Below are 105,304 nucleotides of genomic sequence, written 5' to 3'. Positions count from 1 at the left end.
ACCAGTACTTCATATAGTAGCAAATCTGATATTATTTTGCATGTCTCCTGTAGCAGTGGAATGCGCACACACACACACACACAGACATGATCAAGGGTGAAAAAACACACATGTGCACCTTATATGCTTACATTAATTTCTGAATATAGTTCTCCGGAAAGAAAAAGCTTTACTGATGATTTGTATTTTTATAGTTTATTGTTTTATCCATACTAAAACACTTCATGAAATCACTTCCTGTTTTGTTGTCCATGGAATCCTTTCCATTTTGAGATGCTAAATATAAATCGAAATAATGATTATAGTCATTGGCCATGAAAGACTAAGTTACAGAGAACCCGGTGACTGGAGGTCAGAGCTGCCACAGAATTATTCTCTGCTCCAGAGACCATTAGAATATCACTGTGTACCCACTTAAGGATAGAATGATGCTACTGAGAAACTAGCTCTCTTTTATTTCTACTAAAAGGAGAGAACAGCAGGGGACCTTGGCTGTGTGAGTGTATGAGACTTTCTCTGTTCTGTACAATGAGCCAAAAACAATACATGAAATAGCCTCGCGCCTTTTGTCTTTTGTACCTAGCTCTTTCCTGTATTGCTCCTGATCAGTTATACTTAAATCAACAAGAGTTGCTTGAACATTTTGACAGTTATGTTCCCCATACCTTGAAGCATATTTAAAGGGTTACTGAGATAAAGCTATTTCAAAGAATACTCCCTCCAAATTTTTTCAGGGTGGCATCAATGAAAGTAACTTAGAGGGAAAAAAACTCCAACTTGGGTTCCTGGCCTACCACTCTAAGGCCAGGCAAGCATTAACCTTCATAGCAAAAGCTAAGTTTGCTCCCAATTGAGAATTTGGTTTCCATGGTCTTATATAAAAAGTATATGGAGACTTTAATTCACTATAAGCCCTTTCCAAAGAGGAAATACAGTTCATTCGTAAGAGATGATGAAAATTACAGTTTTGTTGAATAGGTGAAATATATATTATATATAATATATATATATTTATTTTAAATATATATATAAAATATATAAAGTTACTATTCAGAGTCCTAAAACATGGATTTTTCTTACTTACCAAGAATGAACAGTAACTTGATCTCTAAACACAATAAAGCACCTGGTCATAGTAGAATCATAACAAATAGTTGATATCAGAATGAATTCACTGTTCAGGTGTCAAGAGGGAATACCTTCAGTTTTCCTCTTTCTGGCACCCCATTATTGCATCCTGGACAGAGAGGATTTTCTTGACTTTAATCTAAAGGGGAAATGTTCACTTTTGTTAAGATGGAAATTGACAACCTCAGTAGGCAGAGGCACTGTTTTTATTTGGCTGAATTCATGTTTCTAGTGATAATTCAAGGTGTAATAGGGTTTTCTCTGCCACTCCAAAATCTGAAAATGATAAGCATCTCACCAGAGTTTCAGGACGATCCATTACCTATTCTGTGGAAAGGATATACAAAATACCATGCTTCATCAATGTCTTCTTTGACTTATTAATCAATGGACAACTACTGAGTTATCTTATCTTTGCTTCAACAAAAAAAAAAAAAGAAAAGGAAAGAAAACCACAAACACAAAAAATCTGTTAACAATGAAAACGTATTATGCCAGGCCTTACTATGGCCTGACTTGGAAATTTAGTTTCAGAGCCTTTTGTGAATATACCAAGGAAAGAAGACCTAGGTGTATCTTATTCCCACAGGCCGCCAATAAATATTTGCTTAAAGGAGAAAAAATTAATATAAAGCGTAGGAGAGAACCTGACAGATGCTTAACATTATTGAGTGATAGCAATGCCCAAACTCATCTGTGATCAAACACTATAAAGTATCCTTCTAAGGATAAACTTATTACAAATAAGAAGTGAACATTCAATTATGGAGATACTTTCAGTTTCAGCTCTGATAGGCAAAAGGCTTGGAAGTTGTCACTGTATCTTGTCCTTACAAGATAATGCTGTAGAAAATGAAAATCAATGACTTTTCTCAGACGTGATTAATAAAACATGTAACTACGAAAGAATTTTAAAACTGTAATTATGTATGTGTATATATGTGTCTCTGAAAAATCTGGGTCAAAGAAAACTGGGGCTATCAGTATAAACTTACTTAACTTCTATCTCTTCTTACCTTTATTTCCTCCCAAACTTACCAGTATCCATCCAACTTGAAGGATACAAGTGATTTTTATATACTTTGTAAGGTTTGTTTCTTATTCATATGTCCGTGTTTCCCCAGTTCTCTAAATTATTGTCTACATCTTCAGGATCTCCTTTATCAGTTCCTCCATTTCAACATATAAAATAGAAGTCCTTCTCATTCTAAAAAATTCTTTATTGCTAATTATTTTCTCTTTTCATCCAAACTCCTTGAGAGTAGCCTATTCCCACTGTTTCACTAGCCCCGCCTGGCCCCGACAGGCAGCCCTATGCCCTCAATGTATTGCAGTCTGGCTTTCTTGTCCACCACTTCACTGAACTGCTCTAAGGTCACTGGGGACCTAACTGCCCAAATCCAATGGACGCTCACATTCTCTGAAGGATGACACTGTCATCTACTTCCTCCTTCTTGAAACTCTATCACCTCTCTCCTTCCCAGAATTCTTTCTCTGCTTATTACTTAAACGTTGTCGGTACTCACAATTCTCTGAAATCTCATCCATTTTCATGATTTTAATGACTGCTGATATGTGCTGATGACATTCAAATTTTTATCTTTCCATGTCTTCACGTGCATGTCCAGTTATCTACCAGTTTGTCTTCGGAATTCTACAGGTGCTTTCAAATTCTACATGTCCAGAACTAAAGTCTTTTCCCCACTTCAGTTCTTTATCCCCTATTTCCAAACTCAATGATACCACCACCCAACCTTAGTCACACAGATGGGGGTTCAGCCTCCGCCTCCTACTTCTTCCTTACTTCCCAAGGTCAAGTCTTGCTGGTAATTTCCTAAATACAATTAGAACTTATTTCCTCCCTTCATCTATACCTTATTTCAGACCCCTTTCTTCTTGCCGTTACCTGGTCTAGAAGTTACGAAATTGCTGTTTGGTGGAACCAGTTGTTAGACATTCTATTAGAAAAGGACTCTAGGGTCAAATAGCTTTGAGGATGGCTGTGTACCATACGCCTGCTGTGACGATCCAGAATGAACATTAGCCTACAGCAGCCCCGAGAAGCTGTACAGTAAAGGAACCTGATTAACTTTCCTTAAGCCAGGTTCTCCCTTCTGCCGGCCTATAAACCTTTCAGTAGGGACAGGAGAGGAGGTGGCAGCGTGAAAATCCCACTTGAAAATATAAAGCACTGCTCCTCAGAAGAGTGGGGCATAATTATCTCCAGGCTTCTTCAGATTCCTCATCCATACTGACGTCAGTGGTCTAAAATGCCACCTGAACTTGTCCCTTCCATTCTTAGCTATTTTCTGAGGAAACCAGCTCCCCGCACATGTGTGGTTAAGACCTGCTCTCCTCCTCCTCGCTGCCTCCTTTAGGGGCACTTGCCGCTGCCTGGGGACACTGCACTGATCCTCCAGAGCCTGTGCCTGTGGCTCTGTGACACACCCCTCGCACACTCACGGCTCTGGACTTCCGCTGTCCACTCTGCCTTGAGTATCCGTGCCTTTCACCGGCTGACTCACCAGTTTCTCACGAGTCCTTTAAGACTTAGCTTAGGGACTGCCTCTTTTGATGACTTTTCTTTGTCTCACGGCTCCCCCTCTTCTTCCACAAACACTGACTAAACGCCCTGAATATACCCGTCACAGCAGGTCACGTGCAGGATGAGACATCTGCTGTGCGTCTTCCCCTCTCACTCCACTGCTAAAGGGCCAACACTACATCTTGCTCGTTGTTTCACTCCTCTAACACTCAACCCATGACTAAGGAACTAACTAGTACTGTAGTAGCCCTCTTAGTAACAATCAGGCAGGACCTTCTACCAGAAATCTGACACTCCAGCTTTTCTCTGATCTCACCTTTCACTCTGACTGAACTAAAGACTTATCTGTACATGTTTTACCAGGGAGACATCATTTAATCCAGAGATGTGTCATCACATACTCTTACATACTCTGCCGTTTAAAAATTCTGCTCACGATGGGGGAAGGAGACAGGTGTGCTTTCTGACAGCCCCACTGTTTTTGCACTTCTACTGGTCACTGGCTTCTCTCAGTGCCTTCCTTAAACCCTTCTTCTCTTAACAAGGAAACAGGATAACAAAGTAATTAAGAGCCTGGTTACAGCCTATGTGTGAACAGAAACATAACCAAGGACATAGAGAATAGACTGGCGGTTGCCAAGGAGGAGGGGGTGGGAGAGGGTTGGATTGGGAGTTTGGGATTAGCAGATGCAAACTGGTGTATATACAGGATGTATAAACAAAAAGGTCCTACATGCGACTTCCCTGGTGGCACAGTGGTTAAGCATATGCCTGCCAATGCAGGGGACACGGGTTTGAGCCCTGGTCCAGGAAGATCCCACATGCCGTGGAGCAGCTAAGCCCGTGCGCCACAACTACTGGGCCTGCGCTCTAGAGCCTGCGAGTCACAACTACTGAAGCCTGTGTGCCACAGCTACTGAAGTCCATGCACTAGAGCCCGTGCGCTGCAACAAGAGAAGCCACCACGGTGAGAAGCCTGCACACCGCAAAGAAGAGTAGCCCCCGCTCACCACAACTACAGAAAGGCCGCGTGTAGCAACGAAGACCCAACGCAGCCAAAAATAAAATAAATAAATACATTTATTTTTAAAAAGTGGATATATTTTAAAAAGGTCCTACTGTATAGCACAGGGAACTATATTCAATATCCTGTGATAAACCATAATGGAAAAGAATATGAAAAAGAATGTATATAAATGTATAACTGAGTCACTATCCTGTGCAGCAGTAATTAACACAACACTGTAATTCAAGTGTACGTCAATAAAAAAATAAAATTTTAAAAAACTGCCATAAAAATCATCACATAAGGGGAACTTCCCTGGTGGTCCAGTGGTTAAGACTTTGCCTTCCAATGGAGGGGGTGAGGGTTCGATCCCTGGTCGGGGAGCTAAGATCCCACATGCCTTGCGGCCAAAAAACCAAAACATAAAACAGAAGCAATACTGTAACAAATTCCATAAAGACTTTAAAAATAGTCGACATCAAAAAAAGTCTTAAAAAAATCACATAAATCAGAAACAAATGAAACATAATAAAGTCCATACATTAAAAAAAAAGAGCATGGGTTCTGTTCTGGTCACATCCCAGCTTCCCACTTAGTTATAGCTGTGTAATTCTGGGCAACTCACATAATGTCTCCTCAGACTCCTCATCTATAAAATGGGGATGGTAATAGTTCCCTACCTCATAGTGTTGCTGTAATCCATAAACACGGTTAAGTGCCTTTGTAAATGTTTGATGCTCTCTGGTTATTGTGAATTAAAATATGTCAGTGGCTTCTGGCCATACGATTTATAATAGTTTGACAGTTAACCAAATGGTAAAACGATTCCATTTATTATTCCCATCTCTTTTTACCCCTTACCCTGTTTTGTTGTTTACGTTTTCTCCCACCACAGAGTGTTAGTTCCAGGAGAGTAAAGGCTTTATTTTGTTCACTGATGAAAGCTATAGCACCCAGAAAAGTACTGTACATATGAAGCCCTCAGTAAACACTAGCTGAATGAATGGTGCAAACTGTCACAAGGAAAAATACACCAAAACTTTCATTATAATAAAAAAGTATAGATAAATCTTTCTCAAATGTCTTCCAGTCAAGTATTTCAAAACACCATATGCTATAATAAAAACATAAGTAATTTATTAAAATTTGAAGGCAAAAACATAATTTTAAAAGATTTTAAAAGATGTAGACCTATGTTAGGCGTGATGGAATATGGATGCTTTCTGGAAATTCACAATCAGATCCAAGAGTCTCACTTTCAGAATGTTCTAGTAGACTGAGTTTACTTTTAGTTGTCTTTGATGAAACAGTCACTATTGTACTCTCTTTCTTAACAGAAATGTGTTTTTTTGAAGACTCACTTCTAATTGGTTCAATAAGCAAAGAATTATTTTGCCCAATTCCTTTGCTTTTCTGCTTTACAGGTGAGTCAGAGCAGGAATGCAGGTCCTTCCCAGGTTGTTTCTTAGCAGAGTAGTTTTTGGTATATTATGCTTTGGTCATTTTCTCTGAAGGAGACCTGCTATTTCTAGATAATTCCTCTTCTTTTCTTTGACTTCCAGTTCCAGAAATGACGTCTGCTGAAGGAGAACATGTTCTAGCAATGAAATCTTCAAAAGACTCCTGCCGCTACTCTGTGACTGCGACCCCCAGGTTGTCTTTGGAAGTTTCTTAGGCCTCCTGAGTAGAGACTGGGACATGGAAGGAGTCGACAGGCAAAGGAATCCCAGCATCACCTGTAATTTTCTGAAACTGGAGGGGAAGACAAAAGACAAAAATTCAGTGATGAACAAAGCCAGCCATTAAAAAGTAGAGTTCAAAACTTCAGTGTTACTCTGTGATCTTATTATTAACACAGTCAATTGATTATTCAAAAGATTTCAGAGCCAGTTTTTTTCTAATTATATCCTGCCAAGTGATTCTCAGCTTAACCTAGCTATATCCAAGGCTATGTCCGCTACATATTCAGACTTTGGTGATTGGGGTAGTTATTACCCATTTCCTTTCCCTCTCTAAAATGAAACCCTATTCTGTAGGATGATTAATTTCTTTTCTATCCTCCAGGCACAAGTAAACAGTATATAGTTTGTGACCAGACTGTGTTCTCAAGCTGTCAGTTCCCAAGACCAGTCTGAGACTGGCTGAGCTGGGCGAAGGGGGCTCCAAGTGAGGCTGGAGGAAAAGCTGACAGGTTTCCCCTCCCATTCCCCTGACCAGTTGAGTCACTATAATATCTTACGTATCAGCTATGTCAAGATTACTTATTTTAAAAATTATATCAGGGCTTCCCTGGTGGCGCAGTGGTTGAGAGTCCGCCTGCCGATGCAGGGGACACGGGTTCGTGCCCCGGTCTGGGAAGATCCCACATGCCGCGGAGCGGCTGGGCCCGTGAGCCATGGCCGCTGAGCCTGCGCGTCCGGAGCCTGTGCTCCGCAACGGGAGAGGCCACAACAGTGAGAGGCCCACGTACCGCAAAAAAAAAAAAAAAAATTATATCAGTATGTGTACCTTCATTAGTGTTCCTTCATTGTAAGCTGACTGCATACAAATAGAAACCTAGATAAAATATGAATAGAACAGACATTTATACAATTTAAAATTTGGAATATTTTCTGTAATGTTTTCTTTCTTCATTAAGGAGAGTTTGCTTTAACTCATACATTTTCTAAAGAACTTCCAGTTTTCTTATGTACAACAATACAGTATCATGAAATGGGCCCACATTTACTAATCTCAGATTTGGAGAGGACTCCAGAGTCTTCTAGCTCCCAAGCATGTGAACTATTAGAGACTGACCATTATTATTTTCTCTCTGACTTGATCATTTCCTTTTTGCTAATCACTCTTAGAATCATTAAGTGCTGTCCTCTCCACTTACTTGGACATTTTGCGTAGGTCCTGGGGCACTCTGCTTTGATTCTGATTTTTCCTCTTCAGGTGCCTTCTTTCCTTCTTTAGGTGGACTACTAACAGTATAATTCATCTGGGGACGACCTAGTAAATGAAAATCTGACTGATCTATACCAGCCATTGTGGCCAACTGCCCAAGCCTGGCCCAGAGGAGGAAAGGAGAAAAGACAAAGGTTATTAGAATCACAGAAGAGCAGTTTAGATTTCCCCAGAGCTACAGTCATGAAATACTTCTAAAATCTTAAAAGTCAACATCCTACTCCAGACTACAAGCCTCTCTCTCCCCCAAATTCTCAGCCCTTTCCAGATTCATCCTCTAGGAGACATCCCACTGTCTCACTATCAGCTTCAATATGTACCATGCACCCTGTCCACCGCCTGTCACACCTCCATTCCCACACTTCTTTACCACCTTTCCTCCAGTTTCCAAGAATGTGTTTGTTCCTTCCTTCCCAATACCAACTCATTCACTGACAAAACACCACTCCATCAACTATCCATCTCCACTTCCCTCTTTCAGCAAAATTGCTCGCAGTTGAGAACCACTGACCTATATCTTCCCTGAAGATTAATAATAATTTTTATGTCTAAGACAAAAATAACTTCAATTCAAACTTACCAAAACAGCAAAATAAATGAGAGGAAAATTCTTATCCATTCCCGAATATTTTCAATGAAAATTGCCTTCAATTTAGTCTTTACAAAAAACTGTACCTACTAATTACTCTGTCTACAGGTTACTGTTTTATAATGGGCTCCCCACTCTACCAAAGCAGGCTCCCCTATTTGCATTTCTTTTTTTTTTTTTCTTTTTTTGTGGTACACGGGCCTCTCACTGTTGTGGCCTCTCCCGTTGCGGAGCACAGGCTCCGGACGCGCAGGCTCAGCGGCCACGGCTCACGGGCCCAGCCACTCCGCGGCATGTGGGATCTTCCCGGACCGGGGCACGAACCCATGTCCCCTGCATCGGCAGGCGGACTCTCAAACACTGCGCCACCAGGGAAGCCCCAAGAGTAATCACTTTTAAAGCAATTTACAGTCAAGCACTGTTCCTGGAGTTCCCTGGGCATTAAATAATCTAATCATCAAAACCCTAAGAGGGGGCTTCCCTGATGGCGCAGTGGTTAAGAATCCGCCTGCCAGTGCAGGGGACACGGGTTCGAGCCCTGGTCCGGAGAGATCCCATGTGCCTCCGAGCAACTAAGCCCGTGCGCCACGACTACTGAGCCTATGCTCTAGAGCCCCCGAGTCACAACTACTGAGCCCGCGTGCCACAACTACTGAAGCCTGTGCACCTAGAGCCCGTGCTCTGCAAAAAGAGAAACCACCGCAATGAGAAGCCCGTACACCACTACGAAGAGTAGCCGCCGCTCGACGCAAGCAGAGAAAGCCCGTGAGCAATATCAAACACCCAGCGCAGCCAAAAATAGATAAAATAAATTTATTAAAAAAACCGTACGAGGAAAGAACGATCACTAACTCCATGTTATTTTACAGATGAGGGAAACAGAGGCAGAGGAGTAGAGTAAGTAGAGCAGCACAGCCAAGGTCACACCACTAAGTAGCAGAGCCACACTGTGGACTCAGGAAGCTGGCTGCCATTCCTGCTCACGGAGGTGGTAGTCTTCCCTTCACCAAGGTCACTGAAATAAAATGAACACTGATAAACTATCTTAGGGGTTTTAGGAACTAAGACACTTCGGTCCTTGAAGTGGGGACACTGCTTGCAATAGGCAGAATTCTGACAGAGCCCCCAAGACTACCACTTACTGATGTACGCAAACCTTCCACTTATCCAATCAAACTCTAAATGTAGGTGCTGTAGTGAAGGGATTTTGCACATGGAATTAAGGTTCAAAATCAGTTGATCTTTTAAGATAGGGAGATTATTTTAGGTGGATGTGGCCTACTCAGGCACCCCATGAAAAGGACCTGAACTCTTCCTGAATTGAAGTACAAAAGGGACAAGAGGGAGACTCTCCATTGTTGGCTCTGAAGAAGTCCAATGCTGTGCCAGGGAAGGCAAGCGAGAGGCCTCTAGGAGCTGAGACTGTCCCCCGACTGAGAGCCAGCAAGGAAATGGGGACCTCTGTCCTGCAACTGCAGAATCTGAATTATGCCAACAAGCCGAAGAAGACTGGAGGCTTTCTTTCTCAGAGCCACTGGATGCTAACACAGCCAGACTGACATCTTGATTTCAGCTCTGTGACCCACACAAACTAGGGTGAACATCCAGCGTTTGGGGCTCAATGTCTTACACTTAAATTTCATGTGCTTTAACACTCTCAGGAGGGAACTCACATGTTCCCGTGTGTATCTGAGCAGGAAACCCAGTCACGCTGTGCCTGGACTTCTGACCTGCAGAACTGTGAGCTAGTCAAATAGGTATTGTTTTCAGTCAGTAAGAGTGTAGTAAAAGAATCAATATCCTACTCAACCTCCAGGTTCGTGAACAAAATAAATGATTGTGATTGTTTTAGGCCACTGTTTAGGGGTGGTTTCTTATGCAGCGATAAACAATCAGAATTCCTATACTTATGAAAGCAGTATGATATATTTATACCTTTTAACTGCTTTGAACAATCACTTAAAGAATGAGGAACTCTATTATATGCCATCATTGGGAGAGGAGCTGGTATCACTTTCTGGACAGTAGTTCTTGGGACCTAACAACAATCCTACATCAGGAGTTTACCCTAAGGAAATCAAAGATGTGGGCAAAGATTTATCTACCAACATGATGTCATGAGATTGTTTATAACCAAACCCTAGAAGAAATCTAAGAGCCTCCGAATTGGGGCCGCTTTAAATAAAAACAGCTCACCGTCTGAAGGAATGCGCTATGAAGCCACTAAGAAAAGAATGACAAGAGGTCTCAACCAGAGTTAATGAATGGGCTTCAGGAATTCTACATTCAAAATATATCTGTGCGTTTTTCCTGGGAGATGATGCATAAGCTTAATCAAATTCTCTGATGTAGAAGAGTAGTTAGTGACATGGCAAAATATTTGACACTTTTTTAAGACAAAAGAGCAGATTAGGTGTGTGTACATGCAGAGGTGGCTTTTATTTCCTTCAAGAAATTGTTCATTGTTTTCAAACATTTGCTCAATGAACATATATTTTTATATTCAGAACATGTTTTAAAAATTGAGAGTCTAAGAACTTCAAATTCTTTAATGTTTCATTACTAAAGCCAGTCAAGTTTTCAATGGGGAAAAAGGGAAAAAATTGCAAAATTCCTCTACTTTTAATATAATGGTTTAATCAATCATCTAAAACTGATTTCAAAGAAATTCTAAACAAATAAGCAAACAAACAAAAGACCCTCACCACGGTCAGAGGAAAGTAGACTAAAATTCCTGATTGGTTCTAAATAGCACATCAAAGTGCAGTTACATGCAACAGTTTCTCCCTCTAATGGAGGGAATTAGAACACAGTGCTAAATTTTTGTGAAAAAGTGTACCCTCCTCCTACAAAGAATTCAGAATTCATGTCCCTTACATGGAAATATGGAACCAAAAAAGTTAGAAAGTAAAATTGCTTGATATTCTATTACTTTAAGACTAATGATGAGGCTTTGGAATAATTTTCCTTCCTGCCATCTGCTCTCCCTTCCACCCTTCTGTACACCGGCTAGGGTGATTTTTCTGGGACAAAGCTCCCATCATATTGGATATCAAATTTTATGTTCAACTTTTCTCCATTTAACATTGAAATCAATCATTTCTCATATAATCAGGGGATTCATAACCTTGATTTTTTTGTGTGGGCTACAAAATATTCCACTGAGTGGGTTTACTGGTTAACCATTTTACACATTTAAATTCTTTCCAACTTTTCAGTATTATCAGACAAAATAACCATTTTTATGCATGAAGGCTTTTTTCCATATTGAGAATAACGTTCTTACAATAAATCCATAAAAATGAGTTTGAGATCAAAGCAAATGAACATTTTTAAGGCTCTGAGGTACCTATCTCCAAACTTCTTTCCAAAAGATTTCTGAGGTTTTACACTGCCATCAGCGATGTATCACTTGATATATAACCTCTACTATAACTGTTGGCTTACTTCCTCACTTAGAGTGCGAGTTATTTGAAGACGGGGTGTATTTTATTAAGTGTTTATCCCCAGCACCTGTGCCTAGCACAATGTAGATGGTCAATAAATAATTGCTTAATAAGGAAAATCCCTGCCAATACAAGATGTACGTGTGTGAAAGACAGACTGTGTTTTTCTCTAACTGGATAGATGAAAATTTGTCATCTTCTTTAATGTGCAATTTTTTTTGCTTATAATTAGTCATTAAATTTCTCTTTTAGATTATATTGTAAAAATTCAGCTTCTCTGAGGCAAATGGGCCTGGCACTACCCATTAGCTATATAACCTTGGACAAGTTCTATAACTCTAGGCCTCAACTTCCTCATCTATAAAATGGAGATAAGCTCCCATATCACAGAGCTCTTGTGAGGATTACATGAGCTAAAACACATATAAAATTAGAAGAGTGCTTGGTACATACAACATGTGAATTAATGCTGAATGAATGAACATGTGAATGCAAACAGCAGTGAAGGGGTTAAAATGAAATTTTCTCTTTAAAAAGAGAATACTTACATAAACACTGAAATCTGAAATCGAATCTGAAAGTATTGATACTTGTCAGCATCGCAACCCCCCCCATATCCTTTTCTCATCACAAGCTCCTTCCCTCTTCCCTGTTAAACACCATCCTCACTTCTTGACAATCATTTCCTTTAACCTGTATGCATCCCTAACAAAAGAGTTTAGTTGTGTCAACATCTAACTTTATGTAGAGGATCATAGTATATGAAGTCTTTTCTATCTTATTTCTTTCTCTCAACATTGGTTTAAAAAATTCATCCACATTGCTGCCTGTAGCTCTAGTTCATTCAATTTTATTGCTGGACAGTTTTCCCACTGTACGAATACACATCATTTATTTTTGACTCTTAATGGACATTTGGTTTGTTTTCAGTTTGTGCTAATGCAAATCGTGGACAGGAATCCTGCTGTACCCGTTATTCTGCTGCATTTACACAGGGTGGTGGTGAGGGATGCTGGCTCACAGGCTATTTATATACCTTCAGTTGATGGAGAGGGCTAAATGCTTTCCAAAGTAGTTGTGTCGATTTACATTCCAGTATAAACAGGGTAGAGGATTCCCATAGTACTTCAGGTCTACAATACCTGATACTACCAGACTTTATTTATGTATTTGTCAATCTGGTTGGCATGTAGTTTCCTTGGTTTTGACTCACTTTTCTCTTATTACTTAATGAAGTTGTACACTTTTCTGTGTTTACTGGCTGTTTGGATTTCCTTTTTTATGAGGTTTACGTCAACTATTGTTATTTTTTATTATTATTTATTTATTTATTTTTGGATGTGTTGGGTCTTCGTTACTGCGTACAGGCTTTCTCTAGTTGAGGCAAGCGGGGGCTACTCTTCATTGCGGTGGCTTCTCTTGTTATGGAGCACAGGATCTAGGCGCGCGGGCTTCAGTAGTTGTGGCACGTGGGCTCAGTAGTTGTGGTTCGCAGGCTCTAGAGCGCAGGCTCCGTAGTTGTGGCGCACGGCCTTTGCTGTTCCGCGGCATGTGGGATCTTCCCAGACCAGGGCTCGAAACCATGTCCCCTGCCTTGGCAGGCAGTTTCTTAACCACTGCGCCACCAGGGAGGTCCAACTACTGTCATTTTGAATTCTTCTGCATTTCCAAGTAATACTCTCACATGACTATTTTCGCACTAAATTGGAGGCATTATCTGTTCACTTTCTGAATTACTAACAAGTAAGGGTTTAGTTCCTCTACACTCTTTCCTATGTCCACACTGCTCAGTAAAGTTATGTCATCATGAGTTATTCCACTGCTCATGATCTCTTTGACATGTAGTGATATACTTAAAAACCTACATTGTTGATCAACTAGAAACTCTCTCAACGTCACGCTGTGTAAAATGAGGACATTCATACCATCTTCCCTTTTTTCTGCCTCCTGTCTACCTTCCAAACCTAGCTCTTACATTGTCAAAGTTGAAATTTATATTCTATTCTATGTGCAGTTAATTCTTCTGTTATTTGAGAGTCAGTACGGAGTAAGGTTTAAGAGAACAGGCAGAGAGCCTAAACTCAAAGGCTCGATCCAACCTTAAACTAGGTACAGCCTGGGCAAGTTCCTTCCCTGTCTTAGCTTCCTGTTCTCAAAAGTAGGAATGATATTAGCACCAACCTCATAAGGCTATTCAGAGGATTAAATGAGTTAATATATGCAAAAACACTTAGAGCCTAATATATACTAAGTACATACTACTACACAATACATTTCAGTACATACCAAGTTAATACTAACACATACTAAGTATAGTTTACTTTAGTTATTTGTGATTACATGCAAGTTGACAATAAAAGCTGCAAACCAAGACAGTATTGCCATTATTACAATGAAATTAATATTGCCCACTGCAGATGTACTGTGTCTCTGTGTATAGACTACACCTCGTTCCATACTGTGCCAGTGTCACTGCCCTTGTGCAGGGTGACCACATACCCCAAGCCACCTTGGGCTGTTCCAGTTTATACCTGTTGTCCTGATGTTACAGCATTCGAGTGCCTCCTTACACTATTGAACTGTAGGGAGTTTGGACAAGTTCTGGTTTGGACAACAAATTACATACGTGGTCATTACCCCTGTGTGTCACTGAAAAGGGGGACATCTATAGTGTCAAGTTGAAGTGGATTCTTCCCTTCCTCACCAATAGTAGGTTAAAAATCAACCATAGTCTAGTGTGCTTCAGGTTTATGTCCGTATAGCCTTTTCTCCTCTGGAGTTCAAGTTCCTACTCCTCTTCCTCTCCCTCCTCCCTTCCAACAGTGCCTAACACCTAGTAAGTACGATATGCCTCAAGGTGTTTCTAAGCTCTCAGTCACACAATCAATAGAAGCCTCTCCACTCTAGACTAGCTGCAATCTGCACTGAATCCCCTATTACCTTCCTTCTTGGTTTATTGCCTCATTTTGCTGGATTATGTCTATAAATAGCTTAAGGTGTAGCACAGGAGGTCAATTTTTCAAATTTCTTTCTGTACAAAATATCTTCTTCAGCCTCCACTTATGACTAATAGTTTGGCTGGATACAAACCCCTAGGGTGAAAATTATGTGCCTGAAAAACTTTGGAGGTATCTTTCTAATGCCTTCCAGGATCCATGGTGCTCATGACAAGTATGATAAAGTCAGATTGTAACCTTTTTTTTTAGGTGACCAGTATTTTTCTCTCTGGAATGGCTGTATCCTCTCAGTATTTTATTCTATTTTAATTTATTTTTTCAGTATTTGAAAGTTTCACAAAGAAGGGTGCCTAGGTATGAGTCTATTCTTGCTCATCTTGCCTAACTATTTTCAATGTGAGGCCTGATGTCTACTTTCAGCTGTGGGGAATTTTGTTGCCCTTTGACAGCTTCACTCCATTTTTTTTCTGGGTCTGGAGTTTCTAATAGTAACATGTGGGATCTCCCAGATGCAGCCTCTCTAACATATTTCTATCACATTTTCCATTGTGTCTTTCTTTTTTATATACTGAGAAATTTTTTAAATTCCTACTGAATTTATTTCAGCAACCATATTTTCATTTCCAGGAGACCTCTCTTGCTTTCTGACCATTCTCCTTTTCATTAATACCCTAGTCTTATTTTATAGTTGCTAGCTCTTTTTAAACCTCTCTCAGGATACTAATTAGGGTTTTTTCTTAAATTATTCTGTTCCCTAAATTGTCCCTGGTCCTACTAGGATATGTTTTCACTCTTTTTCCCCCTCATGTTGTAAGCTTTACTCAACTAACAGGCAAATGACACTTATTTTCTATTTAAGAATGAGTGCAGAAAGCTCCCTGAAGTCAACGATTGATTGGCTTCTTATGCAGGAAGAAGCGGGCAGTAACTGTAATAGGATCTCCCCCAAATAATTTTCTAGGGTGTAAAAACTCACACTAGCTGCCCCAGTTCTCGCCAGTTTCACTGTTTTCAAAATGAAATCATCTCATTTCAGGAGGGTGAGGGCGGGGCTGGGAGTCCACTCCTCCAAACACATCCCTTCAATGAGCTCCCCTATTTGTCACACTTTTAACTAACTCCACCCTCTCTCCTACATGCGCACCTGAGCATGGGGCTACTTTTTCAGATGGGGTCAGAATCCTCCTCAGTTGCTCGTGGTCCCTGTGCATATTCTAGGTGATGCTTTTCCTCTGTTCTACTGCTTCAGTTTCACACTCTTCCACCTGTCTTCTCTCTTTCAAAACTATGTTGAAATCTCTTGATTGTTGTGGGCATATATACTTAAACACTTTGATACCATCATTGTAGTGTCTTGTCAAAACAGAGAAGAGCTAAAAGGGTTCTCAGTGTATTCTGAATCTGCTATTCTGTGGTCCCAGTGTTTAAACTTCTTGGACTTCCCCACTGTCTATTACTGCTTTTACAAATACAATCTCGTGGTCTATTCGTGAAGGAAATGAATACACCACATCTAAAATAACAAGGAATGCGGGTTAGATGCTCTAGGGTCTTGTCATACTCTGCCATTTACTAATAAACCACTTACGTTCTACAAATTGTAGGTGCTCATTTATAAAACGAAAGGGAGTAACTCCACTTAAACTATAGATTTCTCCTACTCTAACATTTCATAATTTTCTAAGTTCTTTTCTTAAAATTTCTCTATATTATCATTAATTTTAATTAAAAAATAAAAATCTAACTTTCTCTTTTGAAAATCAAAGAGTAATTCCCGTAGTCCTACAATAATGGGATAATCAGTTCTGAAACCTGTCAAGTGTCATGTTTCATATGAAGAGAAAGTCATATTAAATAATTTTTAAAAATTAAACATGGACTTTGTAGCACAAAGACAAGGTCCCCCCAAATGGTGTTCCTTTATTTACTAGAAATGTTCAGCTCTGCATTAAAGTTGAAATAAAATAAATATATTAATTTTGAGGTGCAAAAATTTCTTATAAAAATCAATTTTTCTTTTCTGCCCATACAAACAAAAGTATGGAATGACATTAGAGGTCAGGTTTATTTGGTAATAGAATGTAGCTTCTTGATATTTTTGATTTTAGGAAAGGCGAATATCAACATCAAAACTTTTTTCAACTTTACTTTTATTTAAAATGAGGCCATATTTTCCTCTTATAAAAAGAGAGTTCAACTAGAACTGTCCATTTTCTCATCTGTAAAACAAGAGCACTGAATCAGCTGACTGTATTCATTCAGAACTCAATTTCCTTATCCTATGATCACTAAGGTTCACCCTAAATCTAATATACTAAGGTTCTAAGGAAAGGAAAATATATTACTAACGACATGTTTTGATTTTAGTTTCTTAGAGTTCAAATGTCCACCATTCACCTTGGTCTAAGCTTAAGGAACCATTCAAGGGGATACAATGCAGGTGGGAGGAGAAAACAGAACCCTCACACAAGCTGTGCTGTGTTGCAATCAGCCTTCCGTTTGAAAAATAATCTTCTCTATAGCTTTAAAGTGATAACTTTGTACCTGCAATGCTTCTTGTTTCAAACGGATTTTCTCTGGCTCCTCCTGAACACGTTCTGAGGAATCATCGACCTCTTCGATTTCTGAGGAGGAAGGACTCTCTACTGCCACAGTCACAGGAAATTCTGATGGACCTGAGTGTCACAAGAAGAAGATAGGAAACCACAGAGTTGTTAAACTAAGGTGCAAAGAAAGAAGACAAGATTGTAAAATAGATAACACAAGCCAGATCCAAATATGCAAATATTAAAGGACATTTAACAAAAGTGATCTGCGGTATCATTATTTATAAATGTCTCTCACTGCTCTTTAGTGTAAAATAGGCAATGACTAAGTAAAAGTACAGGAACTTATTTTTGCTATGTTACTGTACAGACCTCTGTTGTACGTGGTTAGGATTAGTAATGGGAATTGCCCATATTATTTTATTAAGTTTCTTTCACAGAAGCCAAGTGAAGATCCAAGGTAAACATTTCTTCTCAGATCAACTTTATACTGCAAATGAAAAATTTATTCTTCACCATCAGACAAAAACAGTCTGGAAGAAAATGTAGTTTTTCAGAGGAAAATACATCAGTAAAGGGACTGATGAATAATCAGGAAGTCAACATATCTAAGCTGTGAATAACAGACATTAGAATTTTAAAAGATAAATCACATACACACACACAACTAAAACTGACCCATCAAAAACTTCATCTTCTCACCACCCTTAAGCCAAAACTAGGGCAACGATTCTCCCAGCAAGCTTCACTGCCACTGCAGTGTTGTTCAAGAGGACATTTCCAAACATTTAAAACTGACCTGGCCACAACCCCATAAAAGTCTACAGATCATAAAGAGCTGTGCTGGGATTATATAACCACGCAGAGGACAAGTCACTAGGACATCATTTTGACAACAAGCAGCAAACCCTGCAGCCTAGGAAAACCCTAACAGGAGAACGAGGTGCACACCCCTCTCTCCGGGAACGCAAGGCCAGGACTGACACCCAAGATGCTCTTCTCTCAACCTCAGCAGTGGTGCCTTTCACAGAGCAACTATGCAGTCTCCCAAGACCACTGGGAAGGAGAATCTGATACTGACAGTATTCGCTTGCCACGAGGCCATAAGCGAGGGAATGTGTGTGGCCTTGGTGAGAGAGCAGAGGTTTGGGAGATGTTGCTTTATATTGGCTTTCAGATCAGGAATTTGTACATATAGCCCGCAAACAACGTTTCTTGAAAACATGTGAATATTCTTGAGTATGACAGCTCCATGTGAGGGGTCAGAAATGGCAGTCAAGTTCGTCTCACTGGGTAACAGCTGATTTGCGGACTGGAAAACAGGCTTCCTTGTTTACAGACATAGCCACAAGGCTGCCCGTTGTGTGCCAAATCCACACAACTACACAGTTGCATTGGGAGAGCGACCAAACATGTTTTACATGGATTTATTTCAGAGAGGGAAATGCTTCATGTACGGCTCTGTCAATTTAAAAAGCAAGAAGAATGACCATCCACCTTTCCCAATTCAAGCCCTATATATCATAAATGTGATAGCTACACACCACCAACTGATTACATACATCACGAGCTTTGATGAATGGAAAGCCCCTAAAAAGATATCAACAAAACGAAGTTGGATCTTCATGTAAATACTTCACCAGTTAAACCCAGTTAATACAACTATTTAGTAGTATGAACAGTATCCATACTGAATTCTGTATAAAAATAAATAAGCTGAAAACAAGGACCTGGAGGGCTCTGCTACGGAGAAAACAGAACAGAATTCAGCCTACTGGCTTGGTAATAACTCTCTGAACTGCTGAGAGGCCCCTTCAGCTCTTATGTTCACGATGGTTGAGATTTCAGTCTCTCTTCTTTAAATGGTGATATTAATCGTTCTCTAATTTACCCCCCTGTGTGACGAGGATGGACCTGCGATTAAGTGTCTCAGGAAGAAGATAGGAAACCACAGAGCTGTGAAACTCAAGTGCAAACACTGGGGATTCAGCACTATAGTTTATGCAACAGCAATTCACATTACCATTTGCAAAAAGTAGTCGGTTGTCCAGTGGGGATTAGAAACATCCATTTAACATGAGCAACTGAACAGATATTTTACACAGTAACGACTTCACGTACTATTTAAAATGAATTCTCTTTGTTTTCTTAAGCAATTGTTCATCCCCAATTTCATGATTACTACCAAGTAAGTCACCTGAAGATCATCTAGAGCCATCTATTTCACTTAGCAAGCCTAAAGCTATAATTCAACCATTTTATTTACTGTTCTGTGACAAAAATTACTATGAACAACTATCCCCTGGATAAGAAATCAGGTAATGCTAGTTTGACTCACTAAATCTGATTTACTGAGTTAATAAGCCAGTTGATTTAGAATAGGTCTCATGCATATTTTTCATCCATTCTGCATTAAACTATTTCCCATGCCTAAAATGTCTTTTTTCCCATTCGTACGTCTCCAAATTCCTACTTCTGTGCTGTAGGGCTTCGCTCAACTACACCTGCCTTTAATGAAACTTTCCTCACATGCACAATTGGTGATCATTTTAGTCTCCTCAAGACTCCCACAGAGTTACCTCTGTTGTGACACTTGAGAAACAACTTGAAACTCCCAATTACTTTTAATTTTTCTTCCTTAGAGGGCTCATTAGGCAGAAGCCATGTGTGAGTTACCTTTTTTCCTCTACACAAAGCACCAGAGACCACCCACATAATACAAGTTCCAAAATAAAGAACTCTAAATGACTGAAAAAGACAGGGAATGCAAACAGCTTACCTGTTGCTTTTTGCACTTTCTGCAGGACACAATGGCCGGAAACCAGACACTCCAGGTGGTAGCGGTTCAGGAGGGTAACATTCTTGACCAGCAGAGTGTTTCCTTCCATTACTTACAGGCTTCTTTGCGGCCAAGACTACGTTTGACAAAGCATGAAAACAAGGAATCAAGATGCACCAAAGGTCTACAGAGCAACTGTCACACGTGCACACGTCGAAAGGAATCAAAAAGGCACTTGACAATGATGCCAAGCCCATTAAAAAGAGGATCGGTTTTGTACAAAGGTTTTACATAAGCCAGCATTTTTAAAAAATATAAGTTCTCTACAGTAACAAGTTATTTTAACTAAAACAAAAATTTTGAGATGTGCAGAAATGCAAAAATAAAGTTTAAAAAAAATCCCAAAGTATGATACATTTTATGTATCATGCAGAAACACTCAAGTTTCTTGAATCTTAGAACACCTTTGGCATTTCTGAATCTCGAGGACACAGAAACAGATACACCCATGACTTCTGCCAAACAGAATCTTCAGAAGTAGACCAAAAGTTAAATTTAAGATGAATTTTTCTATGTAAAAACAATACAAGTTATAAGGCTGCAAGTTGCTGGGGGGTAGGTGAGTCAATTTTACCCTCCTATAAGCCTGTCAACCTTCACTGCTCCTTTGATTTCATATAGAAAACACACAAAAAAACAAATGAAACCCACTGGATGAAAGAGTGAAATGTGGAGACTTACCCTATATTTCAGTAGTAAAGAGGCAAGTATCTTTATATGAAACATTTGGTTGCAAAAACTAGACCTACGTGTTAATATTTTACTTAGAACAAGCCATATATTAAAATTCACATTTAAATATTTAATTTGAATTTACTGAAAACAAACATCATAGGTTAAAATGGTTATATTTATTCTTCAAAGCTACTATATTTTATGTTATTTTATTTATTTATTTTAATAGATCTTGATTGGAGTATAATTGCTTCACAATTCTGTGTTAGTTTCTGTTACACAACAAAGCGAATCAGCCATATGCATACACATGTCCCCATATCCCACCCTCTTGAGCCTCCCTCCCACCCTCCCTATCCCACCCCTCTAGGTCATTGCAAAGCACCAAGCTGATCTCCCTGTGCTATGCTGCTACTTTCTACTATATTTTAGCAGCATTAGGATGCAGGGTAAAATGGAGTGTATGCGGTAATACAGGACAAATATTTCATAGAGTGTAGCTTATTGATAATCACCACACGATCCTGTGTGATTTACATGCCTCTTAAAAATATATAGGAGCTCAGTTCATTTTGTGCTATTTTATTGTGTTTTTTAACTTAATTGCCATCAAAAAAAATGTTTGTATGCATATGGTTTGTATGTGTATACCCTTCCTTTACTTTCAGAAACTAATGCAAATACATTTGTATTAAAATTTTTTTAAATTACACTTTTCTTGTTAGGAGATTAAAAAATTTCTAATAATAGTTCCCATCTTTTATTAGGCATACATAAGTACAATATAAATGTGACACAATTCACACCATTATTTCACCCCTATACTCACCTGGATCTAGGTATATACCCAGATACTGATTTGGCTTACCTCTATGTCTCCAAATAACTGAGGCAAATACAAAAAAAAAAGCCCAAGAAATAAAATTACTCTTAAAAGAGCTCAATGAGCTTGTATACTTCAGTTACATTTCCACTTTGTTTAATCATGCAAACTAAAAAAAAAATGTTTAACTGTTCTCATTCCATGATGCCCTATTATTCTGTACTAGTTTTACAGAATTCCTAATATGTTTTACATATACATGTTTTATTTATATATCTTTCCATTTCTAATATCATAGCAAAAGTCAATGTAGCTATTTTAAGAATGCTTTACATATAACATAAATTTTTAATAATAATATCTAATTAGTGTGATATCACAAATCTTAAATTCTTTGAATGTACTATTTGATTATTAAAATAGCACTCTCTTGAAATAACAATTGGCAGACGATCATAAGCTTTTTTTGACTTCATAAACACTCTTAACAACTTATTTAATACACTATTGTCCAAGCAAGTTGATTAATAGAGAATCAAAAACATACAACTTGAAGTAGAAAAAAAAAAGCTGTATTTATGAAGATGTTTACAATAGTTTATTTGAGGTTATTTCCAATTTTTCACCAATTTAAAAAATTGACCTACTCAATGAAACCTTGTGAATGCAATGGTAAAAAGTATAACTATGAATCACAGAATTTAAATTTAGTATGAAAAGATAAGAATGGCAAATTATATTGAAGCTATGTGGAATTATGTTTATAGACAGCAGGAAGAGAAAATAAAAATGTAAATATTGCTTGATAGGATAATGGGATTAGAGGTGGTCTTTTAAATTTTTCATTTTTATGCTAATACATACCTTTATAAAACCCAAAAATCTTCAAACAAAACATTTTTTAAAAATTGTGGTAGACTACACAAAACAGAAAATTTATAATTTTAACCATTTTAAAGTGGACCGTTCAGTGATATGAAGTCAACAAATCTTTAAAACTTTCAGAGGGCACCTGAATAAAAGATGTGTTGTCCACTGGTGATTTTAATGTATCTGGCATATAACTAAAGTCACCACAAAACTCTTTCTGGGAAATTGGCAGATCATAAACATAAAAAATTTATTTTGCTTTTTATTAAACCTTATTGTTTTGCTGTTTCAAAATTCAAATTTACTCACAAGAAAGGGTCAGTTTCATATTAGATTTGGTTTCACAAATGCTGCTCCTGCCATTCATTCTTACCACCAAAAAAAAAAGACTATTTGTGACTAACGATAATATGTAACAGAACATAAAAAGTTAAAAGGTTTTCAATCTGCATATCTGGGAACCTAAATTAAAGCATCACACAACATTTTCAAAAACAGAAAAGCCATTTGATTTGACTCAAATCTTAGTTTTAAGATGGCAGAAAGTTCCTTGATAATTTTAAGAAAGAAAGAAAACCAAGCCATTAAAGAGAAATTCTTCCAAGAGAACTGAAACATGTTATATACCTCTGACTTGGCACTCCTTCCATCTGGAGAACTTTTTTGGTAACTGTTTTCATCACAGAATGATCTAAAGTAAAATGAATTGAAATTAGAGTAATTATTTTCCAATAAGTGGCTATTTCCATTTAAAACCAAAAGCCAACTAATTATTGCTTTTCCCATAAATTTAAATATGAAATTTACATTATATAATTATACACTTATTTCCCTCTTTGTGTATACATTATATAATTATACACTTATTTCCCCCTTTGTGTATTCTAATTTCTTCCTCAGAAACCTAAGATGCCATCTTGCAGACTGCCCACAGTGGCTACTATTTTGGCAGCAGCAAAGGTCAACTTGAAACATTTTGCATCTAAAGTGGCTTTGGCTACCTTTGGATACAAAGTACAGTCTGAGCACCGTCCAGACGCTTAGATACCTAAAGAGCATCTAAGATATCAAACCAGGGCATCCAAGATAACAAACCAAGTCCTGATATTCCCTCAAAAGCTGCTCCTCCCATCAGCCCCCTTCTTCTAAGGGATACTACCCAGTTGCACACATAATCATCAACGACTTGTCTCCTTGGTACTATTTCCTTCATGCCTCACATCTATCTGCAGGTCTTGATAGCTACACCCTCAAAACACAACCTGAATTCAACCACTTTTCACTTGCTGCAAACTTCCAACCTAACCTAGGCCATAAACATCTCTTATTTGGAGCACTGTGATAGTCTCCTAACTGGTCTCCCTGTTCCTCTTCTTTTTTTTTTCTTTTTGCGGTACACGGGCCTCTCACTGTTGTGGCCTCTCCCGTTGCGGAGCACAGGCTCCGAACGCGCAGGCTCAGCGGCCATGGCTCATGGGCCCAGTCGCTCCGCGGCATGTGGGATCTTCCCGGACCGGGGCACGAACCCGCGTCCCCTGCATCGGCAGGCGGATTCTCAACCGCTGCGCCACCAGGGAAGCCCCCTGTTCCTCTTCTTTATCCTCCCAAGTCCCTTCTCTGTACCAGGTCACCTTATTCAGATACGATTTGGATCATGCCTTTTTCCAGTTCAAACCCCTCTAGTCATTTAGAATAATACACATCTTTACTCTGGCCTTCAAGACTTTACAAGAGCAGACCCCTGGCTAGCTCCTTGACCTCATGTCATACCACACTCTTCTTCACTCGGTACTCTGCCCAGATTGGCCTCCTTGCTTTTCCTTAAATACTCCACCCACCTACATGCCTACATACTCATTGCCTCCTTGTCTTGGAATGTGCTTACTCCACATCTTCCATGGCTTGCTCCTCTCTTCATTCAGGTCTCCGTTCAAATGCCACTTCTCCAGTGAAGCTGTCCCCTAACAAACCTATCCAATGGAGTCCTACCTGCTCTCCCTCACTCTCCTTACATTAAGATAGTTTTGCACTTCCTACTCTCTAAAATTATATGACTTACCTGTTTACTCATTTCTATCTGATCTCCTTCACTAGAATGTAAGCTCCATGAGGGCAAGACTTTTGTCTGTCTGGTTCACTGCTTTATCCCTAGTCCCTAAACCCGTCTCTGGCACACAGAAGATGATTACAAAATTACTTGTGAATCTGACAAATGAATAAAGTACTCCTGGCAAGAATTCAGAGGTTGCACAGGAAAGAAAGAATGCTCTTGGTGGAAGCAGGCTTAGTATCTAGGTTCACCTCTATTCAGAGTAGAGATAAGAAAAATTTACAAGTATAATTCACTTTAATTAGTACAGTAGCTGCTAAAATCTTAAGGGAAGTGCAACACTAGAAAAGTACAGTTGAAGCTTGAACAACATGGGTTTGAACCTCGTGGGTCCACTGACACACGCATAGTTTTCAATACATATGTACTATCGTCCTACATGATCCACGGTTGGTTGAATCCACAGATGTGGAGCCACTGACTATAAACTTATACCCAGATCTTCAACTGCGTAGGGGTCGACACCCCTAACCCCACGTTGTTCAAGGGCCAACTGTATATGATGAGGAAAGTTAAACACATTAAGTTTTAAAAAACTGTCAATACCTGAACAAATTCTTTTTGTTTTGCTATGTGTTCATCAATTTTAAAAAAGTGACCACATACCAACAAGCAGATGTTTTCTTATATCCAGAACGAGCAGAGTTCTGTTGGTTTCAAGGGCCTTTAGTAAAGCCTTTGCTCCTTCACTAGTGAGGCCGCACTGCTGCAGGTCAAGTGCTTTCGATGAAAGACAAAAGGTCACTTGCTAACTCTACAGATTTAACATATAGACAACTCTCATTTTCTCACGTGTGGAAGAGTCCTGCACAAGACAAGTCATGGCAGGTTTGTAATTTTGGGTATGAGAAAAAACAGAAACATATACGCACACACATAATGCATAATCCAATTTAAAAACCTCTTCTTGGATGTGCAATGATAACCCTGGCTTTAGTACCAATAAATCAGACAACATATTTTACAATTACAGAACTGAAGAATAACTGTATATAACCTATGAGCAAAAAGCATCACAAAATGAATCTCAGTTCATAATTAGCAAGGGCGGCAGGGGCATGTAAACCTCACAAGCAAAACCTGATGGAGCTCAGAAATGCACTGCATTCTTTTGATCATGATCTTCAGCTCCAAATCACACTTGAAACTAGTTCAAAGGGGAAAACAAAATAGAAGAAATGTAATAACTGTTAGTTTTAGAGGAAAAAAAGACAAGTCTAAGAGGATACAAATAATAAAAACTTTCAACAATGTGTGAATAGAGAATACATACTAAAAACCTATCATGAAAGTATGATGGTCAAGAACCCTCGCAGTAAAAGGTCAGACAAAAACCAGAAAAACTGGTCATGAATTCTAGTAGTTCTGGGGCTGAACAACCTACTCATTTAAACCAAAGGGATCATCACTAAAGCACAGGGATTAAAAAATATTACATGAAAGGAAACTATCATGAGTCTTTTGTTTAAGTGTTGTGTGGACCATCACATTAAAATAACTGGAGTCTTTCAACACCCCCATGACACATAGAAATAGCAAGTCAGACATACGGATCTGACAGGATATGATACAACCCTTACAAACTCTCACTACAGAAGAATGGACACAGGGTATAATTAACCAAATAGCCAAATTAATACAAACAGCCAGTAAACCTCACCAGTCAATCAAATGAATACAAAATAAAACACAATGTGGTTATTCTCCTATCAGAGGAAGCCAAGATTCTGTAAGAAAAGCCTTTAAATAATGTCTATACACTTTGGATCCAACAACTCTCTTTCTAAGAATTTAACCAAAAGAAATAGTCAGAGATATAGGTAAGGATATATATCAGAGTACTATTTGTAACTGAAAAACTGGACAAAGCTTATATACAAGAATGGATAAGCTATGTGCACTGTGGCATATTCATATAATGGAATACTGAACAATCACAAAAAATGATGCAGGAGATGCAAATTTACTGACTTGCTAAAATGTTCATACTAAATTAATTGAAAAAAGTTATAAAATTTGGAGTAATCCCACTTGCAAAGAAAATGGAGAGGTACTCATTTTTGTAGTTTTACATTTTTTTACAAGTGCTACAGGCCAGTGTTTGTGAGAGGCAGGCTTCACATCTACTGTTGGGGTGGACTACAAATTGGCATAGCCTTTCTGGGTGGTAATTTGGCCATGTGTATCAAATGTCTTAAAAATATGTCACACTTGTAGTACCTTATTCTACAGAAGTAATCCCGATGGACACAGAGATGTATATACAACGTATTCACATTGTTTCTGACAGGGAAAAGCAAACTGTCTAAATAGAATTGCAAAGAATTGATTAAACTATGGGACATCAATATGACGCAATACTACATGATACATCATTAAGTGAAAAAAGCAGGCATATGAAATAGCAAGTATACTACAATTCTATTTTTGTAATCCCTAAGTGTACATATATATTTGTAGAAAAAAAAAGACTGAAAGTATATACGTCAAAATGAACAGTGATTATATCTGGGTATTAAAATGATAGGTAATTGTTCTCTTGTTACTCTGTATTTTCTGTAAAGGATATATGCAACTCTTAGAGAAAGTTTAAAAGCAAAATAAAAGCTATCAGTAAAATGAGGCTTTAAAAAAACCTATCACAATAGTATCATGCCAAAAGCTAAGCATATTTCATATTAAAAATTCAATATTTTCAATTTTAGAATTTCCCTCTAAGCCATAAATCCTCACTAAGAGATTCTGCCAAAGCACTTGCACCCAGGTCACCAATGAGCATGTGGCAGTTCAGAGTGATGCGCCTCAAACCAGCCATGCAGTCAAGATCACGTCTCCTGGAATGAAGACTCTCAGCCCAGGTTTCTTCATGCCTTCTGGTAGTCTGATACTTCAAAGATTTAATGGGATGAAATTAAGATGCTTGAATAAGGAAACAGGGTGTGCCTGAGTATGGCTTATTATGTCAGAGATTTACACACACACACAGATCAAGCATATATGCCAGGAGCATCAACCTGAGAAATTCAACAGTCACTTCTGGTTTACGAGTCCAGTGAGTGACCCAGATTCTGCTCGGTCAGTGATTAGATTCTAGCCACTGGATTTCCTGTTTCTGAACACTTATGTAAAGTTGGACAACTCAATTACAGTCTATGAATTATTTTCCTTATCTTCTAAGTCAGGGAATTGGTTCTAAATTCTATCTTTGCTGAGGCCCTATATTTCATCATCCTGTCCTCCAATGGCCTCCAAACACCTGACTGGGCAAACCATAAGAAAACTTTTTAATATGCATCTTATTTATTAACAAATTATATACACAAAGTTCCATACATAGAATTTATGTACATGATAAACTACACAGATTTCTTAAAATAATACAAAGGTAAAAATGTTCTCATATTTTCTTTTCCTACCTCCTAAGGCATTATTTTATTTTACTTATTTTTTTATAAAGACTTATTTATTTATTTGTTTGTTTGTTTGTTTGGCTGTGCCGGGTCTTTAGTTGCAGCATGCCGGATCTTTTAGTTGTGGCATGTGGGCTCTTAGTTATGGCAGGCAGGTGGGATCTAGTTCCTTGAGCAGGGATCGAACCCAAGCCCCCTACATTGGGAGCACATAGTGTTAACTGCTGGACCGCCAGGGAAGTCTCAAGCATTATTTAAAAAACTATATGTACAAAATGTATCTCACATGCTACCTAGGGTGTGCACACAAGCTTTAGAGGCCTGGACTATGCAGAGCCAGTTTGATGTGCCTTGGGGAAATAATGGTTTGACATTTAAGCAAAAGTACTGTCTTGAAGACATTCAATTCTTTATATTCATAAAGTAAATTTTGGTAACAGGGAACACTGACTGTCAATGAAAAAAGTCTTATTACATTCCTGAAAAAGTAAAAGACTCAAAGTGCCTTTGTTACTCTAAAAGGAAAATCATTAGTGTCATTTTTCTATTAACAATAACTTATTAAAGCTCCAAGCAGAAACAACAGCAATCACTTACACAGTGCTTAGTATGTGCCAGGCACTATTTATACAAATAAGTGCATTTAAACCTCATAATGAGGCATAGAGGTTAAGTGATTTGCCCATGGTCACTAGCTATGAAATGGGAGAAAGGGACTTTGAACCTAGGCCATTTGGCTTCCGCACCCAAGTTCCTGACTGTTTTCTACCTCAGGGGTCAATGGACTTGCCCTGTATAGGCTCAAAGAAGTTTTCAATTTTTAAAATCTAAATTTAAACATTTCCAGATTTGTGGGCTATACAGTTTCTGTTGCAACTACTCTGCCCCACTGGTGTAGGGTGAAAGGAGCCACAACTACCATGTAAACAATGGGTGCGACTCTGTTCCAGAAAAACTTCCTTTACAAAGCCAGGCGACGGGCTGGATCTGGCCCACCAGCCAGAGTTTACCTATCCCTGATCTGCACCATCAAACTATTAAAAAGCCTTCATGTCAAATTATTAACTAACTTTAGGCCTAAACACAGTCATTATAACCACTGTAAAGTTGTTAAGGCATTATTTTAAAAACTGTATTTACAAATTGCTGATGTACTGACTTTTATTAGTTTAAAAACTACAACAGCTAATAAACACTTGATTCGTTTAAGTCTTGAAGACTAGAATGGCATAGTTTCTTCACAGTATTACAATAAATGTTTTCAGTAAAAAAACATACATAAAACTATTATTAGGTATTATATATTAAATCTCTTATTTCTAAAATTAAGTGGACTATCTTTACTAAATGGTAGAATCCCAAACTGAAAACTGGTCATATTCTTTCGGCAAAATGAAAGCTGCGCTCACATGTATCAAAAGACAAAAATTAGGGCTTCCCTGATGGCGCAGTGGTTGAGGGTCCGCCTGCCAATGCAGGGGACATGGGTTCGTGCCCCGGTCCGGGAAGATCCCACATGCCGCGGAACGGCTAGGCCCGTGAGCCATGGCCGCTGAGCCTGCGCGTCCAGAGCCTGTGCTCCGCAACGGGAGAGGCCACAACAGTACCACACACACACACACACATAAAAAGACAAAAATTAACTGCCCTCTGTATCAATGTATTAATGTGTTTCAATCACATATGTTTTCATTAAAGTTTAAACATAAAATCACCTTTAAGATCTAGGCCATGTGATCTGCTCCATGCCATGTCAGAATACACCCCGTGAAGTTTACTTAACTTGTCTTAAGTGTGATAGAATTCTTTATACCTTGACAAATAACTAAAAGGAAAAAAAAAACCCACACACAAAATAAGATGAAGAGCATATACATTTGTCAATCTTGACTTATTTGCTTTTCTTGAGTCAGTTGGAGGTTTATAGCCACATTCTCAAAATCATTAACTACAATCTTCCCAAACAGGTAATTGACGAACAGATGCATTCTAAAACTTGTCAGTAACAAAGTGCTATTCCAGTTTACAGCAACAATTTAATTCTACTTAGATACTAAAACTGAATACACTGAATACTGCAAACTTTATTCCCAACCACTCAGCATACATTTTCAGATATAGGAAAAAAAAGAAAAAGCACACGATTCTTCCTATTTTCATTTCCAAAGATACATCCCAATCTTAATGATCAATCAGCGATTTAAACGTCAACTATAAATCCAGTATACTGCTGCTATGCAGTGTACTAGAGCAATAGAAGAGAGAGGACCTCAAACCCTCTGTTCCCTCAAATTCAAAGGCAGGCTTCCTGACCCCTCCAGACCACTACTGGACACAGGGAAGGCACACTAATGTTTCAGGACCCCAACCAACAGTCACCTGCTTTGTGATTACTTCCATGACACACCCTCACCAACACCACTGAGTTTGCTGCTCCTACGGGACGTTACATGTATTTACTATTTTAACACATACCACAGTGCATCATAATTATGATTGCAGATAGATGTTCTAACAATTGAAAGAGAATGATGACTTTTTTGCTCTTTACATCTTGCTATTTCAATTCCCATAATATTTCTTGAAGCGAAACCATAAAATATAGACAAACACAAAAAACAGATAATATACAAAACGTGTGCTTTGCACCTTAACGCAAACTTAAGTAAAATTAGTTCTGACAGTATCCAGCATGACAAACTTCCATGGTACAAATGAGAATGGACCAAGGTTTGCGCAGGTACAGGAGACAATCCAGGCATGACCAACACCAAGGAAAGGTAGACAGGAAGTAACATGGTGTGTAGGAAATCACGAGACCAGTCTGATGGGAAGAGACTTAAACAAGACTGAAACTCACTTTCTAAACCTCCATCTCCAATTGGACAATTCGCAGGACACAGGGGCACCAAAGTGGCCAATTTATTCAATCCCTTTAATATGGAGGAGGAGTTTAAAATTTTACTGGTTTAATTTGCCCCCAAAGCAACTCTCAACAGTTATGGCCTCTGTCGTCGGAGCTTTGTATGAAATTAAGTCCAAGTGTGGAGCTCCTTTGCCTTTTTTTTTTTTTCTCCTTAAAAAAGAAAAGAAACAATTGTTCCGAGTAAAAACAAACATATTCCAAAGCATGTGTACATTGAAAAGTAAAGAAACTTTATTAACAACTTCATAAAAACTGACTTAAAAGTTTAAAAAGAAAAAAACATGTTTCAAAGTCCTTCTGACTGGAGTCGTGTCTCATAGTGTCCTTTCTTTACAGAAATAGTCGTATTGTGACACATATGCACAAGGATTAACACCATGACACACTGTACACGGTGGGCCCCGGCGAGCTCACCAGTCGTCGTCTGAGTCCAGGTCTCTGGGGAGGATCCACTCCACGGATGAGCCCAGCAGAGTCTGAAGCTCGTTCGTGAACTCCACCAGATCTAAGAGCTCCTTACTCTCCGGATTAAAGGACTCCAGGTCTTTGAGGCAAGAGATACTTGATACTTGCTGATACTTGCCGGTAGAACTCGGCCTCCGCGATGGTGACAATTTCCACATTTGGGAAATTGCAGCGGAATATGCCCGAGGACATTTGCAGTTTCTTGAGCAGGTCTGAGAGCAACAGCCAGTTACGAGGCCTACACCAGAGAAAGGACAGTGGTTTGAGTTTCCGGCAAAATTAGAGGCGCTCCCAACTATGAACTACCCGTCTCCTGGCAGTGAAAGGGCCTGCTACTTCCGCTTTGATTACCCCAACCCCACCCCACTTCTCACTGTCCTTAGAAGATCTACTTCTTCTTTTTCTTTTTTAATTTTATTTATTTATTTATTTTTGGCTGCGTTGGGCCTGTTGCTGCACACGGGCTTAGTTGCTCCGTGGCATGTGGGATCTTCCCCAACCAGGGCTCGAACCTGTGTCCCCTGCACTGGCAGGTGGGTTCTTAACCACTGTGCCACCAGGGAAGCCCGGAAGATCTAGTTCTAGCGGGGGAACTCTGGACTCATGTGCATGTGTTAAGAGACCACCTAGGGCGGATCAGCCAACTTAGACAAAAGCAGGAGCAGCGCCCCTGAACCAGCCTCGTTGCAGGCCACCCCAGTGCTGCCTTGGCTCTGGCCACAACTCAGGTCACCCCTCTCCAAGTAAGTGCACCCCGTTCTAGTCACTGGGGAAAACCAGTCTGTATGCCAACCCAATGGAGATGGCAAACACCTCTTTGACCTCTCCTCTCCTCCGGCCCTCACGGAGAGAGCATGAGAAACACTCGAGGTCACCTGGCTTTCCTTTCCTTTCCCACACCTCCAACCCGCCCCTCAATGCTGCCGGGAGTGAGGCTTTTTCGACAAGGGAGGTGGTACAATCCTTCCTGATACCCTGCCACGCTTTATGATCTCTATCCCGAATACAATGTCACCACAAAGGCAGACACGGTCCCAGCCTCAGAGTCCAAGGAGGATGCTACTCCTTAAGCAACGGGGTCAACACACAGCAGAGCAAGGTCTCCTGATGTGTTCACTCCGAAGGGTTGGTCATGGGGCACAGTGGCCCGACCGTGGGGACAAGACTCGATCTAAGCAAATCTGAAGACACATAAGATCCCAGGTGCCACATACGGCTTTCTCTAATCTTATACGAGAAGAAGGTACACATCAGTATCGTCCCGTGGACCTCACGCACCTTGGAAGGCCCCTATGGTAGCCGTTTGGGGAGGATCCCTTCCCCAAGCGTTTAGTGACTGAAACTGTGCAATTGCAGTCGCTGACTCCCGTGTCCTTTGGGCTCTAGGGGTGTGTTCCAATGAGGGCAGTAGGCTGGGGAGCCCTCCCATCCCCCAAACTTTTCTGGAAAAGTTCCACTGCATTATGTGAGGTCGGTGGACACTTGGTGAGGAATTCACTCACCCCCCAACCCATCCACCCTCATCTGCTGAAGGGGATTTCTAACTCCTGCCACCCCACAGAGCAGCTGGGCTGGCTCTCGACCACACGCTGGCCACGCTCACCCCTGAGCGACGGACACCTGGACGTTATAACACGGCAAAAGGGGGTCTTAGGAAAATTCAAACTCCAATAGGTCACCATAGGCCTCGTTGCTGTCATTCTGGTCCTCCGGTCCTGGGAGATTTGCTAAAACATCGTAACGACTTTCATCATCTGGTTCTAACTGGGGGGGCAAACAAGAGAGAGGTCAGTAAGCTGGAGCAAGATTCCAGCTGTTCTCCAAAAAGGACCCTGGAAAAATTCTTTCCCAAGCAAGCCCTGCTCACAGCACCACCCCCACCCCCACAAGCCCAACTGAAACGAACAAGGCTGCTCAGCACACACACAGCTGCCAGAGAACTCCGAAGAGCAACCGGGGTTACCGTCGTCAGGAGCCTGCAGGTTATTTAAACAGTCTGGAGAGAGAGGGGGAGAGAGAGAGAGAGAGAGAAACAAGATAACGCCTGCTGGTAAGAGGCAAATGCTGCTGGAGTTCGGGAACATCTCACGCTGGGGCTGGTGTCACCTCCTGATAAGTCCCACTGCACACGCCTCCAGGTATCTGACTGAAACCTCCCCACGCGTCCACCCGCCTTCCTGAGGGACTGCCCGCCTCACCGCCCCAGCCTGCCAAACAAAAGCTAGCCTGGCTACCTTAGAGTTTTCCAGCCCCCCACCTTGCAAAACTCAAAGTATGTATCTCTTCTTTGACAGACTAACGTTGGGCCGCTTTTCCCAGTAAAGGGTCACTTAGAGTAAACGGGGGGTGGGGGTAGGGGGAACCCAGGTGAAAGGCTGTGAAGTCACCGTCTAGATGCTTGAACAAGACCGTGTCTTGACCTGTGCCGTACCTGTTAAGAACTTCTCCAGAAGTTCGCTGTGGTTCACTTTCTTGATGTTTCTACCTGAGTACGTAGCCAGGGTAGGATCAGCACCGTAGGAGAGGAGCAAGCGGACAATTTCGAGATGATCATTCTTGACAGCATCGTGGAGAGGCCTAGGAGAGGTGCGGAGGATTACACCTGTGCACATGACGCTTGTTTCTAAGGACACGGGGCAAAATCGAGCGTGGGCGGCCAAGCCTCGTAGGCGCGCTATTTCACCGAGGAGGTGAGTGTACGGTCGCTGCGACAAATTACTCTGTTATTTCAACACATAACCCTTTACGGGACAGGTGAAGGGACCATCTCAGGCCTAATTCTTCAATGCAAATCTCTCTTAATGCATGGCCCAAGGAGGAACTCAGGCCACGATGAAAACGTTTCCAATGAACTTAAATAGTGACAGACTGTAAGAAGGTAACGTACGGCGGGGTGGGGGGAAGAACCCCAGCATCATGGAAGCAGATACGAGAAGCCATTGTTACACCATTACAAACAAAACCCAAAAAGTGCAGTTTGTAAAAGAAACTAGGGGCAAAGTGGAACCTCTCCTGAAACCAACTTGGAGATGAGTGATCAACCCTCTCGCCCAGAAGCAGTCGACAGGCAGGGCGAGTTCTCAGGCGGATACAGAGTCCTCCTGCCCGTGTCCGCTGGGGTCAGGAACACTGTCCGCAGTCCCATCCAGAAAGGATGCTATCTGGAAACCATGAACCACCAAATACCTTATGGTTTTGCTAATGTTATGACTGTCAGGAAAGCCCCAGTGCCCTGCCTCGTGGTGGCATCCCAGGTACAACCAGGAAGATGCTTGGGCTGACTCAGACCTGGGCCTCTGGCCAATAAACCGAGGTCAAGGACAGAGTGGGGGCCAGGCCCGGGGATGTGGGTGGACACGGCAGGTCCTATCAAGCCAGTTGCCACTGGACCTGTCGGTACTCCTGCAACTTTCAACTCACATATATGTTCAAGATTGTGATTCAACAGACGCTGGTGAAGAGTCCAGGGTCTTAAAAGAGAACACCCCTGATTATTCATGCAGGCTCAACATTTTCAGGGACTTCTGTCCATAAGAGCGTCACAGACTTTTAAAGTTCTATGTAAATTTGCCAGAAAGATCTGTCTGATTCCATTCTAGAGGACTCCGCCATCAGTGTGCTTACATGGCACTCACTCTCCATCTTTCCTTCTGGGGTTCCCCGCACACCCTGAGAACCACTGCCTATGCCCCAGCAGGGCCAGGCCAAGAGCAACACCGCCACTGACCCGGTTCCATCCTGGGCACTGCAGTTGACATCGGCGCCATATTCAAGGAGGTGTCGTACGATGTTGAGCCAACCTCTTGCACAAGCCTCGTGCAGGGCACAGTAACCCGCGTTGTCACGGTGGTTCACATCACAAATCTTGTTCTCCAGGCAGTACAAGACCACTTCCTACGGGGAGAGGAGAGGAGAGGAGAGGAGATACCATCAGACCACCATACAGTGAACCTTGTAAGCGTGACCTCCCCATAGCTTGGCGGTGCCCACTTTCAAAGGCATACATCCTTGGGGCCAAAAGCCCACCATGGCGCGGGCAGGCGGCAGGCATCCTGCTGGGGGGCGAGAGTGCATGAGAAGGGCTTGGAGATGCAGACAGTGTTGTCTAAGGCTCTGCTGCACCAGTGGCCTGGCCATGGGCAAGTTACCCTTGAACTTCTCCAAGCTTCCACAGGGCTGCTGAGAGGACGCATTCGGATAGCGATGAAAGCCCTCAGCCCAGGGGCCGACGTGACTAGTACAGAGGTGTCACGGCTGCTAACATCTTAGATGACACATTGCCAAGCACAGACCATTCTCACTTGATGGGTCTGTTCAGTCGGTGGCAGTGGACGATAACACAAGTTTAGATAAAAGTATGGCTGACCAACACTTAAAGAGAGGTTAAATCAGCCGGAGAACATTCCCCAGCTTAGAGAAGCAGGGACACCCAGGTCAGCTACATCCTCGCGCCCTCTGTTAAGACCCCAAATCAGAACCTGGGCCTCAGATGCTCTTGTCTGTATGTTAAGTAGAGTTAAAGAGAAGCTCTCTCCCTCCATCCTCGAGGAATGACACAAAATGCCTCCAATAACCCCACCCTCTATTTTGCCTAACTCCACCCTCTCGGGGCAGAATCAGTCTAATATTTTCATATTTACTCAAGTTAATGACAGGAACCTGATACACCACAGGCTGCAACCTCCACATTTCAAGAATCAAATAAGACGTTCACCGCCCCCCCGCCGGAGATGTTCTGTGTCAACACTGTGCATTAGAATCACTGTTATTAACCTTATTTCTTTGGCTTGTTAAAATATTAATATGAACCACTCCCAGTAAGTAGAGCAGGAATTTATTCAATGTTTTATTACCTTAAGAAAGTTTTCAGACACATCGAAAGCATTTGCCACCGGAAAACACGTTACACTGTTTATACTGAGTAAGTCGTGCCCAGCAGAGAGCTGTCATGTTCTGAGAGCTGGGAGTAGGCAGAACGTGCATGTGGCCCAGCACATGGTCTGCTGGGTAAGCGGGGATGCGATGGGGTCAGAACAGTCCTCCTTGTGACATCTCTCAGGTAACTCATCTGTTAAACCCAAAACGGGGGTCATTCTAGCCGCCCATAAGTGTGAGATGGGTTCTGTAAAACCTTTTATGCCCTTTGGGGGGCATGCCAATCAAAGGTGACCACTCACTTGGGAGCGAACTAGAATGTTCCATTTGCTTACCACGTGAACCCAATGGGGCATGCTGGTAAACCTGGCCATTGGTGCCCTGTTACTTCAGGTCACTGCAGCAGCTCCCTTCCAAAACAAGAGGGGGAAGAGAAAAGGCACGCCCACGAATGCGTTTCTCTGTTTACATCCCAACCTGCCAGAAAGCCCACAATCCTCTGGGCTCCCAGGCCACCTGCCCCGAGCCCTGGTATCCAGGATACCGCATGAAGCTGCTGCGCTTTTAGCAGGCCCTCACTAGCCAGACTTGAGTGGACGGCTGCAAGCTAATGAGTTGTGTGCCCCAGCCAGGGAGAGGCCCTGTCACGTGGCTCTGGGATCAGCTCTGAACGCCACCAACTGCTGTGCACACATCAATTTACTCAACCCAGGGTTTATTTGCTGTGACAATCACGGCCTTCGCCTGGAAACCTTCATCACTACTAGGGCAGATTCAAGGGTACCTAGAAATGAAAGGCCGTCCAAGCTGGTGGGTAAGTCAACTCTCTTCTCCTGGAAGATGGCAGCAAAGGCAGCAGTAGCCCCACGGCCAGGTCAGACTTTTTGCCACGGGCTGTCCTAACTCAACCACGTTGATCCCACTATTTACACAGTGCTTCTCATTTCCCCAGACGAGGACATCTTCTGTCACCCACAGGAACCCAGGAGCTACCAGGAAAGGAAGGTAGTACTATCCTCATTCAACACTTGGAAACTGAGGCCCAGAGATATTAAACCCCAAGTTCAATTAACATGAAGTACTAGACCTATAACTCAGGTCTTTGGTACCTGGTCAGCTGGGAAGATTCAAAAGGCCCAAGAGGGCCCCAGTTAGAGGGGTGCAATCCAGCTGTGACGAGCATCCCACAGGCCTTCTCTGTTGGGGGTCAAGTGGGCTAACTACACTCTCCTAATTAGGAGGGTGATGGCCTCTAAATGGATGGCAACCGTCGCCACCAACACTTTCTCTAACTGAAAGGTGAAGAGGCGGGGCGAGTCTGTCGACGCAACACATTCCTTGGTTTATTTTCTCCGCTAGAAATAAATGGGAGTGTCTGAAGGGCAGCCCAGCCATTCCCGAGCAAAGTCAAACTGCTTTTGTCGGACAGCTCTCTGTTCAGTGGCTATAAGGCGAATGCCATTACACGCAAAATGTAACCATAAAGGCCATAAGCCCGACGTTGTTAATTAATTAAATGCCTCATTAACTTTTTAAAAAACATGACTTATTCAATTCATAGAAAATTTAACCATCACCGCTAAAGGCACAAGCATGTGGTTGCACACTGGCGTTTCAGCCTAAGAAATAGAAGCCTTTTTCCCAGGAGGGAAAGGTTTGAGGTCTTTGGCCACGCAAGTGATCTATTTAATGCAGATCTGAAGCCAGAGTGTGTTTCTAAACTTCCAGAACCACATTATCATGACATAAAGCTCAGACAGCCTTTATACTGCACATGGTATCTTTGGTTAAGCAGAAGAAAATAACAAACAATGCTGAAGACAAAGCTTCAGGAAAACCCTCCCAAACCACACCCTTATGTGGTTAAGCAAACTGTCCTTCAATTTTAAAAGGTTTAAGCTGCCACATCTCCCAACTGGGCCATCATCCCAACATTTAAAATTCTGCCCAGAGAAATCCCAGAAAGTTGGATTCAAAGTTGAAAGCGTTCATCTACTTGTCACAATGTTCAGCATCAACACTAGTGATGTGTGGAATCTACATATTGAAATTTACATTTGAAGAAAAAAACGAATCCGACCGTAAACATTCCCAAGGCTTCCTGTGCAATCAAAGGCCAGGTAGCCTAAAAAAGTATGGATCAAGTGCCCCTTGGTCCAGGCCTCAGAGCCACCAAACCAAAATGGAAACTGTCTTAGAGGACCAACGAGGGTCTTTTGACGTCTCTGGTCCCAAAGAGAGGCTGCTGGAAATGATGCCAAGTTCACAAGTGGGGCTCGGAGCCCCGCCCTCCACGGCGGGTGCAGCAGCACCCCGCCACCCCCATCTCCAGCATTTGCTGGAAGCGGGAGTCGACTTTCTCAACCCTAACCCAAAAGTTGGGGTTAGGGGTCTCCCCCTCACCTCCAGCGTTTGCCGGAAGCAAGGAGACTATTTTCTCAACGACGGGGGGTCTAGCTCAACACTATGTGCAACATCTGCTCTGTCCTCCTAGGCGCCCGCTCTCAGCTCTTGGGAAACCAACTGGGTGCTCCTTGGACTTCACCTGCAAGTAACTGCGCTAACTACCACAAAGTGCTCTCTAGCTAATGGAGAGGTCTCCAAGAGACGTGTAGATATAAACAACAGCACATTCAACCCACAACAACAACAAAACACCCCCAAACTAAGCATAGCCCTAGTGCTTCCAACTTCCCACCCACAGTCAGGCCTTAGGGCCAAGGCAGGCACACTTCCAAGGGCTCACGGCACTATGGACCGGGGTGGGGGGACACGACGGGAGACGGGGGACAGGGGCACAGAGCTGGCTGAGGGTGTGGGCGCCAGGGCTCCGGGCCAGCCTGGGTCCTGCCACCCCAGTGCTCAGCCACACCTCCACGCTCAGCCTGCTCAACCGCGTTTTACTGTCACCATTCAACTCCCAGAGGGCTGATGCCAGCACAGAAAAATGCCTTTGCCCTGTGGGCTATCACATCACAATTGCTACTGACGAGTATGGTGGGGGAACTGCACAGGGCATGGAGAGGCATCTGTCTCACAGAGGTTTTGAACTGTAAAAAGGGCAATTCCAGTGTGAGCCAGTCTTGCTGAGGAGCGTGGTGGGCTGTGGAGCACTGCTGGATTGCTACCTGTACGGGGATCAGCTAACCCCTCTGAGGCTCAGTTTCCTCATCCGAGAGTGGGCTAGTACTCGTTACTCCCAAGTGAAGATGTTAACAGGGTGAAAGGAGTTACTACAGATCACACGGGCTTAGGCAGATACCAGCTCTCTTTCTATGTTGCTCTAGCAATAGAGGCTGTCACTGTCATCAGCCGTGCTGGGTTGGGATACAGCAGTGTGGACAGGGAGTTTTGTGCAAGGCTCAACCCCTGCTCCCCGCCCATCAGCCCTCGGCTCCCGTGCCCTCTCAGAAAGAGACTGCTCAGGTCTGCCCCACTCCCACCCCTACTCTGCACAGACACGTCCCACCCGCTACCCCACAGGGGCATCACTCTGCCCCAAACAGCACAACTTAGTAGAGCTAATAACTACTCTCCTTCTTGCTATTCAGAATCCAAAAGGGCTCATTAAAATTCCCCTGGTCGCCAAGCCCTGGGTTAGGTCAGATTTTGTATCAGAGATAAGTGAGCCGGACTGGCCTAAGCAGCCTACCTGCCTGAACGGGAATGGAACATCAGAGAGGCCTGCCTTTCTTTTCACACCACGACTGAACAAGCCACCAAAGAGCCCGCAGTGTGAGCAGGGCCAACGCAAACACCCTGCTGGAACACCCAGCCCAGTCTGCCACGTGGAGGGGGCTGGGCTCTGAGACCCGCCCCCCATCCCCAGCCAGTGTGTCCCCCACCCAAGGAGCAGCAGCCGGCGGATCCTAATCCGGGGCACCCACAAGGATGCTCACCTCGTAGCCAAGCCGGAAGGCCTGCTGTAGGAGGGTCTCGCCTGCGTTCTTATTGACAATAAGTCTCCGCGCTTCCGGTGGCATCGGGCGGGACTGGGTGGTCTCTGGAGGGGAGCTTGACCATGTCAGCTGCGAGGCCTGGGAAGCTGGTAACAATTGCTGCAAACGGTCCAAGGGCTTCTGGTCCTGCTTGGCCAGCGAAAGATCATAGTCGGAACTGGGCTCAGGCCGCTTTCAAAATCTCCGGACGGTCACCTGTCACGAAACCAGGCAGCGCACACATTTCAGGCTGTCCTTCCACCACCCGCCTGGTTCGCCTCCTCCCTGAGTTACAAACCTGAGTGGAGGAAAGCACTTTTCCTCCTCTCTGTCTGGGGGAGGCGGGGCGCGAGGAAGGGGTTGCATTTTTACTCGCTGGAGACTTCACCACCACCCAGCAGACAGGTCCCCTAGGAAGGGGCAGGGACGTTTTGGGGGGAGGGGTTCAGGAAAAGGAAAGCTTTGTCCCCAGAAGCAGAGAAGTAGGCAGGCGGGATGTGCCTGCATAGGGCCAGGGGGCAGGGGAGAGCCAGGGGCAAGAGGTACCTTGCCATCCGCATTGTCCACCTAGGAGTCCCCTGGCAGCGGCAAGCCCCGCCTGGGCTCCTGAGGGATCAAATGCTTGGTTTTGCACGGTCGCTTCCCGGATGGTTTCTCGCTGTTGTCGGTGTATTTCTGCGGAAGGGGCGAAGGCTGCCAATCCATTTCTCCGTCCGTGCACAGCACATCTGTCAGGGGGAGAAGCAGCGGGCGTTACACAGTTGTAGCCGGTGAGGAAAGAAAAGCCCATTGTTAGCACTGATCGTTGGAGCAGCTTCAGTTTTTAAAGATATACCAATTATGTTTTCAAAGCACTAATATTTTAATCATCCCACATTCAACCGGCAAATAGGCTAACCCACGAAACGCCAAATGGCAAGTCGCTTCAAAGGGCCGCAAGACAGGGCAGAAGTCAGCCCTTCGTGCGCTCCCGTCCCCACCCATGGGGGGCCTGGGTGCTCGGGACAGGGCGACTGGGGACAGCCTGAGGCTGGAATGAGGGCACTGACAAGCGCCCGGGGTCACCCAAGACTTCCCTTCCTGCCCAGCCGCGGGCTGGGTGATGAGGAGCAGCCCAGGAAGTCGAGCTCCCGCCTCACTGTCCATTCCATAAGGAAGTGTGCAGGCTGAAAGGACCTCATGAAGAAAACTCCCCGCTCGCCACACGCTACTCTTGTCAACTTGGATGGCGCTCAGGTCCCCTCCAGGGCCGTTTCCCACAGAGGGCGGGTGATCCACCCTCCAGGAGCGCCCCCCGTCCCGTGCGTATCTTGTTCATTGTCACTGCATTTAAGGGACTCCTCCAACCAGCTGCTGTTGCTTTTGGCCTCTGCCCTTTTCCTGCCAGGTTTCTCTTTGGAGATGCTATTGCCCTGGGGGGTGACCGCAGGCTGAACCGCCTGGGTCACTTCCTTCCTGCCCTGCCGGCCAGGTTTGCTCTCTGCTCCCCCCGTTCTCTAAGGTGCAGCAAGCGGCGCTGCTTTCTGGGATGGAGCCCTGTTAATTCAATGCACACCTCAGGTTGGTCAGCTCACTATAATGTGGCTCTTCTAAGTGGTTAGAGGAACTGTCTATCACTTCACTCTCAGGCCAGTCAGCTAATGGAGAAATAACTACAAATTAATGAAGAAGCCCCCCAGGGCGGGGGGGGGGAACAAACTGTCTTACACATCACTAACAGGGGTGGGGGAGGGGACGGGTGTGGTCACTGTGTTGGCTGGAACTTGTCACCAAGTCTCGGGAGGGGGCCTATTTGCCTTTGGCCACCTTTGGGCTCCAGCCCCGGCACCTGGCTTTGGGGGGGTGGGGGGTGGGGAGGTGTGAGTGGCTCCCCCCAGGGCTCCAGGGTGGGACTGGAACTTTCCACTGCTCCGCTCCAGGACTTCCGTAGGGTGCCCTGCGGGCCCGAAGCCAAACCGAGCTCACCTCTGGAGACCCGTCTCCGCTTGGCTTTCAGCAGAGAGTCCTCCGGGAGCACAGTGGTCTCAGTGTGGTTCCTATTGCCAGACACCTTGCGCTTTCTGTTCAGCCGGAGGGTGGGGCTGCGTGACGCGTCCGGGGCCGCCTGGTCGGCGGGGGACTCTCTGGGGGGCTCCGTGTCCATGTCCTCAGGAAGATCACTGTCTTCTGGGGCTTCAAAGCGGTCAGCTTTGCTTCCATCATAACACTCCCCTAGGGGAGGGGAGACAACCCGGAAAGGAGGGAACAAAGGTCACCAGGAGCAGGCAGGACCCCCATGCCCAAGGCAATCTGCTACCAACAGACCGCCCCCCTTTGGAGACCAGGGGCCTCACGCGCCGGAAGCACAAAACCCTCAGAAAGACGTCCCGAAGGAAGGACAGCTGAACACAACCAGCAAAGAAAGCAGAAAATGAGGCGCGTAGCCCACTCACAATCCATCCTTCAAGGGTCAAGGTGAGGCATCTACACCATCCGTCTATAGGCATGTGAGATCACTCCCTAACTGCTTAACTCTCCAAGGTGGCTTACTTTTAAAGGGGGGGGTGAGTGACCTCACAGTAAGATCCAACCAATCAGGGCAGAGCTACAAATGACTATGGAAACAGCTGCTAGTAAACAAAAAAGGCTGATGTCATCAAGAGACCAAATAGCCCCCAACTGCCATCTACACAGACATAGCACCAATGTTCACTTGGGTCAGCAGGGGCGAGGGTGAAGCAAAAGGGTAGGGAAAGAATGGTGGGAGGCTGGGAAGCTGGGGAGACCAAGGCAAGAGGAGCCTGGCAAAGGGAAAGGAAAGGCTTCCTGGTGCACACACAAGGGTCAACGGCAATTTCAAAGAACTCAACCAGATTGCTACAAGTCCGTCTGTCCTCTTTCCACACCCGTGGGGGGAAAAGCATTTCACTGCCATCGAGGGGCTGCTCCTATTTCCTGTCTAGGAAGAAGGCCCTCAGTGACACCAGTCACCCACCTGGCACGTCTCCACGCCTTCCTTCCCAGGCAACAAGCATCTAAGGACATTTCAAAGACAAGACTCCAACCCCCTTCATGGGGGTGGGGTGGGGGGGGGTGCGGCGGGCAGGGCTGAACTGCTCACACCTCAGCTCCGCCTGTGTTGCTCCTGGCCCCTCTGCTCAATCTAGCATCCACTTGGGGCTTTTCCTCCAATCAGCCCAGCCTAACATCACTCCTCACTTTTGCTCTAGCCAAAGAAACCGTTCAACTGCTTTGCTAGTCACATTGTTTCTAACACACAAATAATTCCATAATGATCACTGTGCTGTTAAAGAGTTCCCCGAAGATGACCCTGTGTCCATCACCGGCCGGGGGTGGGGGTGGGTGTATGAGTTTGGTATTTCGTTAACACCTGAGCTAAGCTCCCACAGCCCGTTTTTCTAGATGAAATCATGGACACACCCCTCACATGCTGCTCGCATTTCTCCTCCTCTCCCTAGACCACTTCAAGTATCACTCCCACTTCTGCCCAGCCGGCTGGTCCCCTGATCAGCCTCTCTTGGGGGCATTCCCAGCATTTAATGGCAGCCAGTTGTGGGGATGAACCTCACCCTGGCCTGGGCTAGCCTGACCTGTGTTCTCAATGGTGGAACACACTTAGCTTTTCTCCAAGGGTATCCCAAGGTGGGGCAGATCCCCATCTACTCTTGCCGGAATGGTGGGATCACCCCAACCGCGAGGGTCTCCTGCCCCAAACTCCTGGCCTGTGCTTACGGGTGATGCAGCCCAGGCTACCGCAGGCCCGGTGAAGACGGCGTGCTGCAACTCTCACTCCGGCTGCTCTGTGACCCTCTTAAACACTCGGGCAGGAATGGCGCCACTTTACAACTCGGCCCCCCTCACTTGTAAAGTGGGAATGTTACTGCTAGCCTCCCTCCAGGGGTGGGCTTCATAATCACGGGCCGGGCTCAGCACAGAGAAAGGCTGGAAAAATCCCTTTAACCAAAAGATGCCAAGACTTTCAGACCAGCCTGAATCTCAGGCCTGAAATGTAGGAAATTTTAAGAGGTGAGCCCTGCTGGTTACACCATTGGACTTCTCGGGTCCAATCTGGTCCAATCAGCCTTCCCTAAAAGCTCCGTGGGAGGGGATCCATGAAGGAATGGAAGGGCTGCCTTAAGAACCCCCATGTCCAATTTGAAAGTTTCTTTTTCCAAACTAGGTCCATCCACCCTTCCCCCAACCCCGGAGCCTTTTAGGGCAAAGATCTCAATTCCCCTCAGCTAAGGCCCCCCAAGACCTTACGCTAGTGTGACCTTACCCAGGCCACTAATAACCCTGAAGGACACCCACCCCGACTGCCCAAGATGCCCATGGCCACCAGCTATGGGGTAGAGGCTCCGTGTCACTTGGAGCTTCTCAAAGACTGTTCTAACCACGACCCACAGGAGGATGACCCTTGAGGGCAAAGGAGATGGGGAGATAAATAGATACACGGGGATCCTAACCATCAGGCTTTGCCATCATTGCTACTTTTGGCCCTTCTAAAAGTGGGAAGCCATGTGCCCTTCGTCACCCAGTCTAAGCAAGATGTGAACGTGGTCCCTGCAGCATGGTCCTATGACTCACAGCACCTATATCCCAAATTCATTATGGTTGTACCATAGCATCACCTCACAGAAGCATCACCACAGCAACATTTACAAGTCACTGTGGCAGCAAAGCACCCTCACCACTGTTGAGCCATGCCCAGTGAGGCCTAAACGAGGTGAGAGGGTTCTGAGTCGCTGGAAGGCTCCCCAGGATTAAAATCCCCTTCTCTGTAGCTTAACTATAGCACCTCCAGTCAGGGCTAACCTTGTTCAAAGTTACACCCGCTACACAAGGGGTGCAGGGGGCCTCTGTTCCAAAGTAGTTTACAAACGTGCAGGTGCTCAGCTGGAAGAGAAGTTCCCTGAGCAAAGAAGTTTCATGAAGCCCCTCGACTGAGGCTTCCTCCAGCTCCTGGGCAGGCACTGCCACTGAGCAGGTCCTAGGTCTGTCCCAGCCAAGTGGTTGGCAAGGGAGATGGTTACTCCAAGTTTGAGAAGGAAGGGACCAATGCCTCCTTGCCCCGCCCCATCTTCAAATGCCACTGAGGGTTCCTAGTGATGAACTTCCAAGTCTGAGGAACCTCCAAACTCATTTGGTGAACTTCCAAAATAAAAATTTCACTCAGCCACCCATGTGATCATAAAGAATAAATGAGTATCTCAGCCACTGTGTTTTCAAGTTAATTTCTTTTTTAAACAAGCCCCTAGCAACAAGATGCACCCGCACCAGGACAACCAGGGCCACGCAAACAGCACCCACCACCTTGGAAGCTCCTGGTCCCTCCATGGGTAGGGGCTGCCTCAGAAGGGGGAAGGCATCTTGAAGGCATCCTGGACCCTCTCTGTGACCCCTGCCCGCCCCAAATCCCCGCCCCAGCTCCCATGTGCTCACAGCTCGGCTCTCGGCCACACCGACACCCATGAGAAGGACCTGAGCCCGTATCAGCTCAAGACATGATGGCCCAAGAACAAGAAGGCCCGTTCATATCCAGCCGAATGGAATGAACACCTGCTGTGCCTTGGATGTGGAGGCCGTGGTAAGAACAGTGGCCCCTTCAGGTGACCTTTCCTGACCAGCTAGTTACAAACCCCACGTCTCTACAAGACAGAGGGTGGGTGGGGAACCCACCTCCATTGCCCCAATCTTTCAAACGGAGCCCCTCACCTTCCCCAACCCTTCTCCTGCCCTCCCATGGTGGCGATTCATGGCTCACTGGGCCATGTCCCGGGTGCTCCAGGAAGAGACCCGTCGGTCGGTCTGAGATTGGAGGCAGGCGGTGGGGGGAGGGGGCTTTCGGAATCATCTGGGGCTCAGGCCCTGCTCCCCATCAGCCACACCGAGTTCTCGTCTCCAAGCTCAGCAGGAAAGACTGGGAAGGACGCACACAAACGTCTCTGGGAAGAAGGGCGGGTGAGGCCACTGAGACGTGAAGGGCAGCGGCCACCCTGGGTTTGGCCACGTTGCTGGAGAAAAGGGCGAGAAGACTCGAGGCCGGTTAACTGCCCGCTCCCTTCCTCCAGCCTCCCTCACCGTCCACCCAGAACAGGCAGGTCCCCTCCTCAGAAAAGTGCATCCCCGTGAACTTGGCCTTGCCCACTTTTACCACGTCTCTCTGAGAAACTTCCCCAAGAGCTGAGTTATGAGGCCACTCAGGAGAGTAAGGGCTGCGTGTCAGCTGTGAGCACAGGCAAGGAGGGAGGCCTTCTTGCTGCTTCACTCCAGAGTGGCCTGGACCCTCCGTTTTTCATTCCAATCCCGAGGGGGAGGAGCTCGGAATCGTCTACTCCAGGCACATCAAGAGCCCCATCCCTCGGGTAAGGCCGCCACTGACTAGCCCCAGAAATCCCCTTCTACGGGAGCCACGTAGGACAAACCGGTCCCGGTGTGGCTTACCCAGAACCCTGGCCACAGGCCTTTGTCTGACCCCAAAGATGAGCTGGGGCAGGGCAGTGCTCCAAGCAGCACAGAGAAGCACACGCTGTTGCTGACCACAATTTTCCCGAACTGCATCAGGCACCCACGACCTAAGCATGCGGGCGAACGCCGACCCTACGACTGGGTCCAAGGGCCTGGGCCTCCCAAACGTGCCCACCACCCCCGACTGTCCCGTCTCAGGAGGATTTCACGCCCACCCTGTCCTCGACGTTCACCTAGGTGCCCTCACTCACCATCACCGGTGAGGTTTCTGGGGTCCGGAGCAGGCTGCAGGCCACAGGCCACAAGCACGCACACTGAAGAAAGCGGGAGAAAGACCTCCACTTGCTGCCAACACATCTCATTAGCCCAGGAAGTCTCGAGGGCAAAGCCCGAAGTCAACCCCAGTGGCGGAGCAGCTGATGGGACCGCAGAGTGTGACTCGAGGCAAACACTAGCTTTCTCTCCAATTTGGCCTCCAAAACATAATACACCCCGTCTGGTAGGAAGAACGCCCTCGTTGATCCCACGCCCTTGGAGCGTGCTGTCAACTCCTAATGACTGCAAACAAGCCTGCCACAGAAAATAATTATGCTCATCTTTCTGGTGCCTTCATCAGCCCTCATCTCATTTGAACGAAACCTCTGCCTTTGGAGGGAGAATCCGAGTACTCTCCACTCCCTCCCATAGGAGACTGTCACTCTGGAGGGTCTGGCTCTGGCTGCAAGTGTCATTCCACTGCTACCAAAAACCCGTATCCGTACCTGCTACAAAACAGAACACATACCTGCTACGCTGGAGGTCTTGCACCGCCATTCCTCTGCTCTACTGTATCAGACTATTACTAACTACAGGACTAGCATTGCTCCGGAAAAAGGAGATGCGTGCCAGGAAACAGCATTTCATAGGTGCTTCACTCCTGGATGCCGCAACGCTCAAAAGGACAACCAGCCTTGCAATCCACAGCTGGGAAGGGTGGCCAGAGCAGCCCGTTCTCCAAACAGCCAGCACCCAGACGCTGGGCCGTCGGAAGCGTATTGTTTCCTCTCACCTCCCTCGGCACTGGGGGAGGAACCGCCCCGTTCCCACCGACGTGGTACCACACGCGAGCCGCCTGGGTTCACTTACATCTCTCACTGTCGTTCTGGTCGGCAATGGCCTCCTCCAGGGCGACCGACTTTGGCTTTTTGTCCTGACTTCCTTTCAGCCTTTCCCAGTCAGCGGGGCTGAATTTGCGCACCTCGGAGTCTTTGGTCGTCGGGTGGCCACCTTCTCGCTCTTTCATCTCCAACTCTGAGAAGCGCATCACTGCACGCTACAAAGAGAACGGAGATGGAAAAAAGACACACCTTACCACCAAAGCTATTTCACTGCCCTTACCTTAAAGGAAAGTATCTGCAAAGAAAAGTTTGCCCAAAACCAACCACAATTTATGATACAACTGAGATATTTTAAAATTGAACGATAAAAACGTAAGAGTGTCTATGTGTAACTAGTCACACACTCTTTACTCGTAAAGCCGTATGTATGTAGAGATATATGTGGTGTGTATGTATAGCCATACATACACTGTGGCATACAGACAGACATTCTCTTTCGAAGGTAAATAAAACAAAACAAAAATACAACGCAAAGAAAGCGAAACAAAAACACAACAGAAAAGAAAACAAATGCACAATGAATAAAGACGACCATGGCCCACAAACTTCCCTTTGTATATTTGGAAATGAAATTTAACTCAAAAGGTTTATGGAAGATTCTAGTAATAAAAATTTGAAGAACTGACCTCACAGTAAGCAGCGGGTAGACATAAAATACTGTCCTCTTGTAATCCTTCCATCTATGTAATTAAAATGGGCACTCAATGGATCATTTAGATAACTTCATCCATTTTTATAAGCATGAACCAATTTTTTTCTTAACATTGCAAAACAATTTGGCTTTATTTGTCTTTTAATTAAAAGTAAAATACCTTAAGGAAATTCCTATACAACATCTATCATTCACTAGCAAGTTAAATACATACTCTATCCCTCTAAGCAAGGTTTGTGTTTTTGTTTTTGTTTGTTTGTTTTTTTGGTGGAAAAACAAAATTGCACGAATCTCACAGACATGCGGCCGCTACACACCTCCACCAAGTATCACGTAAGGCATTCTGAGCAGCGCTTTTAGGTATATTTGTTAACGTACAGTAACGGCAGAGAAATCAAAGCGACTGATAGGTAAACGTCACGCAGTCTTTTAGACATCCTTCGCAATAATTAAAACTTCCGTTATCAGCATTCGAGTGGAGTTTGCTTAAAATCTACAGAATAACTTCAAGTATCCACTTACGTCCCCTTACTGGACACATTTCAAACATTTAAATTATCCTAAGCTTCATTAACCAAATCAGCCCGGTGTCCTGCCCTATCATACCCCCGGCCCCCTCCTCTTCACACATTAAAAAAACCTGACAACTGCTCAGGCTCCTGAAATTCGGGTGGGTGGGGGCTCACCTGCAATGCCCGCTGCTCCCGGCCGAGCTGACTGGAGTCTGCGTACAGTCCGGTAGCGACACACTTGAACCGGGCACCCACGTAACCAGCGGAGTTTGCGATTCTCTTTGCCAGCTTAGATGGCTTTGGTTTCAGAACTTTGCCATCGGTTGATCCTGCCTCGTCAGCTCCGTCTTTGGTGTAGGTGGGGGTGACGTCCACACTCGGTGGGGCACTGCCCACGTAAAATGGTTTGGGATCCTCTTGGGTTTTCCCGAAAGTGACCGCAGAGCCGTCGCTCCCCAGGGTCGGCTCCAGGAATGGAGTCGAGACCGGCGTCGCCAGGTTCTCCTTGTTGGTTACCGCTGGAACTTTCTCCTTGCTTAAGCCGGAAACTGGCTGGCCCGGAGCCTGTTTGAAAGTATAGGCTTCGTGGAAGTCACTGATGCGCCCCAACTCCTCTCTCAGGGCAATGAAATCCCGCTGTGGCTGTAGGGCCACATTTTACTTTTTTATTTTTAATATATGTTCACGTTTCCATAAAGGATCCAAGGTGCCCCATAACGTAAGGACACACAATATTAGCTTTAAAAAAACATGAAAAAAAAAAAAAAGGGAAATCATGATCCTGGAAATGGGTTGTATCCTTTTTTTTTTTTTTTTTTTTTTTTTTTCTGTACGTGGGCCTCTCACTGTTGTGGCCTCTCCCGTTGCGGAGCACAGGCTCCGGACGCACAGGCTCAGCGGCCATGGCTCACGGGCCGAGCCGCTCCGCGGCATATGGGATCCTCCCAGACCGGGGCACGAACCCGTATCCCCTGCATCGGCAGGCGGACTCTCAACCACTGCGCCACCAGGGAGGCCCGGTTGTATCCTTTTAAGGGGTGAGAATAACAGAATGAGTGAGCCAAAGATTTGGGAGAGGATCTCACATTTCCAAATGTCCAAATCTTAAAATTGCACCAAGTGGGAATGTAGCTGTGGCAGTATTAACCTGAGAGAGCTCTATGATCGTTGTCTTGACTCATCACTTGCTTGCAAGGTTATAAATGACAGGGTAAGTGAAGGAGGGCAAGTAGACAGATAAGAGTCATTTCCTCATTCTCAAAAGAAGGGGCATCACCTAGGGAAGGGGACTCCAAAATCCTACAGGAATCATCTGGATATACTAAATTTTCTAGGTGGCAAAAGTATCTCATTTGACCCTAGCAGCCAGATGGAACTTAGAAAAGTAGTGAAAAGCTACTCAACTGAATGCACGTCATATGACTACGAGCACGTCAGTGAAAAGTTCAAGGGAAGATGCTGTGGAAGAGCAGTTCACCTTGTGGTTGAGCGTCCTCAGAACGTGCAGTGGGAGGTGCAGTATCTGCTCTGTCTCACAGGGACCCTCCAACCTCTAAACGCATCTTTCCTGGGAAGCTGAATTCAAAAAGTCAATTTAAAAACAAGATAGGGCTTCCCTGGTGGTGCAGTGGTTGAGAGTCCGCCTGCCGATGCAGGGGACACGGGTTCGTGCCCCGGTCCGGGAAGATCCCACATGCCGCGGAGCGGCTGGGCCCGTGAGCCATGGCCACCGAGCCTGCACGTCCGGAGCCTGTGCTCCGCAATGGGAGAGGCCACAACAGTGAGAGGCCCGCGTACCACAAAAAATTAATTAATTAATTAATTAATTTTAAAAAGATAAAAGTCTCTAATAGAGAAATTTTATCAGAGCCTAGTATTAACAGCTGTAGAGCCACAAGTTTCCCACGATACAGCCTTAGCAGAGGCTGTTAAGGCAGTGACAGAAAATTTGTACCGAGGGAAGTAGCAGAAGAGTTTGCCTACAATTCACGAAAAGGATCCCTGCACTTGGCCTGAAGGAAATCAGCAAAATTTGTAACAGCTTGTGTATTTGTATGCGGGATTGAGAATGAATTTAATTTTTTAATTTCTCTGAATTATCACATAAGATTCAGAAGATGCTCTCTCTGCCTAGAAGCCACCCCACTGGGATAACTATGCCTACGGAGTTCCTTTGCCTATGACTCCGACTTGCTAACAGACTGGCAGCCTGGCCCCAGGGCCTGGTCGCTGCTCCCAGTGCAATGGTGGATATGGTGTCAACGCTTGCAAAATCAAAGCCCCTTACATCCTCTCCATGCCTCGGTCCCACCCCCCACCCCACTCACCATTGATGTTCAGGAAGGGGAAGGTGTCCTGGATGGGAACGTGGTGCTGTGACTGGTCCAGCTCATCTTCCTCATCTTCTTCATCCACATCATTATCTTTCTCATCCCAAGGAGCAGATCCAGTGGATCCTACCCGAGAAACACACACACACACACACAAAGGTCAAAAGTGAGGCGCTCACGTTGCACTGTCGTCCCTGCAGCTGACCCACTGTTCAAGCTAGGCACTGCCAACACAGAGGTTCCTTGGGTTCAGTGTGCACCCTCAATGCCAAAGAGTGGGAACCAAGGGTGTTCACCCCACTCCCAGCTCCTCCTACGGAGCCCCAGTGCAAGCTCTCATCCCCTCCCCTATCCAGGAGCTGCAGACCCTACTCCCTTCTCCTAGAAATCTTTTAATTCCTACTCTAAACCCCTTTCTACACATTCGCATCCCTTCTAAGGACCCAAGGAGCACAGCTTCTCTCCTTTATAAGCTTACTGTGAAGACAGACCCTTCCCTCATGGCAGAGCCTCACTAGATTCACTGGAGGTCAAGTCTAAATTATCTGGCTCTTAGTCGGAACTGGCTAAACATTGAGTAAATATAGGGATCAGGTGGTATTCTCCTAGGAAAAATACCATACAAATTAAATGATCACTTACCCATCATTTATAAAGAGCACTTAATAGCCTTCATGATGTCATGGCAATTGATTCTTAGAACAGCCTTTGAAATACGCAGGAAAGATGAGAACCCAGATTTTATAGTGCAAAAAGCTGAGGCTCAAAACGTTGAATGACTTGTTTCAATGTCCCACAAGTAGTGAAATGGAAAGACCGAGGTTTATAACTCAGACCTTCTAAGTTTTAAGCCCTCCTTCTTCTAAACTACCTGGCCTCTCTTCTCAGTGTTGAGTCCCAAGAGAAGTTATTTTTTATAGAACTCAATACCCCCTCTTCTTTCTAATGCTTTACTGTTCCACTGGGTGGGCAGGAAGACTGTGCTGAGTTTATATCTTTTGTTCTCTGGGTTCTTTCTAGGGACAGCATTTCTTGCTTTATTTACCAGTCTTCAACTTTGTAAGCGAGGCGACTTTCAAGTCGACTATCGCTTTAAGGGTCCAGCCCAGAACCTGGCACACTGTCCACCTTCTCCCCAGCAGCTGGGGCCTCACCTGGGTTAATGATAGAGCCCTGGGGCTGGGGGATGTCACACACTTGATATATCTTCACTGGGTTCATGGGCACCTCCTTGGTGCCGTCGTACATCAGGTTGAATTCCCTGCTCTTGTTGACGCACAGCGGAGCTGGGCCTTCCATTTAGCTGGGTCGGGGTCGTCCACCCCTTCCTGGTACTTCCCCTGTCTCCACAGCCCAGGCCTGAGGCATAGGAAACTGCAGTGAGTGCCTGCTTGTTGCCCAGAAACACTGGAAAGTGTGCCCGCCCTCCCTCGTACAGACACAGATACACACAGCCCTGCCTGACCGCCCCATCACCCCAACTCCAATTTACAGAGACTGCAGCAGAAAACACCACGCTGGGGACCAGGCAAGGCAGGGCCCGAGAGAAATTAAACCAAATGCAAATACAGTATTTTAAAAAGAGGAGCCTCATCTCAAGTGCTTGTGCCAGCATCATCTGTCAACACTACAATGGCCTTAATGAAGGGTTGAAAATAAAGAAAAATCTGGAACAAGTATACACCAAAATACTAATGGTAACTTTTGGATAGCAAGATTTCAGGTAATTTTGTTTTGTTTTGTTTGCCTTATTTGTTTTTCACATGAATTGCTTATATAATAAGAAGAGAAAGGGAGGTGGCGTATGATATGAAGAATTTAGGCTTGCAGTTCCCTCTCCCTTCAGTCTTTAATCTGATGCACAAATAACTGTTGAAACCAAGTACCTTTAGGAGTAGCAGCCCACAGGAGGGCAGGAAGCACGCTCTGGGGGTTCAGCTGGCCTCAGTGCGAGGCTGAGGGCCTCAAGTCCTAATAAACTCACACCACCTGCCTTTCCCTGCTTCCTCAAACTCCCACATTGGGAACATTTTGCTGGGAACACCAGGGGCTGGTGGCCTGGGCCAAAACCAGTGGGGCCCCGCCTCTCTGGTTTTCAATTTCCAGGTCTAACAGGCATTTATGTGTCTGTTCACGGGATATCAGCCCTCCCCCACTGTTAACGTATCTCAGATGTCTACACTTTCTTCAGGGCTGTGACGTATGTGCTGGTGCAGAAAAGGGGGAGGTCTTTGGCAGAGGACTCAAGATCAAGAGAACAAGATGGACCGGCCAGACTGCTCCCACTTGATGTTAGGAAGATAAGGTGGCCATGTAGTTAGAATTCTGCAGGGGAACATAGCCTATATAGTCTATGGGTTTGCGGATCCACAACTTTTATTTTTTCAGTAATGCCAACCAACCTCATAAGAGACTGACATATAATCCAGAATGCCAGTCTACTCGTTTTCAATGGGGGATAAAGCTGGTCAGTGACCAGCATGGTTAAGTCCAATAACCTGGACATAACCATGTATGATCTCAACCAGTAACTCCTGTATCTGGTTTCTAATGACAATTCCAAGAACATAAGACCCACTCAACATTTAAATCCAAATTTTCAGATGACTCCAAAGCTAAATGGAAATGATTTGATATTGAACTCTAAATTTGCATTATCTAGACTATCTCTTACCCAGTTGGGTAACCCAGAATCGACAGTAAAAGGCTCCTGCTTTCCCAAAAATCACAGGGCATAAAAATGAAAAGCACTGGAAAGGCAAGACCCCCAGTGAATTTGCAAAGCTGCTTTTGTGCCTTTTTCTTTTTGACCTTGAAGCCAGGAGAAATTCTAAAAATACAAATGTATTAATTTTTAAAACTTGACTTTACTGAATATTGTTCAGATCCCCAAGCCTACAAAAATAATTTTATTTTTTAAAAAATGCTCCCTCTTCAGACTATACTACAAAGCTACAGTAATCAAGACAGTGTGGTACTGGCACAAAAACAGAAAGATAGATCAATGGAACAGGATAGAAAGCCCAGAGATAAACCCACGCACATATGGTCAACTTATCTTTGATAAAGGAGGCAGGAATGTACAGTGGAGAAAGGAACGCCTCTTCAATAAGTGGTGCTGGGAAAACTGGACCAGGACATGTAGAAGTATGAGATTAGATCATTCCCTAACACCATACACAAAAATAAGCTCAAAATGGATTAAAGACCTAAATGTAAGGCCAGAAACTATCAAACTCTTAGAGGAAAACATAGGCAGAACACTCTATGACATAAATCACAGCAAGATCCTTTTGGACCCACCTCCTAGAGAAATGGAAATAAAAACAAAGATAAACAAATGGGACCTAATGAAACTTCAAAGCTTTTGCACAGCAAAGGAAACCATAAACAAGACCAAAAGGCAACCCTCAGAATGGGAGAAAATATTTGCAAATGAAGCAACTGACAAAGGATTAATCTCCAAAATTTATAAACAGCTCATGCAGCTCAATAGCAAAAAAACAAACAACCCAATCCAAAAATGGGCAGAAGACTTAAATAGGCATTTCTCCACAGAAGATATACAGACTGCCAACAAACACATGAAAGAATGCTCAACATCATTAATCATTAGAGAAATGCAAATCAAAACTACAATGAGATATCATCTCACACCAATCAGAATGGCCATCATCAAGAAATCTAGAAACAATAAATGCTGGAGAGGGTGTGGAGAAAAGGGAACCCTCTTGCACTGCTGGTGGGAATGTGAATTGGTACAGCCACTATGGAGAACAGTATGGAGGTTCCTTAAAAAACTACAAATAGAACTACCATATGACCCAGCAATCCCACTACTAGGCATATACCCTGAGAAAACCATAATTCAAAAAGAGACATGTACCAAAATGTTCATTGCAGCTCTATTCACAATAGCCCGGAGATGGAAAGAACCTAAGTGTCCATCATCGGATGAATGGATAAAGAAGATGTGGCACATATATACAATAGAATATTACTCAGCCATAAAAAGAAACGAAACTGAGCTATTTGTAATGAGGTGGAGAGACCTAGAGTCTGTCATATGGTGTGAAGTAAGTCAGAAAGAGAAAGACAAATACCGTATGCTAACACATATATATGGAATTAAAAAAAAAAATGTCATGAAGAACCTAGGGGTAAAACGGGAATAAAGACACAGACCTACTTGAGAATGGACTTGAGGATATGGGGAGGGGGAAGGGTAAGCTGTGACAAAGCGAAAGAGAGGCATGGACATGTATACACTACCAAACGTGAGGTAGATAAGATAGTGGGAAGCAGCCGCAGAGCACGGGGAGATCAGCTCGGTGCTTTGTGACTGCCTGGAGGGGTGGGATGGGGAGGGTGGGAGGGAGGGAGATGCATGAGGGAAGGGATTTGGGAACGAATGTATATGTATGACTGATTCACTTTGTTATAAAGCAGAAACTAATAAAAAAAAAATTAAAAAAAAAAAGACACAGACCTACTTGAGAATGGACTTGAGGATGTGGGGAGGGGGAAGGGTAAGCTGTGACAAAGCGAAAGAGAGGCATGGACATGTATACACTACCAAATGTAAGGTAGATAGATAGTGGGAAGCAGCCGCAGAGCACAGGGAGATCAGCTCGGTGCTTTCTGACCGCCTGGAGGGGTGGGATGGGGAGGGTGGGAGGGAGGGAGATGCATGAGGGAAGGGATGTGGGAACAGACGTATATGTATAACTGATTCACTTTGTTATAAAGCAGAAGCTAATAAAAAATAAATAAATAAATAAATAAATAAATAAAACACAAAAAATACAAAAATAAAAATGCTCCCTGCCTCAAAGGAGTTTACAATCCCTTAAAGGAGACAGATGATTCAATAGATCAGAAATACAGATACTATGTGAACACCAGTAAAACTGCCTAATCCATAAAGAGTCGGGGGGTAGGTATGGTTGGCCAAGTTAATCAGAATTTATGATTCTAGGGCTGAATCTTGAACATGGGTAGAAGTTAACCAGGTGAGAAGCGTGGGTCACGATACTCTAAGCAGAAGAAGCTTTATGGGCAAAGGCAGAGGCTGAAAAGCACAGTGCTTAGGGGACCTACAAGCAGTTCAGCTTGCGTGGAGGCAGCATGAGATCAAAGTCTGGGCTTGTAAGTAGGAACCATGCCAAGGAGTTTGGACCTGATTCTTAGAACACTGAGAACCACTGAGAGATGTAAGCAGGTTGTGATGGGATCAGATGTAAGTTTTAGAAAGAACCCTCTAGCTGCAGGACTGAAAAGGGTTTGAAGGGAGGCAAGGCATGAAGATAACACATAGTCTCTATATAATCCATATAATAGTGTCACTAGGGTCTGAACTAAGGAGGTGGCGGTAGGGATAGAGGATACAGGTAATGAACGAGCCGTTAAAGACGCTGACGTGACAAAGCTTGATGAGGAACTGATTCCTTGAAGAAGGTGAGAGAGAAATCAAGGATGATTCCCTGGTTTAGGGTTTGGGAGACTGGGTGGGGGGTGATGCTGACCACTGAGATAGGAGCAGGTTTAGAAAGATGATTTCCCTTTGGAAATGTCGGATTTCAAATGCCTGTGGAAGGCCTAGGGGAGAATGCCCAGCATGCCCAGGGCAGTTTTTTATCCCCACTCACCTCTCACATCACCTGAGGGACTCTCCCTGCCTGCCTCCAGCCTGGAAGAAGGTCCACCAGATTACGGACATCTCTGCCCTGTGGGCAAGGACCAATTTCTTTTCATTTCTGTATCCCTGCTCAGGCTTTAGCACACAGTAGGTCAATGTGTATTTGTTGAATTGCCTCAAATTTACAGAAATACACTTCTTGGGGAATGAATAAGTTGCTATTACAGATGGAAGACCAGAAAAACAGCTATGAGCAGAAGGCCAAGGAGACACTGCAGAAAGTGCTGGAGGAGAAAATGCGTGCAGGACAGCAACTGCAGAGCAAACAGGTGTGGGGATGCTCCATAATCCTTGGGGCTGGGAACCCTGGGGCAGTCTGGGTGGCAAGGGAGCCAGCTGCACAACCCCCTGGAACCCCCAAGGCACCACCCTCTCCTCTGATCTCCCTCAGCGGTCCCTGGCCCTGGCCGAGCACAAGTGTGAAGAGTGGAAGAGCCAGTACGAGAGCCACCCCCAGCATGCAACTGTCCCCTACCCTGCCAGCCCAGTAATCATGAATGCCGTCTTCCTTCTCTTTTTTACAATGTGGTACATATGGATTTTTTAAAAATGAGATTTAACCAGCTTTTAAACCTTTCTTCTTTCTAACAATATCAGTACTCTCTGACTCTCCAAATGCGCCTTTTAAAGTTGATTTAATTTATGGAAAAATCACCCTTCATACTTTCCCTTTCTTTTTTAAACCTCCCCATGGTAGTGTAATGTAGTAGAAGGAGATTTGGCCTGGGAGTTTGGACACCAGGGTTCTAGCGGCAGTAACCCACAGTTACACACGTTATATTATTAAAGAAAAAAGTAACTTACAGAAATGTATGAGGCCATTATGCACGTACACACAAATATATATTCACTCATATATCCATAAAAAAGTAGTCTGGAAGGTTCTATAAAATGTTAAAGGTGTTCATCCCAGGGTGGAGGAGATATACGTTAACTATATTACCCTCTTAAATTTTTACAGTAAATGTATATTACTTTTATAATTTAAAAAGCCAAACTTTTCATTTTTAAAAACCTAAAACATGAAAGAAAACTGGAAAACCAACAAAATTAAAACAATCCCTAAGTCTGAGGCAATGATTTTTGTATCCGAGTACAAGTGATGAATGAAAATACTAAGAATGGTGTGTGACACCTTAAAGTATAGAAAAAAATACAGTAAGGCAAGTAGGCATTAAGATAATAGAATATAAAAAGTTACCCAGATATATTCAGACAATGGACTACTATTCCAGTAATAAAAAGAAATGAATTACTAATATGAGCTACACGGATGAGTCACAACAACATGAGGAGCCAAAGAAGCCACGTGCAACAGGGTACTTATTGTATGCTTCCATTCATATGAATTTCTAGAATAGGAAACACTAATACATAGTGAAAGAAAGCATGTCAGTGGTTGCCTGATACCAGGCCTGGGAAACTGACTGTAAAAGGACAAGAAGGAACTTTTTGCAGGTATTGGAAGTGTTCTGTATCTTGACTTTGGCGATGACAATATAGATATACACATTTGTCAAAACTTATCAAATTACATGCTTAAAATGGGTACACCTTGTTGAATGTAATTCATACTTCAATAAAGTTGATTTTAAAGTTAAATTAAAAGTCACCTATGGGGACTTCCCTGGTGTCACAGTGGTTAAGAATTCGCCTGCTAATGCAGGGGACGTGGTTTCAAGCCCTAGTCTGGGGAGATCCCACATGCCGCCAAGCAACTAAGCCCGTGCGCCACAACTACAGAGCCTGTGCTCTAGAGCCCGTGAGCCACAACTACTGAGCCCGTGTGCCACAACTACCGAAGCCCACGTGCCTAGAGCCCATGCTCCACAACAAGAGAAGCCACCACAGTGAGAAGCCGGCGCACTGCAACAAAGACACAATGCAGCCAAAAATAAATAAATTAATAATAATTTTTAAAAAAATAGTCCCCTAGACGTCTGAGTGAGACAGAGTTCCTTTAAGCTTTCAGTCCCAGCTCTTCTCTGAAGCCTCCCCTCATTCACCCTGGCAGCATGTGGCCACTGTGCATCTCTTTAACACCTTATATTTATCGGTTCCATTCAGATTTGATGCTTGAAAAGTTTTGTATATTTTATGTCTATCTTCCATTCAACTTGGTTCCTCTAAGGCAGGAACAATAATCTCTTTCATAAATTGAGACCATTACAAAAACAGAATTATGTTCCCTTTCCTCCCAATCAGGGGAATTTGAAGTAGGATTGATGAAATCCTGGAAATCATAAGCAAAAATGTCATTTCTGCATTTTTATGGCCACAGGGTCCTGTGTTTTCATCAGATTCTTGAAGATATCACAGAGCCCAACAATGTTAAGAACCTCTGCTTTGAATCCATGTGCTTTCACCCAGCTCTGTGGTACAAGGCACCCTGCCCCTGGGGCAATCTGTCTGTGGTCCCTGCAAAGATGATAAACCCACATCAAAGACACTTACTCTTGTGCATGTCAGTGGACTCTACTGCCATCTCTTCCTCCACAATGACGTCACTATCGCCATCTTCAAGATTCATTTCTGTCTCATCTAGAACACTGTCTTCTTCCTCTTCCTCCTCCTCATCTTCCTTGGAGACATCCTTTAATGTGGCAAGTAGTCTGTTGTAACCAGAAACTTGTTCTGGCTCACTCTATGCTTCACTTTCAGAACTTGAAGTATCTATAAACTCTCTGACTAAAAGGAAAATGGGGATTTTAAAAACAAAACTTATACTGTTCTTGTTGCTACCCCACGACTATCATCAGGCCCACAGTGGAACCAAGTTCAGACTTTTCTAAATAAAAACTAGCTTTTCTGCAAATATGCAACCCTATCTATTCAACCAGACCTAGCACCAAATTTGTTTAAAACAGCTAATCTAGCTATGATTCTAGAAGCGCTTCCTCTTCTTTGAACTGCTCATGTTCCACATGGGAAGACAGCAAACTAAACACATGGAGCTTTAGGTTATAAGGCGATCTAACCTATGTGTCAGACATTTGGCACCTTTAAAGGAGCAACAGGAAAACTTACAACAAAAAAGTGTACTTTATTTCTGAGTCTGTGGTAATGAAATAAGACCTTTGATGATTTTGCACTCTATTTTATGTTAAGCAAACATGACATTCCCTCTTAGGATTCACCAAGAGCCCCCTGGTAAGCCTCCTTAACAGGTTCTAACAGGCTAATCTCTCAGGACAGTTTCATACTTTATACGATATTAGTTATCACAATGGCATTTTAACAGACATCTGCACTTAAAACTAAGCAATATTACTAAAATATAGCTTACATCTAAAATCAAAGAGAGTGGAAATGTAGCCAAACTTTAGTACCATATATAATCTTAAAAGTAACAGTCCAGAGTCTACTATCATAAAGAAGGTATAAAGCATTACCAGTTGACAAGTCTGTGGTTTTGCTTCCTTTCTGGAAACCCTGAGAAGAAACAGGCAATGTTAAACTTTAACTACTAGTATGTAGCAATTAGGAAAAGTCTAATGATACAACTTTAAATGAACGTGGCAGACTATACCGTTATAAATACATTATATCTATTGTCAAGTAAAAACTCCATATGCATTTGGACAGGTTTTGGAAGGATATGCCAAATAGATAATAAGAGACGAATGAAAAAGTCTAACAAGACCACATGACAAATACTACAGTCACACAGTAACAGGCTCTCATCCAAAAGATGGGAAATTTTGGCAAATAAAAGCCCTCGGGGTTCACCTTTTCTAGCAAGTTTCTTAAGTAGACTATCCCTCTAACTGTTGATAAAGCAGCCCAAAGGGGTGGGTTGAGCACTAAGATCATAACTGAGAGTCTGGACACTTAGAGAGGAACCCACAACTACCCAAACATTAGTTTCCTCATGGTCATTGAATAGATAGGTGATGTCGAGGGTCCCAAGCAATTTTTTTTTCATTTTTTTAAACTTATTTAATTTATTTATTTTTGCCTGCTATGGGTCTTCGTTGCTGCGCCCGGGCTTTCTCTAGTTGCGGCGAGAGGTGGCTTCTCTTGTTGCGGAGCAGGGGCTCTAGGCTCGCGGGCATCAGTAGTTGCACCACCCTGGCTCAGTAGTTGTGGCTCGCGGGCTCTGGAGTGCAGGCTCAATAGTTGTGGCGCACGGGCTTACTTGCACCGCGGCATGTGGGATCTTCCCGGACCAGGGCTCGAACCCCTGTCCCCTCCGTTGGCAGGCGGATTCTTAACCACTGCGCCACCAGGGAAGCCCCCAAGCAATTCTTTAAAAACATAGAAAACGGGGCTCCCCTGGTGGCGCAGTGGTTGAGAGTCTGCCTGCCAATGCAGGGCACACGGGTTCGAGCCCTGGTCTGGGAGGATCCCACATGCCGCGGAGCAACTGGCCCCGTGAGCCACAATTACTGAGACTGTGCGTCTGGAGCCTGTGCTCCGCAACAAGAGAGGCCGCGATAGTGAGAGGCCCGCGCACCGCGATGAGGAGTGGCCCCCACTTGCCGCAACTAGAGAAAGCCCTCGCACAGAAACGAAGACCCAACATAGCCATGAATAAATAAATAAAAATTAAAAAAAAACATATAAAACGAACACAAGCTTATAAAATCTCTGCCCAGTCGCCACACAGGAGGCGTGCCGTCTAGCATCAAACTACAGGCTCAACAAAGGGTAGGAAGACCGGCGAAGAACCCCATCTCAGGCGGGAAGCCGCCAGGATCCCCGGGCGAGCTAGGCCGGCGCCGGGGCAGCGTGGCACGCGGCGGGAGCTGCCCTGTCACTACCCCCGGGGCACCGGCGGACCAAACGCGGGGACACGCGGGCTCCCCCCGGGAAAGGACGCCGGCAGCGCCGGTCCCAGCCTTCGCCTCTCCATACCTGTCACAGAAGGGATGCTCCTCGCCGAAATCCCTTAGATGCTTCTTCTGCTTTTTAGTTAGGGAGTTGAGCAGCTGGCTCTGGCTCCGGCTCCGGCTCCGGCTCCCGCGTTTGACCATGGGGAAGACGTCAAGTCAGCCAACCTCCAAGAATCGCGTTTTTCACCTGGAAGTCGTCTCGTCAACCCACTCACGCGGGCTTGCCAACGGCGCTTTACGGCGGAAGCAGGGTGCCATAAAGCAGACCCGCTTTACGTCGCGCTTGTACGACAGGCGTGGCTGTGAGAATCAGCCTGCATAAACGTGTAGTAACTGAGATGGTTGAATGCAGTGCCTTTCTATTATGCCATAATACAAATACCAACTAACATTTAAGGCTGCCGGTGCATCTCAACTCATCCTCACAACAGTAAACAAATAGGCCTTGTTAATAAGCCTGATATCGGAGATGAGAAAGCTGATGCTTACAAAAAGTTACATACACATTAGCAAGAGAGGAGATGGAAACCTAATTCTCTCTGATGCGACCACAGGCTTTTCCCACTAGGATCTGCCACGTGCGTGTGCTGTGTGAAGAATGAGGACGCAAGGCTGAGATTCCCGCCCTTACCCTACCCCCTCATTTTCTGAAAGTATTGCAAGGGCCCTTGGTAACACATCTGTTCTGGCATTTTTCATGTTATAAAAGCAAAAACACATCCAGAGAGGTAAAGTGACTTTCCTAAATCACCCGGAGAGTCGATGTTAGAGAAAGCAGTCAAACTCAATAAAGTGTCTCAAAACTGAATTGGGGCAAATTGGGATGGAAAACTTTTAAAGGGTAAGTAACTTTTCTATATCTGGGTCGTGGTGGTGGTTACACCTGGTATACAATTACCAAAATTAATCAGACTGTACCTTTGAAATTGGTACATTTTAATGCAAGTAAATAATAATCTCAATAAACAGGCCAAAACAGCGCAACTGGACTTAATACTCTAGAGACAGGCAGAGTGTGCAGGGATACTTAAAAACCACAGGATAGGGCTTCCCTGGTGGCGCAGTGGTTGAGAGTCCGCCTGCCGATGCAGGGGACGCGGGTTCGTGCCCCGGTCCGGGAAGATCCCACGTGCCGCGAAGCGGCTGGGCCCGTGAGCCATGGCCACTGAGCCTGCGCGTCCGGAGCCTGGGCTCCGCAACGGGAGAGGCCACAACAGTGAGAGGCCCGCGTACCGAAAACAAACAAACAAAACAAAAACCACAGGATAAACACAGAGACACTTTTTTTCTAATAGTAACTTACAATGTCAATCATAAACCACAGAATTCACCTGAATATTTAAGGTAAAATAGGAGCCATCAAAGATAGTGTTCATTGCCTCTGCTATTAGAGGAGCGTCTGTGAGAGAATTGGAGCTTTGTCCAATACCATGTCACACCTATAGAAGTCGCACTACAACTATTAAAATCCTAGTTTTGTCGTTCTGGGGACCATCTACTCCTAATTAGATTCTGGGAGCTTAGGGTGGCATACGGAGGCAAAGGGAGGGAGTATCAAGAAAATATGCAAACAGCAGGTAGTGCCAGCAGATGGCCCAGCCAAGGAACCCAGAAACAAACAGACATGTGTCTTCTGTCTCATTTCAAGATAAAAAGTACAGTCACTTACGTAAACAAAAGGCTGCTTGCAAATGTCATCATACATACTAAGGCACTAACCACAGTATAACCTGGCTATGACAATAAAGTCATACAATGTTTTTTCTCCTCCCACCCTATTCCAAGTGCCCCAGCTTCCCTCCCCAGAGGCAACCAGTTTCTTGGTGTTCTTCCAGAGATCTGCTATAAAAAGCTATACTCTTGAGCACTTGATGTGACTCTTTACTCTCTCCTGCTTTCCATGTCATTGTAGTCCTATGGACAGGTCTGGACTGTTCCCAGGTTCAGACACAACTGTGCCCTAGCTCCACCCAAGTGCTCTCATCATTGGCTCACTGAGCCCGCTTCTGAAAATATTTATATTAGCCTTTGACAACATAAAAGGGGATGCTTTGTGAAATTTTAACCTGAGAGTTCGGAATTGAAACATATTTTTCATGCCTCCAGTGAAAGTTCTCTTAGTAAAACCCACACAAAGAGGATGCATGTGCCAACTAGTGAAGGCCCTGGGAAAATTGTAATAAAGGCAAAATTTGTTCTTCCCTTTTTTCTTCTCACGCTCAGCCCTTCCTTTTCCCTCCTGCAGGGTTGTCTTTGCCCTTTGCCCTCAGGGACTCAGTATTTTCAGGGGTAAAAACAATCCAGGAAATAATCTTTTATACTAGTTTGTAAAGAGAGGCTGATGAATTAATGTTACTTGGGTATTTTCAATTCGGGGAGACTCCCTAGGATAACGATCTCAAGGGGTGGGAGGGGGGTGGCTGTCCCTTAAGACAAGATGGTCAGAATATTCAGAAAAGTGTTAGTTTTTCTTTATTAAAAACTTTTTCTTTGGAAAATTTCAAGTATATACAAAAGTAGACAAAACAGTATAATACACTCCCATGTTCCCATCCCTCGGCTTCAATGCAAGGTATGCCCACCCACTACCCCTAACTCCCGCCCCTGTATTATTTTTGAAGCAAATCCCAGACATTGTATTATTTTATCTGTAAATATTTATTTCTAAATATCTAAAAGGTAAGGGTTCTTTCTTTAACATAGCTACAATGGCACTATTTCACCTCAAAAAAAAGATGATAACAATTATTTAATATCATCATGTAACCAGTCAGTATTCAGATTTCTGATTGTCTCATAAATGTCGTCTTTTTTTTTTTTTTTACACTGTCAGTTGAACATGTTCTGCTGTTCTCTGTGTCTCTCGCGAATACATTGTGGGATTTAGAACTTTGATCAGATTTCATTATAGCTGATATTTTAGACTTCCATCAGGAGGCGTATACTGTCTGGTTGTCTTTCATTTTGTGATGTTACCAGTCATTGGTAGTCAATGTCTAAATTCGTGAATTCATTAGAGGTCACATTCTAATTCTATCATGAGGTGATATTCTAATTCTATCATTTCTTCTTCACTTACTTGCTGGACTATTTCTATGAAAGCAAGCTTTTCCTTCCCCTAAATTTTGCTTACCCAGTGGTACTGTTTGTATAGGAAAAGCAGAAGAAATGCTTGATTCTCTCCCTTCATTTACTAATTTTCAACACAAGGAGTCAATTCACTGGATCTTCTCATGTTGACCAATCAAGTTTTTTTTTTTAATTTTTAGTATCATTATGAACTCATGGAATTATACAAATTGATGTGTTTTAATCCCTTGCAAGTATTATGGTGTACATGATTTGAAAGAGCATATTTGACATATAGTGATGTATTTGAAAAGACAAACTATGTCCTAATACAAACCACAGAAAGTAAACAGGAGTCTATCTGAGATTCTCAACAGAGCAGGGATGGGAAGGTGGGGAAGGAGCACAATTTGAGGATACAGATCAGATGCTGGGGAAGTTTGAGTTTTGAAATTTATGTGATAATATAAGTGGTAACAAGGGCACATGTGTTCAAGATATGTTGACAGGGAGCCATAAATAATCCAAAGGTATGACTCTCTAATTATGAAAGCTCCGACACCTCAGCTACTGATTTGGGAAGATTCTGGGGAAGGTGTGTGTGCACCCACACATCTGTCTCCTCCTAGATGCCTCAAATCAGACAGTCTCCTCCACCACATGTATGCATACATGTCTGTATACACCCCAAAGCCATCCAGCCTCTTCCTGAGAGTGCTGGCAGAAATCAGTCTCTCGCTACCTGTATAATGAAATGAGCTTGTTTATTCATTAAAAAAAATGTACTAAACACCACGTGCCAGGTGCTGTGCTAGTAGCTGAGGCTGGGGAAAAGAATAAGATCCATTCCAGCCTCTTCAAGGAGCCCTCAGCCTCATCCAGGTATGGATAAGTATGCAGACTCTTACGATACACTGTGATAAATGCTAAACTGATAGATGCTGGGTGCTAAGGAAGCAGCTCAGTCAGAGTTTTGGTGCTGCTGGGGGTTGGGGGCCGGTGGGGGAGGGTCATCTGCTGCCTTTGAGCGTTTGTCAGCCTGTCACGCTCATTGAACATCGGTATTGAACTTGAGATTAATCTAGATTCTAGATTTTAGGCTGTATGAGTTGTTTCAGCTGACTTCATGAACAGCATGTGTGTGTGTTCAAGACAGGGTATGAGGGATATAGGGCAACAGGAAATTAGAGAGCTGGGTAGTCATCGGATTCCACAGCGTTTATTGTGTAAGGAGCAATGAGTTTTCTAGGTGGAGCATGTTTTAGATAACGAGATTATGTCTGAAAAGAGAAAAGCTTTGTAATGTATTTCAATGCACTCTACATAACTTGAAAATGCAAAACACTATTATATATAGTGCCTACACTTTCTATTCATCTGTACCCAGAAGAACTATCCATTGTCAAACCCAGAGCCTGGCATAGAGTGACCTGTAATAATTATGTTTCCTCAAGCTTATCAGAGGTTGTTTTATATTAGGCCTAGCCTAAAACTGAAATATTTTATCAGATTATATTCACCTGACTGAGAACAAGGCTAAAATGCTACACTAGAGGGGATAAAGTTTTACCTCCCTCTCTCTAGTGGAATGTTGGTGTAACTACATTCTGTTTTTCACATTTTTCTGGCAGAGGCTTAGCAGGCAAACCTTCATTCATTTATCAAACATTTTCTAAACAGTTACCATGTTCCTGTCATAATGTTAGGCATTAATGATTTAAAAAGCTCAGACCTCAGGCTTTCCCCTTGAAAGACCTCATAGTCTAGTTGGGGGAGACAAAGCAATTAACAAATAATTATGTTGTCATGGGCTAGATTAGAAGGGTGTCTACAAAGGGTTTTAGGAACCCAGAAGATAAAGAAGCTCCTCTTGCTGCGGAGGAGAGAGGAAAGGTCATGGGGAGTTGCACAGAGGATGCACTGAGTCAGGGTTTCCTGGGAAAGAAGGTTCCAGGGAGAGGGAATAGCATGAGCAAGGTGGAAAGATGTGTTTGGAGAACTGTCTGTGGACCCTGTTGCTGAGGTGGGTGGGTGGGAGTAGAGAGGTTGGAGAGACGGACAGGTGAGGATTCAGCCCACTAAAGGCCTTGCATGCCTTGCTGGGGCATTGAGGCCCAATCCCATGTAAGGTGAGGAACCCTTAAAGGATTTCAAGCAAGGGGGTTATGTGAACCGATTTGGACTTCAGCGAAATCACAGTGATGTCTGTATGGGTGACAAGGACATTAAATCTTCCTTTCCGACGACTTCCTGGAGCAGCTGATTCGCTACTGATGCTGCCCACCTCCAAAAGACTTTGGAGACTTTTTCATGTTTTGTTTGTTTGTTTATTTGTTTTCGGTACGCAGGCCTCTCACTGTTGTGGCCTCTCCCGTTGCGGAGCCCAGGCTCCGGACGCGCAGGCTCAGCGGCCATGGCCCACGGGCCCAGCCGCTTCGCAGCACGTGGGATCTTCCCGGACTGGGGCACGAACCCGCGTCCCCTGCATCGGCAGGCGGACTCTCAACCACTGCGCCACCAGGGAAGCCCTATCCTGTGGTTTTTAAGTATCCCTGCACACTCTGCCTGTCTCTAGAGTATTAAGTCCAGTTGCGCTGTTTTGACCTCTTTGTTTATTGAGATTATTATTTACTTGCATTAAAATGTACCAATTTCAAAGGTACAGTCTGATTAATTTTGGTAATTGTATACCAGGTGTAACCACCACCACGACCCAGATATAGAAAAGTTACTTACCCTTTAAAAGTTTTCCATCCCAATTTGCCCCAATTCAGTTTTGAGACACTTTATTGAGTTTGACTGCTTTCTCTAACATCGACTCTCCGGGTGATTTAGGAAAGTCACTTTACCTCTCTGGATGTGTTTTTGCTTTTATAACATGAAAAATGCCAGAACAGATGTGTTACCAAGGGCCCTTGCAATACTTTCAGAAAATGAGGGGGTAGGGTAAGGGCGGGAATCTCAGCCTTGCGTCCTCATTCTTCACACAGCACACGCACGTGGCAGATCCTAGTGGGAAAAGCCTGTGGTCGCATCAGAGAGAATTAGGTTTCCATCTCCTCTCTTGCTAATGTGTATGTAACTTTTTGTAAGCATCAGCTTTCTCATCTCCGATATCAGGCTTATTAACAAGGCCTATTTGTTTACTGTTGTGAGGATGAGTTGAGATGCACCGGCAGCCTTAAATGTTAGTTGGTATTTGTATTATGGCATAATAGAAAGGCACTGCATTCAACCATCTCAGTTACTACACGTTTATGCAGGCTGATTCTCACAGCCACGCCTGTCGTACAAGCGCGACGTAAAGCGGGTCTGCTTTATGGCACCCTGCTTCCGCCGTAAAGCGCCGTTGGCAAGCCCGCGTGAGTGGGTTGACGAGACGACTTCCAGGTGAAAAACGCGATTCTTGGAGGTTGGCTGACTTGACGTCTTCCCCATGGTCAAACGCGGGAGCCGGAGCCGGAGCCGGAGCCAGAGCCAGCTGCTCAACTCCCTAACTAAAAAGCAGAAGAAGCATCTAAGGGATTTCGGCGAGGAGCATCCCTTCTGTGACAGGTATGGAGAGGCGAAGGCTGGGACCGGCGCTGCCGGCGTCCTTTCCCGGGGGGAGCCCGCGTGTCCCCGCGTTTGGTCCGCCGGTGCCCCGGGGGTAGTGACAGGGCAGCTCCCGCCGCGTGCCACGCTGCCCCGGCGCCGGCCTAGCTCGCCCGGGGATCCTGGCGGCTTCCCGCCTGAGATGGGGTTCTTCGCCGGTCTTCCTACCCTTTGTTGAGCCTGTAGTTTGATGCTAGACGGCACGCCTCCTGTGTGGCGACTGGGCAGAGATTTTATAAGCTTGTGTTCGTTTTCTATGTTTTTAAAGAATTGCTTGGGGGCTTCCCTGGTGGCGCAGTGGTTAAGAATCCGCCTGCCAACGGAGGGGACAGGGGTTCGAGCCCTGGTCCGGGAAGATCCCACATGCCGCGGTGCAAGTAAGCCCGTGCGCCACAACTATTGAGCCTGCACTCCAGAGCCCGCGAGCCACAACTACTGAGCCAGGGTGGTGCAACTACTGATGCCCGCGAGCCTAGAGCCCCTGCTCCGCAACAAGAGAAGCCACCTCTCGCCGCAACTAGAGAAAGCCCGGGCGCAGCAACGAAGACCCATAGCAGGCCAAAATAAATAAATTAAAGAAGTTAAAAAAAATAAAAAAAGAATTGCTTGGGGGCTTCCCTGGTGGCGCAGTGGTTGAGAGTCTACCTGCCAATGCAGGGGACACGGGTTCGTGCCCCGGTCTGGGAGGATCCCACATGCCGCGGAGCGGCTGGGCCCGTGGGCCATGGCCGCTGAGCCTGCGCGTCCGGAGCCTGTGCTCCGCAAGGGGAGAGGCCACAACAAGAGGCCCGCGTAGCGCAAAAAAAAAAAAAAAAAAAAAAAGAATTGCTTGGGACCCTCGACATCACCTATCTATTCAATGACCATGAGGAAAGTAATGTTTGGGTAGTTGTGGGTTCCTCTCTAAGTGTCCAGACTCTCAGTTATGATCTTAGTGCTCATCCCACCCCTTTGGGCTGCTTTATCAACAGTTAGAGGGATAGTCTACTTAAGAAACTTGCTAGAAAAGGTGAACCCCGAGGGCTTTTATTTGCCAAAATTTCCCATCTTTTGGATGAGAGCCTGTTACTGTGTGACTGTAGTATTTGTCATGTGGTCTTGTTAGACTTTTTCATTCGTCTCTTATTATCTATTTGGCATATCCTTCCAAAACCTGTCCAAATGCATATGGAGTTTTTACTTGACAATAGATATAATGTATTTATAACGGTATAGTCTGCCACGTTCATTTAAAGTTGTATCATTAGACTTTTCCTAATTGCTACATACTAGTAGTTAAAGTTTAACATTGCCTGTTTCTTCTCAGGGTTTCCAGAAAGGAAGCAAAACCACAGACTTGTCAACTGGTAATGCTTTATACCTTCTTTATGATAGTAGACTCTGGACTGTTACTTCTAAGATTATATATGGTACTAAAGTTTGGCTACATTTCCACTCTCTTTGATTTTAGATGTAAGCTATATTTTAGTAATATTGCTTAGTTTTAAGTGCAGATGTCTGTTAAAATGCCATTGTGATAACTAATATCGTATAAAGTATGAAACTGTCCTGAGAGATTAGCCTGTTAGAACCTGTTAAGGAGGCTTACCAGAGGGCTCTTGGTGAATCCTAAGAGGGAATGTCGTGTTTGCTTAACATAAAATAGAGTGCAAAATCATCAAAGGTCTTATTTCATTACCACAGACTCAGAAATAAAGTACACTTTTTTGTTGTAAGTTTTCCTGTTGCTCCTTTAAAGGTGCCAAATGTCTGACACATAGGTTAGATCGCCTTATAACCTAAAGCTCCATGTGTTTAGTTTGCTGTCTTCCCATGTGGAACATGAGCAGTTCAAAGAAGAGGAAGCGCTTCTAGAATCATAGCTAGATTAGCTGTTTTAAACAAATTTGGTGCTAGGTTTGGTTGAATAGATAGGACTGCGTATTTGCAGAAAAGCTAGTTTTTATCTAGAAAAGTCTGAACTTGGTTCCACTGTGGACCTGATGATAGTCGTGGGGTAGCAACAAGAACAGTATAATTTTTGTTTTTAAAATCCCCATTTTCCTTTTAGTCAGAGAGTTTATAGATACTTCAAGTTCTGAAAGTGAAGCATAGAGTGAACCAGAACAAGTTTCTGGTTACAACAGACTACTTGCCACATTAAAGGATGTCTCCAAGGAAGATGAGGAGGAGGAAGAGGAAGAAGACAGTGTTCTAGATGAGACAGAAATGAATCTTGAAGATGGCGATAGTGACGTCATTGTGGAGGAAGAGATGGCAGTAGAGTCCACTGACATGCAGAAGAGTGAGTGTCTTTGATGTGGGTTTATCATCTTTGCAGGGACCACAGACAGATTGCCCCAGGGGCAGGGTGCCTTGTACCACAGAGCTGGGTGAAAGCACATGGATTCAAAGCAGAGATTCTTAACATTGTTGGGCTCTGTGATATCTTCCAGAATCTGATGAAAACACAGGACCCTGTGGCCATAAAAATGCAGAAATGACATTTTTGCTTATGATTTCCAGGATTTCATCAATCCTACTTCAAATTCCCCTGATTGGGAGGAAAGGGAACATAATTCTGTTTTTGTAATGGTCTCAATTTATGAAAGAGATGATTGTTCCTGCCTTAGAGGAACCAAGTTGAATGGAAGATAGACATAAAATATACAAAACTTTTCAAGCATCAAATCTGAATGGAACCGATAAATATAAGGTGTTAAAGAGATGCACAGTGGTCACATGCTGCCAGGGTGAATGAGGGGAGGCTTCAGAGAAGAGCTGGGACTGAAAGCTTAAAGGGACTCTGTCTCGCTCAGACATCTAGGTGACTACTGTTTTTTAAATTATTATTAATTAATTTATTTTGGGCTGCATTGTGTCTTTGTTGCAGTGCGCCGGCTTCTCACTGTGGTGGCTTCTCTTGTTGTGGAGCATGGGCTCTAGGCACGTGGGCTTCGGTAGTTGTGGCACACGGGCTCAGTAGTTGTGGCTCACGGGCTCTAGAGCACAGGCTCTGTAGTTGTGGCGCACGGGCTTAGTTGCTCGGCGGCATGTGGGATCTCCCCAGACTAGGGCTTGAAACCACGTCCCCTGCATTAGCAGGCGAATTCTTAACCACTGTGCCACCAGGGAAGTCCCCATAGGTGACTTTTTTTTTTTTTTTAATGGTTTGCTGTTTTTTTGTTTAATTAATTTATTTTTTGTTTTATTTTATTTTTGGCTGTGTTGGGTCTTCATTGCTGCACGTGGCCTTTCTCTAGTTGCAGGGAGCGGGGGCTACTCTTTGTTGCGGTGCGCGGGCTTCTCATGGCGGTGGCTTCTCTTGTTGCAGAGCATGGGCTCTAGGCACGCAGGCTCAGTAGTTGTGGCACTCGGGCTTAGTTGCTCCGCAGCATGTGGGATCTTCCCGGACCAGGGCTCGAACCCGTGTCCCCTGCATTGGCAGGCGGATTCTTAACCACTGCGCCACCAGGGAAGCCCACCCATAGGTGACTTTTTAATTTAACATTAAAATCAACTTTATTGAAGTATGAATTACATTCAACAAGGTGTACCCGTTCTAAGCATGTAATTTGATAAGTCTTGACAAATGTGTATATCTATATTGTCATCGCCAAAGTCAAGATACAGAACACTTCCAATACCTGCAAAAAGTTCCTTCTTGTCCTTTTACAGTCAGTTTCCCAGGCCTGGCATCAGGCAACCACTGACATGCTTTCTTTCACTATGTATTAGTGTTTCCTATTCTAGAAATTCATATGAATGGAAGCATACAACAAGTACCCTTTTGCACGTGGCTTCTTTGGCTCCTCATGTTGTTGTGACTCATCCGTGTAGCTCATATTAGTAATTCATTTCTTTTTATTACTGGAATAGTAGTCCATTGTCTGAATATATCTGGGTAACTTTTTATATTCTATTATCTTAATGCCTACTTGCCTTACTGTATTTTTTTCTATACTTTAAGGTGTCACACACCATTCTTAGTATTTTCATTCATCACTTGTACTTGGATACAAAAATCATTGCCTCAGACTTAGGGATTGTTTTAATTTTGTTGGTTTTCCAGTTTTCTTTCATGTTTTAGGTTTTTAAAAATGAAAAGTTTGGCTTTTTAAATTATAAAAGTAATATACATTTACTGTAAAAATTTAAGAGGGTAATATAGTTAACGTATATCTCCTCCACCCTGGGATGAACACCTTTAACATTTTATAGAACCTTCCAGACTACTTTTTTATGGATATATGAGTGAATATATATTTGTGTGTATGTGCATAATGGCCTCATACATTTCTGTAAGTTACTTTTTTCTTTAATAATATAACGTGTGTAACTGTGGGTTACTGCAGCTAGAACCCTGGTGTCCAAGCTCCCAGGCCAAATCTCCTTCTACTACATTACACTACCATGGGGAGGTTTAAAAAAGAAAGGGAAAGTATGAAGGGTGATTTTTCCATAAATTAAATCAACTTTAAAAGGCGCATTTGGAGAGTCAGAGAGCACTGATATTGTTAGAAAGAAGAAAGGTTGAAAAGCTGGTTAAATCTCATTCAAAAGAAATCCATATGTACCACATTGTAAAAAAGAGAAGGAAGACAGCATTCATGATTACTGGGCTGGCAGGGTAGGGGACAGTTGCATGCTGGGGGTGGCTCTCGTACTGGCTCTTCCACTCTTCACACTTGTGCTCGGCCAGGGCCAGGGACCGCTGAGGGAGATCAGAGGAGAGGGTGGTGCCTTGGGGGTTCCAGGGGGTTGTGCAGCTGGCTCCCTTGCCACCCAGACTGCCCCAGGGTTCCCAGCCCCAAGGATTATGGAGCATCCCCACACCTGTTTGCTCTGCAGTTGCTGTCCTGCACGCATTTTCTCCTCCAGCACTTTCTGCAGTGTCTCCTTGGCCTTCTGCTCATAGCTGTTTTTCTGGTCTTCCATCTGTAATAGCAACTTATTCATTCCCCAAGAAGTGTATTTCTGTAAATTTGAGGCAATTCAACAAATACACATTGACCTACTGTGTGCTAAAGCCTGAGCAGGGATACAGAAATGAAAAGAAATTGGTCCTTGCCCACAGGGCAGAGATGTCCGTAATCTGGTGGACCTTCTTCCAGGCTGGAGGCAGGCAGGGAGAGTCCCTCAGGTGATGTGAGAGGTGAGTGGGGATAAAAAACTGCCCTGGGCATGCTGGGCATTCTCCCCTAGGCCTTCCACAGGCATTTGAAATCCGACATTTCCAAAGGGAAATCATCTTTCTAAACCTGCTCCTATCTCAGTGGCCAGCATCACCACCCACCCAGTCTCCCAAACCCTAAACCAGGGAATCATCCTTGATTTCTCTCTCACCTTCTTCAAGGAATCAGTTCCTCATCAAGCTTTGTCAAGTCAGCGTCTTTAACGGCTCGTTCGTTACCTGTATCCTCTATCCCTACTGCCACCTCCTTAGTTCAGACCCTAGTGACACTATTATATGGATTATATAGAGACTATGTGTTATCTTCATGCCTTGCCTCCCTTCAAACCCTTTTCAGTCCTGCAGCTAGAGGGTTCTTTCTAAAACTTACATCTGATCCCATCACAACCTGCTTACATCTCTCAGTGGTTCTCAGTGTTCTAAGAATCAGATCCAAACTCCTTGGCATGGTTCCTACTTACAAGCCCAGACTTCGATCTCATGCTGCCTCCACGCAAGCTGAACTGCTTGTAGGTCCCCTAAGCACTGTGCTTTTCAGCCTCTGCCTTTGCCCATAAAGCTTCTTCTGCTTAGAGTATCGTGACCCACGCTTCTCACCTGGTTAACTTCTACCCATGTTCAAGATTCAGCCCTAGAATCATAAATTCTGATTAACTTGGCCAACCATACCTACCCCCCGACTCTTTATGGATTAGGCAGTTTTACTGGTGTTCACATAGTATCTGTATTTCTGATCTGTGGACTCATCTGTCTCCTTTAAGGGATTGTAAACTCCTTTGGGGCAGGGAGCATTTTTTAAAAAATAAAATTATTTTTGTAGGCTTGGGGATCTGAACAATAGTAAAGTCAAGTTTTAAAAATGAATACATTTGTATTTTTAGAATTTCTCCTGGCTTCAAGGTCCAAAAGAAAAAGACACAAGAGCAGCTTTGCAAATTCACTGGGGGTCTTGCCTTTCCAGTGCTTTTCATTCTTACGCCCTGTGATTTTTGGGAAAGCAGGAGCCTTTTACTGTCGATTCTGGGTTACCCAACTGGGTAAGAGATAGTCTAGATAATGCAGATTTAGAGTTCAATATCAAATCATTTCCATTTAGCTTTGGAGTCATCTGAAAATTTGGATTTAAATGTTGAGTGGGTCTTATGTTCTTGGAATTGTCATTAGAAACCAGATACAGGAGTTACTGGTTGAGATCATACATGGTTATGTCCAGGTTATTGGACTTAACCATGCTGGTCACTGACCAGCTTTATCCCCCTTTGAAAACGAGTAGACTGGCATTCTGGATTATATGTCAGTCTCTTATGAGCTTGGTTGGCATTACTGAAAAAATAAAAGTTGTGGATCCGCAAACCCATAGACTCTATAGGCTATGTTCCCCTGCAGAATTCTAACTACACGGCCACCTTATCTTCCTAACATCAAGTGGGAGCAGTCTGGCCGGTCCATCTCGTTCTCTTGATCTTGAGTCCTCTGCAAAAGACATCCCCCTTTTCTGCACCAGCACGTACGTCACAGCCCTGAAGAAAGTGTAGACATCTGAGATACGTTAACAGTGGGGGAGGGCTGATATCCCGTGAACAGACACATAAATGCCTGTTAGACCTGGAAATTGAAAACCAGAGAGGCGGGGCCCCACTGGTTTTGGCCCAGGCCACCAGCCCCTGGTGTTCCCAGCAAAATGTTCCCAATGTGGGAGTTTGAGGAAGCAGGGAAAGGCAGGTGGTGTGAGTTTATTAGGACTTGAGGCCCTCAGCCTCGCACTGAGGCCAGCTGAACCCCCAGAGCGTGCTTCCTGCCCTCCTATGGGCTGCTACTCCTAAAGGTACTTGGTTTCAACAGTTATTTGTGCATCAGATTAAAGACTGAAGGGAGAGGGAACAGCAAGCCTAAATTCTTCATATCATACGCCACCTCCCTTTCTCTTCTTATTATATAAGCAATTCATGTGAAAAAAAAATAAGGCAAGCAAAACAAAACAAAATTACCTGAAGTCTTGCTATCCAAAAGTTACCATTAGTATTTTGGTGTATACTTGTTCCAGATTTTTCTTTATTTTCAACCCTTCATTAAGGCCATTGTAGTGTTGACAGATGCTGCTGGCACAAGCACTTGAGATGAGGCTCCTCTTTTTAAAATACTGTATTTGCATTTGGCTTAATTTGTCTCAGGCCCTGCCTTGCCTGGTCCCCAGCGTGGTGTTTTCTGCTGCAGTCTCTGTAAATTGGAGTTGGGGTGATGGGGCGGTCAGGCAGGGCTGTGTGTATCTGTGTCTGTATGAGGGAGGGCGGGCACACTTTCCAGTGTTTCTGGGCAACAAGCAGGCATGCACTGCACTTTCCTATCCCTCAGGCCTGGGCTGTGGAGACAGGGGAAGTACCAGGAAGGGGTGGACGACCCCGACCCAGCTAAATGGAAGGCCCAGCTCCGCTGTGCGCTCAACAAGAGCAGGGAATTCAACCTGATGTACGACGGCACCAAGGAGGTGCCCATGAACCCAGTGAAGATATATCAAGTGTGTGACATCCCCCAGCCCCAGGGCTCTATCATTAACCCAGGTGAGGCCCCAGCTGCTGGGGAGAAGGTGGACAGTGTGCCAGGTTCCGGGCTGGACCCTTAAAGCGATAGTCGACTTGAAAGTCGCCTCGCTTACAATGTTGAAGACTGGTAAATAAAGCAAGAAATGCTGTCCCTAGAAAGAACCCAGAGAACAAAAGATATAAACTCAGCACAGTCTTCCTGCCCACCCAGTGGAACAGTAAAGCATTAGAAAGAAGAGGGGGTATTGAGTTCTATAAAAAATAACTTCTCTTGGGACTCAACACTGAGAAGAGAGGCCAGGTAGTTTAGAAGAAGGAGGGCTTAAAACTTAGAAGGTCTGAGTTATAAACCTCGGTCTTTCCATTTCACTACTTGTGGGACATTGAATCAAGTCATTCAACGTTTTGAGCCTCAGCTTCTTCCACTATAAAATCTGGGTTCTCATCTTTCCTGCATATTTCAAAGGCTGTTCTAAGAATCAATTGCCATGACATTATGAAGGCTGTTAAGTTCTCTTTATAAATGATGGGTAAGTGATCATTTAATTTGTATGGTATTTTTCCTAGGAGAATACCACCTGATCCCTATATTTACTCAATGTTTAGCAAGTTCCGACTAAGAGCCAGATAATTTAGACTTGACCTCCAGTGCATCTAGTGAGGCTCTGCCATGAGGGAAGGGTCTGTCTTCACAGTAAGCTTATAAAGGAGAGAAGCTGTGCTCCTTGGGTCCTTAGAAGGGATGCGAATGTGTAGAAAGGGGTTTAGAGTAGGAATTAAAAGATTTCTAGGAGAAGGGAGCAGGGTCTGCAGCTCCTGGATAGGGGAGGGGATGAGAGCTTGCACTGGGGCTCCGTAGGAGAAGCTGGGAGTGGGGTGAACACCCTTGGTTCCCACTCTTTGGCATTGAGGGTGCACACTGAACCCAAGGAACCTCTGTGCTGGCAGTGCCTAGCTTGAACAGTGGGTCAGCTACAGGGATGACAGTGCAACGTGAGCGCCTCACTTTTGACCTTTGTGTGTGTGTGTGTGTGTTTCTCGGGTAGGATCCACTGGATCTGCTCCTTGGGATGAGAAAGATAATGATGTGGATGAAGAAGATGAGGAAGATGAGCTGGACCAGTCACAGCACCACGTTCCCATCCAGGACGCCTTCCCCTTCCTGAACATCAATGGTGAGTGGGGTGGGGGGTGGGACCGAGGCATGGAGAGGATGTAAGGGGCTTTGATTTTGCAAGCGTTGACACCATATCCACCATTGCACTGGGAGCAGCGACCAGGCCCTGGGGCCAGGCTGCCAGTCTGTTAGCAAGTCGGAGTCATAGGCAAAGGAACTCCGTAGGCATAGTTATCCCAGTGGGGTGGCTTCTAGGCAGAGAGAGCATCTTCTGAATCTTATGTGATAATTCAGAGAAATTAAAAAATTAAATTCATTCTCAATCCCGCATACAAATACACAAGCTGTTACAAATTTTGCTGATTTCCTTCAGGCCAAGTGCAGGGATCCTTTTCGTGAATTGTAGGCAAACTCTTCTGCTACTTCCCTCGGTACAAATTTTCTGTCACTGCCTTAACAGCCTCTGCTAAGGCTGTATCATGGGAAACTTGTGGCTCTACAGCTGTTAATACTAGGCTCTGATACAATTTCTCTACTAGAGACTTTTATCTTTTTTAAATTAATTAATTAATTAATTATTTTTTTGTGGTACGCGGGCCTCTCACTGTTGTGGCCTCTCCCATTGCGGAGCACAGGCTCCGGACGTGCAGGCTCGGTGGCCATGGCTCACGGGCCCAGCCGCTCCGCGGCATGTGGGATCTTCCCGGACCGGGGCACGAACCCGTGTCCCCTGCATCGGCAGGCGGACTCTCAACCACTGCGCCACCAGGGAAGCCCTATCTTGTTTTTAAATTGACTTTTTGAATTCAGCTTCCCAGGAAAGATGCGTTTAGAGGTTGGAGGGTCCCTGTGAGACAGAGCAGGTACTGCACCTCCCATTGCACGTTCTGAGGACGCTCAACCACAAGGTGAACTGCTCTTCCACAGCATCTTCCCTTGAACTTTTCACTGACGTGCTCGTAGTCATATGACGTGCATTCAGTTGAGTAGCTTTTCACTACTTTTCTAAGTTCCATCTGGCTGCTAGGGTCAAATGAGATACTTTTGCCACCTAGAAAATTTAGTATATCCAGATGATTCCTGTAGGGTTTTGGAGTCCCCTTCCCTAGGTGATGCCCCTTCTTTTGAGAATGAGGAAATGACTCTTATCTGTCTACTTGCCCTCCTTCACTTACCCTGTCATTTATAACCTTGCAAGCAAGTGATGAGTCAAGACAACGATCATAGAGCTCTCTCAGGTTAATACTGCCACAGCTACATTCCCACTTGGTGCAATTTTAAGATTTGGACATTTGGAAATGTCAGATCCTTTCCCAAATCTTTGGCTCACTCATTCTGTTATTCTCACCCCTTAAAAGGATACAACCCATTTCCAGGATCATGATTTCCCTTTTTTTTTTTTTTTTCATGTTTTTTTAAAGCTAATATTGTGTGTCCTTACGTTATGGGGCACCTTGGATCCTTTATGGAAACATGTGAACATATATTAAAAATAAAAAAGTAAAATGTGGCCCTACAGCCACAGCGGGATTTCATTGCCCTGAGAGAGGAGTCGGGGCGCATCAGTGACTTCCACGAAGCCTATACTTTCAAACAGGCTCCGGGCCAGCCAGTTTCCGGCTTAAGCAAGGAGAAGGTTCCAGCGGTAACCAACAAGGAGAACCTGGCGACGCCGGTCTCGACTCCATTCCTGGAGCCGACCCTGGGGAGCGACGGCTCTGCGGTCACTTTCGGGAAAACCCAAGAGGATCCCAGACCATTTTGCATGGGCAGTGCCCCACCGAGTGTGGACGTCACCCCCACCTACACCAAAGACGGAGCTGACGAGGCAGGATCAACCGATGGCAAAGTTCTGAAACCAAAGCCATCTAAGCTGGCAAAGAGAATCGCAAACTCCGCTGGTTACGTGGGTGCCCGGTTCAAGTGTGTCGCTACCGGACTGTACGCAGACTCCAGTCAGCTCGGCCGGGAGCAGCGGGCATTGCAGGTGAGCCCCCACCCACCCGAATTTCAGGAGCCTGACCAGTTGTCAGGTTTTTTTAATGTGTGAAGAGGAGGGGGCCGGGGGTATGATAGGGCAGGACACCGGGCTGATTTGGTTAATGAAGCTTAGGATAATTTAAATGTTTGAAATGTGTCCAGTAAGGGGACGTAAGTGGATACTTGAAGTTATTCTGTAGATTTTAAGTGAACTCCACTCGAATGCTGATAACGGAAGTTTTAATTATTGCGAAGGATGTCTAAAAGACTGCGTGACGTTTACCTATCAGTCGCTTTGATTTCTCTGCCGTTACTGTACGTTAACAAATATACCTAAAAGCGCTGCTCAGAATGCCTTACGTGATACTTGGTGGAGGTGTGTAGCGGCCGCATGTCTGTGAGATTCGTGCAATTTTGTTTTTCCACCAAAAAAACAAACAAACAAAAAAAAACAAAAACACAAACCTTGCTTAAAGGGATAGAGTATGTATTTAACTTGCTAGTGAATGATAGATGTTGTATAGGAATTTCCTTAAGGTATTTTACTTTTAATTAAAAGACAAATAAAGCCAAATTGTTTTGCAATGTTAAGAAAAAAATTGGTTCATGCTTATAAAAATGGATGAAGTTATCTAAATGATCCATTGAGTGCCCATTTTAATTACATAGATGGAAGGATTACAAGAGGACAGTATTTTATGTCTACCCGCTGCTTACTGTGAGGTCAGTTCTTCAAATTTTTATTACTAGAATCTTCCATAAACCTTTTGAGTTAAATTTCATTTCCAAATATACAAAGGGAAGTTTGTGGGCCATGGTCGTCTTTATTCATTGTGCATTTGTTTTCTTTTCTGTTGTGTTTTTGTTTCGCTTTCTTTGCATTGTATTTTTGTTTTGTTTTATTTACCTTCGAAAGAGAATGTCTGTCTGTATGCCACAGTGTATGTATGGCTATACATACACACCACATATATCTCTACATACATACGGCTTTACGAATAAAGAGTGTGTGACTAGTTACACATAGACACTCTTACGTTTTTATCGTTCAATTTTAAAATATCTCAGTTGTATCATAAATTGTGGTTGGTTTTGGGCAAACTTTTCTTTGCAGATACTTTCCTTTAAGGTAAGGGCAGTGAAATAGCTTTGGTGGTAAGGTGTGTCTTTTTTCCATCTCCGTTCTCTTTGTAGCGTGCAGTGATGCGCTTCTCAGAGTTGGAGATGAAAGAGCGAGAAGGTGGCCACCCGACGACCAAAGACTCCGAGGTGCGCAAATTCAGCCCCGCTGACTGGGAAAGGCTGAAAGGAAGTCAGGACAAAAAGCCAAAGTCGGTCGCCCTGGAGGAGGCCATTGCCGACCAGAACGACAGTGAGAGATGTAAGTGAACCCAGGCGGCTCGCGTGTGGTACCATGTCGGTGGGAACGGGGCGGTTCCTCTCCCAGTGCCGAGGGAGGTGAGAGGAAACAATACGCTTCCGACGGCCCAGCGTCTGGGTGCTGGCTGTTCGGAGAACGGGCTGCTCTGGCCACCCTTCCCAGCTGTGGATTGCAAGGCTGGTTGTCCTTTTGAGCGTTGCGGCATCCAGGAGTGAAGCACCTATGAAATGCTGTTTCCTGGCACGCATCTCCTTTTTCCGGAGCAATGCTAGTCCTGTAGTTAGTAATAGTCTCATACAGTAGAGCAGAGGAATGGCGGTGCAAGACCTCCAGCGTAGCAGGTATGTGTTCTGTTTTGTAGCAGGTACGGATACGGGTTTTTGGTAGCAGTGGAATGACACTTGCAGCCAGAGCCAGACCCTCCAGAGTGACAGTCTCCTATGGGAGGGAGTGGAGAGTACTCGGATTCTCCCTCCAAAGGCAGAGGTTTCGTTCAAATGAGATGAGGGCTGATGAAGGCACCAGAAAGATGAGCATAATTATTTTCTGTGGCAGGCTTGTTTGCAGTCATTAGGAGTTGACAGCACGCTCCAAGGGCGTGGGATCAACGAGGGCGTTCTTCCTACCAGACGGGGTGTATTATGTTTTGGAGGCCAAATTGGAGAGAAAGCTAGTGTTTGCCTCGAGTCACACTCTGCGGTCCCATCAGCTGCTCCGCCACTGGGGTTGACTTCGGGCTTTGCCCTCGAGACTTCCTGGGCTAATGAGATGTGTTGGCAGCAAGTGGAGGTCTTTCTCCCGCTTTCTTCAGTGTGCGTGCTTGTGGCCTGTGGCCTGCAGCCTGCTCCGGACCCCAGAAACCTCACCGGTGATGGTGAGTGAGGGCACCTAGGTGAACGTCGAGGACAGGGTGGGCGTGAAATCCTCCTGAGACGGGACAGTTGGGGGTGGTGGGCACGTTTGGGAGGCCCAGGCCCTTGGACCCAGTCGTAGGGTCGGCGTTCGCCCGCATGCTTAGGTCGTGGGTGCCTGATGCAGTTCGGGAAAATTGTGGTCAGCAACAGCGTGTGCTTCTCTGTGCTGCTTGGAGCACTGCCCTGCCCCAGCTCATCTTTGGGGTCAGACAAAGGCCTGTGGCCAGGGTTCTGGGTAAGCCACACCGGGACCGGTTTGTCCTACGTGGCTCCCGTAGAAGGGGATTTCTGGGGCTAGTCAGTGGCGGCCTTACCCGAGGGATGGGGCTCTTGATGTGCCTGGAGTAGACGATTCCGAGCTCCTCCCCCTCGGGATTGGAATGAAAAACGGAGGGTCCAGGCCACCCTGGAGTGAAGCAGCAAGAAGGCCTCCCTCCTTGCCTGTGCTCACAGCTGACACGCAGCCCTTACTCTCCTGAGTGGCCTCATAACTCAGCTCTTGGGGAAGTTTCTCAGAGAGACGTGGTAAAAGTGGGCAAGGCCAAGTTCACGGGGATGCACTTTTCTGAGGAGGGGACCTGCCTGTTCTGGGTGGACGGTGAGGGAGGCTGGAGGAAGGGAGTGGGCAGTTAACCTGCCTCGAGTCTTCTCGCCCTTTTCTCCAGCAACGTGGCCAAACCCAGGGTGGCCGCTGCCCTTCACGTCTCAGTGGCCTCACCCGCCCTTCTTCCCAGAGACGTTTGTGTGCGTCCTTCCCAGTCTTTCCTGCTGAGCTTGGAGACGAGAACTCGGTGTGGCTGATGGGGAGCAGGGCCTGAGCCCCAGATGATTCCGAAAGCCCCCTCCCCCCACCGCCTGCCTCCAATCTCAGACCGACCGACGGGTCTCTTCCTGGAGCACCCGGGACATGGCCCAGTGAGCCATGAATCGCCACCATGGGAGGGCAGGAGAAGGGTTGGGGAAGGTGAGGGGCTCCGTTTGAAAGATTGGGGCAATGGAGGTGGGTTCCCCACCCACCCTCTGTCTTGTAGAGACGTGGGGTTTGTAACTAGCTGGTCAGGAAAGGTCACCTGAAGGGGCCACTGTTCTTACCACGGCCTCCACGTCCAAGGCACAGCAGGTGTTCATTCCATTCAGCTGGATATGAATGGGCCTTCTTGTTCTTGGGCCATCATGTCTTGAGCTGATACGGGCTCAGGTCCTTCTCATGGGTGTCGGTGTGGCCGAGAGCCGAGCTGTGAGCACATGGGAGCTGGGGCGGGGATTTGGGGCGGGCAGGGGTCACAGAGAGGGTCCAGGATGCCTTCAAGATGCCTTCCCCCTTCTGAGGCAGCCCCTACCCATGGAGGGACCAGGAGCTTCCAAGGTGGTGGGTGCTGTTTGCGTGGCCCTGGTTGTCCTGGTGCGGGTGCATCTTGTTGCTAGGGGCTTGTTTAAAAAAAGGAATTAACTTGAAAACACAGTGGCCGAGATACTCATTTATTCTTTATGATCACATGGGTGGCTGAGTGAAATTTTTATTTTGGAAGTTCACCAAATGAGTTGGGAGGTTCCTCAGACTTGGAAGTTCATCACTAGGAACCCTCAGTGGCATTTGAAGATGGGGCGGGGCAAGGAGGCATTGGTCCCTTCCTTCTCAAACTTGGAGTAACCATCTCCCTTGCCAACCACTTGGCTGGGACAGGCCTAGGACCTGCTCAGTGGCAGTGCCTGGCCAGGAGCTGGAGGAAGCCTCAGTCGAGGGGCTTCATGAAACTTCTTTGCTCAGGGAACTTCTCTTCCAGCTGAGCACCTGCACGTTTGTAAACTCCTTTGGAACAGAGGCCCCTGCACTCCTTGTGTAGCGGGTGTAACTTTGAACAAGGTTAGCCCTGACTGGAGGTGCTATAGTTAAGCTACAGAGAAGGGGATTTTAATCCTGGGGAGCCTTCCAGCGACTCAGAACCCTCTCACCTTGTTTAGGCCTCACTGGGCATGGCTCAACAGTGGTGAGGGTGCTTTGCTGCCACAGTGACTTGTAAATGTTGCTGTGCTGATGCTTCTGTGAGGTGATGCTGTGGTACAACCATAATGAATTTGGGATATAGGTGCTGTGAGTCATAGGACCATGCTGCAGGGACCACGTTCACATCTTGCTTAGACTGGGTGACCAAGGGCACATGGCTTCCCACTTTTAGAAGGGCCAAAAGTAGCAATGATGGCAAAGCCTGATGGTTAGGATCCCCGTGTATCTATTTATCTCCCCATCTCCTTTGCCCTCAAGGGTCATCCTCCTGTGGGTCGTGGTTAGAACAGTCTTTGAGAAGCTCCAAGTGACACGGAGCCTCTACCCCATAGCTGGTGGCCATGGGCATCTTGGGCAGTCGGGGTGGGTGTCCTTCAGGGTTATTAGTGGCCTGGGTAAGGTCACACTAGCGTAAGGTCTTGGGGGGCCTTAGCTGAGGGGAATTGAGATCTTTGCCCTAAAAGGCTCCGGGGTTGGGGGAAGGGTGGATGGACCTAGTTTGGAAAAAGAAACTTTCAAATTGGACATGGGGGTTCTTAAGGTAGCCCTTCCATTCCTCCATGGATGCCCTCCCACGGAGCTTTTAGGGAAGGCTGATTGGACCAGATTGGACCAGAGAAGTCCAATGGTGTAACCAGCAGGGCTCACCTCTTAAAATTTCCTACATTTCAGGCCTGAGATTCAGGCTGGTCTGAAAGTCTTGGCACCTTTTGGTTAAAGGGATTTTTCCAGCCTTTCTCTGTGCTGAGCCCGGCCCGTGATTATGAAGCCCACCCCTGGAGGGAGGCTAGCAGTAACATTCCCACTTTACAAGTGAAGGGGGCCGAGTTGTAAAGCGGCGCCATTCCTGCCCGAGTGTTTAAGAGGGTCACAGAGCAGCCGGAGTGAGAGTTACAGCACGCCGTCTTCACCGGGCCTGCGGTAGCCTGGGCTGCATCACCCGTAAGCACAGGCCAGGAGTTTGGGGCAGGAGACCCTCGCGGTTGGGGTGATTCCACCATTCCGGCAAGAGTAGATGGGGATCTGCCCCACCTTGGGATACCCTTGGAGAAAAGCTAAGTGTGTTCCACCATTGAGAGCACAGGTCAGGCTAGCCCAGGCCAGGGTGAGGTTCATCCCCACAACTGGCTGCCATTAAATGCTGGGAATGCCCCCAAGAGAGGCTGATCAGGGGACCAGCCGGCTGGGCAGAAGTGGGAGTGATACTTGAAGTGGTCTAGGGAGAGGAGGAATGCGAGCAGCATGTGAGGGGTGTGTCCATGATTTCATCTAGAAAAACGGGCTGTGGGAGCTTAGCTCAGGTGTTAACGAAATACCAAACTCATACACCCACCCCCACCCCCGGCCGGTGATGGACACAGGGTCATCTTCGGGGAACTCTTTAACAGCACAGTGATCATTATGGAATTCTTTGTGTGTTAGAAACAATGTGACTAGCAAAGCAGTTGAACTGTTGCTTTGGCTAGAGCAAAAGTGAGGAGTGATGTTAGGCTGGGGTGATTGGAGGAAAAGCCCCAAGTGGATGCTAGATTGAGCAGAGGGGGCAGGAGCAACACAGGCGGAGCTGGGGTGTGAGCAGTTCAGCCCTGCCCGCCGCAGCCCCCCACCCCACCCCCATGAAGGGGGTTGGAGTCTTGTCTTTGAAATGTCCTTAGATGCTTGTTGCCTGGGAAGGAAGGCGTGGAGACGTGCCAGGTGGGTGACTGGTGTCACTGAGGGCCTTCTTCCTAGACAGGAAATAGGAGCAGCACCTCGATGGCAGTGAAATGCTTTTCCCCCCACGGGTGTGGAAAGAGGACAGACGGACTTGTAGCAATCTGGTTGAGTTCTTTGAAATTGCCGTTGACCCTTGTGTGTGCACCAGGAAGCCTTTCCTTTCCCTTTGCCAGGCTCCTCTTGCCTTGGTCTCCCCAGCTTCCCAGCCTCCCACCATTCTTTCCCTACCCTTTTTCTTCACCCTCGCCCCTGCTGACCCAAGTGAACATGGGTGCTATGTCTGTGTAGATGGCAGTTGGGGGCTATTTGGTCTCTTGATGACATCAGCCTTTTTTGTTGACTAGCAGCTGTTTCCATAGTCATTTGTAGCTCTGCCCTGATTGGTTGGCTCTTACTGTGAGGTCACTCACCCCCCCTTTAACAGTAAGCCACCTTGGAGAGTTAAGCAGTTAGGGAGTGATCTCACATGCCTATAGAGGGATGGTGTAGATGCCTCACCTCGACCCTTGAAGGATGGATTGTGACTGGGCTACGCGTCTCATTTTCTGCTTTCTTTGCTGGTTGTGTTCAGCTGTCCTTCCTTTGGGACGTCTTTCTGAGGGTTTTGTGCTTCCGGCGTGTGAGGCCCCTGGTCTCCAAAGGGGGGCGGTCTGTTGGTAGCAGATTGCCTTGGGCATGGGGGTCCTGCCTGCTCCTGGTGACCTTTGTTCCCTCCTTTCCAGGTTGTCTCCCCTCCCCTAGGGGAGTGTTATGATGGAAGCAAACCTGACCCCTTCGAAGCCCCAGAAGACAGTGATCTTCCTGAGGACATGGACACGGAGCCCCCCAGAGAGTCCCCCGCCGACCAGGCGGCCCCGGACGCGTCACGCAGCCCCACCCTCCGGCTGAACAGAAAGCGCAAGGTGTCTGGCAATAGGAACCACACTGAGACCACTGGGCTCCCGGAGGACTCTCTGCTGAAAGCCAAGCGGAGACGGGTCTCCAGAGGTGAGCTTGGTTTGGCTTCGGGCCCGCAGGGCACCCTACGGAAGTCCTGGAGCGGAGCAGTGGAAAGTTCCAGTCCCACCCTGGATCCCTGGGGGGAGCCACTCACACCTCCCCACCCCCCACCCCCATCCCACCCCCCACCCCCCCAAAGCCAGGTGCCAGGGCTGGAGCCCAAAGGTGGCCAAAGGCAAATAGGCCCCCTCCCGAGACTTGGTGACAAGTTCCAGCCAACACAGTGACCACACCCCTCCCCTCCCCCACTCCTGTTAGTGATGTGTACGACAGTTTGTTCCCCGCCCCGGGGGGCTTCTTCATTAATTTGTAGTTATTTCTCCATTAGCTGACTGGCCTGAGAGGGAAATGACAAACAGTTCCTCTAACCATTTAGAAGAGCCACATTATAGTGAGCTGACCAACCTGAGGTGTGCATTGAATTAACAGGGCTCCATCCCAGAAAGCAGCGCCGCTTGCTGCACCTTAGAGAACGGCGGGAGCAGCAGGTGTCGGCAGCAGAGAGCAAACCTGGCCGGCAGGGCAGGACGGAAGTGACTCAGGCGGTCCAGCCTGCGGTCACCCCCCAGGGCAATAGTATCTCCGAAGAGAAACCTGGCAGGAAAAGGGCAGAGGCCAAAAGCAACAGAAGCTGGTTGGAGGAGTCCCTTAAATGCAGTGACAATGAACAAGGTACGCACGGGGCGGGGGGCGCTCCTGGAGGGTGGATCACCCGCCCTCTGTGGGAAACGGCCCTGGAGGGGACCTGAGCGCCATCCAAGTTGACAAGAGTAGCGTGTGGCGAGCGGGGAGTTTTCTTCATGAGGTCCTTTCAGCCTGCACACTTCCTTATGGAATGGACAGTGAGGCGGGAGCTCGACTTCCTGGGCTGCTCCTCATCACCCAGCCCGCAGCTGGGCAGGAAGGGAAGTCTTGGGTGACCCCGGGCGCTTGTCAGTGCCCTCATTCCAGCCTCAGGCTGTCCCCAGTCGCCCTGTCCCGAGCACCCAGGCCCCCCACGGGTGGGGACAGGAGCGCACGAAGGGCTGGCTTCTGCCCTGTCTTGCGGCCCTTTGAAGCGACTTGCCATTTGGCGTTTCGTGGGTTAGCCTATTTGCCGGTTGAATGTGGGATAATTAAAATATTAGTGCTTTGAAAACATAATTGGTATATCTTTAAAAACTGAATCTGCTCCAACGATCAGTGCTAACAGTGGGCTTTTCTTTCCTCACCGGCTACAACTGTGTAACGCCCGCTGCTTCTCCCCCTGACAGATGTGCTGTGCATGGACGGAGAAATGGATCGGCAGCCTTCGCCCCTGCCGCAGAAATACACCGACAACAGCGAGAAACCATCCGCGAAGCGACCGTGCAAAACCAAGCATTTGATCCCTCAGGAGCCCAGGCGGGGCTTGTCGCTGCCAGGGGACTCCTACGTGGACAATGTGGATGGCAAGGTACCTCTTGCCCCTGGCTCTCCCCCGCCCCCCGGGCCTGTGCAGGCACATCCCGCCTGTCTACTTCTCTGCTTCTGGGGACAAAGCTTTCCTTTTCCTGAACCCCTCCCCCAAAAATGTCCCTGCCCCTTCCTAGGGGACCTGTCTCCTGGGTGGCGGTGAAGTTTCCAGCGAGTAAAAATGCAGCCCATTCCTCGCGCCCCACCTCCCTCAGACAGAGAGGAGGAAAAGTGCTTTCCTCCACTCAGGAGCGGCCTGAGCCCAGTTCCGACTATGATCTTTCGCCGGCCAAGCAGGACCAGAAGCCCTTGGACCGTTTGCAGCAATTGTTACCATCTTCCCAGGTCTCGCAGCTGACATGCTCAAGCTCCCCTCCAGAGACCACCCAGTCCCGCCCGATGCCACTGGAAGCGCGGAGACTTATTGTCAATAAGAACGCGGGCGAGACCCTCCTACAGCAGGCCTCCCGGCTTGGCTACGAGGTGAGCATCCTTGTGGGTGCCCCGGATTAGGATCCGCCGGCTGCTGCTCCTTGGGTGGGGGACACACTGGCTGGGGATGGGGGGCGGGTCTCAGAGCCCAGCCCCCTCCACGTGGCAGACTGGGCTGGGTGTTCCAGCAGGGTGTTTGCGTTGGCCCCGCTCACACTGCGGGCTCTTTGGTGGCTTGTTCAGTCGTGGTGTGAAAAGAAAGGCAGGCCTCTCTGATGTTCCATTCCCGTTCAGGCAGGTAGGCTGCTTCGGCCAGTCCAGCTCACTTATCTCTGATACAAAATCTGACCTAACCCAGGGCTTGGGGACCAGGGGAATTTTAATGAGCCTTTTGGATTCTGAATAGCAAGAAGGAGAGTAGTTATTAGCTCTACTAAGTTGTGCTGTTTGGGGCAGAGTGATGCCCCTGTGGGGTAGCGGGTGGGAAGTGTCTGTGCAGAGTAGGGGTGGGAGTAGGGCAGACCTGAGCAGTCTCTTTCTGAGAGGGCACGGGAGCCGAGGGCTGATGGGCGGGGAGCAGGGGTTGAGCCTTGCACAAAACTCCCTGTCCACACTGCTGTATCCCAACCCAGCACGGCTGATGACAGTGATGGCCTCTGTTGCTAGAGCAACACAGAAAGAGAGCTGATACCTGCCTAAGCCCGTGTGATCTGTAGTAACTCCTTTCACCCTGTTAACATCTTCACTTGGGAGTAACGAGTACTAGCCCACTCTCGGATGAGGAAACTGAGCCTCAGAGGGGTTAGCTGATCCCCGTACAGGTAGCAATCCAGCAGTGCTCCACAGCCCACCACGCTCCTCAGCAAGACTGGCTCACACTGGAATTGCCCTTTTTACAGTTCAAAACCTCTGTGAGACAGATGCCTCTCCATGCCCTGTGCAGTTCCCCCACCATACTTGTCAGTAGCAATTGTGATGTGATAGCCCACAGGGCAAAGGCATTTTTCTGTGCTGGCATCAGCCCTCTGGGAGTTGAATGGTGACAGTAAAACGCGGTTCAGCAGGCTGAGCGTGGAGGTGTGGCTGAGCACTGGGGTGGCAGGACCCAGGCTGGCCCGGAGCCCTGGCGCCCACACCCTCAGCCAGCTCTGTGCCCCTGTCCCCCGTCTCCCGTCGTGTCCCCCCTCCCCGGTCCATAGTGCCGTGAGCCCTTGGAAGTGTGCCTGCCTTGGCCCTAAGGCCTGACTGTGGGTGGGAAGTTGGAAGCACTAGGGCTATGCTTAGTTTGGGGGTGTTTTGTTGTTGTTGTGGGTTGAATGTGCTCTTGTGTATATCTACACGTCTCTTGGAGACCTCTCCATTAGCTAGAGAGCACTTTGTGGTAGTTAGCGCAGTTACTTGCAGGTGAAGTCCAAGGAGCACCCAGTTGGTTTCCCAAGAGCTGAGAGCGGGCGCCTAGGAGGACAGAGCAGATGTTGCACATAGTGTTGAGCTAGACCCCCTGTGGTTGAGAAAATAGTCTCCTTGCTTCCGGCAAACGCTGGAGGTGGGGGGGAGACCCCTAACCCCAACTTTTGGGTTAGGGTTGAGAAAGTAGACTCCCGCTTCCAGCAAATGCTGGAGATGGGGGTGGCGGGGTGCTGCTGCACCCGCCGTGGAGGGCGGGGCTCCGAGCCCCACCTGTGAACTTGGCATCATTTCCAGCAGCCTCCCTTTGGGACCAGAGACGTCAAAAGACCCTCGTTGGTCCTCTAAGACAGTTTCCATTTTGGTTTGGTGGCTCTGAGGCCTGGGCCAAGGGGCACTTGATCCATACTTTTTTAGGCTACCTGGCCTTTGACTGCACAGGAAGCCTTGGGAATGTTTACGGTCGGATTTGTTTTTTTCTTCAAATGTAAATTTCAATATGTAGATTCCACAGATCACCAGTGTTGATGCTGAACATTGTGACAAGTAGATGAACGCTTTCAACTTTGAATCCAACTTTCTGGGATTTCTCTGGGCAGAATTTTAAATGTTGGGATGATGGCCCAGTTGGGAGATGTGGCAGCTTCAACCTTTTAAAATTGAAGGACAGTTTACTTAAGCAGATAAGGGTGTGGTTTGGGAGGGTTTTCCTGAAGTTTTGTCTTCAGCATTCTTGGTTATTTTCTTCTGCTTAGCCAAAGATACCATGTGCAGTATAAAGGCTGTCTGAGCTTTATGTCATGATAATCTGGTCCTGGAAGTTTAGAAACACACTCTGGCTTCAGATCTGCATTAAATAGATCACTTGTGTGGCCAAAGACCTCAAACCATTCCCTCCTGGGAAAAAGGCTTCTATTTCTTAGGCTAAAACGCCCGTGTGCAACCACATGCTTGTGCCTTTAGCGGTGATGATTAAATTTTCTATGAATTGAATAAGTCATGTTTTTTAAAAAAGTTAATGAGGCATTTAATTAACTAACAACGTCGGGCTTATGGCCTTTATGGTTACATTTTGCAGGTAATGGCATTCGGCTTATAGCCGCTGAACAGAGAGCTGTCCGACAAAAGCAGTTTGACTTTGCTTGGGAATGGCTGGGCTGCCCTTCGGACACTCCCGTTTATTTCTAGCGGAGAAAATAAACCAAGGAATGTGTTGCGTGGACAGACTCGCCCCGCCTCTTCACCTTTCAGTTAGAGAAAGTGTCGGTGGCGACGGTTGCCATCCATTTAGAGGCCATCACCCTCCTAGCTAGGAGAGTGTAGTTAGCCCACTTGACCCCCAACAGAGAAGGCCTGTGGGATGCTCGTCACAGCTGGATTGCATCCCTCTAACTGGGGCCCTCTTGGGCCTTTTGAATCTTCCCAGCTGACCAGGTACCAAAGACCTGAGTTATAGGTCTAGTACTTCATGTTAATTGAACTTGGGGTTTAATATCTCTGGGCCTCAGTTTCCAAGTGTTGAATGAAGATAGTACTACCTTCCTTTCCTGCTATCTCCTGGGTTCCTGTGGGTGACAGAAGACGTCCTCATCTGGGGGAATGGGAACCACTGTGTAAATAGTGGGATCAACGTGGTTGAGTTAGGACAGCCCGTGGCAAAAAGTCTGACCTGGCCGTGGGGCTACTGCTGCCTTTGCTGCCATCTTCCAGGAGAAGAGAGTTGACTTACCCACCAGCTTGGACGGCCTTTCATTTCTAGGTACCCTTGAATCTGCCCTAGTAGTGATGAAGGTTTCCAGGCGAAGGCCATGATTGTCACAGCAAATAAACCCTGGGTTGAGTAAATTGATGTGTGCACAGCAGTTGGTGGCGTTCAGACCTGATCCCAGAGCCACGTGACAGGGCCTCTCCCTGGCTGGGGCACACAACTCATTAGCTTGCAGCCGTCCACTCAAGTCTGGCTAGTGAGGGCCTGCTAAAAGCGCAGCAGCTTCATGCGGTATCCTGGATACCAGGGCTCGGGGCAGGTGGCCTGGGAGCCCAGAAGATTGTGGGCTTTCTGGCAGGTTGGGATGTAAACGGAGAAACGCATTCGTGGGCGTGCCTTTTGTCTTCCTCCTCTTGTTTTGGAAGGGAGCTGCTGCAGTGACCTGAAGTAACAGGGCACCGATGGCCAGGTTTACCAGCATGCCCCATTGGGTTCACGTGGTAAGCAAATGGAACATTCTAGTTCGCTCCCAAGTGAGTGGTCACCTTTGATTGGCGTGTCCTCCAAAGGGCATAAAAGGTTTTACAGAACCCATCTCGCACTTATGGGCGGCTAGAATGACGCCCTTTTTGGGTTTAACAGATGAGTTACCTGAGAGATGTCACAAGGAGGCCTGTTCTGACCCCATCGCATCCCCCCTTACCCTGCAGACCATGTGTTGGGCCACATGCACGTTCTGCCTACTCCCAGCTCTCAGAACCTGCCGGCTCTCTGCTGGGCACGACTTACCCAGTATAAACAGTATAACGTGTTTTCTGGTGGCAAATGCTTTCGATGTGTCTGAAAACTTTCTTAAGGTAATAAAACATTGAATAAGTTCCTGCTCTGCTTACTGGGAGTGGTTCATATTAATATTTTAACAAGCCAAAGAAAGAAGGTTAATAACAGTGATTCTAGTGCACAGTGTTGACACAGAACATCTCCGGGGTGGGGGGTGGGGTGGTGACCGTTTTATTTGAATCTTGAAATGTGGAGGTTGCAGCCTGTGGTGTATCAGGTTCCTGTCATTAACTTGGGGCAGAATCAGTCTAAAACTTTCATATTTACTCGAGAGGGTGGAGTGAGGCAAAATAGAGGGTGGGGTTATTGGAGGCATTTTGTGTCATTCCTCGAGGATGGAGGGAGAGAGCTTCTCTTTAACTCTACTTAACGTACAGACAAGAGCATCTGAGGCCCAGGTTCTGATTTGGGGTCTTAACAAGGGGCGCGAGGATGTAGCTGACCTGGGTGTCCCTGCTTCTCTAAGCTGGGGAATGTTCTCCGGCTGATTTAAGCTCTCTTTAAGTGTTGGTCATCCATACTTTTATCTAAACTTGTGTTATCGTCCACTGCCACTGACCGAACAGACCCATCAAGTGAGAATGGTCTGTGCTTGGCAATGTGTCATCTAAGATGTTAGCAGCCGTGACACCTCTGTACTGGTCACGTCGGCCCCTGGGCTGAGGGCTTTCATTGCTATCCGAATGCGTCCTCTCAGCAGCCCTGTGGAAGCTTGGAGAAGTTCAAGGGTAACTTGCCCATGGCCAGGCCACTGGTGCAGCAGAGCCTTAGACAACACTGTCTGCATCTCCAAGCCCTTCTCACGCACTCTCGCCCCCCACCAGGATGCCTGCCGCCTGCCCGCGCCATGGTGGGCTTTTGGCCCCGAGGATGTATGCCTTTGAAAGTGGGCACCGCCAAGCTATGGGGAGGTCACGCTTACAAGGTTCACTGTATCATGGTCTGATGGTATCTCCTCTCCTCTCCTCTCCTCTCCCCGTAGGAAGTGGTCTTGTACTGCCTGGAGAACAAGATTTGTGATGTGAACCACCGCGACAACGCGGGTTACTGTGCCCTGCACGAGGCTTGTGCAAGAGGTTGGCTCAACATCGTACGACACCTCCTTGAATATGGCGCCGATGTCAACTGCAGTGCCCAGGATGGAACCGGGTCAGTGGCGGTGTTGCTCTTGGCCTGGCCCTGCTGGGGCATAGGCAGTGGTTCTCAGGGTGTGCGGGGAACCCCAGAAGGAAAGATGGAGAGTGAGTGCCATGTAAGCACACTGATGGCGGAGTCCTCTAGAATGGAATCGGACAGATCTTTCTGGCAAATTTACATAGAACTTTAAAACTCTGTGACGCTCTTATGGACAGAAGTCCCTGAAAATGTTGAGCCTGCATGAATAATCAGGGGTGTTCTCTTTTAAGACCCTGGACTCTTCACCAGCGTCTGTTGAATCTCAATCTTGAACATATATGTGAGTTGAAAGTTGCAGGAGTACAGACAGGTCCAGTGGCAACTGGCTTGATAGGACCTGCCGTGTCCACCCACATCCCTGGGCCTGGCCCCCACTCTCTCCTTGACCTCGGTTTATTGGCCAGAGGCCCAGGTCTGAGTCAGCCCAAGCATCTTCCTGGTTGTACCTGGGATGCCACCACGAGGCAGGGCACTGGGGCTTTCCTGACGGTCATAAAATGAGCAAAACCGTAAGGTATTTGGTGGTTCATGGTTTCCAAATAGCATCCTTTCTGGATGGGACTGTGGACAGTGTTCCTGACCCCAGCGGACACGAGCAGGAGGACTCTGTATCCTCCTGAGAACTCGCCCTGCCTGTCGACTGCTTCTGGGCGAGAGGGTTGATCACTCATCTCCAAGTTGGTTTCAGGAGAGGTTCCACTTTGCCCCTAGTTTCTTTTACAAACTGCACTTTTTGGGTTTTGTTTGTAATGGTGTAACAATGGCTTGTCGTATCTGCTTCCGTGGTGCTGGGGTTCTTCCCCCGCAGCCCGCCGTATGTTACCTTCTTACAGTCTGTCACTATTTAAGTTCATTGGAAACGTTTTCATCGTGGCCTGAGTTCCTCCTTGGGCCATGCATTAAGAGAGATTTGCATTGAAGAATTAGGCCTGAGATGGTCCCTTCACCTGTCCCGTAAAGGGTTATGTGTTGAAATAACAGAGTAATTTGTCGCAGCGACCGTACACTCACCTCCTCGGTGAAATAGCGCGCCTACGAGGCTTGGCCACACACGCTCGATTTTGCCCCGTGTCCTTAGAAGCAAGCGTTGCGTGCACAGGTGTAATCCCCCACACCTCTCCTAGGCCTCTCCACGATGCTGTCAAGAATGATCATCTCGAAATTGTCCGCTTGCTCCTCTCCTACGGTGCTGATCCTACCCTGGCTACGTACTCAGGTAGAACCATCAAGAAAGTGAACCACAGCGAACTTCTGGAGAAGTTCTTAACAGGTACGGCAGAGGTCAAGACACGGTCTTGTTCAAGCATCTAGACGGTGACTTCACAGCCTTTCACCTGGGTTCCCCCTACCCCCACCCCCCGTTTACTCTAAGTGACCCTTTACTGGGAAAAGCGGCCCAACGTTAGTCTGTCAAAGAAGAGATACATACTTTGAGTTTTGCGAGGTGGGGGGCTGGAAAACTCTTAGCTAGCCAGGCTAGCTTTTGTTTGGCAGGCTGGGGCGGTGAGGCGGGCAGTCCCTCAGGAAGGCGGGTGGACGCGTGGGGAGGTTTCAGTCAGATACCTGGAGGCGTGTGCAGTGGGACTTGTCAGGAGGTGACATCAGCCCCAGCGTGAGATGTTCCCGAACTCCAGCAGCATTTGCCTCTTACCAGCAGGCGTTATCTTGTTTCTCTTTCTCTCTCTCTCTCCCCCTCTCTCTCCAGACTGTTTAAATAACCTGCAGGCTCCTGACGATGGTAGCCCCGGTTGCTCTTCGGAGTTCTCTGGCAGCTCTGTGTGTGGTGAGCAGCCTTGTTCGTTTCAGTTGGGCTTGTGGGGGTGGGGGTGGGGGTGGTGCTGTGAGCAGGACTTGCTTGGGAAAGAATTTTTCCAGGGTCCTTTTTGGCGAACAGCTGGAATCTTGCTCCAGCTTACTGACCTCTCTCTTGTTTGCCCCCCCCGTTTAGAACCAGATGATGAAAGTGGTTACGATGTTTTAGCAAATCCCCCACGACCGGAGGACCAGGATGACAGCAACGAGGCCTATGATGACCTATTGGAATCTGAATTTTCCCAAGACCCCCTTTTGCCGTGTTATAACGTCCAGGTGTCCGTCGCTCAGGGGTGAGCGTGGCCAGCGTGTGGTCGAGAGCCAGCCCAGCTGCTCTGTGGGGTGGCAGGAGTTAGAAATCCCCTTCGGCAGATGAGGGTGGCTGGGTTGGGGGGTGAGTGAATTCCTCACCAAGTGTCCACCGACCTCACATAATGCAGTGGAACTTTTCCAGAAAAGTTTGGGGGGTGGGAGGGCTCCCCAGCCAACTGCCCTCATTGGAACACACCCCTAGAGCCCAAAGGACACGGGAGTCAGCGACTGCAATTGCAGTTTCAGTCAGTAAACTCTTGGGGAAGGGATCCTCCCCAAACGGCTACCATAGGGGCCTTCCAAGGCACGTGAGGTCCACGGGACGATACTGATGTGTACCCTCTTCTCGTATAAGATTAGAGAAAGCCGTATGTGGCACCTGGGCTCTTATGTGTCTTCAGATTTGCTTAGATCGAGTCTTGTCCCCACGGTCGGGCCACTGTGCCCCATGACCAACCCTTCGGAGTGAACACATCAGGAGACCTTGCTCTGCTGTGTGTTGACCCCGGTGCTTAAGGAGTAGCATCCTCCTTGGACTCTGAGGCTGGGAACGTGTCTGCCTTTGTGGTGACATTCTATTCGGGATAGAGATGATAAAGCGTGACAGGGTATCAGGAAGGATTGTACCACCTCCCTTCTCGAAAAATCCTCACTCCCGGCAGCATTGAGGGGCGGGTTGGAGGTGTGGGAAAGGAAAGGAAAGCCAGGTGACCTCGAGTGTTTCTCATGCTCTCTCCGTGAGGGCCGGAGGAGAGGAGAGGTCAAAGAGGTGTTTGCCATCTCCCTTGGGTTGGCATACAGACTGGTTTTCCCTAGTGACTAGAACGGGGTGCACTTACTTGGAGAGGGGTGACCTGAGTTGTGACCAGAGCCAAGGCAGCACTGGGGTGGCCTGCAACAAGGCTCATTCAGGGGCGCTGCTCCTGCTTTTGTCTAAGTTGGCTGATCCGCCCTAGGTGGCCTCTTAACACATGCACATGAGTCCAGAGTTCCCCCGCTAGAAGTAGATCTTCCGGGCTTCCCTGGTGGCACAGTGGTTAAGAATCCGCCTGCCAGTGCAGGGGACACAGGTTCGAGCCCTGGTCTTGGAAGATCCCACATGCCACGGAGCAACTAAGCCCATGCGCCACAGCTACTGAGCCTGCGCTCTAGAGCCCGCGAGCCACAACTAGAGAAAGCCCGTGCGCAGCAACAGGCCCAATGCAGCCAAAAATAAATAAATAAATAAAATTAAAAAAGAAAAAGAAGAAGAAGTAGACCTTCTAAGGACAGTGAGAAGTGGGGTGGGGGAGGGGTAATCAAAGTGGAAGTAGCAGGCCCTTTCCCCGCCAGGAGACGGGTAGTTCGTAGTTGGGAGCGCCTCTAATTTTGCCGGAAACTCAAACCACTGTCCTTTCTCTTGTGTAGGCCTCGTAACTGGCTGTTGCTCTCAGACCTGCTCAAGAAACTGCAAATGTCCTCCTGCATATTCCGCTGCAATTTCCCAAATGTGAAAATCGTCACCATCGCGGAGGCCGAGTTCTGCCGGCAAGTGTCAGCAAGTCTCTTATTCTCTTGCCCCAAAGACCTGGAGTCCTGTAATCCAGAAAGTAAGGAGCTCTTAGATCTGGTGGAGTTCACGAACGAGCTTCAGACTCTGCTGGGCTCATCCGTGGAGTGGATCCTCCCCAGAGACCTGGACTCAGACGACGACTGGTGAGCTCGCCGGGGCCCGCCGTGTACAGTGTGTCATGGTGTTAATCCTTGTGCATATGTGTCCTAATACGACTATTTCTGTAAAGAAAGGACACTATGAGACACGACTCCAGTTGGAAGGACTTCAAAACATGTTTTTTTCTTTTTAAAATTTTAAGTCAGTTTTTATGAAGTTGTTAATAAAGTTTCTTTACTTTTCAATGTACACATGCTTCGGAATATGTTTGTTTTTACTCGGAACAATTGTTTCTTTTCTTTTTTAAGGAGAAAAAAAAAAGGCAAAGGAGCTCCACACTTTGACTTAATTTCATACAAAGCTCCGACGACAGAGGCCATAACTGTTGAGAGTTGCTTTTGGGGCAAATTAAACCAGTAAAATTTTAAACTCTTCCTGCATATTAAAGGGATTGAATAAATTGGCCACTTTGGTGCACCTGTGTCCTGCGAATTGTCCAGTTGGAGATGGAGGTTTAGAAAGTGAGTTTCAGTCTTGTTTAAGTCTCTTCCCATCAGACTGGTCTCGTGATTTCCTACACACCATGTTACTTCCTGTCTACCTTGCCTTGGTGTTGTTCATGCCTGGATTGTCTCCTGTACCTGCTCAAACCTTGGTCCATTCTCGTTTGTACCATGGAAGTTTGTCATGCTGGATACTGTCAGAACTAATTTTACTTAAGTTTGCGTTAAGGTGCAAAGCACACGTTTTGTATATTTTCTGTTTTTTGTGTTTGTCTATATTTTATGGTTTCGCTTCAAGAAATATTATGGGACGGGAAATAGCAAGATGTAAAGAGCAAAAAAGTCATCATTCTCTTTCAATTGTTAGAACATCTATCTGCAATCATAATTATGATGCACTGTGGTATGTGTTAAAATAGGAAATACATGTAACGTCCCGTAGGAGCAGCAAACTCAGTGGTGTTGGTGAGGGTGTGTCATGGAAGTAATCACAAAGCAGGTGACTGTTGGTTGGGGTCCTGCAACATTAGTGTGCCTTCCCTGTGTCCAGTAGTGGTCTGGAGGGGTCAGGAAGCCTGCCTTTGAATTTGAGGGAACAGAGGGTTTGAGGTCCTCTCTCTTCTCTTGCTCTAGTACACTGCATAGCAGCAGTATACTGGGTTTATAGTTGACGTTGAAATCGCTGATTGATCATTAAGATTGGGATGTATCTTTGGAAATGAAAATAGGAAGAATCGTATGCTTTTTCTTTTTTTCCCTATATCTGAAAAGGTATGTAGTACTTTGCTGAGTGGTTGGGAATAAAGTTTGCAGTATTCAGTGTATTCAGTTTTAGTATCTAAGTAGAATTAAACTGTTGCTGTAAACTGGAATAGCGCTTTGTTACTGACAAGTTTTAGAATGCATCTGTTCGTCAATTACCTGTTTGGGAAGATTGTAGTTAATGATTTTGAGAATGTGGCTATAAACCTCCAACTGACTCAAGAAAAGCAAATAAGTCAAGATTGACAAATGTATAGGCTCTTCATCTTATTGTGTGTGTGGGTTTTTTTTTTTTCCTTTTAGTTATTTGTCAAGGTATAAAGAATTCTATCACACTTAAGACAAGTTAAGTAAACTTAACGGGGTGTGTTCTGACATGGCATGGAGCAGATCACATGGCCTAGATCTTAAAGGTGATTTTATGTTTAAACTTTCATGAAAACATATGTGATTGAAACACATTAATATATTGATACAGAGGGCAGTTAATTTTTGTCTTTTGTGTGTGTGTGTGTGGTACTGTTGTGGCCTCTCCCGTTGCGGAGCACAGGCTCTGGACGCGCAGGCTCAGCGGCCATGGCTCACGGGCCTAGCCGCTCCACGGCATGTGGGATCTTCCCGGACCGGGGCACGAACCCATGTCCCCTGCATTGGCAGGCAGACTCTCAACCACTGCGCCACCAGGGAAGCCCTAATTTTTGTCTTTTGATACATGTGAGCGTAGCTTTCATTTTGCTGAAAGAATATGACCAGTTTTCAGTTTGGGATTCTACCATTTAGTAAAGATAGTCCACTTAATTTTAGAAATAAGAGATTTAATATATAATACCTAATAATACTTTTATGTATGTTTTTTTACTGAAAACTTTTATTGTAATACTGTGAAGAAACTATGCCATTCTAGTCTTCAAGACTTAAATGAATCAAGTGTTTATTAGCTGTTGTAGTTTTTAAACTAATAAAAGTCAGTACATCAGCAATTTGTAAATACAGTTTTTAAAATAATGCCTTAACAACTTTACAGTGGTTATAGTGACTGTATTTAGGCCTAAAGTTAGTTAATAATTTGACATGAAGGCTTTTTAATAGTTTGATGGTGCAGATCAGGGATAGGTAAACTCTGGCTGGTGGGCCAGATCCAGCCCGTCGCCTGGCTTTGTAAAGGAAGTTTTTCTGGAACATAGTCGCACCCATTGTTTACATGGTAGTTGTGGCTCCTTTCACCCTACACCAGTGGGGCAGAGTCGTTGCAACAGAAACTGTATAGCCCACAAACCTGGAAATGTTTAAATTTAGATTTTAAAAATTGAAAAATTCTTTGAGCCTATACAGGGCAAGTCCATTGACCCCTGAGGTAGAAAACAGTCAGGAACTTGGGTGCGGAAGCCAAATGGCCTAGGTTCAAAGTCCCTTTCTCCTATTTCATAGCTAGTGACCATGGGCAAATCACTTAACCTCTATGCCTCATTATGAGGTTTAAATGCACTTATTTGTATAAATAGTGCCTGGCACATACTAAGCACTGTGTAAGTGATTGCTGTTGTTTCTGCTTGGAGCTTTAATAAGTTATTGTTAATAGAAAAATGACACTAATGATTTTCCTTTTAGAGTAACAAAGGCACTTTGAGTCTTTTACTTTTTCAGGAATGTAATAAGACTTTTTTCATTGACAGTCAGTGTTCCCTGTTACCAAAATTTACTTTATGAATATAAAGAATTCAGTGTCTTCAAGACAGTACTTTTGCTTAAATGTCAAACCATTATTTCCCCAAGGCACATCAAACTGGCTCTGCATAGTCCAGGCCTCTAAAGCTTGTGTGCACACCCTAGGTAGCATGTGAGATACATTTTGTAAATATAGTTTTTTAAATAATGCTTGAGACTTCCCTGGCGGTCCAGCAGTTAACACTATGTGCTCCCAATGTAGGGGGCTTGGGTTCGATCCCTGCTCAAGGAACTAGATCCCACGTGCCTGCCATAACTAAGAGCCCACATGCCACAACTAAAAGATCCGGCATGCTGCAACTAAAGACCCGGCACAGCCAAACAAACAAACAAACAAATAAATAAATCTTTATAAAAAAATAAGTAAAATAAAATAATGCCTTAGGAGTTAGGAAAAGAAAATATGAGAACATTTTTACCTTTGTATTATTTTAAAAAATCTGTGTAGTTTATCATGTACATAAATACTATGTATGGAACTTTGTGTATATAATTTGTTAATAAATAAGATGCATATTAAAAAGTTTTCTTATGGTTTGCCCAGTGAGGTGTTTGGAGGCCATTGGAGGACAGGATGATGAAATATAGGGCCTCAGCAAAGATAGAATTTAGAACCAATTCCCTGACTTAGAAGATAAGGAAAATAATTCATAGACTGTAATTGAGTTGTCCAACTTTACGTAAGTGTTCAGAAACAGGAAATGCAGTGGCTAGAATCTAATCACTGACCGAGCAGAATCTGGGTCACTGGACTCGTAAACCAGAAGTGACTGTTGAATTTCTCAGGTTGATGCTCCTGGCATATGTGCTTGATCTGTGTGTGTGTGTAACTCTCTGACATAATAAGCCATACTCAGGCACACCCTGTTTCCTTATTCAAGCATCTTAATTTCATCCCATTAAATCTTTGAAGTATCAGACTACCAGAAGGCATGAAGAAACCTGGGCTGAGAGTCTTCATTCCAGGAGACGTGATCTTGACTGCATGGCTGGTTTGAGGCGCATCACTCTGAACTGCAACCCGCTCATTGGTGACCTGGGTGCAAGTGCTTTGGCAGAATCTCTTAGTGAGGATTTATGGCTTAGAGGGAAATTCTAAAATTGAAAATATTGAATTTTTAATATGCTTAGCTTTTGGCATGATACTATCGTGATAGGATTTTTTAAAGCCTCATTTTACTGATAGCTTTTATTTTGCTTTTAAACTTTCTCTAAGAGTTGCATATATCCTTTATAGAAAATACAGAGTAACAAGAGAACAATTACCTATAATTTTAATACCCAGATATAATCACTGTTCATTTTGACGTATATACTTTCAGTCTTTTTTTTTCTACAAATATACATGTACACTTAGGGATTACAAAAATAGAATTGTAGTATACCTGCTATTTCATATTCCTGCTTTTTTCACTTAATGATGTATCATGTAGTATTGTGTCGTATTGATGTCCCATAGTTTAATCGATTCTTTGCAATTCTATTTAGACAGTTTGCTTTTCCCTGTCAGAAACAATGTGAATACGTTGTATATACATCTCTGTGTCCATCGGGATTACTTCTGTAGAATAAGGTACTACAAGTGGAATGACTAAGTGTGACCTATTTTTAAGACATTTGATACACATGGCCAAATTACCACCCAGAAAGGCTATGCCAATTTGTAGTCCACCCCAACAGTAGATGCGAAGCCTGCCTCTCACAAACACTGGCCTGTAGCACTTGTAAAAAAATGTAAAACTACAAAAATGAGTACCTCTCCATTTTCTATGCAAGTGGGATTACTCCCAATTTTATAACTTTTTTCAATTAATTTAGTATGAGCATTTTAGCAAGTCAGTAAATTTGCATCTCCTGCATCATTTTTTGTGATTGTTCAGTATTCCATTATATGAATATGCCACAGTGCACATAGCTTATCCATTCTTGTATATAAGCTTTGTCCAGTTTTTCAGTTACAAATAGTACTCTGATATATATCCTTACCTATATCTCTGACTATTTCTTTTGGTTAAATTCTTAGAAAGAGAGTTGTTGGATCCAAAGGGTATAGACATTATTTAAAGGCTTTTCTTACAGAATCTTGGCTTCATCTGATAGGAGAATAACCACATTGTGTTTTATTTTGTATTCATTTGATTGACTGGTGAGGTTTACTGGCTGTTTGTATTAATTTGGCTATTTGGTTAATTATACCCTGTGTCCATTCTTCTGTAGTGAGAGTTTGTAAGGGTTGTGTCATATCCTGTCAGATCCGTATGTCTGACTTGCTATTTCTGTGTGTCATGGGGGTGTTGAAAGACTCCAGTTATTTTAATGTGATGGTCCACACAACACTTAAACAAAAGACTCATGATAGTTTCCTTTCATGTAATAGTTTTTAATCCCTGGGCTTTAGTGATGATCCCTTTGGTTTAAATGAGTAGGTTGTTCAGCCCCAGAACTACTAGAATTCATGATCCGTTTTTCTGGTTTTTGTCTGACCTTTTACTGCGAGGGTTCTTGACCATCATACTTTCATGATAGGTTTTTAGTATGTATTCTGTATTCACACATTGTTGAAAGTTTTTATTATTTGTATCCTCTTAGACTTGTCTTTTTTTCCTCTAAAACTAACAGTTATTACATTTCTTCTATTTTGTTTTCCCCTTTGAACTAGTTTCAAGTGTGATTTGGAGCTGAAGATCATGATCAGAAGAATGCAGTGCATTTCTGAGCTCCACCAGGTTTTGCTTGTGAGGTTTACACGCCCCTGCCGCCCTTGCTAATTATGAACTGAGATTCATTTTGTGATGCTTTTTGCTCATAGGTTATATACAGTTATTCTTCAGTTCTGTAATTGTAAAATATGTTGTCTGATTTATTGTTACTAAAGCCAGGGTTATCATTGCACATCCAAGAAGAGGTTTTTAAATTGGATTATGCATTATGTGTGTGCGTATATGTTTCTGTTTTTTTCCATACCCAAAATTACAAACCTGCCATGACTTGTCTTGTGCAGGACTCTTCCACACGTGAGAAAATGAGAGTTGTCTATATGTTAAATCTGTAGAGTTAGCAAGTGACCTTTTGTCTTTCATCGAAAAGCACTTGACCTGCAGCAGTGCGGCCTCACCAGTGAAGGAGCAAAGGCTTTCCTAAAGGCCCTTGAAACCAACAGAACTCTGCTCGTTCTGGATATAAGAAAAAATCTGCTTGTTGGTATGTGGTCACTTTTTTTAAATTGATAAACACATAGCAAAACAAAAAATTTGTTCAGGTATTGACAGTTTTTTAAAACTTAATGTGTTTAACTTTCCTCATCATATACAGTGGGCCCTTGAACAACGTGGGCTTAGGGGTGTCGACCCCTACGCAGTTGAAGATCTGGGTATAAGTTTATAGTCAGTGGTTCCACATGTGTGGATTCAACCAACCTTGGATCATGTAGGACGATAGTACATATGTATTGAAAACTATGCGTGTGTCAGTGGACCCGTGAGGTTCAAACCCATGTTGTTCAAGCTTCAACTGTACTTTTCTAGTGTTGCACTTCCCTTATGTTTTTAGCAGCTAAGGTACTAATTAAAGTGAATTATACTTGTCAATTTTTCTTATCTCTACTCTGAATAGAGGTGAACCTAGATACTAAGCCTGCTTCCACCAAGAGCATTCTTTCTTTCCTGTGCAACCTCTGAATTCTTGCCAGGAGTACTTTATTCATTTGTCAGATTCACAAGTAATTTTGTAATCATCTTCTGTGTGCCAGATACGGGTTTAGGGACTAGGGATAAAGCAGTGAACCAGACAGACAAAAGTCTTGCCCTCATGTAGCTTACATTCTAGTGAAGGAGATCAGATAGAAATGAGTAAATAGATAAGTCATATAATTTTAGAGAGTAGGAAGTGCAAAACTATCTTAATGTAAGGAGAGTGAGGGAGAGCAGGTAGGACTCCATTGGATAGATTTGTTAGGGGACAGCTTCACTGGAGAAGTGGCATTTGAACGGAGACCTGAATGATGAGAGGAGCAAGCCATGGAAGATGTGGAGTAAGCACATTCCAGGACAAGGAGGCAATGAGTATGTAGGCATGTAGGTGGGTGGAGTATTTAAGGAAAAGCAAGGAGACCAATCTGGGCAGAGTACCGAGTGAAGAAGAGTGTGGTATGACATGAGGTCAAGGAGCTAGGCAGGGGTCTGCTCTTGTAAAGTCTTGAAGGCCAGAGTAAAGATGTGGATTATTCTAAATGAGTAGAGGGGTTTGAACTGGAAAAAGGCATGATGCAAATCGTATCTGAATAAGGTGACCTGGTATAGAGAAGGGACTTGGGAGGATAAAGAAGAGGAACAGGGGGCTTTCCTGGTGGCGCAGTGGTTGAGAATCCGCCTGCCGATGCATGGGACGCGGGTTCGTGCCCCGGTCCGGGAAGATCCCACGTGCCGCGGAACGGCTAGGCCCGTGAGCCATGGCCGCTGAGCCTGCGCGTCCTGAGCCTGTGCTCCGCAATGGGAGAGGCCACAACAGTGAGAGGCCCGTGTACCTCAAAAAAAAAAAAAAAAAAAAAAAAAAAAAGAGGAACAGGGTGACCAGTTAGGAGACTATCCCAGTGTTCCAAATAAGAGATGTTTATGGCCTAGGTTAGGTTGGAAGTTTGCAGCAAGTGAAAAGTGGTTGAATTCAGGTTGTGTTTTGAGGGTGTAGCTATCAAGACCTGCAGATAGATGTGAGGTATGAAAGAAATAGTAACAAGGAGACAAGTCGTTGATGATTATGTGTGCAACTGGGTAGTATCCCTTAGAAGAAGGGGGCTGATGGGAGGAGCAGCTTTTGAGGGAATATCAGGACTTGGTTTGTTATCTTGGATGCCCTGGTTTGATATCTTAGATGCTCTTTAGGTATCTAAGCGTCTGGACGGTGCTCAGACTGTACTTTGTATCCAAAGGTAGCCAAAGCCACTTTAGATGCAAAATGTTTCAAGTTGACCTTTGCTGCTGCCAAAATAGTAGCCACTGTGGGCAGTCTGCAAGATGGCATCTTAGGTTTCTGAGGAAGAAATTAGAATACACAAAGGGGGAAATAAGTGTATAATTATATAATGTAGATTTCATATTTAAATGTATGGGAAAAGCAATAATTAGTTGGCTTTTGGTTTTAAATGGAAATAGCCACTCACTGGAAAATAATTACTCTAATTTCAATTCATTTTACTTTAGATCATTCTGTGATGAAAACAGTTACCAAAAAAGTTCTCCAGATGGAAGGAGTGCCAAGTCAGAGTTATATAACATGTTTCAGTTCTCTCGGAAGAATTTCTCTTTAATGG

At 45.3% G+C, this 105,304-nt stretch overlaps 3 protein-coding genes and 1 long non-coding RNA gene across 5 annotated transcripts; 1 reads left to right on the top strand and 3 right to left on the bottom strand.

The window, feature by feature from the left end:
* Positions 1-33,059: 33,059 nt before the first annotated feature.
* LOC309808227 lies at positions 33,060-37,100 on the bottom strand. Its single transcript, XR_014294712.1, has 4 exons — positions 36,868-37,100; positions 35,012-35,178; positions 33,716-33,861; positions 33,060-33,280 (listed from the first exon to the last, which is right to left on the bottom strand). It is a non-coding gene; the product is annotated as an uncharacterized lncRNA (long non-coding RNA).
* Positions 37,101-40,086: 2,986 nt separating this feature from the next.
* Positions 40,087-46,967, bottom strand: LOC309808224 (BCL-6 corepressor-like). Of its 2 annotated transcripts, XM_082628288.1 has the most exons (4): positions 46,817-46,967; positions 42,063-42,308; positions 40,644-40,825; positions 40,087-40,313 (listed from the first exon to the last, which is right to left on the bottom strand). In XM_082628288.1, exons 1-3 carry the CDS (start codon positions 46,920-46,922, stop codon positions 40,665-40,667), a joined length of 513 nt encoding a protein of 170 aa, XP_082484414.1. In that variant the 5' UTR covers positions 46,923-46,967; the 3' UTR covers positions 40,087-40,313; positions 40,644-40,664. The 2 variants fall into 2 exon arrangements, with proteins under 2 accessions (XP_082484414.1, XP_082484413.1); XM_082628287.1 differs by lacking the exons at positions 40,087-40,313; positions 40,644-40,825 and having other exon boundaries at positions 41,790-42,308.
* A 679-nt stretch (positions 46,968-47,646) lies between these two features.
* LOC309808838 (BCL-6 corepressor-like) lies at positions 47,647-52,748 on the bottom strand. The gene is made up of 5 exons (XM_082629411.1): positions 52,371-52,748; positions 51,214-51,342; positions 49,061-49,467; positions 48,349-48,402; positions 47,647-47,877 (listed from the first exon to the last, which is right to left on the bottom strand). Exons 1-5 carry the CDS (start codon positions 52,513-52,515, stop codon positions 47,683-47,685), a joined length of 930 nt encoding a protein of 309 aa, XP_082485537.1. The 5' UTR covers positions 52,516-52,748; the 3' UTR covers positions 47,647-47,682.
* A 17,296-nt stretch (positions 52,749-70,044) lies between these two features.
* On the top strand, positions 70,045-97,439 carry LOC309808025 (BCL-6 corepressor-like). The gene is made up of 13 exons (XM_082628039.1): positions 70,045-70,696; positions 75,938-76,143; positions 77,172-77,300; positions 78,840-79,229; positions 79,892-79,945; positions 80,417-80,603; positions 85,980-86,225; positions 87,844-88,154; positions 93,041-93,207; positions 94,359-94,504; positions 94,940-95,017; positions 95,183-95,339; positions 96,766-97,439. Exons 3-13 carry the CDS (start codon positions 77,298-77,300, stop codon positions 97,055-97,057), a joined length of 2,031 nt encoding a protein of 676 aa, XP_082484165.1. The 5' UTR covers positions 70,045-70,696; positions 75,938-76,143; positions 77,172-77,297; the 3' UTR covers positions 97,058-97,439.
* The last annotated feature ends 7,865 nt before the right edge of the window (positions 97,440-105,304 follow it).

The sequence above is a fragment of the Mesoplodon mirus genome (genome assembly GCF_964341445.2).
Source record: "Mesoplodon mirus genome assembly, chromosome: 7".
Classification (NCBI taxonomy): domain Eukaryota; kingdom Metazoa; phylum Chordata; class Mammalia; order Artiodactyla; family Ziphiidae; genus Mesoplodon; species Mesoplodon mirus.
The sequence above is the reverse complement of the archived record's forward strand: the minus strand, read 5'-3'. Positions and strand labels throughout refer to the sequence as shown.

Coding starts and splice junctions, on each gene's coding strand:
- LOC309808838 (XM_082629411.1), bottom strand. CDS start 52,515: ATGGAAGGCCCAGCTCCGCTGTGCGTCAACAAGAGCAGGGAATTCAAC. Junction 51,343..52,370: donor GGGCTCTATCATTAACCCAG/GTGAGGCCCCAG, acceptor TTTCTCGGGTAG/GATCCACTGGATCTGCTCCT. Junction 47,878..48,348: donor TACCCGCTGCTTACTGTGAG/GTCAGTTCTTCA, acceptor TTCTCTTTGTAG/CGTGCAGTGATGCGCTTCTC.
- LOC309808025 (XM_082628039.1), top strand. Junction 80,604..85,979: donor CCAGAACGACAGTGAGAGAT/GTAAGTGAACCC, acceptor CCCCTCCCCTAG/GGGAGTGTTATGATGGAAGC. Junction 86,226..87,843: donor GCGGAGACGGGTCTCCAGAG/GTGAGCTTGGTT, acceptor TGAAGTTTCCAG/CGAGTAAAAATGCAGCCCAT.
- LOC309808224 (XM_082628287.1), bottom strand. CDS start 46,922: ATGTGTTGGCAGCAAGTGGAGGTCTTTCTCCCGCTTTCTTCAGTGTGC. Junction 42,309..46,816: donor CAGAAACCTCACCGGTGATG/GTGAGTGAGGGC, acceptor CCCCTCCCCTAG/GGGAGTGTTATGATGGAAGC.